At 43.1% G+C, this 126,631-nt stretch overlaps 1 protein-coding gene across 3 annotated transcripts; it reads left to right on the top strand.

The window, feature by feature from the left end:
- The first annotated feature begins 11,511 nt into the window (after window positions 1–11,511).
- On the top strand, window positions 11,512–121,474 carry LOC117367521 (dentin sialophosphoprotein-like). Of its 3 annotated transcripts, XM_033960131.1 has the most exons (7): window positions 11,571–11,672; window positions 65,105–65,198; window positions 106,338–106,411; window positions 107,315–107,362; window positions 113,172–113,213; window positions 119,236–119,406; window positions 119,686–121,474. In XM_033960131.1, exons 3-7 carry the CDS (start codon window positions 106,358–106,360, stop codon window positions 120,994–120,996), a joined length of 1,626 nt encoding a protein of 541 aa, XP_033816022.1. In that variant the 5' UTR covers window positions 11,571–11,672; window positions 65,105–65,198; window positions 106,338–106,357; the 3' UTR covers window positions 120,997–121,474. The 3 variants fall into 3 exon arrangements, with proteins under 3 accessions (XP_033816015.1, XP_033816022.1, XP_033816032.1); XM_033960124.1 differs by lacking the exon at window positions 65,105–65,198 and having other exon boundaries at window positions 11,512–11,672; XM_033960141.1 differs by lacking the exons at window positions 11,571–11,672; window positions 65,105–65,198 and adding an exon at window positions 73,589–73,620.
- The last annotated feature ends 5,157 nt before the right edge of the window (window positions 121,475–126,631 follow it).

Raw genomic sequence — 126,631 nt, 5'->3', positions numbered from 1 at the left:
TCCTCTGCCGTCACTTCCTAGGTGTGGGTCCAGGAAGTGATGTCGGAGGAAGAGCCGATGCTGGCACGAGCAGCAGGTTGGGGTTGATGCTGGCACCCAGAATTTTAAAGAGGTACAGGGGGAAGGGAAGTGGCACGCACGTGGGGTAATGTGGAGGCGGGGGGAGGGTGGAGAGGAGGATGGATGACGGCGCCCCCACCAAGGCGGCATTTGGGCACCATCCTGGTGGGGGCGCAAGTGCCCCTCCACTACCCCTAACTCTTCCCACTCCTCCCCTCCATCACACGCCCCCTTCCCTTCCCCTGTATCTCTAGTTGCTCATCAGCACGAGCAACAACGTCAAGGTGCCCCTCGCAACCATGTCGGCTCCCGCTGAAGTCACTTCCAGGTGCTGCGCATTGGAAGTGACATCAGAGGGAGAGTTGAGGCGGTTGTGAGGAGCATGTTGACGTTGTTGCTCGCAGTGGTGAACAGCTAGAAGTATGGGGGAAGGGAAGGTGGTGCCCAGGTGGCGGGGGGTTGGGGAAGGAGTTGGGGGTAGAGATGAGGGCAGAGAAGAGGCACCACAGCCCTGGTCACCTCTCACCCTCACTACACCACTAGTCTGTAGTACAGGAAACAGCATGCATGCCAAAGATGGCTGCAACTTGTATTTAAATGAAGTCAAACAGATGCAAATGATGTCATTTAGTATTCCCTCCCCATTCTCAAAGAACAGCTAGGGTTACCAGACGCCCGTGGAAACCCAGACATGTCCTTTTTGTTTTTTAAGAGGACTGTCCAGAGTTCCAGACGGACAAACTGCCGGATTTTGGAAAGCCCCGACAAGCTCCAACCGCACCTGGAGGGCATCTGAGCATCCACGGATAATGTCACACACATCTGGGCATGCTCCAGGCCCTCCAGATGCAGCCGGAGCTTGTCAGGGAAGAAGAGAGGAGGTTTGTGGGGCAGGGTTTCAGGTGGAACTGGGAGGGGCTGGAGCAGAACAGGGCGGGACCATGCGTCCGGGTTTTTGTGGCCCCAAAAATGGTAACCCTAAGAATAGCGCACAAGCAAACCTTGCTTTTACCGCTGGGAAAAATTAATGCCAGCTGGAAGCTGGGGTTGGGGAGTTTGATGAAAGGATTTCTTGTGATTTACTCCTTAAAATCTGCTGGTTTTCATTTGTTTTGGAAAGAAAGGAGGCCTCTGCAAGCCTCTATGTACTGGTACTGAAAAACAAATCTGTACGAGTACAAAAAAAAACCTGAAAATGAAAGTACACATTAGCGCCTGTTTTCAGCGCTTAAAATATAAGCCTTTCAAGTGAAAAAAAAAATGGTATTTATATTTAAAGGCACAGAAGAGCAGCGTCAATGTGTGCTTCACTTTTGGAGTTTGCGTGGTGCATGCACACAAGAGCTGATCTTACTGCAAAACCTGTCTGCACATCCCTCCCCAATGCTTTCACTTTTTACGCTGCACATATAATTTGAATTCCATTTGTTTTGAGCATTAGAGGGCTATGTTCCTCTGCCATTCCGACACGACTTGCTTTAGCACCGGAGCTTTGAGCCCTAGGAACAGTGAGAGGAGAAAGATATAAACAGAGAGAGTGTAGTAGGCTGAGAGAGAAAAAGAAAATGTGCTGGAGATGGGAGTATTGATGCGGTTTGGAGTTGGAACAGCAGGAGTAGTATACATGTTTGGGACTTCTTAGGTGATGGGGTCAGGGCGGGCCGAGATGATTTATCTCTGTCATCTCCAGGGTCCATTTTAAATGTGCCTGCCTAACCTTCAAGATGCTCCACGGCATCCTTCCACCTCTTATTCCTCTATCCTGGAATTCCTCAAATCCATTCTCCACCAGATCCACGCAAAAATTAAAACTATCCTTCCCCTCCTCAAAGGGTATCTCCCTCATCGGTAAACTCGGGTCCTCCCTCCACTTCAGAATCGCTCAGCTCTGGAACAGTCTCCCTTCCCCTCTCCGTAACTTGAGCCCCCTTCTACCATTCCGTAAGCTTCTGAAGACTTGGCTCTTCTCCAAAACGTAACCCGTCCCCTCCCTATTAATATCACACCTAACCTCTCTCTTACTTACTTTTATAAACCCACTGGAGTTCTGTTGCTTCCTATCCATGTAAACCGTGTCGAGCTCCACCTGTGGAGATGATGCGGTATATAAACCCAAGATTTAGATTAGATTTAGATTAGATTTAGCAGAAGGAGTGTGAGCAGCTCCACCAGTGACTTTTGCCAGGTGTCCACTAATACTTACAGCAATCTTGGTCGAATGTAGATACATGTCCCTAATTACATATCTTCCTCCCATTTGGAAATTAATATGCAATCTTACAGTTAACTTTTTTCCTTAAAGAGCATCCTTAATCCTGGCTTTGAAAGCTGATGCAAAACTTTTGCAACTGAGATTATCCTGCATTTCAACAGCTTATTTTTTTTATTCTTTAATATACACTTTATGAGTATTAAAAAGTATTATAACAGCATGTTTGTTTTAGATATCCCCAAAATATCACACCTTTTTTATCTCCCTTATCCAGAAAATAATCCCAAATGATTTACAGACATTTTCAAGAACTCCACGCTGCTGTATCGCAAGAAATGTGTATTTATATTATGGGGTTTAAATTGGAAATCACCAAAGTCGTCATGCAATAAAGCACTTTTGTCACAAAAGGAGTTTCACATGTAAATGTAAAAACATCAGTAATTAAATCAGAAGGCATCATTACTCAAGATGGCTGCCATGGGGTAGGATCAAGTGGAGATCACTGTCCCCAAAGTCCCCATAACCAGTTTTGTGAGTTGGAGGCCTCAAGAGAAGAGGCAGAGTTGGTGAGGGGAGCCCCAGAAAATTTTAAGAGGGAGCAGGATCTGAAAGGGGTAAGGCTTGGAGCAAGTGTTCTCCTGAGTAGGGACAGGGCAGGGGTTAGGGGGAACCACTAGTGCACCAGAGACACGAGATCCCTGAGGGGGGGGGGGGGGAGGAGTGAACATTTGATATTCAAAGCAACTTAACCAACAAGAAGTGGTTCCTCAATGGGCAAATTGCTTTTGTGGGGATAACCAGTCATATTCAGTGGCAAGTAACCAGCTAATGCCAGTGAAAACATAAAACTGGCTATTTAGGGGGCATTCTGAGGATAGAATGTCCTCCAAATAGCTGATAAAGTACCAATATTCAGCACAACTGGCTAAGAAAACTGTGTATAAATAAAACCACATAAAACGCAGTCCTATCTTCATGCAGTTTGCCATATCCAGTTAAGTGCTGAATATTGCATTTAATCTGCTATGGTTTGGTTTGGTTTATTTATTTATATCCTACCCTTACCCAGGGCGGGTTACAAAATTACATGCAAAATCAACAATAAATAAACAAACAACGCAAGACACTATTAACAGCACAAAGCAGCTCCATAAACCCGGACATTAAATGTCAGAGCCTGGACATGAGCAGGTGGTTTGGAGGGCTCACCATGACCTATAAGGGAGCTGTAGTGAGGAGAAGACATGGCACCCTTTTTGTGAAGTCAGCAGTCAGTAAAATGTTGAGCGCCATTGGATGAATATCGATCCCTTGTACATATATTGTAATATGTATATATATATATATTTTATTTGATTTCTAAAATATATCAGAACTGAGTTAAAGCCAGGAAATGAGCCTGTACAGATTTTTCAGATATTTTCAAATATAACCAAGCAAACAGAATTAGAGCTGAGCAGTGTCCAGTATGTTTTTTTAAGACAGATTTTCAACTGTTTCTGAAGAAACTGATGATTCTGAGCTAACCTCATGGACTTCGGTAAATTATTCAATTCTTTTGCTGCTAAATATGAGAAAGTCAGAGAGAAAGCACATTTGCAAAGATCATATACATTGTGGGGCTGGAAAAAGCAGTGCTAAGCCATCATGGATGTGATGTGATTTATCTATTGACAAAACATTCAGTAGAGGAATCATATGAGGTGGAGACTGTCCATATAATATCTTATGAGTCAGTGTGAATAATTAAAAAATCAGTGCTGGAAGTGAGACTGGAGGCAGTGTTGGGCAGTAATATATTATTGGTAATTCATTACCTTTAAAGGTTATGAGTAACTAATGATTACTTTTGTGCAAATGAAATGAATAGCTTTAATATGTTACCTTTTTCAGGAATGAGTAACATAATGTCTAGTCACTTTATATACCCTCTTTTACTCAATGAACGTTGGGAGCAGTGCAACGCAATCAGTGTGTCAGCCTGCACTAAAAATGCTATCGTGGTTTTGTAAAAGGGGGGAGGGAATAGTTACTTTTTAGTGGCATCCATCCGGTTTTCTTTGTGTCACTAGGGCCTATTATTGGGTTGCCTCCGGTTTCCAGAAAACTTCCTTTTGGGTGAAATTGTTCAAGTGTACAGCATGAGGTGATAAAGATAGTTTGGTCTTTGGCTTTTAAGTGCTCTGTTTATTTCAATTTTTTTTTAAAAAGATAAAAATATTTATATTAGGTGCAAGTTGTCTCTGGTGAGCCACAAACTTGAGAGTAAGAAAGTGGCATCAATGCCAGCAAAAAAATAAAATCTTGTTCAATTAACTGTTGATTTTAACTAGTCGGCAAGAAATAATTTTGGGAGGGTGACTACTGCCAAGTCATGAGTCCATTAGCAGTTGCTTTGGACATCCTACAAAGTGATGTTAATGTTCCTTGGAATTTTTGCTACCCACTTTGGTCATGTTAAAAACAAAGCTGACTGAAGTTTGCACAGAGCTTAAATAAGCTTCACCTCTGGTTCATGCACTTCATTGTGGGCTTGATAAACGTTAGGTCATTATCTTGACAGTAAAGATTTTATTCTGGATGCAGTTATGCTATTACAATTTCATTTTTATTGAGTTGAAGGTGACAAAATGAAGAACTACAATGATCTTCCTTTTGAAGCCATGAAGACAGTGAAACTCTCATCTGAACAAACTGCATCAGTTTTATTCACTAGTAATTGTGGTAATGAAGATGACGTCTGTTTTCAAAATGTTGATGGCAGTGACAGAAGTGATGTTGCTGCTGGATTGGACTTCTAAATGACAATTCTGCTGAAGTAATCAGTGTCATAATTGAAAAAAATTACAGGTGGGCTGTCACTGTGAACACCATAAACACCTTCAAATAATATTGAATTTTAAATTTTTTGTGTGATCACTCAGTGTGATGTTTTGAGCCCTGAAGAACAAGAATCCCCACAGGGAAGCATTCTATTGCTCAGAAAACTGAAAAATGCTCTTAATAAACTTTCATAAGGTATTAACCACACACCATCATAGGGTTCACTCATGTGTGTAATAGGGCACGAGTGAGTAACAGTGAAGTAAATCAAAATATATAATTAAATAATCTTCATACCATCTTTACAAAATGTTCTTAAAGTTCATAAAGTTCACAGTGGGAACCCCCCCCCCCCCCCCATAGCCAGCAGTGAATGCAATTAATCCTCCAAGCACACTTAGCTGATAGATAATGAGTCTCTGTTGAATCAAAGCAGAATCCAGATATAGCATCCCACTGCAATAAATGAAGCTCCTTTGTTCTTATTTCAAAACATCAGAATCTCGGTTTGACACAGCTTGGTTTCAGGGCACTGAGGCCCCTTCCTCAGGAACCGTAATAAAAATAAATGGGAGTAGCAAAGACACCAACAAAAATCACAGTTGTTAGTCACTGGCTGCAGGAGGGAAGTGTTCATAGTGCCAGCCCGCCCGTAGTTTTTTTTGAATTTTGACTTACTGTGCAGATATCTATTTTGTGGTGGGTTTTATTGTGAAGTAATCAGTGTAGCACAGATTCCTCATACCAAGACACTGTTTTTGAAGTATAACAGTTTGCTTTCAAGAACTTTTGTGAAAGGCTTTTCAACATGAGTGCACAAATTAAGACTCCAAAAAGATGCAGAATGGCAGAAACATTTTGAAATGCAACTGCTCCTTCATTGAAATAGGCATTGTTTAGTTGAAGCATTAGCAGGTTACACATATATCTAATATGCCAGACAGTAAAATTCCAGTCTTCAAGGATCTTCAGACCACCACTGAGTTTCTTAACTTCAAGTGGCTTAATTGCTCATCGATCCTGCTGGAGTATATACTATTTTTTAATAATTTTTAAATTTTATATTCTACATTTTTTCTTAGTCATTAGATATACTTAGATATACAGGTACGTGGAGGGGCATAATCGAAAGGAACGTCTAAGTCCGTTTTCGTCTAAGCCACAAGTCGTCCAAAGTAAAAAACAGCCTAGGACACATTTTCGAAAAATACGTCCGAAATTGTTTTTGTTTCGAAAATCGTCTAACTCTACGTCCTGCTGATCTGATCGTCCAAGCCGCTAAATCGTCCATCTAAATACCACATTTTCGGTCAACTTTTCATCCAAGTAAAAAATGCCTAGAACAAGCCCTGTTGGATGTGGGAGGGGTCTGCAAAGTGATGGACTGAACATCCAGACATGGCACCTAAATAGTGGGGTACCTTACAGGGCACTGCTGTGAACTTCACAAAAAGGGTGCCATGTCTTCTCCTCACTACAGCTCCCTTATAGGTCATGGTGAGCCCCCCAAACCACCTCCAGAATCCCCTAGACCCACTTATCTAACACCCTAATAGCCCTTATGGTTGCAGGAGCCACTTATATGCCAGTAAAAAAGGGTTTTGTGGTGTATAGAGGAGTGCACATGTTTAAATATCAATGCAGTGATTACAGGGGCTTATGGGCAGGGGTCCTCCTCTCCATGAGTCCCTAACCCACCCCCAAGATGGCTTAAGCCGCCTCTGTGCTGGACGACTAGGCTTTCCTATGCCAGGCTGCCAGGTGATGATGGTCTGGAGGCTGAATTTTAAAGGTGTGATTATGATTTTTATGGGGTTGGGGGAGGTCAGTGATCACTGGGGTAGTAATGTGGGGGGTCTGTGTTTTGTGTTTGTAGTGCTTATCTGGTGACTTTAGGTGGGTTTTTGTGACTTAGACCATGTTTTAAATGGTCTAAGTCACAACATCCAAGTTCCATCTAGGCTCTGTTGTAAAACTTTCAGTTATACATGCTGTACGACTAAGTCTAAGCCTGCCCACATCCCGCCCAAATCCCACCCTCGACACTCCTCCTGAAATGCCCAGTTTAGCTTTGGTCATTCAGCAGCACTATGAAGGCCTAGGTTGTTTAGAAATACGTCCAAAACCCGGTTTGATTATCGCCACTTGGACGTCTTTTGTTTATGATCATCCAAGTGCCGACTTAGGCCACTTTGTGGACGTTTTTCTCTTTCGATTATAAGCCCCTTAGCTTTTAGTATCTGTTCATCCCCATTGCCGACACGTTTCGCTACTCTTTTTCTAGGCGGGGAGATACTGCAATTAAAAAGTTAAAATTAGATTCTATCAGCCAAGACCTACAACCCAAATAATGCTCTATACAGGCCCCAGTGTATTGATGATCCAGTAAAAACATTTTAGTATATGCCAGACTAGTTTCAAAAGCATCATACTGTACTTCAAAGTTGGCACAAATCACAAACCTAGATTCAAAAGTGATTCCTGAGTTTTTGACAGGGTAACTCCTGATATTTTCACTATGGTTGATTGTTCCTCATTTGAGATTGTGTTTGCAGACCCTGCGTATACCCTGCCTGGGTTTGGGCCTGGAACCCAACTCTTCTGGGGGTGTATATCTAACTCCCTCTTCTACGAAACCATGCTAGCATTTTTTAGGGCAGAGAGCTTCGTTGAATGGACCGCGCTGCTCCCGACCCTCATTGAGTTCCTATGAGTGTCGGGAGCAGCACGGGCCATTCAGGGCGGCTCCCCGAGTTAGAAATTGCTAGTGCAGTTTCGTAGAAGAGAGGATAAATATATCTAATGCTATGAATGACTAAGAAAAAATTTAAAATATAAAATTTAAAAATTTTTTAAAAATAACATAGAAACATAGAAAATGACAGCCGAAAAGGGCCATAGCCCATCAAGTCTGCCCACTCCAACAACCCTCCCCCAATCTACACTCTATCAATCGTCACCAAGCTGCCCTCCTCTATGCTACCCTCGTAGGGATCCGACGTGGGTATCCCATTTATTCTTAAAATCTTGTATGCTGCTGGCTACGATCACCTGCTCCGGGAGCTCGTTCCAATGGTCCACCACTCTTTCAGTGAAGAAGTACTTCCTGGTATCCCCATGAAATTTCCCCCCCCTCCCTGATTTTCAGCGGATGTCCCCTTGTGGATGAGGGTTCTTTTAGAAGGAAAATGTCGTCTTCCACCTCTATGTGACCAGTGATGTACTTAAATGTCTCTATCATATCTCCCCTCTCCCTACGTTCTTCGAGAAAGTATAGCCGCAACTTGTGCAGCCTGTCTTCATACGAAAAATCCTTGAGCCCCAGGATCATCCTGGTGGCCATTCGCTGAATCGACTCAACTCTCAGCACATCCTTACGGTAGTGCGGCCTCCAGAATTGCACACAGTACTCCAGATGAGGTCTCACCATGCTTCTGTACAATGGCACAATGACCTCTGGCTTCCGGCTAACAAAGCTTCTACGGATACATCCCAGCATTTGTCTAGCCTTAGATGAAGCCTTCTCCACTTGATTGGCTGATTTCATGTCTCCATTAATGATCACCCCCAAATCCTGCTCTGCTGTAGTCCTGGACAAGGTTTCACCATTCAGTGTGTATGTCCTACTCGGATTATTGTTACCAAGGTGCATGACCTTGCATTTTTTCGCATTGAAGCCCAGCTGCCAGGTCGTATATACTCTAGCAGGATCGATGAGAAATTAAGCCACTTGAAGTTAAGATACTCGGTGGAGGTCTGAAGAAACTGGAGTTTTATTCTCTGGCATATTAGGGAATGTGTACTATATATTGGGATTTTCCTATTTGAAGAATATTTCAAGATTGTGCGTTACGCATATACCTGTCATTAGGCCTATTTCTAAATGACACTTCAAACCTGGTGTCCTATAATCAACCATTCTGACTGAGCAAGGATTTTGTTTCTTTGTTGGCATTGGAGCCAAAAGAAGGTTCTGCCTGGTGCTGCCATACTAAGGACTGCTGCATATACAGTAGATCAGGGCTGCCCAAGTCTAGTCCTCAAGATTTACTAGCAGGCCAGGTTTTCAGGATATCCACAATGAATATGGATTAGAGAGGCCTGCACTGCCTTCTTGGTATGCAAATCTCTCTCTCATGCATATTCATTGTGGATATCCTGAAAACCTGGCCTGTCAGTAAATCTCGAGGACAGGACTTGGGCAGCCCTGCAGTAGATAATGTTTGATTTCTGCACTGATCATATTCTAGATATTTTCATGTTTTTTCCTTATTTGATTTAAATATATCTCTAATTAAATTGGATTCCTATATCTGAGGACTTGAACATTTTCTATTTAGGTGTTATGGATGGATTTCCAATTTCTACAATAAGAACTTAAAAACATAAGATTAGCCTTACTGGGTCAGACTAATGGTCCATCAAGCCCAGTAGCCCATTCTTATGATAGCCAATCCAGGTTACCTGGCAAAAACCCAAAGAGAAGTAACATTTCATGCTACCGATCCAGGGCAAGCAGTGGCTTCCCCCATGTCTTTCTCAATAACAGACAATGGACTTTTCCTCCAGTAAATTGTCCAAACCCTTCTTAAAACCAGCTACGCTATCCGCTCTTACCACAACCTCTGGCAAAGTGTTCCAGAGATTAACTATTCTCTGTGTGAAAAAATATTTCCTCTTATTGGTTTTAAAAGTATTTCCCTGTTCCGCTAAAAATGCAGGCTTTTCCTAATTATGACAGGGGTAGCCATGCAAATGGTAACTCGCAATTGGAAAAATTGCAGTCGCCTTAATTTTTCTTTTTGGTGGGCGAGTTAATGTTTATGCTACAAATATGAGAAGATGAATGCTGATATGTTGGGGCATAGTAATTTATTCAAACTGGTTTGAGGCCCGATGACATCCTTTGTAACTTCATTATCGGTGTCTTTTGTTTTTAATGTATATTTATTTCCATACACATCCAAGATAAGGTGGGGGAGGGGATATCTCGTTGGTTTATTCTTTGATTAAATGTATTGGATGGGAGGGGAGGGATATTCTTCTTCTGTATTGTTATTGATTGAATATAAGTGCTTGTTTCAATTATTAATGTCTGTATAATGCCTGGCACTTTGTATTAGTTAAAAAAATTCATATACATTAAAAAAAAAAGAAAAAGTATTTCCCTGTAACTTATATATGATGTAAAAATGTTTATAAGAATTAAAAAGTAACTAAAAGTAGCATATTACTTTCACAATAACTTAACATATTACTTTCATTAAACAAGCAACTAGTAACTGTAATATACCATGTTTTCCCTGCAGTAACTAGTAACCTTAATATATTATTTTTACAAGGTAATGTGCCTTGCATTTTATATTAATAAGTAAAAAATAAGTATATTCACATGAATAAAATATGAACAAAACATGAATAAAGGTTTAATCAACTGGCTTGGTTTGCCTGATTGCTACCCGAAGGTCCATACAAAAAATATCTTGACAAAAAGAAAAGTCTTTGTGAACACAAAGCTTTAATTATGAAGATATAGTAAGAAGTAAATGAGATTTTATGCGCCAGTTCTTGATATGTTGGCGTATATGTCTAAACAACTGATTTATGTTTCCTAAGGTTGGACATCCTGATAATCAAGATGCCCAAATAAGTCATTTAAAAAAAAAAAATATATATATATATATATATATTTATTTTTATTTTTTTTATCTAGCGGTTTCGAAAATGGATGTTTCCCTGTCCCAACATTTGGACATCTTACAGGAAATGTCCAAAGTCAGACGTAGACGTTCTATTGAAAATGCCTCCACATAGGCCAGAAAATTTTTGTGTTCTGTCATTTTCAAAATGAATCTTTCTTGCGGATTTCTTTCATTTTCTCATTGCTAAGTGTTCATGCTCTTTATGAAGAGTGTGCTCTATCTGTGAACAGTGCACACTCTTTCATGATGGTGTGCATATGTTCACACTATTCCCACATGCATGATAGATCACAGATGCACACACTGTCAGAAAAGATTGTGCACTCTTTCTTGAGGCAGCTCACTTTAAGGATTTGCGGGGTTATATCTTCAGCCATATCAGAGCATGAGGCTTCTGGTAGAAACACAAATGGGGCTTCCATGCCCCTCCCTTAGAGAGTTTCTTCCACTGAAGCCCAGATGTGAGAGCTGTGCTGCTGCTCAGTGGTGTTGATGGTCTGCCCATAGGCAGTGGACCCAGGAACTCCGCCCTAGCGCAGAACCTCTCAGCAGCTCCCGAGCCCCCCCCCCCCCACTCACCTCCTCCCGGCACTTTAGTTTTAAATTTTCAGCAGCTGCCTCACAGCGAGCAGGCCTGCCCCCGGAAGTAGAATGAAGGGTTCCGGGGCAGACCTGCTGTTTGACACTGTGCGGTAGCTGCCCGAAGATTTAAAGTATAACACCGGGAGAAGGGTGGGCTAAAAAGCAACCGAAAAATTTGAGGGAGGCCATGGCCCCTGTGGCCTCTCCCTTTCTGACACCTATGATCTGCACTCCTTGCTTTCGGAGGGAACACCAGCAGCAGCTCCCTACCCTGACCTTATGGAGATCAGGTTTTGTATCAAAGTCTGAGTGAGAGGAGTGGTGGCCTCCAGTATTTCTCTTTGAGAGCTACAGAAACTGACTATGAAGTCATTCTGAGATTGCCATACTTCTTTATTGAGATTATCATCAAAGTTTGTTGGAGATTTAACTTGGATTTCTAAAGGTGGATGTTTAAGCTCAAGTTGGGCTTTCTTAGGATTACCAGATTTTCCAGAACTAAAATCAAGACCCATGGCCCCATCCTAGGCCCTTCCAAGTTATGCCCCATTCTGCCCCATATGCAGATGCCGTCCCAACGTTACTCTTAGCTGGTGCTTTTTAAAACCTGGACAAAGTGCCGAGTTTCGAAAAGCCGTCCGGATGCCCGGACCTGTCCTCTAAAAGGATGACATGTTCAGGGAAATCCAGACATCTGGTAACCCTTGGCTTTCTGGATATGAAGATTATGGAAGTGTCTTATGCAGGTCACAGCTAAATATTGGCTGGGACTCACAAAAGCTACAGAGGCCAGGACATATAGAATTAGCCCCCGATATTCAGACATGATCTGGCATTGAATATCCAGGGCTAATTCTTCCACTAGCTAAATATTGACCAGAAAGCAACTATGTTGGTTAAAATAGGAGCTTTTCTCCCATTTTGACATAGGTGCTCTGTTTCAAAATTAGCCCCCACAGGGATAATTTCCATTATCTGAAAATCCAACAATTTTAGTTAAAAAGAACTCTTCTGTAATTCTAAAATGTTGCTACTAAACTCTGTTTCCATTAAAATAGAACCATCGCATATTGCTAAAGATATACACTTTGGAATTGCTGTATGAAAAGTAACAGAAAATAAATGCAAATGAACTTTAATCTGTGCAGAAGAAACTGTAATCCCAAATTTTGACACTAGATGGCACTCCATAACAAATTGTTATTTTGTCCTTTTTCGATCATGTTATTTTTCTCAGGAATGGTTCATTTCCAACACCTTGTACTGTACTTGGAACTAAGTGCACTTTTTCCCTGAAATGGAGTTTGTGAAGAACTATGGGATTAGGGTTACCAGACATCTGGATTTCCCCAGACATGTCCTCCTTTTCGAGGACATGTCCGGGGGTTCGGACGGCTTTTCATAACCTGGCACTTTGTTCGGGTTTTGAAAAGCTTCCTCAAAGTCGTGTCAGGCAGGAGGGCATTTGTGCATGCGCAGATGTTCTCCTGCCCGATGAGAGCAGACAGTGGGGGGCAGGGCTGGGGCGGGGCTAGGGAGGGACTTGGGAAGGACTGGGGTGTAATAGGGTGGGAATGGGTGGAACTGGGTAGGCACGGAGGTGGAGGGGGGCAGGTCTAGTGATCCAGATTTTACTAAAGTAAAATCTGATAACCCTAAAGGGGATTGATATTCATAGTAATTTAATCTGGCAGAAGATACTCCTTGTCCATTTAAATTACTTGTGCAGGGAACTAGCTGCTAAAGCCATAGGCAGCAATTTTGTGAGCAGGCTGGGACAAATTCGGCACATATGCACTTAAGTGTTGATATTGAGCACTTAACCGCAGAGGTTAACTGGATAAATTTGACCGCATTGAACTCGGTCTTGTCTTTATCTGGTTTCACTTAGGCAGCAAAGCCTGAAAAACATACTTAACCAGATCATGGATTGCTGGCTGTGGCACAACCCCCTCCCCCCTAAAAAAAAACAAAAACACCCACTCACTTTCAGTGGCTGAATATTTACCCCATATGGTCATTCTAATGATTAATAATGAATTATTCACAATCAGAAGAAGCTTACTGATTCTCACACCTTCTTGTTATTTTATGCATCACTGAGCTGATGCATCACTCCCTTCCCCCCCCCCCCCCTCCACCGAATTACAAACTCTTCCAGCATTATGGAAGTTTGCTAGAATTCTGCCGATGAAAGCATCTGGGAATATCTTTTCAAAATTTATAACCAGATGCAGTGGCGTACCTAGGGGGGGGGCGGGGGGGGGCGGGCCGCCCCGGGTACCAGCCCTAAGGGGGTGTTCCCGGCCTTGCCGTTCAGTCCCCCGCCACCCCCGAAGGACCGCTCGCCCCCCTGGCCTCCCCGCACCACCTATGAACAGCCGCAGCAGGATCGCGAAGTCAGCGTCAGCATCCCTGCGCTGCTTCCTACGACGCGATCCCGCCCCTCCTCTGACGTCAGAGGAGGGGCGGGACCGTGGCGCAGGAAGCAGCAGGGATCGCTGACGCTGACTTCGCGATCCTGCTGCGGCTGTTCATAGGTGGTGCGGGGAGGCCAGGGGGGCGAGCGGTCCTTCGGGGTGGGTCGGGGCATCAGGCCTTCAGGGTGGGGCGGGCGGGCAGGCAAGCAGGCTTTCAAGGGGGAGGGGGTGACAGGCAGGCAGGCAGGCCTTCAAGGGGGGACAGGCCTTCGGGGGGGGGTGCAGACATTCAAGGGGTGCAGGCCTTCAAGGGGGGCAGGCAGGCCTTCAGGGGGGTGCAGACCTTCGGGGGGGGGTGTAGGCCTTTGGGGGGGTGCAGACCTTCAAGGGGGTGCAGGCCTTCAAGGGGGGAAAGGCAGGCAGGCCTTCAAGGGGGGGACAGGCCTACAAGGGGGGGGGACAGGCCTACAATGGGGGGGAAAGGCCTACAAGGGGGGGGACAGGCCTACAAGGGGGGGGACAGGCCTACAAGGGGGGGGGACAGGCCTTCAAGGGGGGGTGCAGGCCTTCAAGGGGGGGTGCAGGCCTTCAAGGGGGGGGCAGGCCTTCAAGGGGGAGACAGGCCTTCAAGGGGGGGAAAGGCAGGCAGGCAGGCCTTAAAGGGGGGACAGGCCTACAAGGGGGTGGGACAGGCCTTCAAGGGGGGGACAGGCCTTCGGGGGGTGCAGACCTTCAAGGGGGGAAAGGCAGGCAGGCCTTCAAGGGGGGTGCAGGCCTTCAAGGGGGAGACAGGCCTTCAAGGGGGGGAAAGGCAGGCAGGCAGGCCTTAAAGGGGGGACAGGCCTACAAGGGGGTGGGACAGGCCTTCAAGGGGGGGACAGGCCTTCGGGGGGGGTGCAGACCTTCAAGGGAGTGCAGGCCTTCGGGGGGGGGGGGGGCAGTCCTTCAGGGGGGGGGTTTAGGCCTTCAGAGGGGGACAGACCTTCGGGTGGGAGGTAAAGTCCTTCGGGGGGTGCAGGTCTTCAGGGGTGGGGTGTAGCCCTTCGGAGGGGGGACAGACCTTCGGGGGAGGGGGGTCCTGGTGTAAAAGTACACAGAGGGAGAGAGGGAAGGGGGGGTTCAAAGATACATGCATATGCCAGACTTTGGGGGTTAGAAATAATGGGTCTAAAAACAGAGGAGTGGGAGAGAGATGGTGCATAATGGGATTTAGGGAGGGAAGGAACAGAAAGGGAGAGAACTTGGAAACAGGGGATGGTGTGGAGGGGGGATAGAGATACTGGATAGGAGGATAGTTGGGAACAGAAAGGGAGAGATGGTGGATCCTGGGGTGGTGGGGAGTTGAGAAAAGGTGAATCTGTGGATGGAGACAAAAAAAAGGAAAGATGCCAGATCTCCGGGAGAGGGAAGGGAAACGGAAGGGGAGAACAGAGATGGCAGACGGATGGTTAGCACGGAGAAAGGAGACCCTGGCAAGCAAGACAACAAGAGCCTGGGACCAACAAGATTTGAATATTGATCAGAGAACAAAAGGTAGAAAAAATAATTTTATTTTCTGTTTTGTGATTACAATATGTTAGATTTGAAAAGTGTACATGAGACAGCTTGAAATGGGAACTTTTCTATTTTTGTGAATGGCAAGGCTGAGTTCAGTTAAAATATATGCTTTATAAGAAAATATAATAATGTGTTTTATAAAGTTTATAAGCATTGCTGGCATACTCGGTGAGGTGTTCCTAGTGTTGGTGGTGGTGGTAGCATGTCAGTGTGTTGAGAGGAAGAGGTAGTCTGGGAAATTCTGCTGAGCAAACTCTGGGCCCATTTCCACCCCCAGTTAGTCCACTCCACTCAACTGGTTCACACACTGAGTGGGTCTTTGGGTGTTATTTCTGGGTAGTTGTTTTAGAATCTCTTCCAGTGGTTTGTCAGTATCTCCTTCTGGTCCAAGGAAGGAAACTTTGTCAACCTTAGCATTGACCTTCAGAATATGTTTGTAACAGCGCTGCTTGTGTGGCATTAGGCTATGTAGTGATCGAAAGAAAAAAACAGACCTTTGCACATTTTTGCACTATATGGTGGGTGTATGAGGAGATTCATTTCCTGCACAGTTAAGTCCATTTTTTCTACTGAATAATAGTATAGGTACAATGAAAGTAAATAGCAAAAATGTTTGAGTAGATAATTAAGGAAATCTTTTTCATATTGCTTGCTTATGGACTGGGAAAAAAGACTGTTCAAGCAAATGTCTCCAGAACTGCTTTAATGGAAAAATGTGATTTTTTTTTTTTTTAAGTACTTTGTGAAATTTATTGTTGTTGTGAAATTTATTGTTATACTTTGTTTAAACTTAAAAAGCGGTGTCATTAACAGTGAATCTAATCGAAAAATCGATTCAACAGGGTGAATCGGATCGAATGAAATATTTTTCTCTGAATCGGGCAGCACTATTGGCTACCATGAGAATGGGCTACTGGGCATGATGGACCATTGGTGTGACCCAGTTAGGCTATTCTTATGTTATGTTCTCATCTGTAGGGGCCTTTGTTTTCACTTCTTATTTTAATGTATTTTTTTCCTGGGAACTTATCAGTGTTTTTTTATAATGGGAACAAAAATGGAAGAGAATTAATGTGTGTGGAATGGGGGGGGGTAACTAATTTCTTCAGCTAAATAATTCAATCCACTTCAAACAGACATAGGAGAACTCACGCACCATTCACACACCCTCCAACCAAAAACGTCAAAAGAAAAAAACTGTTCGACAACCTCCTAGCCATTCGAGCTGCAACACTTGACCCCCAACTCTACAACCTATTGACCTCGACCACAAACTACAAAACCTTAAAAAAAGAAATAAAAACCCTTCTATTAAAAAAACACATAAAACCAAACTAACATAATCAGAACTGTCCCAAGCATCACCTGCAACTACTCCATATGTACTTCTGATGTCATGACAATTCAGACATAATTTATGTTATGTTATGTTTGGAATAATGGTTACATAAATGAGGTTCAATAAAAGAAAATTTTCTGTGGGAGCATTTGTTGGAACTTCTGTTATCCTGATTTCTTCTATCTGTGGGCTTTCTTTAGCTAACCTACTTATCTGGGGCTTTCCACTTCTGCAGCTGCCCTTTTCACGGTCCACTTTGCGCTTGCACTCTCTGGGGAGGGGGGGTTGGGTCTGGGCTTGGTGGGGTAGGTGTGTCTGGTAGTTTTGTCTGGGTGGTGGCTGGGTGTTTCTTGGGTGCTTGTTGTGCGGATTGGTGTGTCTGGTGAGCGGTCTGGGTGTTGTTGCTTGTGGGGGTTTTTTTCATTATAAAATATGGCTGAGGGTCTAGTCCGGCTTATTATTCTTGTGGGTTCTGGGGTGGGATTTGTTTGCTTGCCCCAAGTTTTGGCCTTTTGTTGTGTATTGCTATGCCTCTCATTGGCAATTTTCTCTTGGGAGAGGCTTGTTCATGCTTGTTGTTGCTGTTACTCTCATTCTGTGTTCTTTTTGATAATGTATAAGTTTCTGTACAGACCATGGTTGCTTGTCTGGACCTTTTGCCATTCTCAATAAAAATACTTTGGAAAAAAAAAAAAAAAAGAAAAATTTCACTGCCTGTTTCTATTCTGACCATTTATTCCATTTCATGGTTATTGCAAAAAAAAAAAAAAAAAAAATTTTTACATGAGGGGGGGGGGGGGGGTGTCAAAAAATGATGGGCCCCGGGTGCCACATACCCTAGGTACGCCACTGACCAGATGTTATATTTAAATAAAGTGTAAGAAAACAATTTTATGTTAAATATTAATTTAATTGCATAACAAGCCAATTAGCGCCAATAATTGGGCAGAGTCAATCAGTTATTGGCATTACTTAGCAACAAATTTGAATTTATGTGCACATCTTGCTGAGCTCTATTCCATAAAGATGCGGGTGTCAATGTTTTAGCATGTAACTGGAAAGGGGGGGTGTGGCCATGGGAGGAGCATGGGCGGGTCAGGGGCTTTCACTAAAGATACATGCAGTATTATGCAGCTCAGGGATCCGTGCCTAATTTACGTGCAATGATTTACACTAGGTTTTGTTCTAATCATCATGCCAAATGCTAGGGCGCAGATCTCGGCGTTATGCACTATTCTAAAAATGGTGCCCACTTCAGAATGCCATTTGGGCACCGTTTACAATAGTTCTTAGTGTGTATGGATTTGGAAATTGCCACAGGATGCTTGAGAGAGCCATTTTCAACTGCAGTAAGCATGCATTAGCACTTAACACACTTGGTAAAAGGGCCTCTTAATTTGTAGGTTAGTGTGCTCTCATTTTTATTAAGGTGTATTTTATTTATTTTTTTAATATTTATATACTATACCTATAGCCTAAATGATTTACATTCAGGTACTCAAGCATTTTCCCTGTCTGTCCTGGTGGTCTCACACTCTATCTAATGCACCTGGGACAATGGGGGATTAAGGATCACAAGGAGCAGTGTGGGATTTGAATCCATAACCTCAGAGAGCTGAGGTTGTAGCCCTAAGCTTTCTTTTTCTTATCGCTGGAATTATTTAACCACCCTGTGTTCCCTATCTCCATTTAACTCCTGTGTACCATTCATTTGTGAAAATCACATTTTTGTTGTGCTATGCATTTCCTCCCCTATATTTTGTTCTTTAATTTAATAGTCAATCATTTGTTTTTGTGGCACATCCATTGGACATATGAGCCCATATTCTGTAAAGGGTGCCCCAAATTAGGTGGCAGTAGGTTCCCTACCGCCACCCAACTTAATTGGTTTAATTGGCATACTATTTGGCTGCGCCAATTAAAAAACAATTAAATAATTAAAATACAATTTTAAAAAATGGAGGCACTTAAGAGTTCAAGTTTCATTAAAATTTTGATGTATCGCAATATCATTAATTCAAAGCGATTTACAATTAAAAACAGGGTCTTAATTATTAACTAAAACCAACACAAACGGACCTGACGTACCAATGCATAAGGGAAGTAGGGAGAACTACAATAAGTATAGTAAAGGATACATGCAAGGAAAATACAAACGGAGGGTAAAAAACTTTAAAAGTATTGATAAAAGTAAAATAGAAAATTAAGAACTTTTTTTTTTCTTTTCCAAATGCCGTTATCCCACCTACAGAGGTGCCTTGTGATGCATAACATTACTGTAGGCGTATTTAATGCTGGACATGGCATTAAGTGTCATAAGGTACTTCCGTAGGTGCGATTATTGTGAAAGGTAGGCACCAAAAATGTAGGCCTTTAAAACCCTGGCCTACATTTTCGGCACTTACCCTTCACTTAGCCGCGATTCTGCAAACGGTACGTTGCATGATTGGCGGCCGTATTTTAGGCGGCCACCGATCACAGCACCGTTTGCGGAATCTGGGCCATAATGCTTTTGCGAGAGGCAGTGCAGTATATCAAATGCCAGAAAATAAATGAAAACAAATGCATTTTCTCTAGTGAATGCATATCCCTATAATAATAATAATAATAACTTTATTTTTTCTATACCGCCATAATCTTGCGACTTCTAGGCGGTTTACAGTGAAAGAGAGCTGTACAATCGGCGAATTACAAGGTGAGAACAGGTAGGAAGTCACTGAGTCATCAGTGTTTACAGGTTACAAATAGGTTACAAATAGGTTACAAATAGGTTACAGTGTAATCTTAAGCATTTTACATCAAAGGGGCTGGATGGTCAGCGAATTACAGAATACAGGTGGGGAGGAAGACACTGAATAGTCAAGAGAAGAACAGAATACATTTGTGAAGAGTGTGGTGTCAATGTAAAGAGAAAAGGTTTTGGGATGGGGGGGGGGAGGGCGCGTTGTCTGGCTGGGAAATAAATCTATGACTGATTATTGTAAACCAGAAAACTCTGTTCCCATATCACAGTGGATCATAGGTCCTCAGATGAAGAAGAGAGAATTTTTAACCTATTAAGCCGATGAAAACCACTGAGGTCATATCATTGTGCCACTTAACCCTTCCTTTTCTGGTGCCTGATTTGAATTTCTGGGTAGTTGACAGGTTTTCTTTTCTTTTTCTTCTTTTTTACTAAAACGCACTTCCCCGTATTTTGGAACAGATTTTCAGGTCCTGGATCTGCTGAACCCACTGTGGACAGCGGAGACTGCTCGACAGTGCATGTAATTGTAGAGATAAAAGGAAAAGATTGTACCCAAACTGAGCAGATGACCAATGGAGGGATTAAGTAATGACACCCCCACAATCTGAATAAAACAGTACATACCTGTCTCTAGAACAGCAGCACCTGGTATGAGTAGAGCATCACATAGGTGTCTTAAGTAGCCAGGTGAGTGGGCTAATGAGCCATAGAGAGGAGGACCCAGGCTCATAAGCCACTCTAACCACTACATTTATGGCAGAAAGTGTGTGCCAACCAAAACTTACTGTACTCCATATTACATTACATTACTGATTTCTATTCTGCCATTACCTTGCGGTTCAAGGCGGATTACAAAAGACGATATCTGGCAATTTCCAGGGGAGATAAAGAGTAGATCAGGGAAATGGGAAGGTGTTTGCCAGCGGCATACCTAAGGTATGTGGCACCCGGGGCCCATCATTTTTTGACACACACCCCCCATGTAAAAAATTTTTTTTGTAATAACCATGAAAAATAAATGGTCATAATAGAAACAGGCACTGAAAATTTTCTTTTATTGAACCTCATATGTAACCATTAATCCAAACATAACATAAATTATGTCTGAATTGTCATGACATCAGAAGTACATATGGAATAGTTGCAGGTGATGCTTGGGACAGTTCTGATTGTGTTAGTTTGGTTTTATATGTTTTTTGAATAGAAGGGTTTTTATTTCTTTTTTGAAGGTTTTGTAGTTTGTGGTCGAGGTCAATAGGTTGTAGAGTTGGGGGTCGAGCATTAGGAGGTTGTCGAACAGTTTTTTTTCTTTTGACGATTTTGGTTGGAGGGTGTGTAAATGGTGTGCGAGTTCTCCTATGTTTGGTTGAAGTGGATTTAATTATTTAGCTGAAGAAATTAGTTAACCCCCCCCCCCCTCCCATTCCACACACATTAATTCTCTTCCATTATAAAAAACACTGATAAGTTCCCAGAAAAAAAATACATTAAAATAAAAAGTGAAAACAAAGGCCCCTACAGATGAGAACATAACATAAGAATAGCCTAACTGGGTCAGACCAATGGTCTATCATGCCCAGTAGCCCATTCTCATGGTAACCAATCCAGGTCACTAGTACCTGGTCAAAACCCAAAGAGTAGCAACAATCCATGCCACCGATCCAGGGCAAGCAGACACTTCCCCCATGTCTTAATAACAGACTATGGACTTTTCCTCCAGGAATTTGTCCAAACCTTTCTTAAAATCAGCAATGCTATCTGCTTTTACCATAATTTCTGGCCACTTCATTTTTAAGCTTAGATCTTTCCTTCCAAACAGAGACCTTGCTAGATGTCAAATACAGAAAGAACAAGGTAACTTCAAAAGGACTTAGCTGTGCAGGAAATGTGAATCTCCTCATACACCCACCATATAGTGCAAAAATGTGCAAAGGTCTGTTTTTTTCTTTCGATCACTACATAGCCTAATGCCACATAAGCAGCGCTGTTACAAACATATTCTGAAGGTCAATGCTAAGGTTAACAAAGTTTCCTTCCTTGGACCACAAAGAGATACTGACAAACCACTGGAAGAGATCCCAAAACAACTACCCAGGCACAACACCCAAAGACCCACTCAGTGTGTGAACCAGTTGAATGGAGAGGACTAACTGGGGGGTGGAAGTGGGCCCGGAGTTTGCTCAGCAGAATTTTCCAGACCACCTCTTCCTCTGAACACATTGACACGCTGCCGCCACCATCACCACCATTAGGAACACCTCACCGGGTAGGCCAGCAATGCTTTCAAACTTTATAAAACACATTATTATATTTTCTTAAAAAGCACATATTTTAACTGAACTCTCCGACATCCTCAGCCTTGCCATTCACAAAAATAGAAGGAAGAAAAGTTCCTGTTTCCTGCTGTCTCATGTCCCCGGCCTATACAATATTTTTCTTCTGCACACCCTTCAAAAGTCTGAACAAATCTTCGTTTCACTTGCATTATAAAGTACTGAGGATGCCATTTCTCTCCAATCCCAGGTCCTAAAGTCTAAGACAGTAGCGCAAACTAGTGCTGCCCGATTAAAAAAAATAAATAAATTTTCGATTCGATTCAGCCTATTGAATTGGTTTATCGATTCAACTTTCCTGCCCAATTGGGTGTTTGTTTGTTTCTTCAAACATCCTGGTGGGTTTATTTTATAGCTTTTTCACCCCCCTTTGGCTTCTCCTAACCACACTGGCGCTGTGGTGCAAATAAAATAAAGAAACAAAAAGGACTTTTTCTCTCTGTTAAATCCAAGCTCACGTTTGCAGTCTAACACCAGCTATGGCAGGATACACATTTCAAATCTGACGTATTGTAATCACAAAACAGAAAATAAAATTAGTTTTTCTACCTTTTGTTGTCTGGTTATTTTCAAATCTTGTTGGTCCAAGGCTCTGGTTGTCTTCTGATAACTTGCTTGCCAGGGTCTCCTTCTTCCTTCTTTCTGCATGCTAATCATCCATCTGCCATCTCTGTCCTCCCCGTTTCCCTTCCCTCCCCAGGAGGTCTAGCATCTATCCTTTTTTCGTCTCCTTCCACAGATCCATCTTTTCTTAACTACCCTTTCATCCAGCATCTCTCCCTCCTTCCCCACCACCCCAGGATCCACCTTTCTTTTCCCAACTACCCTCCTATCCAGTATCTCTATCCCCCCCTCCACACCATCCCTTGTGTCCAACTTCTCTCCCTTTCTGTTCCTTCCCTCTCTAAAAACCATGGTCCATCATCTCTCTCCCTCTTCTCTATTTTCAGACCCATTATTTCTTCCCACCCAAAGTCCGGCATATGCACATCTCTTTGAACCCCCCATTCCCTCCGTGTATTTTTACACCAGGGCCCCCCTCCCTGAAGGCCTGTCCCCCCCTTAAAGATCTGCATCCCACCCCTGAAGGCCTGCACTCCCCCCTGAAAGGCCTGCACCCCCCCGAAGGCCTGCACCCCCGAAGGCCTGCACCCCCTTGAAGGCCTGCATCCCCTCTTGAAGGCCTGCCTGCCTGCCTGTCCCCCCCCCCTTGAAGGCCGGCCTGCCTGCCTGCCTGATCCCCTTGAAGGCCTATCCCCCCTTGAAGGCCTGTCCCCCCCCCCCTTTGAAGGCCTGCACCCCTCAAAGGCCTGTCCCCCCCTTGAAGGCCTGCCTGTCCCCCCCCTTGAAGGCCTGTCCCTCCATTGAAAACCTGCCTGCTTGTCCCCCCCCTTGAAGGCCTGTCTGCCTGTCTCCCCTTTGAAGGCCTGCCTGTCCCCCCCCCCCCTTGAAGGCCTGCCTGCCTGTCACCCCCCTACCCCTTGAAGGCCTGCCTGCCTGCCCGCCCGCCCCACCCCGAAGGACCGCTAGCCCCCCTGGCCTCCATGCACCACCTATGAAGCACCCCGCAGCGGGATCGCGATGTCAGCGATCCCTGCACTGCTTCGGAGCTGCTTCCTCTGCCGCGGTCCCGCCCCTCCTCTGACGTCAGAGGAGGGGCGGGACACCGGCGCAGGAAGCAGCGCCGAAGCAGCTCAGGGATCGCTGATATCGCGATCCCGCTGCCGGCTGCTTCTTGGTGGTGCAGGGAGGCCAGGTGGGCAAGCGGTCCTTCGGGGGTGGGGGGGACTGAACGGCAAGACCAGGAGCACCCCCTCAGGGCTTGTCACCCGGGGCGGACCGCACCCCCCTGCCCCCCCCTTAGTACGCTACTGGTGTTTGCGGTATTTAGTTGATTTCAATAATTTCTTGAACTTTATTTCTTTTCTGAATGTTTTGTAGTCTGGGGTTGTTGTCAGTAGATTGGAGATTTGGTTGTCTAGTTTTGCTGCTTTTGTGGCTAGGAGGCCATCATACAGTTTTTTTCCATTTAACTTCTTTGATTGGAGGGTGCATGAATGGAGTGTGGGTTTTCCTATGTCTAGTTGAAGTAGTTTGGAAGAAGCGGTTGTTCAGGTAGGTTGGGCTGTTGCCGTTTATAGTTTTATTAGTAGACAGTAGAATTTGAACAGGTGCCACCTGTAGCCATAAGGGCTATTGGGACAGTAGATAGGTGGGTATAGTAGGTTTTGAGGGAGTTTTGGAGGGCTCAGTATAAATTGTTAGGGGTTTGTGGTGAGATGTACTTCTGGCACTCTTTATGTGAAGTTCACAGCAGTGCCCTCTAAGGTGCCCCACTGCTCTATTGATATGTCTATGTGGCAAGTCCATGTCAGTGCTGGCCCTTCCTATGTCCAAACAGTCTGCATTAGGACATTCTGAACCTAGATAGTTTTGTGGTTGAAAATATCGAATACAATTGGACATCCTAAGGTTTGGAAATCCTGGCTGCGAAGACATCTAGTTAGACGATTAAAAAACAACAACCAACTTGTGGCGATGCTGGTTTCAAAAATGACTATTTCACTGCCTCCGACTTTGGACAAAGTCAGACTCAGAAGTCCTATCAAAAGTGCCCCTCCACACAGCTACTTTAGCTATAATTAAGCTTTCACTGATCGTTATGGTGAATTATTAGGAAATGGTGTATTCTGGAGGTACTAAAGTTTAGAGAAAAACTATAGGGGTAAATTATATAATGTGGTACCTAGCGGTAGGTTCCACTTGATAGGCATTTATATAGAAACATGATGGCAGATAAAGGCCAAATGGACCATCCAGTCTGCCCATCCGCAGTAACCATTATCTCTTCCCCTCTCTCTAAGAGATCCCACGTGCCTATCCCAGGCTTTCTTGAATTCAGACACAGTCTCTGTCTCCACCACTTCTTCGGTTACTCCATAAGGAAGGGCCTACATGCCATTGCACCTTATTGCAGAGCGGGGCATCCAAATGGGCAGAGCATGAGCAGAACATGGCCATGTCTCTCAGGTGCATGCATAGTTTATAGAATACTATTATCTATGTGCATCACTTGATACACGGCGTGAGATGATGTGCCTACTCATGGATGCACCAATGCCGATCTTATGCTAGTGTTCTACAACAGAATCTTGGCGCCAAGATGTCATTTTAGAATTGACACTAAGGCCCTGATTCTATAAATGACGCCTAAAGTTAGATTGGAGGGCCTGACTGATCTAGGCACCTAACTTATTTAATTTAAAGGCTTAATTGCTGGTGGTAATTAACAATTAGCACTTTATAATTGATGTTAATTAAACATAATTGGATGGTAGTCACTTAACGTTGTAGGCGCCTACCATGTCAAGGTAGGCATGTCCAAGGTGCCTACCAGAAAGTTAGAGGGCTGATTGTGGGTGTGTTTTTCATGTGGGCACCTGTTTTGGACTTAGGTGCTGGTAGGCCCCTAAGTTAGGCACACTCATTTAGGCCAAGAAAGCTCTGGTATAAATAGAGTGCGCTTAAGGTTAGGACACCTATTGATGCCTAAGCCTATTTAAGCGTGATTCTATAAAATGTGTCTAACTTTTATAGAATTGCACTTAACTGCCACACTACCCTTGTTGCATATGATAGGGACCCCTAGACTGAGAAGCCACTTGATAGAATTCCTCCCAAAGTTCATACAGAAACACACAGCATCATTCTGGCAGCCCAGTAATTACCTTAGGCCCTTTTCCCATGTGGCTGCGGCTCTTCTATGAATGGCCCCCCAGACCTACTGAAGTACTTGGTAGTCCAACATGGCAGAAGCGCAGCCCTCTCACTCCTGCCTCCTCATGGCTGCCTCCTAAAAAGGCTGCTTTGACCTTTTGCAGCAGCTCACGGTATTACAGGAAATGCTATGAGCAGCCATGAAAGGTCACGGCAGCCATTTTAGGAAGCAGCTATGAGGAGGCAGGAGTGACAGGGCCATGCTCCTCCCCCAAAAAAACCTTCTGGACTACCAGGTATCTCAGTAGGCCCGGGGGAGGACCTACCTATACATGGTGTAGTGGAGGGGGGCATTGTAGGGTTGACCTGCCCCATATTCCTGCTCCATACCCCCAGCTGGACCCAGTTCCTAAGTAGGCCCTTGGGGACGGGGAATCATTGGGAGGGATATCAAGGGGTCAGGGCCTGGAGAGGGGAGAAAGCTTTGGCTCTTTGTAAATTTTGGGTCAGGCATTTAGGATAAAATAGCTCTTTGCTTTTAAAAGGTTGCCGACCCCTGCCTTAGGCCAATAGTATCTACTTCTATGACAGCAAGGCATGGTAAAATCATATGGAGTTTTATATGAGCTTATGCTATCCTTATAGAAACCGGCTGAACAAACTAAGTTCCTACCGATGGTCACTGAGTGTTTTACCACATCGCCTACTCAAGTGGAAAACAAACATTAAGAAAAATGTTATTTAAAGATTTCTTCATTTTGTTTCAGTTAGGAGGAAGTATTTTGACTTTCAGACTCAGGAATACCTATTTTTGTACGTCAGCCAGACAGGCTCTGACACTGTATTTTGCCCAGTGTTTTGACTATGTTATACTAACAAGTTTTAAGGAACTCTGATCTCATTCTGTCTCCTTGCCTCCCGACCCTTTTCTATTCCTTTCACAAAAACATTAATTCCTTTTATTCAATTTCATGTATAAACAACATTTTTATACGCCAAAGTTACATTTGCATATGCAAGTGTACATAAAAATGAATTTATGCACATAAAATAAACTAACAGCCTGTTTTACAAAGCTGCGCAGGAACAGCCCAGAAGCTCTTTAAATCTCTATGGGCTTCGGGGCCATTAGCGCACAGCAGCCGCCAGCGCGGCTTTGTAAAACAGGCCCTAAGTGTGTGCAATGAAATAAAATTAAATACATCCAACAAACTAGAATTTTCAAAAAGGCAAGAAAAAAACTTGCATTTCATTGGTATGCCATTATTCATGGATCTTGTAATAAGAACATAAATACATAAGCCCAGTATTCTATTTCCAAAAGTGGCTAATCTAGGTCACAAGCACCCGACAGAAACCCAAATAGTAGCAACACTCCAGGGCAAGCATTGGCTTCCCCATGTCTGTCTTTATAGCAGACTATGGACTTTTCCTCCAGGATCTTGTCCAAACCTTTTTTAAACCCAGATACGCTAACCACTGTAACTGTATCTTCCTGCAACAAGTTCTAAAGTTTGGGGTGTTTTTTTTTTACTATTCATTAAGTGAAAAAATATTTCTTGTTTGTTTTAAAAGTATTTCCTTGTAACTTCTTTGAGTGTGCCCTAGTCTTAATACTTTTTGAAAGAATAAACAATCAAAACACATTTATCCATTCTACACCACTCAGGATTTTGTAGACTCTGTCATATGTCCCTTCAACCATCTCTTTTTCAAGCTGAAGAGCCATTACCTCTTTAGCTTTTCCTCATATGGCTAAAATTGTGGAAACACCTAGCATTTTAGGCAGTACACTTAAAAAAAGCATGGCTATCTAATATAATAAAACGGTAAGCCGCGCATGCGCACTTCCTATGCGTGCGTCCGTTTTCCGTGAGCTGTAGCACACATAGGAAGTGCGCATGCGCGGCTTATGGTCTGGCCTCACGCGAGGCAAGACAAGTGGCATGCGCGCCCTTCCCTGCTCTCCACCGCTGCCGGCCGCTAGCACCCCCTGCCCTCTCCGTCGCCTCCCGGCTCCAGCGGCGTAGGCAGCACTATAAACACACTGCTTCACGCCCTTCTCTGCCAATTTCCTCTGCCGCGTCTCTGATGACATCATCGGAGACAGACGCGGCAGAGGAAATCGCCAGTAGAAGGCCGCGAAGCAGCGTGTTTAAAGTGCTGCCTACGCGGCTGGAGTCCCAAGGTTTGTCGGCGGTGGGAGGATCAGGAGCAGGCCGGATCGATCTGGTATGCGAAAAGAACTTAAACTGGTAGAATTCAGCTGAATTCCTTCTTTTAAAAATGTATTCCGTTAAAAATTAAACATTTATGGGTTCTAAGGTAATGTATTCATTCCTTTTAAATACAACTATCCACTAAACATTTTATTCTACTGTGCATGCCACATTCTCATTCATATAGCACCTACATTTTGGGGTTAACAATAAATAACTGTTTACACCTTAAAGTTCTCAAATGTGCTTTTATCCAGCTTTAGTTTTCATTTCCTCCTATCTGTCTCAGATGTATTAGATAGGTTTAGTATCCACAATCTTTTTCTTCAGAATTCAAAGGGAAAGGGGGAGCAGGGAAGAGGTACTATTGAACTGGGGGAGCAAGGAAGAGGGACAGGGGGAGCAAGGAAGAGGGATCGGGGAGCAGGGAAGAGGTGCTATTGGACCGGGGGAGCAAGGAAGAGGGGCAGGGGGAGCAAGGAAGAGGGATCGGGGAGCAGGGAAGAGGTGCTATTGGACCAGGGGAGCAAGGAAGAGGGACAGGAGGAGCAGGGAAGAGGTGCTATTGACCGGGGGAGCATGGAAGAGGGACAGGAGGAGCAGGGAAGAGGTGCTATTGGACTGGGGGATCAAGGAAGAGGGGCAGGGGAAGCAGGGAAGAGGTGCTATTGGACTGGGGGAGCAATTAAGAGGGACGGGGAGCAGGGAAGAGGTGCTATTGACCGGGGGAGCATGGAAGAGGGACAGGAGGAGCAGGGAAGAGATGCTATTGGACTGGGGGAGCAAGGAAGAGGGGCAGGGGAAGCAGGGAAGAGGTGCTATTGGACTGGGGGAGCAAGGAAGAGGGACGGGGAGCAGGGAAGAGGTGCTATTGACCGGGGGAGCATGGAAGAGGGACAGGAGGAGCAGGGAAGAGATGCTATTGGACTGGGGGAGCAAGGAAGAGGGGCAGGGGAAGCAGGGAAGAGGTGCTATTGGACTGGGGGAGCAAGGAAGAGGGACGGGGAGCAGGGAAGAGGTGCTATTGACCGGGGGAGCATGGAAGAGGGACAGGAGGAGCAGGGAAGAGATGCTATTGGACTGGGGGAGCAAGGAAGAGGGGCAGGGGAAGCAGGGAAGAGGTGCTATTGGACTGGGGGAGCAAGGAAGAGGGACGGGGAGCAGGGAAGAGGTGCTATTGACCGGGGGAGCATGGAAGAGGGACAGGAGGAGCAGGGAAGAGGTGCTATTGATCGGGGGAGCATGGAAGAGGGACAGGAGGAGCAGGGAAGAGGTGCTATTGATCGGGGGAGCATGGAAGATGGACAGGAGGAGCAGGAAAGAGGGATCGGGGAGCAGGGAAGAGGTGCTATTGGACCGGGGGAGCAAGGAAGAGGGACAGGGGGAGCAGGGAAGAGGTCCTACTGGGCCGGGAGAGCAAGGAAGAGGGACAGGGAGCAGGGAAGGAGGCTTTACTAGCACCCGTTAATGTAACGGGCTTAAACACTAGTAACATCATAATTGTATTTAATGAATAACTGTTTGACTAACAACAGAAACTCTGTAATCACTTAACAAGACCAGCATAATATTTGACACATTTCACAAAAATAATGTTGTTCATAAGCTACCCAAGCTAACAATGATAATTTATCCAGTTATCTGATGACTTTATCAGTCTCATTAATAACGTGTTCGATATCTCTTACCCACTCTTCTACGAAACTACACTAGCAGTTTGTAGCACAGTGAGCCACGCTGAATGGCCCACGCTGCTCCCGACGCTCACAGAGTTCCTATGAGTGTCGGGAGCAACGCGGGCCAGTCGGCGCGGATCTCTGCGCTAAACACTGCTAGCGCAGTTTGGTAGAAGAGGGGGTTAGCCTTGGTGACTGCCTCGCATCTTCTTAGCATGCTGTCCACAAGTCTTTGGAGATCAGTAGGTGTTATTATGTGGAACCAGGAGCTGATTATTGCTGCTATCGGCTCATGTTTGTTGGATGGTCGCTTTGCCACTACTGCTGTCTTTAATCTGGCACAGAGGTTCTCAATGGGGTTGAGATCTGGGCTCTTTCCTGCTTTTACTTTTAACTGTAGTAAAAATTGGTGAAATTATTACTTCAGTAAAAGTGAATGTTTCTTGTACAATTATTACTTAAGCATGGTAGCTAGTTACATTTATTTAGTTAACTATACAGCACTGGTTTCAAACTTGTACCGACTTGATGTTACTACAATATACTTTTGTCAGTGAATCTTAAAGAGCCCTAAAATGAGTGTATCAACTACACAGAAGTCCTTTCTTTATTTCATTTGTTCCCAGGAATCTACATACCACTTCCTTTCTATACAGTTATAAAACATCCCACACTAGTTACTATTTATCCTTGTTTCAGACAGTATAAATTTGAAAATGCTTTAAAGGCCTCAATTATCAGCCCTACCCGTAACCCGTCCTTCCTCAAGTCCCACAGTGGTTTCTGACACAGCCCTATTTCAGACGTTAGCATTAAGCAAAGCACAAGCCGCATCCTTATCTTCCTCCCTGTTCCTCTCAACTAGCGTTCTCAAGCCCCCTTTTGTGCCCCTGTACAGTATTTATAAGTTTAGGTTGAAGGTCAGCGAGCTGCTGGTGATGTCTGCGCTGTGCCTGCAGGTAATTATATGGTAAGCTTTGTGGTCACCTTGAAGAGAATTGTACAAATACCACATTCCCAAGTTTCCTCTGAAATTTGTTGTTCCAAGGAAGTAGCAACTGCAAAATAACAACAAAGAAAAGCTAGCATAGAAGGCAGCATAGAAGGCAGAAGGTATTCTTCATAATACAAATGAAAAGTGAAACTGTTATTTAGTATATTTATAAGCAATTATATGTGCTATGAGTAAATGGAATATTTCCGTTGACCAATTTTCTTCTTGAAATAGTAGATCTGAATGTCAAAAAGAAAACTGTGGGCGATACCCTTAACTTTACACTCTCATCACCTCTTGCCTAAACTACTGCAACCTGCTTATCACAGATCTTCCCCTGATCCATCTCTCTCCCCTTCAATCTGTTCAGAATTCTGCTGCACAGCTTATATGAGCTCCGCCGCTGTCGCTGTGCTCACATCGCCCCTCTCCTCAAGTCACTCCATTGGCTCCCTATCCGCTTCTGCATACAGTTCAAACGCCTCTTGTTGACTTTCCAGCACATTCGCTCTGCAGCTCCTCAGTATCTCTCTTTTCTCCCTATACTCCCCCCCCCCCCCCTCCCAGGAACTCCACTCATTGGGTAAGTCTCTCCTAACTGTACCCTTCTTGTCTACTGCCAACTCCATTTCTTCTATTTTGCTGCATCAAATGCCTGGAACAGACTGCCTGAGTCAGTACGACAAGATCCGTCTCTGGCAGTGCTCATATCCAGGCTAAAAGCCCACTTTTTAAGGCTCCTTTTTATCTCCTCACTCTAACCCACTTGTAAAGTACCCCCATGTAAGCTCTGTCAAGCAGGGGTTGTCTCTTCATAGTTGATGTAATGTACAGCACAGTGTGCGTCTGGCAACGCAATAGAAATGATAAATAGTAGTAGCAGTAACTTAAGGACCCTTTTACTAATGTGCAGTAAAAATGTGGGCTTAGCGCATTCTAATGCAGGACCTTCCTGCGTGCTAAACCTGGATATAAAACAAATAATGCTGGAATACTTCCTGGCTTCTATTTAGGTCAGGGGTGTCAAACTCAAATACACAGTGGGCCAAAATTAAAAAGCCGCGGGCCAACCAAAAGAAGTGCCATGGTCGTAACCATGTTTAAGGACAAGATTTGGCAAAAGAAACTGAAAGAGTGTAAACATAAAAGTGGCCAAAGAAGCATCACGGGCATATAATAAACTAAAACCCAACCAAAAAAAATATAAATAGTGGAAAATAATAAAACCTTGCATGCAGAAAGGTTTAAAAATGCATAAATAAAAAGTCTCTGCTGCAGAGCGTGAAAAACATCTCAGTGTGGCAATAGATTCTAGAAAACATAAAAACCATCAACTAATATTTTATGGGAACTTAAGATAACTTAAAATAACTATGTGCACGTTAAAAATAAAAAGGAAGAATGAAATAAAGCCATGATGGCTCTTACCTAGTAGAGACAATCTGTAGCGCTCTGAGCTGAGCAAACTGAAAGTAAAACCAGCTCGAAAAATGCCGGCAATTTATAAAGGGGGGGGGGGGTCATTTATTTATTTATTTCGATTTTTATCCCGTTTTCCCAGAAGCTCAGAATGGGCTACAATTTGACATTCACAATCAATTTAAGAACAGAAGAGTCATGACAAAAATTAGGTTACATTTAGACAATTGCAGAATTATTCGAGAGTCCAGCCTAGTCATAGCAAAGAGTAATTGTAGAGTAAATTGAGGAAGCTGTTCAGTTGAGGTCCTATTGTTGGAAGAGGAAGGTCTTTATTGCTCTACGGAAGGACATTAGTGAGTCTAGTGACCTTATTTGTGTGGGTAGCTGGTTCCATATGCCATAGTCACAACCGTAATCATAAGCAAAAAGTGGCATGAAAAAAAATGCGAAATAAATCAATGGTCACAAATTAAAACCCGATTAAAAATAAATAAAAGTGAATGGTCTAAAAACAACTGACACACATCATGATGATAGTATAGCTGTCCTACATTGACATATCTGGAAGGCCAACTCTAGTAGACATTAGAGGTCTGCACAGGAACGGGGATCACGGGAATCCCCCCTAGCCCACAGGACTCCCAGGGGGACCCCCCTCTGGCCCACGGGACTCCCACGGGGATGGAAGGCTTTGGAAGCAGGGTTCATCCATATAATATAATGGACACGTCAGCCTTAGTAAAAGAGGGGGTTTATAAGTTAATTACCTGAACAGAAAACAAAAAAAGGGTTCCACCAAAGAGATTCCACAAGGAAAACAGCAGCGCAAACACAAAAGAAACTGTGGAATTGATGATCCTGTCAGAAGTAATTGCTGCTTTTTATGGGCTCAGGCGGGGATGGAGGTAATTCCTTGCGGGGACGGGTAGGGCGGAGAGGATCCTGGCGGGGACGGGCGGGGATGGAGGTAATTCCTTGCGGGGACGGGTGGGGATGGAGAGGATCCTGGCGGGGACAGGCGGGGATAGGTGGTATTTCTGTCCTCGCGCAACTCTCTAGTAGACATTTGGCATTTTCTCGCGGGCCAAATATAATTACACTGCGGGCCAAATTTGGCCCACAGGCCTGAGTTTGATACCCCTGATTTAGGTGGTGCTATGTGATCCTTTAGAACCCCAGAACTCAAACATAAAATTGCTGGTTTGTTGTTAGTGATCTGTAACCTGTGGTTCAAATCATCTGTGGTACCTGAAGCTTGGAGGATGGCAAATGTAAAACCGATTTTTAAAAAGGATTCCAGGGGTGATCTGGGAAATTACAGACCAGTAAGCCTGACTTCAGTGCCAGACAAAACAGTGGGATCTAGTATAAAGAATAAAATGATGGAATACAAAGACAAGAGGCCCCGGATTCTCTAATTGGTGACAATTTTGTAGGCGCCAGGAGGTGCCCAAGCTCAGTAAAAAAAAAAAAAAAAAAAAAAGCCATTAAAATGATGCCCACTCCCTCCTGCCAGAACCCCCCCCCCCCAAAACACCCCCATCTGGCAACCGGCCAACCCCCCACCCATTCGGTGACACCCCTCCACCTACCAATCTTCCACCCACCCGGTAATCCCAGAATGTACTGGGAAGGAGGCCTAAGCTTTTGGTTGGTGTGAGGAGCCTAAAGCCCCTCCTATGGGAGGGGTCTTAGGCATTTGAGCCAATTAGGGCCTTAGGCTCCTCCCCGATGTATCCCAGAATGCACCAGGAAAGGGAAGGCCTGCCATTTTCTAATGGCAGGCCTACCGGCTGGAGGGTATATGCCTTCCTCTGGCCGGACCTTCTGTTTACAAGGTATGGTGGGGATCGCCGGATGAATTAAGACTTGGCCCCTCCTTAATCCTCCAGTGGATGCTGTACCAGGTGCAATGACAGCATCAGGTATTATGGGCATGCCCAACAGAGCAGCAAATATCTCCCAGGGGTTAGCACAGTAGACTGTGAAAAGGGGATCCCAGTTCAAATCCCGCTCCTCCTAGTACATTTGTGCTGGAATTTGTGAGCTCTCCAAGATCACCAAATTAGCTACTGTACCTAAATATAAGAAACACCTGCAGAGTGGAAGGTGATTGTAATGATGTACAGTTAGGTACAGTTGGTTCTATTTTGTTCCTGAAAAGCTTACAATGCAAAATAAAGGAGCTATGGTGGGAATGGTACCTGGACACCATTGTTTAAAGTCCACTGCAATGGCCACTAGCTTCCTTTCTGATTTTCAAGGACATCTGTGTGGCCATTTCTCTCTAAATGATGCCGGACATTTTTTTGTGCCTGGCTTCTTGGCATTTATAAGTTGGAAAATTGGTCTTCTTTTTCTTCTGTGCAAATACGTCCATCTTAGAGCTGTTTTTCCTGTTCAAAAATGGCTTTAAGATACAGTACTCCCCCACGACATTGTGGTTCAAGGTTCGTAGCCCCAGTAATTTGTGGTTTTCACCCCCACAATTACAGTACAGAAAAATATCCTCCGTCCATATCTTCCACGACCCGGGAACCCGCCATGCGCATCCCCTGCCCCGCAGCATCACTGAGCCAATAAGACTTACATCCAGTCTCTGTATAAATTTTCAAATAGCAGTGGCATACCAAGGGTGGGGCTATGGATGCAGTCTGCACTGGGTGCAGGCAGTAAAGGGGTGCACACTAGTGCTGCCCGATTCAGGAAAAAAAAATTTGATTTGATTCGATTCGTTATTCAATTCGATTCGATTTTCCTGCCCAATTGGGTGTTTTTTTCAAACATCCTGGTGGGTTTATTTTATAGCCTCTTCACCCCCTTTGCCTTCTTCTAACCACACTGGTGCTGTGGTGTAAACAAAATAAACAAAAAAGACTTTTCCTTTCTCTCTTAAATTCTAGCTCATGTTTGCGGTCTAACACCAGCTCTGGCAGGATACACGTTTCAAATCTGACATATTGTAATCACAAAATGGAAAATAGAATTAGTTTTTCTACCTTTTGTTGTCTGTTCATTCAAATCTTGTTGGTCCCAGGCTCTGGTTGTCTTCTGATAACTTGCTTGCCAGGGTCTCCTTCTTTCTTCTTTCTCCGTTCTAACCATCCATCTGCCATCTCTGTCCTCCCTTCCCTCCCCCAGAGGTCTGGCATCTTTCTTTTTTTTTCGTCTCCATCCACAGATCCATCTTTTCTTAACTACCCTTTCATCCAGCATCTCTCTCTCCTTCCCCACCACCCCAGGGTCCACCATCTATCCCTTTCTTTTCCCAACTACCCTCCTATCCAGCATCTCTATCCCCCCCAACCTCTCTCCCTTTCTGTTCCTTCCCTCCCTAAATCCCATTGTCCATCATCTCTCTTCCTCTTCTCTATTTTCAGACCCATTATTTCTTCCCCCCCAAAGTCCGGCATATGCACGTCTCTTTGAACCCCCCCTTCCCTTCCCTCCCTCCCTCCGTGTACTTCTACACCAGGGCCTCCCTCCCCTGGTCTGTCCTCTCCTTGAAGGCCTGCTCCTCCCCCCTGAAGGCCTGTTCACCCCTCGAAGGCCTACATCCCCCCACAGACCTGCCTGCCAGCCTGTCCCCTCTGAAGGTCTCTCCCCCTCTTTGAAAGCCTGCATCGGTGCATGCCCCCGAAGGCCTGCCTGCCTGTCTCCCCCTTTGAAGCCTGCATTCACCCCCGAAGGCCTGCCTGCCTGTCACCCTGAAGGCCTGCCCCCCCCCCCAATGAAGGCCTGCATCAGAGGAGGGGCAGGACCGCAGCAGAGAGAAGACACTCCGAAGCAGTACAGCAGCTTGCAAAGATCGCTAGCGCCAGCGATCTTATTGCAGGCTGCTGAAGTTAGGAAGATTGATTCCAGGAGGCCAGTGGGGAAGACGGACAGGACAGCACAGCAGCGGGAGGTCAGCGGGTAAGCCACTTCCCGACTGACCCTCCCCACTCGTCCTCTAAAGCAGGAGTGGCAGGCCAGCAAAAGTCAGCAGTCAACGAATCGGGAGGCTGATTTTTTGGTGGGGTAAATCGATTCGAATCAATTCACCCGAAATGAATCAGTGAATCGATTCGAATCGTGAATCGGGCAGCACTAGTACACACACATGTATGGCCATTGGACCCACTGGCCCCTCCCCCTCTGATGTCAATTTCCTGTTCTAGTCAGATTATCTTGTTTGTGCCACAGTGGTCCAGAGGCAGTGGCATAGCAAGCATTGAAAGACCCAGGCATAAAAAATTGTTCTGGGGCAGAGGCCTGGCAGAGCTGACAGCCACTCACATGTAGACTGTGGCCCTGGGTGAAGTACTTCTTCACCCAGAGAGTGGTAGAAATCTGGAATGCTCTAACGGAGGCTGTTATAGGGGAAAACACCCTCCAGGGATTCAAGACAAAGTTAGACAAGTTCCTGCTGAACCAGAATGTACGCAGGTAAGGCTAGACTCAATTAGGGCACTGGTCTTTGACTTAAGGGCCGCTGCGGGAACAGACTGCTGGTCCCAATGGACCAGCGGTATGACCCAACAGCGGCAATTCTTATGTTCTATAACTGCTCCACATACCCCCCGCCCACTGCCTGTATGAGGAGTGGCCGGTTCAAGGTGACAACAAAACCCAGGGCAGGATTAACCAATAGGCCCAGTAGGCATGTGCCTAGGGCCCAAAATGGTCAGTGGGATCAGATGAAGGAAGGCATCAACATTGTTTTTTCCAAACAGCAATGGGCCACTCCAACATCGATTGGCAACGCGGGTTTCCCCCCCCCCCCGATTGGCAACGTGGCCCCCCCCCATCGACAGAAAGTGAGACAAGCAAGCTACACGAGTAAGAAAGGCAATGGGAACTGTAATTTTGCAAGTGGTGCTGCTTGCCCAAAGCTTCCCTCTGACGCAGCTTCCTGTTTCCATCTGGGCGCATAGTGGGGTGGCGCAGGGCAGGGGGGCCCAGTGTACTTGTGTGCCTAGGGGCCCTCGAAGAATTAATCCTGCCCTGACCAAACAAGGTACACCAATGTTAAATGGTTTACATTTAAAGACCCAAAGGATAATGTGAAAGAGAGGTTCTGTGAAGGCAGGTCTAGCATATCCAGCCGTGTTCATAGCCACTGTTCTCCCATACCGGTCCCACCACAACTATATCAGGATTTTGGATAAAGAGCTATCCTAGCAGCTATAAATGCAAGCATATTTTACTCTGGAAAAGGCAATACAGACAATGCGCCAGTCAGAAATGGTACAAATCCAGATGCTATAATAAAAGCTGCCAAATGCCTGGGAAAGGTGAAAAAAGAAAACACCTTCCAACCCACCACAAGCAACAGGATGACAGAACACACCAAAGAGTGGGAAGACTCCCAGGCAGAAGGGCTAAGCAGAAGGAACGTGAGCCAGACCCAGCAAAATGCGATTAGTGTTGAAGTGCAAGATGCTCAGGCAGAGAATGTGCACCGACATGCTTACTGCTAAGGCAGAAAAGCCAAACCCTGGAGTCAGCCAGTGAGGAGCATTCCTATTTTCTGAACTCAGGATCCCGCAAGCCAGACTCTAAGGTTGTCTGAATTGACTCCTAAGCGTCCACTGCAGAGAATGACGCGGGGACAAATGTGTCCCCATCCTCGCGGGATCTCAAAAATTTCCGTCCCGTCCCCGTGAGTTCTGTCCCTGTCCCATTCCTGCAAGCTCTGTCTTAACCGCACAAGCCTCGAACACTTATGGTTTTAAAATGTTTGAGGCTTGTGCAGATGAGGATAGAGCTTAAAGGGTTGGGGCAGGGGCAGAGCTTGTGGAGACGGAACGGGGATAGAGAGATCGCGCAGGGATTGGGAAAATTTGTCCCTGTGTCATTCTCTACATGGCAGTATAGTTATCTTTAAAATTTATGTATTTATTTGCCACCTTTCTGAAGAAATTTACCCAAGGTGGAGTACAAGCAAGGACAATTTGGACATAGTTAATAGACAATTACAGCAAAAAAAATATTCAAATAACATGGAGTGGAGGAGTTTATTGGAGTGGATTGAGATCCTGTGGAACTGGGCTCAATTCCCACTGTAGTTCTTTGTGACCCTGGGTAAATAATTTTACCCTCTGTTGCTCCAGTTACAAAAATCTTACACCCCCCCCCCCTCTTTACAAAACTGTAGTGCAGTTTTTAGCGCCGGCCACAGTGGTAACAACTCCAACGCTCATAGAATTCCTATGGCAGAGGTCCTCAGCTGGTGGTGCTTTGGGATCCCCGCCAGCCACAGCAAGGGTCAGCAAGTACTTCAACCCTGGAGAAATAAAAACAGAAATGCATTTTCTTTTCTGTTGAGCACAATACAAAGTCATCTGCTATATACATTTCCCAAAGCTAACATAGTTCAGTCAATACATTCTTTTTTTATACTTGTGGAGGGGCATAATCAAAAAAAAACGTTTAAGTCCCCTTTTGGCCTAAGGCCTTAAACGTTGAAAGTAGAAGCAGGGAAAATGCCCATAATCCAAAAAAACGTCCAAAAGGAGTTGTTTTTTGATAAGGGCCTGCCTCTACGTTCAGCTGTTTAAACGCCCAGACCACCACTACGTCTAAACTTATACCCCATAATGAACCTAAAAAACGCCTAAGCCCCAAACGTCCAACACAAGGGCTTTTAGGCGAAGGAGGAACCAGTCCTTTGCCTAAAAGCTGGATTCTGCAACCGGTGTCCGTCAAAAACAACACCGGTTACAGAATCCACCCCCTCCCCCCCCACGACATTGGGGCAGGAGGGAACCCAAGCCCTCCTGCCCCGCGATCCACAACCCCCCCTCCCCCCGATTATGTTTGGGGCAGGAGGGAACCCATGCCCTCATGCCCCGTGATCCCCAACACCCCCATCCCCCCCGATTACATTCGGGGCAGGAGGGAACCCAAGCCCTCCTGGCCTCTCGCCTCCCACCCCCTACAAGATCGGTCAGGAAGGAGCCCAACCCCTCCTGCCCAGGCAGACCCCCTACTCCCCACCCCCCACTACAATACGGGCAGGAAGGATCCCAGGCCCTCCTGCCCTTGACACAACACCCCCCCCCCCCCGAACCCTTAATCGGCCCCCCTGCCAACCCGCGACCCCCCCCACCCCAATCCCACCCCCCATACCTGTTAAATGTTGGCCGGACGGACAGGTGCCAAGCCCGCCCATCCTGTATCATCCCCCAAACAACATACAACATGCACCTTTCGCCCCTGCCCACCAGTCCCATGCCCAGCATTTCTCCTTCTATCACCCATCTCCAGCACCATGCCACATCTCTCATTCCCTCCACTACCATGTCCAACATTCCTCCCTCTTGCATCCTTTTCAATCTGTCCCACTGCTCCCTCATCACATCCAACATTTCTCCTTTCTCTTCCCCATTCATCTCTACCTCACTTCTCTCCCTCCTTTTGCCCAACAATTCTCCTCTTTCTATTCCCTCTCACCTCAGCATCTCTTTTCCTCCCTCCTCTATACTATATCCCATGTTTGTGCCCCCTTCTTTCCTCCTTTGTCCCAACTTCATGCCCCACTCTTTTCTTCCTTCCTTCCAGCCTTTATCCCAAGTTAGTGCCCCTCCCATTTACCAATGCACTCCCTCCCTCCTTTGTTCTGGGTTCATGCCCCTACTCTCCCTTCCTTGTCCCTATGAGAGTTGGAGCATATACCTCACCAGCCCATGCAAAAAACCTCTAGTGCCGTTTAGTAAAAGGAGTCCTAAATGATTAGTAATGTCAGTGGTTATCACATTAAAAAACTTATATAACTTGCTTATGTAAACAGATCAAAAATATTAAAGCGTTATTTTTGTAGGACATTAGAAGAAATATTTGAACAAGAATAGCAGTATACTATAGCACAGTGTCTTGTCAGTAGTCCCGTTTTTTTTAATTTTTTAGTAATGAAAGTGCATAACTGTGCTTTGAAACTGCAATATATCTTCAATAAATATCTTTAAATATCTTTGTCTTCAAATAAATATTACTTTAGTAATCAGCAAACTTAGCTTTGTAGTCGTGTTGGGGAGGGAATGAACAAGCCGATGTGATCATGTTTCGCCACCAGGGATTTTTCAAGGCTCTCTCCACCTAAGAACATAAAGAAATTTCAAACACAGCTAAGGCAGACAAATCTTCATATAAAGCAGATTGCATAAACTGAAAAAATATAAATAAATTGTTCAGTCCAGCAGTCTCTGTGAAAAGGAACTCACCCTTTTTCCTTTCTACTGCTTGTTAAGGCTCAGACAAACTTTTGAAAATGGCCGTGGCGTTCTTAAAGCAGGTGGGGTTCCCTGAATTGAAAAATCTTAATAATCAATATAGTTTGGAATTCTTATGCTTTCAGGTGGACTTCCTGGGACATCAGGCCACTCAGTGGTACAAATTAATATCTGGATTTATGAATAAAAAACCAAAGACTGGTCTTCGGGACATTTGGAGTATTGAGATTAAGCATCAAATTACTGCATCTCAATGGCCACTTATTTGGTCTTGGAGGATGAGATGTACAGTGTCTACATCTATGAGACAAACATGGTTTTTCCTGTTGCATAGAGCATTCTGGACCCCTGTTCGTTTACAAAAATTAGATTGCTCTAAGTCTGGTAGATGTTGGCATTGTCATCTTGAAGCAGGGACTTTAGATCACCTATTATTCTATTGTCCATTTATTTTGGCTTTTTGGAAATCAATATGGGGCCAAATAAATTGTTTGTTAGAAAATCATGCGGCATTATCATATGATACAGTATTATTTGGCATGTCTATGAGGGTTAAGAGCCAAATATCTTTCAAAAATAATAAACTTTTATTTATTTTAACAGGAGTTGCCATACAACAAATAACATGTAATTGAAAAAATTGGAATAGATTGAACTACAGTTTTTGATGGAATTCAGTATGTTATAACATGGAAAGAACATTAGCTATTCAGAAAGGGAATTTTAATAAATTTCAAGGTGTAGGGGGCCATTACCAAATTATTGCAATGAATAGGTATCATTTTCCCTGATTAGTACAAATGGAGAGGGGGGTGGTTTTTTGAATTTTCATTATTTGCTTTGAATGGAAGGAAAGTCTTTATTATAAGGTATGTGCGTTATGAGATATTGAAGGATTGGGAGGGAAATAAATAAATTCTATTTAATATGAAGAATTTTAGAATTTCAAGTGATGTATTTAAGTTAAAATGGTGTTACTTTTTTGATGCACTTGTTGTAAGTTATAAAAATGAGTAAAGAATTTAAAAAAAAATAATTGCCGCTGCTGGGTCAGACTAGTGGTCCATCGTGCCCAGCAGTCCGCTCACGCGGCAGCCCTTAGGTCAAAGACCAGCACCCTAACTGAGACTAGCCTTACCTGCATACGTTCTGGTTCAGCAGGAACTTGTCTAACTTTGTCTTGAATCCCTGAAGGGTGTTTTTCCCATATAACAGCCTCCGGAAGAGCATTCTAGATTTCTACCACTCTCTGGGTGAAGAAGAACTTCCTTACGTTTGTATGGATATCCCCTTTTAGCTTTAGAGATTGCCCTCTCATTCTCCCTACCTTGGAGAGGGTGAAGCACCTGTCTTTATCTACTAAGTCTATTCCCTTCATTATCTTGAATGTTTCGATCATGTCCCCTCTCAGTCTCCTCCATCCCCTTAACCATTTTAGTCGCTCTTCTCTGGACCCTTTCGAGTAGCACTGTGTCCTTCTTCATGTACGGCGACCAGTGCTGGACGCAGTATTCCAGATGAGGGTGTACCATGGCCCGGTACAGAGGCATGATAACCTTCTCCAATCTGTTCGTGGTCCCCTTCTTAATCATTCCTAGCATTCTGTTTGCCCTTTTCACTGCAGCCGCGTATTGCGCAGACGGCTTCATCGTCTTGTCAACCAGTACTCCCAAGTCTCTTTCCTGGGGGGTTTCTCCAAGTACCGCACCGGACATCCTGTATTCGTGTATTTCTGCTGAGCTTAGCCCAGCAAATGAAAATCACTCTCAACCTGGTGTTTTCCACCGGGTCACCGGAGCGCTGTGCATCCTGACCCTAGTGTGCAGAATTGCTTTTTAAACTTTTTCCCCCATTCTTAAATCTGCCTCTATTACTGTCCATTTTTTAGGCTCCTAAATTTAGTTTAGTATACTCTTTGAGCATAAATTTAGGAACTGAGACGTCAATTAGGAATCTAACTCTCAAAGCTAGGAACCTAGGGCTCCTTTTACTAAGCAGCGTTAGGGCTTTAACGCGTGGAATAGCGCGCACTACAATGCCACGTGCGCTAGACGCTAATGCCAGCATGCGCTAATCTGCTGCGTGCGATAAAAACGCTAGCGCACCTTAGTAAAAGGAGCCCTTAATCTCTTTGAAAATTGACCCTTTAATGTATATGCACAGCATAAATATGGTATAAATGATCGTTTTAAATAGAGCTGTACAGTATATTAGTTCTGCTTTGCAGAAGTAATGAATACTTTTCACATATTTTGCTTTTGATGCACCTCTAGCACTCATAGTATTTGAACTCTGCTGATTAGGCAGTATGGGCTACATATGTGGCTTCTGGTGAATTCTTTCATGCAATACAAAGATATGCTCACAGCTGTTGAGTTTGAATTAAACATGGGGCCTGATATTGAAGGCGAGTTGCACATTTGTCAGCAGGTGGTGAATATATAACATGGTTATGTGCATTTTGGCAGGTCTTCTTTGGATAAAACTGGACCTTTTAACCTGCTATATCACAAAATTTAATCTTTAGAATAAAGGGTCAGCATTTGAACTTGGACAATAGTAGACCTAACATAAATGTAGGGGCTTCTTCTGAATTTTCAGTGGCAGTTACTGGCAGAGTGCCATTGAAATTCTATTTTTATTTTTAATATCTTTATTCATTTTTAAATTAAAATTAGGGCATACAGATATTCATACAATGTACATGAAAAACAACACTATCATCTTTCAATAATATTCATGAAAAACATTTTTACCCCCTCCCCCCAATCTCAATGTAATAAGTAAACCATTATATATAATTCAAAAAAACCAATCCCAATATACCCCCCTCCCCCCCCCAGATGTGCAAATGATAACCAGAAATAAGGGAATAATGAACTATTCAAGCAGAATCAATGAAATTAGTCAATGGGTCCCATGTCAGATTAAATAAATTTTAGTCAGATCAACTTGGTAGTGCAATAGTGGTCTGGGGCAGTGGCGTAGCTAGGATTAAATGAGCCTCAGGCAAAATAATTGAAATGGGCACCCTATAACACCATCGCTCCCAAGGTAGTGGGGGAGGGTCGCACAAAGATGAATCTTTCCTATAGCTACACTTTCATTGAATTATGCTTCACTTCTCACTTCCTCTTCTATCTTTTCTCTTCATCAGATTTTTTTTCATATACATTTTCATTATAAATTCATAAAGATTCAACCAAGGTAAGACCTCAGTGGCGACACTCGAACATAATATTTCATTTTAGTTCAGGTTTACTGTAGCAAGCCTCCTCATTGGTCTACCCATAAACCTTAATCATGCTTTATTTTAGTGCAAATTACTTATCTTAGGGGGTCTTTTACTAAGGTGCGTAGCCGATTTAGCACACATTAAATGCTAATGCGTCCATAGAATATAATGGGTGTGTTAGCATTTGGCGTGCTCTAATATTTAGCGTGTGCTAAGTCGGCTAGCGCACCTTAGTAAAAAAAAAAACCCTAAGTGATTTGCTCCCCTTTTCTATAGTTCATTACTTCAGACACCTGATTGCACCTTTACTAGGATTTCCCATGCCATGTACTACTGTTTCCGAGTCAGGTATGTACTATTCCATGCAGATCTTTGGAGAGTGGGTGGAGGTGTCACTGACCACCGGGGGTTTAGGGGATCATATTTTCATCCCTCCAATGGTCATCTGGCCAGTTTGGTTACCTTTTTGGCCCTTATTTGTTTTAAAAACAGGTCTAGCCCAAAATGTCCAAATGGTGCCCTGGACATTTTCTAAAACGTTTGTCGCTATAAAACGTCCAAGTGCTAAGCCCACACTAATCCTAACCAAAACATGCCTCTAACACACCGTCTTAAAATTTAGATGCACTAGAATTAAACCAGCCAGAGAGACATCTAGAAAGTCAGTTTTGAAAATGTACACTTGGACATTTTGACTAATAAGATGTTTAAGTACAGGTTTATTCCATCTTTTGGACATCTATCTTTTTTGAAAAAGAGCCCAACATGTGTCTCAAGATTTTCAGCTTAAAATACAGACTGAACCCCCCTCTCCCCAATAGAATTGAACAGGAAGTACCGTATTTTTCGCTCCTTAAGATGCACTTTTTTCCTTAAAAAAGTGGGTGGAAATAAGGGTGTGTTTTATGCAGCGAATAACACGCACCCCCCCCCCCAAGCAGTCCAGCGCTGCATCAGCAGGCTCCCCTGCTGGACGGCTGCCCGAGTCCCCATCTGCCGCAACAGTGAGAGGCAGGCGCGAGCCCTGAGCGCGCCTGCCTGGTCCTGTGCTGCCGCCCGAATGGTGTCATCAGCTCAGTCCAGTGCTACATCAGCAGTCTTCCTCATCTGCTGTGGAAGTGAAAGGCAGGCGCGAGCCCCAAGCGTGCCTGCCTGGTCCTGCACCACCGCCCATATGGTGCCGTTGGTTCTCGTGAGATTGACAGGAGCTGATTGCACCATTCAGAGACAGCAGGAGCCAGAAGGCCTTGAGCATGCGCAGATACTCAAGGCCCAGCCCAACAGAGATCAGCGGCAAAAGGTAGGCTCTTCCAGCACCGGCACATCCTTTGGGTTGGTGCTTCGTGCTGGTGCCAGATCACAGTATGGGTTTGGGTTTGGGCAGGCAGGCAATGCCGGTTCTCTGGAGGGGGGGGGGGCTCGCAGACCAGGGGGGGGGGCGATTCCAGTTCTCGGGGGTGGAGTGGAAGTGCATCAGTGGCCTTGGGAGTGGGGGGTCTTTTGGGGATGTGGTGGGGTGGGGTAGAAGTGAGCAGCGCCAGTGGCCTTATGGGGGGGGGGGAGGGACGTGGAACCAATCAAGCGAGTTTCCCTTACTTCCTATGGGGAAACTCGCTTTGATATACGAGCACTTTGGTTTTCGAGCATGCTTCTGGAACGAATTCTGCTCGCAAACCAAGGTTCCACTGTAATTGAAAAAGAAAAATTAATTGGGAGATGGGTGCTTATCCTCTTAGGTGCAATTCTACAAAAGATAGGTACCTATTGCGGTGCCTAACATCAAAGTAGGTGTGCTTAGGGGTGGCATGATTATCTAAAGAACTTAGGCGCTCATAATGTAGGCCTTTATAACTCTGTCTTATATTATGGGCGCCTGTTTTAGTTAGGTTCAGCTAAGTACTACTACTATTACTTATAGAGTTTACAATCTAGCTTGGACAGACAGACATGACATATAGGGTTAGGGATGCAGAACCCAAGGTGAGAGGAGCTAGGAGTTGAAAGCACTCTCAAATAGGTGGGCTTTTAAATGGGCCTTGAACACTGCCAGAGACAGAGGTCGCTGTAGGGATTCGGGCAGCTTGTTTCAAGCATATGGTGCAGCAAGGCAGAAGGAATGGAGTCTGGAGTTGGCAGTTGAAGAGAAGGGCTCAGATAGGAGGAACTTACCAGCAGAGCAGAGCTTATGGGGTGGGTGGGGGGGAAGGATATTAGGGGAAGATCAGTGAAGAGAGATAGTGAGATGCAGCTGAGTGGCAGGATGTCACGGATACAGTTATGGTGAGAGGAGTTAGGAGTTGAAAGCAGTCTCGAAGAGGTGGGCTTTTAACTTGGTCTTGAAGACTGCCAGAGATGGAGCCTGCCGTAGGGATTCAGGTAGTTTGTTCCAAGCACACAGCACAGCAAGACAGAAGTGGCGGAATATGGAGTTCGCAGAGGAGGAGAAGGACACAGATTGGAGGGACTTACCAGCTGAGCGGAGCTCGGGGGGGACGACGACGACGACATATAAGGGAGATAAGTGAGGAGAGATAGTGGGGGGCAGCCGAATGAATGCATTTATTTTTTTATTTAAAAAAAATTTCTATACCGTTTACAGCTAAACAGTTAACAAAATGCAAGTCAGTAAGAGGAGTTTGAATTGTATTCAGAAACGGATGGGAGCCAGTGAAGTGTCTTTAGGAGAGGGGTAATGTGAGTAAAATGGCTCTCACGGAATATAAGTTGTGCAGCTGAATTCTGGACGGATTGGAGGAGAAAAAGATGGCTGAGAGGAAGACCTGAGAGTTGCAGTAATCTAAGTGTGATGTGATAAGGGCATCAGAGAAGATTTTGGTGATATTATAGAGGAAGAAGCGACAGGTTTTAGCAATACATTGTATCTAGGTGGAGAAAGAGCAAGGAGTCAAAGATGACACTAAGATTGCAAGAAGACAAGACAGGGAAGATGAGAGTGTTGTCCACAGAGACAAAGAAAGGGGGAAGTGGGGAGGTGGGTTTAGGCGGGAAGATGAGCAGCTCCATTTTAGCCATATTGTGATCTTGGGCAAGTAACTTAGGGGCACTTTTACCAATGCTTACTGCGTGTTAACGGACACTAGAGCATGCTAAATGCTAAGATGCCCACAGGTATAAAATTTAGCATGCGCTAATTCTGTTAGTGTGCACTAAGCTTTAGTAAAAGAATTCCTTGACCACCCATTGCCCCTGGTACAGAAACCACAGATTTTGATCCCCCAAGGGAATCAACCTCATGCCATGTATTTTGGGGCACTAGCAAATAGCAACTTTTGTATGTGGAGAGAGTAGGGCTATATTTATGGCAACGGAAAATAAATTTGGCACCAAAGCTATCAGGAGTCTGCAGGAGACACAACCATCATAGTCGCTCTGTTAATTCTGTCTGCTTACTATGCATAATGGGGTTTATACCCGCACATATGTCCTTTTAAGGTAATTTTATATTATGGTACTTACAATCTAATCAAACAGACAAACCTCTTCTCATTCCCAACCAACAGACATAAAAGGAAAACACACCTGAAATTTATCTCCCCTCCGGCTAGAGGGTGTAAATATAAGAGATACCATCAACAACTGCTATCGTACCAGGCAGCCACATGGGGTAAAGACTTAGAAAAACTAATTGCTCACACAAACAACTATGGCGAATTCAGGAAACACCTAAAAACCTACCTGTTCTTGAAATACCTAGGTAACGAACCAGAACATCAGCCCCCCTCATAATACCACCACATACCCGACCCTGTACATTGTAAACCCCAACCCTAATCACTAACCATGAACACACCATTCAATTCACACAAACTGTTGTTAATATTATTAATGTTGGAATTACCAGATGTACAATGCTATACCCTTTAATTCGCTGTATGTACAGTTTCTCTTTATTGTATTTACAGTTTCTCTTTATTGTAAACCACTTCTCTATATTGTAAACTGCCTAGAAGTCGCAAGATTGTTGGCGGTATATAAGAATAAAGTTATTATTATTATTATTATTATTATTAATAAACAAGACAAGTAGGGAGTTAGGATGTTTCTCAGGCATGAGTGCTTTACAAGCGAGTGGGGGTTAGGAGTTAAAAGCAACCTCAAAAAAAGCGGGCTTTTAGCCTGGATTTGAATACTGCCAGGGACAAAGCTTGATGTACTGACTCAGGCAGTCTTTTCCAGGCCTATGATGCAAAAATCCAAAAGGATGCCTATTTTGTAAAGAGTAACCACAACCCAGCAAAACCTCAAACATACTAGATAAACAATGCAAATTACAACTCCAATCCAATTTAAAAAAATATTGCCACAGACCCTACACACTTTTAGCTAATAAGACAACTCCCCCATATATCACCACCTTGGACAAATCTCTTTACATAGGGAGTTAATAAATCCCAATGAATGCAGGAATGAATTGTAGTGGATCTCAGAGCAGAGAACTTCTTAAAGCACTAAATTCCACTTTTATCCTGGTTCCCAACACATAATCACCACTCCAGTCTTAAATGATGCAATGTCTTCCAAGATATTTTTGAAGGCTTTTTTTTTCTATATGGAAATAAAACCAATACTTATCCATGCACTAGCAGTCTCAGTCTCCGTCAGTGGAACCCAATGATTACTTTGCCAACTGGAGTTCACTTTATCAGAGACATAAGAAGAGACTGCAGCTTTTGATAAGTGTCTCTCAAACTTTTTTTTTTTTTTTAGCTCTGGCACACTAAACAGAGCAAATGTTTTTCACAACACATTATAATTGAAATTATAAAATTGCAAAACCAACAAAAAATTAAATCTGAGAGTTATTTATTTAAAGTTCTTTAAGCTATATATGGGTAATTGTAACAACGGTGAAACAAAAGAGATGAAATAGAATCGCTAATCATGGCAATGGATGTGCTTGTTGAGTGCAAATTAACTCAAAATGGGACTTTGATAATCGACAAGCAAACACACATTTCATCATCCACCATCTGCAGTCATTCTCTTTTTTTCAATTTAATTTCTGTCAGAGCTGAAAATCCAAGTTACCGGATTCTAGGGTCTACCTTGGGGGTTAGCGCCCAAGAAAAGGATCTGGGTATCATTGTAGACAATATGATGAAACCTTCCGCCCAATGTGTGGCGACGGCCAAAAAATCAAACAGGATGCTGGGAATTATTAAAAAAGGGATGGTTAACAAGACTAAGAATGTGATAATGCCCCTGTATCGCTCCACGCTTGAAATGCCCCTGTATAGCTATATGCAAGTAATGAAGACAGGAAACTGACAGGGATGACAGTCAGTCTAGAATAGGTATGCAGACAGATTGATAGGCTTAAAAACGATAAATCCCCGGAACTGAATGGCATCCACCTGAGGGTAATCAAGGAACTGAAAGGGGTTATAGCTGAACTGCTCCAACTAATAGCCAATCTGTCGATCAAAAATCAGGAAAGATTCCAAAAGACCGGAAAGTGTTACACCAGAAGACTGGCTAGAATTAGTGTTACACCGATCTTCAAGAAAGGTTCGAAGGGAGATCCGGGAAATTACAGACCAGTGAGACTGACTTCAGGACCAGGAAAGATGGTAAATAATAAATAATAATAATAATAAATAACTTTATTTTTCTATACCGCCATAGTCAGGCGCTGATAAATGACCACATCAATCACCTTGACGGACACACTTACTGCACTTCTTCGAAGGAGTAAATGGGCAGATAGACAAGGGTGACCCGGTCGACATTGTATATTTAGATTTTCAGAAGGCATTCGACAAGGTTCCGCATGAACGTCTACTTCGAAAATTGCGAGCCATGGAATCGAGGGTGATATACTCACATGTATTAAAAACTGGTTGGCGGAGAGGAAACAGAGAGTGGGAGTGAATGGACAATACTCAGACTGGAAAAGCGTCACGAGTAGAGTGCTGCAAGGTTCGGTGCTCGGGCCTGTGCTCTTCAACATATTTATAAACGATCTAGAAATTGGCACGACGTGTGAGGTGATTAAATTTGATGCGGTCTTTTATCAGCACTTTTACCATCTTTCCTGGTACCGAAGTCAGACTCACTGGTCTGTAGATTCCTGGATCTCCCCTCAAACCTTTCTTGAAGATCGGCCTAACATTCACCACTTCCCAGTCTTCCGGAATCTTTCCTGATTTGATCGACAGATTGGCTATTAGTTGAAGCAGTTCAGCTATAACCCCTTTCAGTTCCTTGATTACCCTTGGGTAGATGCCATCCAGGCCCAGGGATTTATCATTTTTAAGCCTATCAATCTGCCTGCATACCTCTTCTAGGCTGACCATCGACCCTGTCAATTTCCCGTCTTCATTTCCTGTGTATGGCATGTCGGCTTTTGGTATATTGGATATATCTTCTTCGGTAAATACAGATGCAAAAAAATGTGTTCAGTTTGTTGGCAATGGCTTTGTCCTCCTTTAGTACTCCCTTTATTCCATGGTCATCTAACGGCCCCACTGCTTCCTTCGCGGGTCATTTCCCCTTAATATATCAAAAGAATGACTTAAAATTTTTTGCCTCCTTGGCTATTTTTTCCTCATAGTCTCTTTTGGCCCCTCTCACTGCCTTATGGCACTTGCTTTGATGTTGTTTGTGCTTTTTCCAGTTTTCATCCATTTTTGACCTTTTCCATTCCTTAAACAAAGTCTTCTTGTATCTGATCGCTTCCTTCACTGCTACAGTGAGCCACGCCAGTTCCTTGTTCTTTTTTCTCTTGGAACCCTTGTTGATAAAGCTTTAATTGCTGCTATGACTTCTTCTTTTAAAATATCTGGTTCTTTTTTAACTTCAGTTTCCAGTTCTATTTCCCCAATGTTATCCTCATTGCCTTGTTTGTATAAATTTTCCGTGTATTCTTTCCATCCCTTTTTAATGCTTTCTGGATCATTCAATATCATTCCATTGGCATCTTTAAGCATCCACAGTCTAGGTTGGAATTTCTTCCACAATCTCTTAATCTCCTGATAAGCTAATCTGGTTTTTCCATTTACATGTTCTGATTCAATTTTCTGACAAAAATCCTTGAGATATCATTCTTGTCTTGCCAAACATGACGTTGAAACACTCGGCTCATTTGTAATACTTTTTCTCTTATCACCAAATACTTTTGCTTGTCTTCTTTCTTCTGCTACTTTCCTGGTTTCTTCTGAGATCCAAGTTGTATACCTCAAAATATGCACTAAGGGCCAAATTCTATAAATGGTGCCTACGTTAGGCACCACTAGGAAGGAAGGAAGTGGCATAGTGGTTAGAGCTACAGCCTCAGCACCCTAAGGTTGTGGGTTCAAATCCCACATTGATCTTTGTGACCCTGGACAAGTCATTCAATCCTCCATTGCTCTAGGTACATTAGATAGATTGTGAGCCTACCTGATTGTAAACCACTTAGATAACCTTGATAGGCAGTATATAAATTCCTAAAATAAATACATCAAGAACACCTAACTAAAATCCACACAACCCATATTGTTTTAATTAGCTTAAATGGCAAGGTAATGGACCACTGAAGTTAACTGAAAATATTTTTAAACAATTAAGAATTCCACATGGAACTCAGAACGGTGCCTAATAACGCCTAAGTCTAGGTGCCCTCTGATGCCTATAGATGCCTACCTGAAAAGTAGGCATGATTAGGGGCAGAGAATAGTCAAGGTAGACTTAGGTGCCGATAGGCATCCAAGTTAGGGGCCGGTACATTAGGCCAGGTAAAACCTGGTCTAATATACTAGTGCTTACCTGTAGGATGCCTAGCAACGTCTAAATCCACTTTGACACCTCTAGGTGCGATTCTGTAAGCGGCACCTAGTAGTTAATTAACATAGAGCACATGCACACATTTACACACTCTTCAGAAGGGGAATAAATGTGTAAGAAAATGTGTGTGTTAGTGTCATTTTACGAATATATATTTTTACATTAAAAGATGTTTAAGACAGTGGTCCCCAACCCTGTCCTGGAGGACCACCAGCCAGTCGGGTTTTTGAGATTACCCTAATGAATATGCACGAAAGAGATTTGCATATAATGGAGGTGACAGGCATGCAAATCTGCCCTATGCATATTCATTAGGGCTATCTCAAAAACTTGACTGGCTAGTGGTCCTCCATGACAGGGTTGGGAACCACTGGTTTAAGACATGAACATGGAAGCTCTGAATCAATCAACTGGGCTGACCAATTTAGGGTCTGCATGTTTATACAACTTACAAATTCAATTTGGGAAAATAAATTCCCTAACCAGATACACCTGTTAACATTGTGATATATATACAATGACTCAAAAGAATTTTGGCAACGGATGTCATGAAAGTTGGCCTCTGCAGACAAAATAAACAAGTGAACCTAGGAGAAGGTGTGTTAAGCCAACACACCTTTTCCCTTTTTCATTAGTACCAACATGAAGTAGATTGACGCTGCAGATGTATAACATCCATGGCATTCGACAACATTATAAAACAGTATGCATCAACACGATTGTTTCTTGCAGAGCTGGCTAAATTGACTCTAACACCTGGAAGATTCTTGCTCCAACATGCCTCCACTTATGCGATTGAGCATTGTGTACTGTATACAGTTGCTGACTTGCAATTTGCACAGCTCATCAAGTTCTCTTCATTGAGTACAGAACACTTTATCAGAAAACTGTGTTCACTGTTCTCTTTCAGAAGTCCTTAAATATAATAAAGAAGCGTTCTAATAGCCATTTTAATTCTGGAGGAAACTGGGATATTTGTAGGACATGAGATCTTTTATATAAAACCAGACCAAAAGCTGCTGTGGCACCTGAGCAAATATGACCATTCTAAATGGTCTCAAAAGCTCATGTACGACGAGGGGCTGTTATTCCACACTTTTTGTTTCAATGATATGGAATGAAACAAAAAGTGCGGAATAACTTGTAAGTTTCATGGCTCCACGTCATTCTCTTTTCAGTGGCCCCTTGTAGTACAGCATGTTGTGATGGTTTTATTTATTCATTATATTTTCTATGCCATTCTCCTAAGGGAGCTCAGAATGGTTTACATGAATTTATTCAGGTACTCAAGCATTTTTCCCTGTCTGTCCTGGTGGGCTCACAATCTTATCTAATGGACCTGGGGCAATGGGAGGATTAGGTGACTTGCCCAGGGTCAAACGGAGAAGTGTGGGATTGAACACACAACCTCAGGCTGTTGAGGCTGTAGCTTTAACCACTGCGCCACTCTAGACATCGAAATGTAGTCAAAGGGAGCCAAGAAAAGGACAATCACGCTATTGTGACATCACTGATGAGATTGGCTGTTAGGCATTGGTGGAATGAGGCATTATGATGTCACAATACCAGCTGAGTATCAGAGGCTGAAGCTTTTCACACTATTTATTCAATTTTCTATACTGTTCTTCCAAGGGAGCTCAGAATGGTTCACATGAATTTATTCAGGTACTCAAGCATTTTTCCCTGTCTGTCCTGGTGGGCTCACAATCTTATCTAATGGACCTGGGGCAATGGGAGGATTAGGTGACTTGCCCAGGGTCAAACGGAGAAGTGTGGGATTGAACACACAACCTCGGGCTGTTGAGGCTGTAGCTTTAACGCTACGCAAAAGGTTCTTGAAGATAGGAAGTGAGGTAAATTGAACAACTCAAAATAGTACAAAATCCTCACTCAGCAGGATAAGCCATTCAAAAAAAGAAGAACAGACCAACTTGTATCATTCTTCGTATTTCTTTATTCAAAAACACTGGCTTCAAGCAAGAGGAAGCTAAATTAAGTGCTCCCTGCTGGAACCCTTGAAAAAGCCAGTGTTGGCGAAACGGGTCCCGTCGGGCATTAGAGCATTGGAGCAAGAAATTTTTGAATAAGGAAATACGAAGAATGATACAAGTTGGTCTGTTCTTCTTTTTTTGAATGGTTTATCCCGCTGAGTGAGGATTTTGTACTATTTTGAGCTGTAGCTTTAACCACTGTGCTATACTCTCCCCCACAAAAATCATCTATAAATTGTTTTTGGATTCCACAAAAACAATCTATAAATATTCCTGTAATTCCTCTAATCTGCTACTGGCTTATCAAGCCCCCAAATCTTTTCTTATAATACTCCTGCCAAACTGGGAGTGGGCAAGGGGTCACTTTGGGGAGATGCAAAGCTATGGTTCTCCCTAGGGTTGCTCTGGCAAGGGAAAAGGTTATCTTCAGATCTTTTAGGGTTATAAACCTCTCTTGTAACTTTAAAATAAAAACAAACTTCACGCCAGATTTTGTGAAACATGAGCAGTAATAAACTGATAGAATACCTTTCCTTTTGGTAGTATCCATAATGTAAATTCAAAAGGCAGTTAAACCACATACATGCAAACACCTATTATTAATTGATTAGTTGGTTGGGATTTTATTACTAGCTTTATGATGAGATTCATCCAAGGGCTCAAGGAGAGATCCGGGAAATTACACTAAACAGACTGGTAAGCCTCACTTCAGTGCTGGGCAAAATGGTAGAAACAATTATAAAAAATAAAATAGTGGAACACATAGACAAACATGATTTAATGAGGTAGAGTCAGCATGGGTTCAGCCGAGGGAGATCTTGCCTTACAAATTTGCATGAACATGTGAATAAACATGTGGATAAAGGTGAGCCAGTTAATATAGTATATCTAGATTTTCAGAAAGCCCAACCCGGCCCATGTGCCTAAGGCCCCGCCCACAGGAGGGGTCTAAGACTCCCGGGCCTGTTTTGGTTAGAAACATAGAAACATAGAAAACATAGAAAGATGACGGCAGAAAAGGGCTACAGCCCATCAAGTCTGCCCACTCTACTGACCCACCCCATTAAGTCTGAGTGCTGATGACTTAGTTCCTTAGCTCGACCTTCGTAGGGATCCCACGTGGATGTCCCATCTATTCTTAAAGTCGAGCACGCTAGTGGCCTTGATCACCTGCACCGGAAGCTTGTTCCAATGATCTACCACCCTTTCTGTGAAGAAGTACTTCCTGGTGTCGCCACTAAATTTCCCTCCTCTGAGTTTAAGCGGGTGTCCCCTTGTGACTGAGGGTCCCGTGGGAACGAATATGTCGTTTTCCACCTCGACACGACCTGTGACATATTTAAATGTCTCAATCATGTCACCCCTTTCCCTGCGCTCCTCTAGAGTATAGAGCTGCAATTTGCCCAGTCTTTCCTCGTATGAGAGACCCTTGAGTCCGGAGACCATTCTAGTGGCCATCCGCTGGACCGACTCGGCTCGAAGCACATTTTTACGGTAATGTGGCCTCCAGAATTGCACACAGTATTCCAGATGAAGTCTCACCATGGCTCTGTAAAGTGGCATTATGACTTCAGGTTTGCAGCTGACGAAGCTTCTCTTGATACATCCCATCATTTGCCTTGCCTTGGATGAGGCCTTCTCTACTTGTTTGGCAGCCTTCATGTCTGCACTGATGATTACTCCCAAGTCCCGTTCTTCTGAAGTCCTAGCTAGTGCTTCTCCATTCAAGGTGTATGTTCTGCATGGATTTCTGCTGCCGAGATGCATGACCTTACACTTCTTAGCGTTGAAGCCCAGCTGCCAAGTCGAGGACCAGTTTTCCAACGTGATCAGATCCTGCGGCATACTATCCTTGAGATTGCTTTCACTTACTATATTACACAGTTTGGCGTCATCGGCGAACAGTGCTACTTTACCCTGAAGCCCCCGGGTCAAGTCCCTTATGAATATGAATATGGTTGGCCCAGGCGCCTTAGGCCCCATCTGTGGGTGGGGTTTCAGATGCCTGGGCCAATCCGGCCCCATTCTGCAGTCGGCTGGCCTGCCGGACGGGCAGGTTTGGCACCCGGCCGGCCGGCCAACATTTTACAGGTATGGGGGGTGGGATTGGGGATGGGGGGGTCGTGGGGTTGGCGGGGGGTCACGGGTCATTGGGGAGGCCGATCGGAGGTTCAGGGGGAACGGTCGTTAGGGGGGTTGTGTCGAGGGCAGGAGGGCCTGGGATCCCTCCTGCCTGTACTGTAGTGGGGGGTGGGGGTAGGGGGTCCACCTGGGCAGGAGAGGTTGGGCTCCCTTCTGCCCGATCGTGTAGGGGGGTGGGGGACGAGAGGCCAGGAGGGCTAGGGCTCCCTCCTGGCCTGATCATAATCGGGGGTGCCACGGGTGCCCGGAGCAGGAGGCCTTGGGCTCCCTCTTGCCCCGATGTTTTCGGGGAACATTGGGGTGCCGCGGGGCAAGAGGGCTTGGGATCCCTCTTGCCCCAATGTTGTGGGGGGGGGGGGGATGTATCACGGCAGGAGAGATGCTTCATCTCCCCTACCATGATGCCATCACTCCTCTACCCGAACTACCGCAACCCGTAGCAAGAGAGATAGGGCATCTCTCCTGCCGTGGGTCACGGCAGTTCGGGTAAAGGAGTGATGGCATCGCGGTAGGGGAGATGAGGCATCTCTCCTGCTGCGATCATTGCTGTAGGGGGTAGGCAGGTTGCTGGGGCCGCTGAGCTGACCGCAGCAACCACGATCAACTCAGCAGCCCTTTTTTCGGCACTTAGACCTGTTTTGACTTTGTCTAAGTCAAAACCTATAAGTGCCGACTAGGCAACCTGTCTAAGATTTTGGTTATACCTGCTGCACGCCTAGGTGTAGGTCGGCCCACCTCCCACCCACTGCCCGCCCTTTCCCCTCCTCTAAACACGCCTCTTTTCTCTCTGTTCGTTTAGTGGCAGGGGAAAGGCCTAAGCTGGTTTTAGATACGTCTAAAACCAGCTTTGATTATGGGTACTTGGACGATCAGGCTTTTTGATCGTCCAAGTAGCCATTTAGGACACTTTTTAGACGTGTTTTTTTTTTTTTATTATGAACCCCTTAGCGTCCAAATGGCAGATGAAATTTAATGTGGACAAAAGCAAAGTGATGCACATTGGAAAGAATAACCTGAATCACAGTTATCGAATGCTAGGATCCACCTTGGGGATTAGCACCCAAGAAAAGGATCTGGGTGTCATCATAGACAATATGATGAAATCTTCTGCCCAATATGTGGCGGTGGCCAAAAAAGCAAATTGGATGCTAGGAATTATTTTTAAAAGGGATGGTTAACAAGACTAAGAATGTTATAATGTCCCTATATCACTCCATGGTGCAACCTCATCTGGAGTACTGCATTCAGTTCTGGTCTCCTTATCTCAAGAAAGATATAGTAGCGCTAGAAAAGGTTCAAAGAAGAGCGACCAAGATGGTAAAGGGGATGGAACTCCTCTCGTATGAAAAGACTAAAACGATTAGGGCTCTTCAGCTTGGAAAAGAGACAGCTGAGGAGAAATATGACTGAAGTCTACAAAATCCTGAGTGGAGTAGAACGGGTACAAGTGGATCGATTTTTCACTACATCAAAAATTATAAAGATTAGATGACGCTCAATGAAGTTACAGGGAAATACTTTTAAAACCTATTGAAGGAAAAAAAATTCACTCAGAGAATAGTTAAGTTCTGGAACATGTTGCCAGAGGATGTGGTGAAAGCAGATAGCGTAGCTGGTTTTAAGAAAAGTTTGGACAAGTTCCTGGAGGAAAAGTCCATAGTCTGTTATTGAGAAAGACATGGGGGAAGCTCCTGCTTGTCCTGTATTGGTAGCATGGAATATTGCTATACCTTGGGTTTTGGCCAGGTACTAGTGACCTGGATTGGCCACCGTGAGAACAGGCTACTGGGTTTGATGAACCATTTGTCTGACCCAGTAAGACTTTTCTTATGTTCTTATTCTTTGCTTCGGTCTTCACCAAGAAAGATGTGGGGAAGTTGCTAGTGCCAGAAAGTGTATTCAATTCTAATGACTCAGAGAAACTCAAACAAATCTCTGTAACACTGGAAGATGTAATGGGTCAATTTGACAAATTGAACAGTAGCAAATCACCTGGACTGGATGGTATACATCCTAGAGTGCTGATAGAATTGAAAAATGAACTGGCAGAGCTATTGTTAGTAATTTGTAGTTTTTCTTTAAGATCTACCATAGTACTGGAAGACTGGAGGGTGGCCAACATGACTTTGGTTTTTAAAAATGGTTCCAGAGGTGATCTGGGAAATTATATACTGGGGGTCTGACATCAGTGCTGGGCAAAACGGAAGAGACTATTATAAAAAACAAAATGACAGAACATATACATAAGCAAGGATTAATGAGAGAAAGCCAACATGGATTTAGTCAAGGGGAATCTTGCCTCCCCAACCTACTACATTTCTTTGAAAGGGTGAATGAACATGTGGATAAAGGTGAATCAGTTGATATTGTGCATTTGGATTTTCAAAAGGTGTTTTGACTTCTGAGGAAATTGGAAAGTCATGGGATAGGAGGTAATGTCCTTTTATGGAAGGAAAAACTAGTTGAAAGATAGAAAACTGGTAGTAGGCTTAAATGGTCAATATTCTCAGTGGAGGAGGGTAAATAGTGGGGACCGCTGCTTTTTAATATATTTATCAATGATCTAGAGATGGGAGTAACTAGTGAGATAATTAAATTTACTGATGACACAAAGTTGTTCTAGAGGATTGTGAAAAATTGCAAGAGGACCTTGTGAGACTGGGCATCAAAATAGCAGATGACGTTTAATGTGAGCAAGTGTAAAGTGATGCATGTGGGAAAGACGAATCCAAACTATAGCTATGTGATGCAGAGTTCCATGTTAGGAGTCACTGTCCAAGAAAAAGATCTAGGTGTCATTGTTGAGGATATGTTGAAACTCTCATCTCAATGTGCAGTGGCGACTAAGAAAGCAAATAGAATGTTATCAGGAAAGGAATAGAAAATAAAGATGACAAAGTTTTAATGCCCTTGTATTGCTCTCTGGTATGGCCTCATCTCGAATACTGTGTGCAATTCTTGTTGCTGTATGTCAAAAAACATATAGCAAAATTAGAAAAGATACAGAGAAGGGTGATAAAAATGATAAAAAGGATGGGATGACTTCCCTATGAGGAAAGGCTAAAATGGCTAGGGTTCTTCAGCTTGGAGAAGAGATGGCTCAGGAGACATATGATAGAGGTCTATAAATACTACCGTATTTTCGCGGATATAACGTGCGCGTTATACGTGTTTTTACGTACCGCGCATACCCCTCGCGCGTTATATAACTTTTTTTTTTCAATCCGATCGGCATCCCTCCTACGAACCGGTATCCTCCCCCCCCGCTCACCCCTCCCCCGCGATCCTACATCCCCCCCAGCACCGCAAAACATGCCTTACCCGATTGGGCACCGGCACCAGCACCAATGCACAGGATGTGCCAGTGCCAGTGCCCGAAGATCCTCCCTCGTTGGTTTGGGTTGGTTTGGGCTGGGCTGAGCTGGGCGGTGCGGTGCAGGAGAGATCCTCCTTCTTCCTGCGCCGGGCTGGACTAGGCTTTGAGCATTTGCGCATGCTCAAAGCCTTCTGGTCTCGAGAGCGAGAGGAAGAAGGAAGAAGGAGGATCTCTCCTGCACCGCACCGCCCAGCTCAGCCCAGCCCAAACCAACCCAAACCAACGAGGGAGGATCTTCGGGCACTGGCACTGGCACTGGCACATCCTGTGCATTGGTGCTGGTGCCGGTGCCCAATCGGGTAAGACATGTTTTGCGGTGCTGGGGGGGGGATGTAGGATCGCGGGGGAGGGGTGTGTGACGTGAGCGGGGGGGGGGGGGGGAGGATGCCGGTTCGTAGGGGGATGCCGGATCGGATTGAAAAAAAAAAGTTGTAAAACGCGGGTAAGCTAGCGGGGGGGAGGATGTCGGTTCGGAGTAGGCGGGAGAGGTTTTAGCATGCGCGGTATACGCGTGTGCGCGCTATATTAAATTTTTTTTACATAGATTTGTGTTCCCCGCGCGCTATACCCGTGTGCGCGTTTTACACGGGTGCGCGTTATATCCGCGAAAATACGGTAAATGGAGTGGAAAGAGTAGATGTGAAATGCTTGTTTACTTTGTCCAAAAATACTAGGACTATGGGACATGCAATGAAGCTACTAAGTAGTAAATTTAAAACAAACCAGATAAATTTCTTCACACAATGTGTAATTAAACTCTAGAATTTGTTGCCAGAGAATGTGGTGAAATCAGTTAGCTTAGCAGGGTTTAAAATAGGTTTGGATAACACTGGTCAGCAACAACAAAAAGTTTTTCTTTGCTACTGAGAACTTAAGTGTTCTTAGTTAATTTAATGATGCTGATTTCAGATCTCTAATTGAAATTCAGCTAGCACATCAGGTTTCTGAGATATACATTACTAATTTTTTTTTTTAGACAGTTTGCCATATTAGCATAATATTGCGAGTATGAACTGTGTCCCACCAAACTTGTGTTAAGGAGTTTACTCTGAAAACAAACACGAAGACAATAAGGAGACATGTTACACAACATAAATTTATGCCTCTCTTAACTCACACAAAAGTGGTGTCAGCATGTTCAGAAATGTTTGAGACACTTGCTTTTACGCTTGTATTGTACATTTGTCTCTCTTTGCAAGAACCAACAATAGTCTCCCATCATACTAGGATTGAAATTTCCCTGATATCTGCTTTCCATCACCTTGATATCTTGATGAAATCTTTCCCCATGCTCATTGCTTACATCACCAAGATTGGGTGGGAAGAAGTTGAGGTGAGAATGTAAGAATTGCATTTTAAGTGACATTCTGGCACCCATTAGCTGATATGCTGTTGGCATGTTCTCCACAAGCTCAGCACAAATTCTCTGATTTGTGATTACCAAGAAAATTCTGAACAACCAGCACGAATGCTTCCCATGCTGCTGATTCAGCTGGGTTCAGCTTCTGTTTGAACGCATCATCAAGGATCAGGTCACGGATTTCAGGTCCAACAAAAATGCCTTCTTTGATTTTGGCTTCACTTTTCTCAAAACCAAACCTACTTCTTAGGTGCTGAAACGCATCACCATTTCTGTCCATTGCCTTCACAAAATTATTTCAGCAGACCTAAATTTTATGTAAAGTGCTGGAAGATAGATTTTCTCACGATGTACTAACAGCAGGTGCTTCGTACGGATTCATCTCGGTTTGGCCATTGTTTCTGCCTGTAGTGGTTGACAAGATCACGACTGTTTCAAGTGAGCTTTTGGAATTTAATTTTGTGGTTAACCATTATGTATTGTTAATATGATTATATTGTGTGTGTATATATATATGAATAATGAATGGAAAAAATGGTATTACAATTAATACTATCATTATTATGGGGTGGGGTGGGGGTCAGGGGCAGAGCTTGGGTGTGGTCTGAGCAGAGCTTTTGGCCCACCCCAAACAAAAAAGAGTTCTGCTGCCTATGAATGAATTGGAAGGATTTGGCAAGAAAAACATCTATCTGCTCCTTTATGCCACTTTTTTGATGTTTTTCTCTTGAAAATGAGTACCATAGTCAGCAACTTAATGGTAAGTGGAAAAGAATGGGTAGCCAGTGTTTAGTAAGAAAATAGGGTGTCACAATATCACATTTCTTGGCAATAGAGCTGGCATATATGTGTGTGTGTGTGTGTGTGTATGTGTGTGTATATCATCTTATAAGTTACGTATGCACCTTGCCTATGCTATGCACCTACTCTACCCATGTGTGCATCTTCCTACGAAACATGCGCTATATATGATACATCTGTATTTATAGACTAGCACATGGGCTCTTAGTTGGCATTGACATGTGCATGTGAACATATTAGGGCTGCATCTTTATTATAACTGTAATAACCCTAAAATAAATGAAAGAATAAAAAGTAATGAAAAAGATAAATACAAAACACAAATTGAAAAATTACAAAGAATCTAAACAGCGTCCAGAATAGCTCTAAACAGCTTTATAGTTTTCATAGCCTACTTCAGAAAAGCAAGCTTAACACACATAGGTAGGTATGACATTCTAGTGATTTACGCATGTTATCAACGTATAACTGTTAGCACATACGTTATAAAATTGTCCTTATATTGCATAAAAGCACTTATTGCTAAGCTCAAATAAACTGGGGCTATTTTACCAGTGCCTGCTTGAGGGTGTAAAGCACTGTTTTGTATGTTCAACAGAGTCATAGCTGGACATATTTTGGTTAGGCCACAATTCCCTCCACTATGTTTTCTACCTTCACCCCTGTTCCCGCACCATTGACCCCAAACAAATAGATATCTGAGCTGGTGGGGATTCCCAAGTCCCACCAGCTGGAAGAGGTCCCTTGGAGGCCAGAAAGATTCCCCTACTTGCTGCAGCTGGTGGCACTGTTCACAAACTGTTGTGGTACCAGCCTCTTCCTTTTTTATATGATCACTTTTCACACATGTGCAAAAACCAAGCATGTACATAAGAGTGGCATGGCGGCAATTCGTGGACATAGTGCCACCAGCTGTAGCAAGTAGGAGAATGAGCTTTTCTGGCCACTAGAGGACCTGTTCCCGATGGCGTGGCTTGGAGATCTCAACCAGCCATAACAAAGGTGCCAGAATTTTTGGTGATCCTGAGCCCAAACTGGGTGCATCCGGACTCACCTATGGCAGGAGAAAGGAGTGAGGTATAAATGACAAAGCCAATCACTTAAAACGAGTTCACACTTTATTGAAGGGTCTCGATAAGGCCATGTTTTGATTATGATACCTTCATCAGGAGTCCAACAACCTGGATCCTCTTACCCAGTTCATTTTCTTGGGCTCCAAGCTAGCGGCCACATCGAGTACCTTCAATAAAACGTGAACTTGATTTAAGCGACTGGATTTGTCACATATACCTCACTCCTTTCTCCTACTGCTTCACCCCCATGAGGATCTTCTTGCTGTTCCTGGATTCTACCTGTGGCTGTCACAGATTCAATTCATTTTTTTTTTAAATGCCTCTTTTGAGATGTGAAAACATATCCTCTGACCGATGATAAACATAGTGAGAATTTGCTGTTCTGTAGGCTCACAGGAAAATGTGTGCATGCTAAGCCTAAGTAACTCCCCATCTCGTTCTACACTTTTCCTTGCTTCTCTGTAAATATCTTTCTCACTCAATTTAAAATGCCATTTACCACAGCCACATTCTGATATCAATGCCATACCCTTTTAATGATCAAACTACTGCAAATACTGTATCAAGATAGTTGCACTCCCTTTAGATCTCAAAATTCCTGGACATCTCAGTAACTGGCCTCACGGGCTCGATATTCAGCCAGCAGAGGTCATCATTTTCATGTCCACCATAGCTGTATTCTCAGATATTCAATGCCGGACCGTGTCTAGACACTGGCATTGAAAATCTGGTTATAGGTTGACTGTTGAAGCTTATGTGGTTAAGTGCAATATTCATCTTTTAACCACATAAGTAGAACCATTTAAAGATAGGACTGCTATTCATGCGGCCCAATTTAAGCAGTTATCATATATTGTCAAGGACTGAATATTGCCACTTAATTACATATGTGCTAACTTCTACCCAGAAGGCCAGATTCTATAAAACCTGATGAAAGTTAGTCGGCAGTAGCCACCCTACTGCTGCCTAATTTCATTGGTTGAATTGGGTTTAAGTGGCACAATAATTGGTCGCATTATTAAAACCCAATTAAACCCTTATTGCAAAAAAAATAAAGAACCACTACTATGTGGCCTCCGGGACTGATGCCTAGGTCCTGGCAGCTAGTGGCACATAGTGACACTGAAGCCCGGAAGTGGGTATGTTTAGGGACAACGGCGGACTTCGGTATTACTATGCACCGCTGGCCATGATTCAGGAAGGACCCTGGGCACAAAAAATAGAGGCCTGTAAAACTCTAGCCTACATTTCTGGTGCCTAGGGTCCTTGGGAGCTGAGATTCTGTAAGCGGTCTGTCGGATATTGACACGTGATAGCTGCCCATTTTGTAGGCGCCTGTCAAAGCAGGCGCCTACAGAATAAGGGCCAGAATGCCCACAATTTAGCTGGTTTTGGCTCAGGCACTAACTATGAATTTTCAGCAGTGCTAACTGGTTAAGTAACACTGAATATAGATGGTTAGGCAGCCCCAGGGGAGTAGTAAAGAGGGGGGAATCAGACTGCCTTGGGCACTGTCTTGGTGGGGAAGCTAACTAGAGTTACCATATTTTTCTCCTGGAAACCCCAGACACATTGTAGATTTGATTTTTATTGATATATTATGTGCACATCCATGGGGAGGGAGGGTGGATTTATTTTTAAATGATTCTCTGAATTCTTGTAAAATTAATGTATTGGATTATTTATTAGTGCTTATTATCTCTTATGGATATGAAATGTATATCATAATGAGCTTTTTGAAGATTTGATTATTAAATTAAAAATTTATAATAGTTATGGGATAGGGTGGGGGGAGGGATATAGATTGATTTGTTTCTTGAAAGAGTATTAAGTGATGTCTTAAATATAAAATGCATTTAATTTGTATTGCACTTATTGAAAATATTGAAAATGAATAAAAAATTAAAAAACAAAAAAAAGGGAAACCCCAGACACATGACCGTGCCCCATTCTGCCTCCAGTCTCACCCCTACAAAGCCTCCTCTCTTCCTCCGGACGAGCGCCAACCGCATCTGGAGGGCCTGGAGCATTTGCGGATGTGTGTGACGTTATCCACGCATGCTTAGAGGCCCTCCAGATGTAGCTGGAACTCGTCAGAGCTTTCCAAATCCTGGACAAATGCCAGGTTTTGGAATGTCCGTCCTGGAGTCTGGACAGTCCTCTAAAAAGAGGACATATCCGGGTTTTCCCAGATGTTTGGTAACCCTAGCGCCGGCACCTCTCCTCCCCCGCTCCTTCCCACCTCTCTCCGCTAAGCAGGTGCACCTTCCCTTCCCCCAGGACCTCTAGTTCTTCACCGGCACGAGCAGCAGCTCCAACCTGCTGCTTGTGTGGCCTTGGTTTTCCTTCTGATTTCACTTATGGGTCATGGGACCAGGAATTGCCATCATAGGGAGAACCAAGGCTGGCGCAGGCAGCAAGTTGGAGATGCTGCTCATGCCAGGAAAGTTAAAGAGGTACGGGAGAAGGGAAGGGGCACGCATGGCAGGGAGGTGGTGAAGGGGGGGTGCAACCCATCGCTACACCACTTGGCAGTCCCAGTCAATTTATGTGAGCAAGAGCCTCTCGTGCTCACTTAAATCACTTTGACTAATGGCTGGATTCCGTTTACTTGTATTAACATTACAGGTTTCCAAAAACTTTCGCAATAAAATTTGCAAACTCCTCAATGCCATCTCCCTATTGTATGTTCTGAAACCCATGCATACAAAAAACAGAGTGGAATTGTCCTAATCAGAATGATGTGCACAAATAAAGTGTCCTTCAACTCATCTGATGGTTCAAATATCTTTATTCATCCAATAACACAATAATTCATCCAATGACTCAGTGACTCGACATGTACATGTTTCGGCCAAACAGGCCTGCCTCAAGAGTCTTCAGCACTTATATTGAATAGCATTATGTGTGAATATGCAGTCACTCATATGATTGCTACCGAATAAGAGACGTACCGGGCGTTCAGCAACTGAGGCAGGCCTGTTTGGCCGAAACATGTACATGTCGAGTCATTGAGTCATTGGATGAATTATTGTGTTATTGGATGAATAAAGACATTTGAACCATCAGAAGGACACTTTATTTGTGCACATCATTCTGATTAGGACAATTCCACTCTGTTTTTTGTATATTTGAGTTTGTGGATTTGTTTCCTCTGTTTTATTCCCTGAAACCCATGCATACATTTTTACAGCCATTATAATGCAGACCACTGTAGTGGCTGTAAAAATACTCCTCCATTTTGCTTCTCAAGCCCTCTCCTCCATATTGTCAAAGCCAATATTAATGAACTATATTACATCTATGGAATGTTTTCTTGACAGAATATGGAGCTCACAGGCCCACTGATACCTTGAGTGCTTGCAATCATATTTTCAAAGAGCAACCCATGAGGAGAGATGGGAGAGCAAATTTGAAGTAGGTAAACAATATATTTACCCACAGATAGTCCAAATGTGACTTTCAAAATGTAAGCCCCATGAGATCATTCACTTCTGCAACCTCTCTTCATGAAAAAATCTTCCTGTTTTGAAAGCTGTATAAAAGTATGTGTGCTATGAATAACGTGACCATCTATTTTTTTCATCAAAAGGGGACATCTATTAATTGTCAGTCCTGCCTCACTGCTATCAGATACCTAGACCCACTGTATCATTTCATCTACCATAATTTCCCCAACCCCAAAATGTCCTGTCTAAATTAGATTGTAAGCTCTTCCGAGCAGGGACCATCTATTGTATGTTAAAATGACAGTGCTGTGTATCCTTTCAACGCTTTAGAAATAATAGTAGTAGTAGATGAGAGCTTTCCTCCTTTTCTGAGGCTTTTCCTATCCCCAGAAAGTAAAAGAAAAAAAAAGAAACATTTATAAAAATTAATGAAAGTAATTGTTTTAGGGTATATTTCATAGTGGGTTTTCAGTACTTCACACACATTGCCACTCATTGTTCACAGTAACTGCTTGTTTTATTTCTATTGTTTTGCTTCATTCTCTTTTTTAAACCCCTCATAGCCAAGAACTGTCTGTACAAAGTGCTGATTTCTGTTTGCAAAGAGGGTACAAACATATTTACAAAGCTAGAAAATATGGCCACGTCACCCCGCTACTTTGAGAAGCTCATTGATTGCCAGTCTCCCATTGAGCAACATATAAAATACTCATTCTCGTCTTCAAAATTAAACTTACCCATTCCCCAGCTTTTCTAGACAAACACCTTATTCCTTATACATCTTCCAGGCCCCTCAGATCTGCTGATCAGAATTTACTGACAGTACCCTCGATTAAAGAACTTTACTATACCAGAAACACCATCTTCTCCGTCATAGCCCCTACCCTTTGGAACACAATGCCATTGCATCTCCGCCACGAAAACTCTCTTGACAATTTTAAAGCCAAACTTAAAACTTTTCTATTTCAAGACACTCATCAAAAAACCAGGTAAGATCCTTTCTCCAAATAATGCTCTCTGCAAATAATGAGAACCGCTTTTATGAAGCGTCACCCCTTTCCCCTCTGTATAATCCCTTCCCTCCCCCAGTACCTCTCGTATCTATCTTGGATATGTCACTGGCCCTGTCTTGTATATACTTTGCCATATCTTATTTTTATTTTATATTTTATAACTAAAATTTTAGTATTGTAAACCGACCAGATACTTGTCGATGGCCGGTATATCGAATTATAAATAAGCATGGAAACTTGGAACCGATGCATACTAAGCAACCTGATAGGGAAATATAATCTACGAAGTGTATCACCCCCAGGTCTCAGATAATGCTTTTAAATATATTATGTAATGTTAATGAGGTTTTCTATTCTGCCTTTACACTTCTTTAGATCAGGGTAAAGCAGCGCTGTTAATATCTTTGGATTTTACTGCAGCCTTTGATTTAGTGAGCCACTCTCTGTTATTATCTCAATTAGAATCTTTAGGTCTCTTAGGAACTGTTTTGAAATGGTTTGAATCCTTTTTAACTGACAGAACATTCAGAGTTGCATTCTCATTTTCTATTTCTCGTTCTAGCAAACTTACTTGTGGCATACCTCAGGGTTCAGTACTTTCTCCATTATTATTTAACATCTTCTTGAGTCCTTTGGCATCAATGATCCAAGAATTTCAAATTAAGGGCTATTTATATGTAGATGACATATTATTATTACTGTAGTTCCACAAAAATTGAACAATCTTGATTTAGCACCCTTACAATCATATTTACACGTGATTGACGAGTGGACTATAATTAAGAAACTTGTTTTGAACCCTCAAAAAACCACTGGGATTTGGATCACTGGTACTTTTAGTTCTACTAGTGCTCCCTTTATGCGTAATCAGCCAATCACACTATTGAATAATATGAGATATTTGGGAATCCAATTAGATATTTCCTTATCGTTTAACTCACAACTAACTTCTGTCATTAGATCTTGCTTTACATTATTACGTCAAATTCAATTGATACATCCTTATATAGATAAAACTTGCTGTGAATCTTTGATTTATGCATTGGTTATCTCAAAGCTGGATTACTCCAATATTGTTTAAATGGGTCTTCCAAAAATAGGTCTTAAAAAATTGCAGACTGTACAGAGATTACTGCCATTAGGATAACTAAGGTTCATAGATATGATCACGTCACTCTGTTTTTGAAGGAATCTCATTGGCTTCCGATAGAGTTCTGATTAATGCATAAAGGGTTGACCTTAACTTTTAAAGCATTACAGACAGGACAACCTGAATATTTAGCTAAACTTTTGATCCCGTATAGGCCTGTAAGAACTTTATGCTCTTTTAATAGTCATCAACTGTCGTTGCTTTCAGTCCACCTGGTGAGATTAACCTCTACATGTAATTCTGGTTTGTTTTTTTTGTTTTTGTATCCCATTTATGGAATTCTTTGCCAATAGATTTACTTAGTGAATCTTCTTATATTAAGGGCTCCTTTTATCAAGCCGCGCTAGCGGTTTAACGCGCGTAATAGAGTGCGTTAAACCGCCGGCTGTGTTATCCACTACTGCCTCCTCTTGAGCAGGCGGTAGTTTTTAGGCCAGCGCGGAAGTTAGCGCATGATGAAAAGTCACGCGCATTAACCCCGCTAGCGCAGCTTGAGAAAAGGAGCCCATAGAAGTTTATTTAAAAACTTATCTTTTTGGATTAGCATGTTCTTAGACTCTATCTTTTTTTTCAAAGGAGAATTAATTATTATGTTGATGTGAACACTGAGGAAGAGAATTGCAGTTACAGCCATTATATTTTTATGTTTTTTAAAAAAATTTATTTTAGTTTGTATTTTATCTTTTTTTTTTTTAACTTATTTTCTAATTTTAACTTTTACTGTTCTACATTTCAGTTCCTTTCTTTCTGTTTTATATTTTGTAAACTGCTAAGATATTTTAACGACGAGTAGTCTATAAATACAAATAAACATAACTATATTCAGTTCAAGGTCAACTAGTGCAAAATGCAGCGGTCAGACTTATCTTCGGGTTAAAGAAATTTGATCACGTGACACCTTACTACCGGCAGTTGCACTGGCTACCGACAGAAGCACGCGTAAAGTTTAAGTTCGCCTGCCTCTGCTTCAAAGTACTCTATGGTCTAGCCCCTAAATACATAACGGACCTTTTCACCTTCTCCACCAACAAACACAAGAGAAGCTCACATCTGAACTTCGTTTCCCCCCCAGTCAGAGGATGCAAACTAAAAATGCACCACGAACACCTTCTCCCACATCAAACAGCATTATGGGGCAAAGTCCTAAAACAATTGCTCTTGCTCACCACTTACGAGGAATTCAGGAAGCGCCTAAAAACATACCTATTCCGGAAGTACCAAGACAACTGACACGTACACCTCTCTCAATAACGGTTTCTTGACTTATTCTCACTCTCTTCTCTCTTAAGTTCACTCATTTTGTACCTCTTGTAATCTTTTTGTAAACCGCATAGAACTTCACAGTATTGCGGTATATAAACTGTTATTATTATTATTATCCGCCTAGAACCGCAAGGCACAGGCGGAATAGAAATCCCTAATGTAATGTAATGTACATTACAAGAGGTTGGGTCAGTTACCCAGGAAGTTACAATGGACAGATTGACATGGATATTCAATAGCGTTGCTAATACAGGTATATCAGTACAGTTATTAATATAGTTAGGTCATAGTTACAAATTCATAGTTACATGTTTAAGCAGGTCATCTTTAGCTCATCATTATGGGCTCCTTTTACAAAGCCGCGTTAGCGGCTTTATCGCACACACCTTTTTAGTGCGCACTAACCCCCGTGCTAGCTGAAAAACTACTGCCTGCTCAAGAGGAGGCGGTAGCGGCTAGCACGGCCGGCAAATTAGCACGCACTATTATGCGCATTAAACCGCTAACGCGGCTTCGTAAAAGGAGTCCTATGTCTCTGGAGCTGGATTGGAAAGTTTAAAAATGGGCTTTTACAATTACCATTACAGTTATTTCTGGGTGGGCTCCCTGTCTTGGTACAGAAATGCTTTTAATATGTACTGCCATCCGTTAAACAATTAATAATTCTCAATTTCCAACAATCAACCAATCATATGACAATCATTCCCACAATTTCTTCGTTTTAACAGTATATCAAAAGAATTTTTAAATGTCTCTAGGGATCCTCAGACCTCCGTGCAAGTAATATAGCTCGCAATTTTCTCAATCCTCATTAGTCCCAATGATATTAATATTTAATATTTAATAAATACTAACATTTCATTTTATTTTTCTTCTTTTTCTTCTCTATACTTTTACTAATTTATTAATTTCGTACTAAACATACGCCACCTAGCTTTTTCTTAGTTTTCTTAATTTGATTACTCCCCTTGCCGACGCGTTTCGAGATTCTTTATCGAGGACGGGAGTGCTGAAAAGGAGAAAAACTCAAATTAAAGAGCACCTCCACAGGTATCATACATTCTAAAACATTTTAATCTGTACATCATATTCAAAATTACTGGGGGTTTTAAACCCACTGGAAATTGCTCCTTCCAAGCCACAGTCAAGGAGTTTGCTCAACATTGGGGGTGCTCAAACACCCACAAAGCTGGCTACTATGTTGTACAATGCTGCATCTGTCTATCAGTGCTACAGGAACAATATGAATTAAAGGACGCAGCTAGAGAACTCACAGAGAAATACGAGTCCCACATAATGTACCTCACTTCTACTGGTGACTTCCTCATTGTGTGCTGGCGACAAGGACACTATTCATGAATTGGTGGACTTCAGTGAATCTGTGCTAGGGACCGAGAAAAACACTTGTTAATTTAGAACTAAATTCTCTATATGGTGCCTAAAAAATCAGCAACATAAAGGTCTGCTCAGCACTATTCTATAAATGACACTTAAAGTTAGACATGGGTTATAGAAGAATGCTTTGCCCAGGACCTATGACTAACTTTAGGGGGAATGGGATGATTCAGCACAGCTGTTTCAGCGCATCCAGTTCAGTATGGCCCTTTCAGAGTGGTCCTTTCAGCGCACAGGACAGTTAATTGCAGCCGTTTCATCACAGCCCTTTAGGCGTGGGCTATTTCATCTCTTAATATTAAGGCGCCCTTTCAAAGTCAACCTTTTGCCTCAGAAGTCTTCCCTCTGTACAGCATAGCTGGTTGTAAGAAAGGTTTGGACAAGTTCCTGGAGGAAAAGTCCATAGTCTGTTATTGAGAAAAACATGGGGGAAGCCACTGCTTGCCCTGTATTGGTAGCATGGAATATTGCTACACCTTGGGTTTTGGTCAGCTATTAGTGACCTGGATTGGCCACCGTGAGAACGGGCTACTGGGCTTGATGGACCATTGGTCTCACCCAGTAAGGCTATTCTTATGTTCTTAATATAAAAGGAAACCTTATGATGTGCCTGATTGATCTGTGTTGATGCCCTCTCCCAGGGATGGGGACAAAGCCCGTGGGAATGGAGACAGAATCTGCGGGGGGATGGAGCGGAGGCAGGGACCAACTTTTTCTCCAAACCATTCTCTATAATCACCTAGTTACTTGTATACTTTAGAGGAAAGGCGAGAGAGGGGAGATACGATAGAGATGTTTAAATACCTATGTGGCGTAAATGCGCATGAGTCGCGTCTTATTTGAAAGGAAGCTCTGGAATGAGAGGGTATAGGATGAAGTTTAGAGGTGATAGGCTCAGGAGTAATCTAAATAAATACTTTTTTTAATAGAAAGGATAGTAGATGTGTCGAACAGTCTCCCGGAAGAGGTGGTGGAATCAGAGACTGTGTCTAAATTCAAGAAAGTGTGGGATAGGCACATGGGATCTCTCAAGAGAGAGAAAGAAACAATGGTTACTGTGGATGGGCAGCTTATGAACTTGATAGAGAAAACTAATGTTTTACATCCCAAACACGCAGGCTTTAGAACCGGACCTAGCACAGAAGCTATTGTAAGTAGATTTATAAGTAATGTTCATGAAATATTGGATAATGGTTTCCTTGCATTTGCGTTGTCATTGGATTTCACAGCAGCCTTTGATCTTGTAGATCATCAATTGTTACTTAATAGATGGTCTACATTAGGATTAGGAGCTACAGTACCTAAATGGTTTGAGTCTTTCTTAAGGGATAGATCGTATTCAGTTGTTACTTCTATAGAGTGTTCGGATAAGTTAGGTTTACAATGTGGTGTCCCACAGGGCTCTACTCTATCGTCTGTTTTACTTAACATCCTATCTGGTACCATTGTTATTATTGATAGAAGAGTGTGGAAGTAGAGTCTGTTGCTATGCAGATAATATATCATTATTAGCAAAAATAGACCCAATTTCCTTGTCTTTAAATACAGTTCTTAGAGGTCTTGAGCAAACTCAAAAGTGGTTAACAAAGAATACATTAAAGAGAAACCGTGATAAAAGTTTCCGTTGTTGGTTGACAGGACGTTTACCTGTTCCAAATACTTTCTTGCATTTTCAGAGGAGGGATATACCCCTTGTGGAGAAATTTAAATATCTTGGGATTATCATCAATTCTCAGCTTACATTTTCGGCGCAGGTATCGGAAGTAGATCCTTAAGATCTGTGAGGTATTTATTTGATAATGACAGTTTTCACACTTTGATCCATGCCTTTTTGATAGCTAGACTTGATTACTGTAATATGGTTTATGCAGGTCTTACTAAATTTAATATCAGGTGATTACAAACCTTGCAGAACACTGCTATAAAGTTACTAGGGCACAAAAGTAAATATGATCATGTAAACCCTCTTTATAAGCACTATCATTGGTTACTGTTTATAGAATTCAGTTCCTGGATTATTTGAATTCATTGACAATTCCTTATTCTCCAATGGTCGATACAGGATAATAGTTTGGTACTTCTGGCTGTAAGTAGAACAAGGTGGAAATCTACCCGTAATAAAGCATTCTTTTATTTAGCGCCCAACCTTTGGAATTATCTTCCAAGGCATATCAGGTCTGAAATAAATATCAAGGCTTTTAAGACATTGTTAAAAACATTTTTTTCAGTTGGCATTTGGAGCAGATTCTCTGCCAGTGGATCATATTTATTGAGAATTCCTCAGACACCCCTTAAATGCACAGAGGTACATAATCAAAATGAAAATATGTCTAACAGCCCACCTAAATTGGCACTTGAATGATCAAAAAGACAGGTCGTCCAAGTGCCAAAAATCGAAACGGGTTTTAGACATTTCTAAAAACAGCTTAGACCTTTTCAGTGCCGTTGTACGCCCAGGGTGAAAAGGGGATTTTTCAAGAAGTGATTAGGGCGGGAAGTAGGTAAGATGTGGGTCGACCTAGACTTAGTCGTCCTGCAGTGATAATCGAAAGTTTAATGAGACCGTCTAGACGGAACTTATATGCTGTGACTTAGGCAATCTAAAAACAGGTATAAGTGCTCAGAAGGTATCCAAAGTGGCCAAATAACCACTGCAGGGTCAAAGTACAGACCCCCACACACTCCCCCAGTAATCATTGGCCCCTCCCCCCCACCGTCATAAAAAATGGACGTAGACATTTTGGGTTTTTTTATTATGCCACTCACAGTGTAATTACTATTTTGTATATGATGTTGTATGATGTGTTCTCTGTATGCTATCCTATTTTATATGGCATTCCTTTTATATTTTTTGAAATTTTACTAATGTAAACCGCTGAGTATATCAAATGTTAATAAACATAAACATAATGTTTCTATGTTTCTATATATTAGTTTGGTTTTGAACTAACTTGAGGTCAAGTATTTGCTTATTCTTAATTAGATCATGCTGACAATTTATATTCAGTAAGCAAAGGAAATGTACCATGTTTACTGAAGCTTACTGTTTGATTTCCCTTACCATGACTTCATATTCACTAAAGAGATTGGAGTCTGTTCACATATGCAGCTTAACATAAAGAGAGTACATTAACAGGAAAGAGCACACATCCTGCCCCTGACACAGTCCTCCTGTGGGGGTGATAATTGTGTATTCTCTTGAAACAGCTTATATGTGACCAGAATAAATTTAGCCGTAAAAATAAATCCAAAGTAAGATCTTTAATTAAATGAAAGCTGGTCTAGTCATTTGGGAAACCACAGAAGCTTTTTATGGAAAATCCACCTCGTAGGCTGTAGGAAGTGTGGGTGTGCTAGACTCTCCGTGACACCTTGTGACATCATTCCCTCTCCCCGGCACGCCGATTGGCTGCCTGTTGTCTGAAGCAGAGTTTAAATTCCTGGAATGTTAAATAGATTTTCAAATACCCAAGGCAAGATTAGGTATCACCTTATATGCATCCGTCTGACTTTAATGATAGATTTGCAGGGTCTGGAAGACAATCTACTAAGCAAGGCATACTAAAGAGGTAAGACTTTTAATGGGTTATGTATATTAGGATGGAATATGTTTTATGTGCAATGGAAACTCCTTCTGTATACTGTATTTGATAGCAGTGTTGTGTTTATAATTAAAGGCACAGTGACTAATGCAGCTACACTCGGAATGTGCATTAGCTAATAGCTAGGCACACTATGGCATTTGTTATATACACTATAAGTAATAATATTTTTATTGGATTTAATCATACCACCCACCGAGGAGAATAAACTGAGGAGAATATATTTTTCTTCCATTTTCTGACAGAAATATAGGTGCATGTATAAAGGCGATCCTTCTTTTGTTAGAGCTCCAAATATTTCCTTTAAATACCTTTTCCTAAGTGAATGAATACTGGATATCAATATTAATACCACGGCACTAAAGGTAGCTTTGAAACCGAAGCCCAAGTCATTGAACATAGATCCCGGTAAGCATCATGATTTAACTGAGCTTCATTTCTATGAGCTTCATGAAGAAGGAAAAAAGATCAAAGAAAAAAATTTCAGGTTAGGAAAATATAATGGGAGAACAGCAATAGTTTCAGATTCTGGATTATTTTTAAGCCCTAAAACCTGAAGACACTCAAACTTCTAAAAAAAGGAGTTAGATGTAGCTGTAATGTGTGAGGTTCTGGTTGCCTCACCTAAAAAAGAATATAGTATTAAGGAGATAGATAGAATGCCTGTCTCCCTTATCAAGAAAGGCTAAATAGATTAAGGCTCTTCAGTGAGAGTAGTTTATAAAGTAATGAATAGGGTGGAACAGTTAATAGGGAATGGTTGTTGAACTTTCCAAACACCACCACAACAAGGAGACAATAATAAGCAGCAGATTGAAAACAAATTGAAGAATTCTTTTCACACCATGGATATTTTTTCACATGATGTATAGATAAGCTCTGGAACTTGTTGCTAGAGATGGGATAGATCAGGTAATAAAGCTGGATTTAAAAAAATAAAAGAAGTGGACAAATTCCTGGGACAAAAGTCTATAAACCATTATTAAGGTAGACCTGGGGAAGGAACTTACCCTAGGGGTAAGTCGCTTGGAGTTTTCGCTACTTTGGGGGTCCTGCCAGGTACTTGTAACTTGAATTAGCTACTATTTGATAAAGGGATACTGGGCTAGATGGATTTTAGGTTTGACCCATTAAGGCAGTTCTTAGGTTCATATCAAATTGGGACAGCGGTTGCCGGAGTATGTGGTAAAGAAAAAAAAAACATCATGAGATTTAAAAGATGTTTGGACCCATTCCTGAAGGAAAAGCCCATTAAAAATTATTATTAACCAGGTAGACTTGGAGAAGCTATTGCTTATCTCTGGAAATGACCTATGAGAACTTTCTGTGATCTGCCAGGTACTTGTGATTTGATCTGGTCTCAACGGGTTTTGATCTGACACCCTCTAAGGACTTGCAAGAATCAACAACGAAGGTACTCAATCTCTTTAATTGTGATAGACACGACACGATCGTGTTTTGGCCCAAAGGGGCCTGCCTCAGGAGTCTTGTAGTTGAATCATAATAGATTATATGTACATTTCTCCCTCCAAATCCGCGGTTTCAGTATCCGTGGATTCGGTTATTCGCAATTTTTTTTGAAAAAAAAATAAAAGCTGCATTCCGGCCTTCCCCGCCTCCCTCCCGCCTTCCCCCCGCCATCCTGGACTTTACATGGTGGTCTAGTGGACTTTCGGGGCAGGAGCGATCTTCCTACCTTCCTGCCCTGTGCAGATCATTCATAGGAAATGGCTGCCGTGAGCTCCCATCGTAGTCTCGAAAGACTACGGGAACTCATGGTAGCCATTTTGTATGAGTGATCTGCATGGGGCAGGAGCGTAGGAAGATCACTCCTGGCCTGAAAGCCTGCTAGACCACCAGGTAAGGTCTGGGATGGCGGGAGGGAGGCGGGGGTGGGTCAGAGCCAGCTGAAAAGTTATTAGTGGTTTTTCACACTTCACGGTCCAGTTTTGCACCTAACCCCCATGGATACAGAGGGAGAAGTGTGCAGATTCACCTACTCTTTTCATTCTTTGAGTGGACATTGAACCATGAGAAACACCACCACATTGAAAAGACAGTGTGTACTGCTAACCGCAACAAAGTGTATATATACCGTAATCTATTATGATTCAACTACCAGACTCCTGAGGCAGGCCCCTTTGGGCCGAAACACGATCGTGTCGAGTCTATCACAATAAAAGAGACTGTTGTTTCTTGCTGTTCACTGGTGTGAAGGCGGTTTCTCCTGTTTGTTTTCCAAACACTCTAAGGATTTGCCAGGTGTGTGCACATTTTTGTGTGTGTGTTAGCGACAAATTATTTTTTAAAAAAATTTTGTTTGAACAAGTTCTAAAAACCAATAATGTTTCAGATTTGTAAGTATTTTTGTGAGCAACTATCTGTGAACGATGCTCCTATAATGTATGAGCAATTGCTCACGCATTTTGCTTACAGGGAACAAAGTATAGCATGGCTTTTCATATGTTATGTTCTTACATTTAATTGTTTTTGTATGGCTCAGCTTTGGTATCCTAGGGCCCAATATTTTGCATGTTTATAAACAGTCCAGAAGAAGCTCTTGGGCATTTAAATTGCTTGTTCGGGGTAAAACTGGGCTTATTCAGCAGCACTTGACTGGATAATGCCACTGAAAATATCCTGTTGGGGTTAAATCAAAATCAACTATTTTGGGGTCATTCTGAGGCGGAGTCTGCAAAATGCTTCAGGTTAATAAATGAAGAAGGAAGGGTAATTTCCAAAAGAAATCTAACTGCTTAAGTGCCTAGGTCCCTGAGTTCGAATATTATAACCGCTATGTAAATGGCACTCAAAAATCAGCAGTGTAAAAAATTGATGCTACAAAAAACTTCTAAAAAGGGAGCTCTGGCATGAGCACTATTTATGGAATAGCGTTTAGAGATGATTCCCACACCTAAAGTTGACAGTCAGTACTTATGCCAGCTGGTGGAAATTGACCCTGACATGCCCATGTCCCTCCTCAGCCACGCCCCCTTTCCTTTGAGTTGCACAGTGTTATAGAACAGTATACAGGCAAATGTCCCATTGTATGCAATGAGGGCTTCGATGGCTGGGATGGTTAAGATGGGCTGGAGTAAGCTTTGACAGTAGATAGAACCTAAGCACACTACAGGGCAGAACTCTGGGTTTCTGGCCCAGAAATAACTAAGAAAAAGGACCATTTAAATTAAATGATTAATTTATGGAGCATGCATGGTTGGGCAGACTGGATGGACCATTCGGATCTTTATCTGTCATTTACTATGTTACTATGGGGGCCTTTTACTAAGGCATGCTAATCGATTTAGCGCACACTAGATGCTAACGCGCCCATAGAATATAATGGGCACCTTAGTATTTAGCGTGCGCTAATCTTTAGCGAGTGCAAAATCGGTTAGCACGCCCTAGTAAAAGGACCCCTATGTTAATTGATTACTAATAACTGAGGTTAACAGTAAAATAACATGTTTTAACAGTAGTCTACATTCATAACTCCCCCCCTTAAAGAAAAAAGAAATGTCTCTAGAAATCAAAATCAGTGTCATATGCAATAAAAGTTTATGTTTATTTTGCATTTGATATACCACCCTTACTGAGAATATAGGCCAGAGTGGTGAACATACATATCAATAAGAACAAAAGTCAGGAAAAGAACTTCACTTTAAAACAGGAAAATTAACAACCAGTCAAGGCACTCATATTAAAAATTAAAAGGCAATAAAAGTCTCTCACAGAATGTGCTCCCCCCAGGGAAATAATTTTAACCTGAATTTCCAGCTCCTGGGTGGAGAAAATGAGTTTTCAATTGGAACTTAAAATTTTTCAAAGCCTCTTCTTTGCGGAAGTAGATTGGAAGGGCATTCCAGAGTAAAAGGGAGAGATAGATAGTGCAATGTAGTCATTGTGACATCACTGATGAGGCTGGTTCTTAGACACTGGTGGAATGAGGCATTATGACATCACAACACAATTTCTGGTTACCAGAGACTGAAACTCTTCATACTAAAAAAGGAAGTTATTAATGTGGGCTACCGTTAAGACATACTTTTTTTTTTCCACTAACTCGTGCTGTTTTAGCATTTGTCCCATTTTATGAAGTGAGTCCTACAGTAGTTATTAATAGATGGGGTTAACAGTAAAATAACATGTTTTAACAGTAGCCTACATTGATAACTTCCTTCCAGTGCAGGTATTGAGTCTATTCCATAACACATGTGTAGAAGTGATTTTATAAAATACTAGCATAAGCCAACATTAATGTGTCTACATTAAGGAGTGCCTTCTTACAGTAAGTCTATGTCTGGCAGAAATGGGCCAACCGAAATGTGGCACTTAAGCATATAACTTACAGTATTCTGTAAGTTATGTATGTAACTGTCGGCCCCGCCCAAGCTCCTCCCCGGTGACTCCCCCTTGCTTATGATGACGGGTCTTAAGCGCGCGAGACAGACACGCGCCGACAAATGAGTGCTGACAATTCAGCGCAGGACTTCATCGCGCCGAAGAAAAACCTTCTTTTAAAGGGCTCCGACGGGGGGTGTGCTGGTGTTAGGGGGTGCTGGCGTTGGGGTGCTGGCATTGGGGGGATCGTGCTGGCATTGGGGGAGTGTGGGGGAGTGTAACCCCCCACATTATACTGAAAACTTAACTTTTTCCCTAAAAATAGAGAAAAATTGAGTATAATGTGGGGTTACAATCCCCCCAACCCCCCTCACGCCAGCGCGATCACTATTAAGTAAAGTTAGAGGTTCCCCATACACCCCCTATCGGAGCCCTTTAAAAGAAGGTTTTTATTTGGCGCGATGAAGTCCTGCGCTGAATTGTTGGCGCTCGTTTGTCAGCGTACATCTGTCTCTTGCGCTTAAGACTATGAACCTTGCATATACATGCTAAGGCAGTTGTGCATGTATTTTATAGAATACCACTGAGCACTCTCCCAGTTCATATGTAAGTATACTTTCACCTGCATTAAGTGCTAGTATTCTATAAACGTACATTTAAATTTAGGCGTCATCTAGTTTTACTAGGAGGATATATGAACAATGGCTGTTTTTTAAATATAACACTGCTCTTGTGAATATATCTGACTAACCCCCTCTTCTATTAAACTGCGCTAGCAGTTTTTTGCGCAGAGAGCCGCGCTGAATGACCCGTGCTGCTCCCGATGCTCATAGGAACTCTATGAGCATCGGGAGCAGTGCGGGCCATTCAGCGCGGATTTCTGCACTACAAACCGCTAGCGCAGTTTAATAGAAGAAGGGGTAAGATGCTCCAATATAGAATCAATGTTTATTGCTAATATTTTACCTCCCTTCTTCATATTTATTTAAATCCATTGTGTCAACCTCTTTGTTTTTCTTTCCTATTACGACTGTAGTTCTACCCCGCTTTCCTATGTGTCTTGGTCTGGTTTGTACACCGCTTTGACAATTTTTTAAGTGCTATATCAAATTTTAATAAACTTGGAATGTTCAAAATCTTTTACTAGGGGGGGAAAGACTTCAAGAGCTTGAGGGTGCCAAACATTAGATTGAACTTGCTCAGTCACCCTATAGCGAGCTATCATTAGTCTTAAACCACCATCCCCCCCTAGTAAAATATTTTGAATATTTAAATAAATATCAGGAAGGCAGGTAAAATATCAGCAACAACCATTGAATCTATATGGGAATATTTTTTTAAATACCCATTACTGGAATCATTATATAGGGCAATTCTATAAATGAATGCTTATAAGTACTCACCACTTGGCATAATTCATCTGTCCTGATAATCGATATTGATGTGCATATATGTACTAGGTGCTATTCCAGAAGGTAGTGCCTAAGTGCTATAGTGCGTAACTATAAGGGAGCATAGCAGAGACTAAGCAGGCCATGGGTGTGTCACCAAGCAACATGTACAACTCATAGAATATTAGCTGTGCGCATTGATTGGTGCACCTAGGTATACCCACTTACAACAGCCATTGACCTTGTAAATGTGATTACACCTAATTTTTGGTGTGCCAAAGCAGGTTTGCGCTAGCATTCTATAATGAAAGGTGTGCCTAAGTGAATTGGTAATACGTATGCCCCATTTTGGTGCTTACTTCTTGGTGTCAAATTATAGACTTGCCCTTATAATTGGACTTTCAAATATATATATGTATGTATATGTGTATATATATTAGGGTTGCACATCAATTAATTGTGATTAAAATTTTTAATCACATAAACTGCGTCCATCCACCCTCACATTTCCTACAGTGGCAAATAAAGACAGCAGAAATAAATTCTCAGAACCGACATATTTTAGTTACTAAAATGAAAATAAATCATTTTTCTCACCTTTGCTGCCTGGCGATTTTAAAGACAGAACAAAATGATTAGAAAAATAAAATCACTAAGCAACAAAGTTGAGAAAAATGATTCATTTTTTATTTTAGTAATTAAAACATGACAGTTCTAAGAATTTACTTCTGCTGTCTATATTTGCCACTGTACAAGTATAGAAGGAAATATGAGGAAGGATGCTTTATTGCTTAATGCGATTAAAAATTTTAATTGCGATTAATCATGATTAATTGATTTGCAGTTTATGTATATGTATATAAATAAATATATATATATACTTTGTCTCCCATCCACAGACACAGCATGAGCAGAGTATGCAGTTACTGTTACACTCATACGCCTGTAACAAATATTATAAACAGAGCTACTCATGCAGTTTCTCTTTGCTGTCTCAACACCCTGAGGTTGTGAGTTCAATCCCAGCCTGCTCCCTGTGATTGGTCAAGTCACTTAACCCTCCAAGCCTGATTACTATTCAGTGTATTGTAAACTGCACAACAGAACAGTTAATAAATAAATAAATTGGTATGCAGTACTCTTTACAACTTTGGAGATAATAGTTAAGTTCTGAAACTCATTGCCAGAGGATGTGGTAACTGCGGTTAGCATGGCTGGGTTTAAAAAATGTTTAGACAAGTTCTTGGAGGAAAAGTCCATAGTCTACTATTGAAATAGACATGGGGGAAGCCACTTCTTGCCCTGGAATTGGTAGCATGGAATGTTGCTGCTACTTGGGTTTCTGCCAGATACTTGTGACCTGAATTGGCCACTGTGAAAACAGGATACTGGGCTAGATGGACTACTAGTCTGACCCAGTATGGCTATTCTTATGTTCTTACATATTGGATTAAACCTGAAGAACAGCATTTTATGCAGTTAAATAGGCTGTTATTATCCAGGGGCAGACATGAGCAAAAATTAGATGCAGTGAAACAAAATGACACTTTTCTACAGTATACAGTGCACTATACATGTAGGCATTCTGGGAGATGGAGAATGAGTGAAGCAGGATCAAGATTGGTACTTAGACAAGTATTTTATAAATACTTGTGCTTACTGTCATACAGCCACATAATTACACCTGCCTTGAAGCCCACTTTCCCTGTGATACTTTTACGAGGGTGTGCTGAAAAGTTCTCAGTCCAACCAAGAAGAGAATGACGTGGATATGGTTCAATCAATGATCTGAAACAATGCAAAAAAAAAACAAAAAAACCATGGAATTTTGTTTCTGCAAATTGCCACTTAACACCCTTTTCAGCTACAGTGGCAAAATAACACTCAGAATTTAGGAAGTTGGTTGGTTGGGCTGAGAACTTTTCAGCACCCACTCGTATGAAGGCACATAGGTATATATGTCACCTTTATAATGTATATAGCCCCATTTTAGAAAGGATGTAGAAGCTGGAATTGAGACGCAGAGGTCAGAAAGTTTCAAGCTTCACTAGTATTTTAGAAAAGAACCTACTGACGCAGAGGCTGATCTAAAATACAGGAGAAATGGGTGTTAATCTGCAAAGACATTTAAAATTTCAACAGGCTGTAAAACCAGCACATAAAGGAGAGAATTCTATAAACAACACTCAAAATCAGGTGCCAAAAAAGAATAGCACTTAACACTATAGAAATGATAAATAGTAGTGGTAGCAGCACCAAATCCTGTGCCCAACCCTCGATGTTAGACTTAACATTTGTACTGAAATCTGATGTAAATACCGGCACACAAGTTGGACATGGAGACCTATTATTTTATAACACTGCACGTAACTTTTTGGAAATACTCTTTCCTTGGCCTTGCCCCCATTCGAGTTCCACACTATGGGATTTAGGCTTCCAGCAATGTAGCATGGCATGTGGCCAGATGCACGCACAAATCCTAATTGGTGCCAATTAATTTCAATAATTGAAGGTTAACAGCTCATTAGAAACATAAAGACAGATAAAGGCCAAATGGCCCATCTAGTTTGCCCGTCCACAGTAACCATTATCTCTTTCTCTCTCTGAGAGATCCCATGTGCCTATCCCAGGCCATCTTGAATTCAGACACAGTCTGTCTCCACCACTTCTTCCGGGAGACTGTTCCACTGTAAGAAAGTATTTCCTTAGATTACTCCAGAGCCTATTACCTCTTTTTTTTTAATCTTTATTCATTTTTAGAACTTTCAATAAGTGTAACATAATATACAATCATTTTATACTTTAACATCACTTAATATACCATCAAAGTATAACTCACATCAAATATCCCGCCTCCCTTATACCCAATAATTGTTTTTAAGCATAAGAAATCATAAAGTATTTCCACCCCTCTCGTTTCCATTTGAGAAGCTGCAGTGACTTGACAGGAACATTAAACATGACTTGTAAACCATTTGAGGAAGATGCAGTGGGATAATAGGACTTAGGATAACAGAGGTAGCCATGCTACCCATAGTACATATTATAGAGCTAGAAGCCCTCTGCAGCTGGTATGTTAGATTTTATGGTCGTCCTGGTTATCTGAAATTGAAATTTTGCTGCCCAGCTCATCAGCCCCTGTTCTTATGTCCTAAGAAACAAGTTTCCCTGTCAGGTTAGAAGAACATACAGCTCTTCACAGAATAAGCAGAGGAAAAAAAAATTAGTCACTGTAGTAGTATCCATGTGGTCTAAGAGAAGTTGAGTTGTACTGAACATTTTTAAAAGTAAGAAACTAGTTTTGCACTTATACCTGAAAAGAAAATTATATTTTATACTTTCTTTTGTCTAGAGGAGCCTATCACCTTTTAACTTCATCCTATGCCCTCTCATTCCAGAGTTTCTTTTCAAATGCAAGAGACTCGACTTATGCGCATTTACATAATATAGGTATTGAAACGTCTCTATAAAATCTCCCCTCGCCCACCTTTCCTCCAAAGTATACCGATTGAGATCTTTAAGTTGTTCCCATACTCCTTATGATGAAGACCATGCACCATTTTAGTAGCCTTCCTCTGGACAGACTCCATCCTTTTTATATCTTTTTGACGATGTGGCCTCCAGAATTGCACACAATATTCTAAATGAGGTCTCACTAAACTCTTATACAGAGGCATCAATCAGGTGCAATAAATCAATAGGCAATAAGTTGCACGTGCATCTTGAAAGCAGGTCCAACTTTAGACACTCAAATCTAGAATCAGGGGGAAAACATGTTTCAACTGGCACATACATGGTTATGGTGTAGAATAGCAACCTAAATGCAATGTTATGTTTTCTATTCTGCCTTTATCTATTTAGTTCAAGGTCGGATTATATTATAAGAGGTTGCTAATACAGGTAGATCAATACAGTTATTAATACAGTTAGGTCATAGTTACAAACACACATAGTTACAAATTCAAGTAGGTCATTGTTGGTTCATCGTTATGTCCCAGCAGTTGCATTAGACAGTTTAGAATGGGCTTTTACAATTGCCATTTCAGTTAATTCAGGGCTGGCTCCCTGTCATGGTACAGACATGCTTTTAAAAGTTTTCTGAACCTGAAATAGTAGGCACAAGATCATAGTGTAAGTGGTAGTTGGTTCCAGCATTCTGCTAATTGATATTGGATGGATAAGGTAATTTGCCTGGTAGACTTTGTATTGTTGCATGCTGGGAATTTTAAATGGAAAAGATTTCTGGTGGAATATCTGTTGGAGGTACCCTGGAGCAGGGTGGCCGGCTCTATTAGGCTGTCGGGGCATTCCCTCTCAGGATCTTATAGGCAGTGATGTCTAATTTAATCTTGGTCTTTGTGGTTATGGGAAGTCAATGTAGTCTCATACAACAGGGCTGCAGGCGTTCCAATTTCCATAGTTCATATATGAGTCTTACTGCTGCATTTTGAACTAGTTTTAGATGCGATAGCTTTTTCGAGCAAAGAACTAGTGTCACACTATAGTAGACTAGCCAAGATAGGATTAGGGATTGCACTAAAATTCTGAAAGCCTCAGTTTCATAGTATTTTCGGATGGATCGTAGCTTTCTCATCACAAGGAAAGATTGTTTTATTATTGATTGTATGTGGCTCTTCATGGATAGGTGATTCTCAATATGTACTCCTAAAATTCAGGATTGTAGTTCTAATGGAAAGTCTGTGTTGTCTACTGTAATCTTTGGAGTGTAGCGTGGGTCAGTCAAGGGTCCTAGCCAAAGGGATTTGGTTTTGTTCTTATTTAGTTTGAGGCGGTGGGTTGAGGTCCAGTTTTCTATGAGGTGGACACATTTTATGGCACTGGTGAGGGTATTGGCTAATGCAGCCATTATAGGTACCATGATCGTTATGTCGTCTGCATAGATGAAATATTTTATTCATGCGAGATCTAAGTTGGTTCCCAAGGATTGCATTAGAGGGTTGAACGCTGATGATGAAAATGTGCATATACTGGTATATACACTTTTATCTTTGTCATTTTTTTTTTTTTTTTTAGAAAATCAAATGTGTAATTTCCAAGCTCTGTCACAGAGACACTGGTATCCCTTGCCAGTTTGGCTTTTGGAGAGACAAAAAGCCCCTAGGAATTTAGGGAACAACCTCCCCTAATCGCTCCAGTGCAGTGCTGCTCAGTAGCAGATGTTTACCTAATCTTTTTTTTTTTGTATATTTTTGTATTGGCAAGCAAAAACACTGCAAGAAATGCACAGCTGAGAATAGAAAACAGTGCAAAGGCTGAAAAGCAGCAATGTAGTACATCACAGCACAAAGAGAAATAGAAATCCTCAAAAACCCAACAAATGGCATATTTGCGATACAAAATATGCATAAAAGACCCAAAGACAGCAGAGACTGCATACCAATGATTTTACATTTTCACCCAATCCGATCCCAAACTCCCCCAAACCCAAAGAAAAGAAAAGGAGACTCCCCCAACCCACCACGTGCCATCCCCCACTCCCCTCTAGGACCCTGACGCTCCAGCTAATGTCGAGGAGTACTTCTTCCAGAGGTAACAGTAAGCCCTGCGATCATCTCTCTGACTGTGTGAGAAGCGAGATTGTTCCCACTGAACCATCTGTACCATTAGATTCTGCCAGTGATGAAGAGAAGGGACGCATTCCCCCAACCAGTATTGCAAAATGAATTTCTTAGCCAGCAAGAGTGCCAAAAGAACAAATTGAATTTGATACTAGCCTAAGCCTTGGTTGCATAAATCACCCCTATACCCAGTAGCAGCACCTTAAAAGACCACTCAAGGGAAGTCCCCAGCATAGTCTCTAAAGCAGAGAAAATACCCAGCCAGAAAGCTTTCAGCTGGGGACACTCCATAAAATGATGCACTATAGTGCCACTAGCAAGTTTACATTTATCGCACGTGGCATCAGCCCAAAGTCCCATCTGTTTACCCTTGCTTCTAGTGATATAGGCCTAGTGGAAGATCTTAAATTGTATCTCGTGAAGACCTACATTAGGGGTGACATGAAAAGCCAAAACAAAGCCATTAGCCAGTTCCTCTGCCGTGACCGTCTCCCCCACCAAAGGAGCCCAGACTGCCGCTAGTGGAACAAAAGCAGAATGCTGCTAGAACTCCCTACCCAGGGCATACCACACAGCCAACTTATTATGAGGGACAGAAGTAAGCATGAAGAGCTTATCCAAGGTAGTGAAAGCGACATGGCCCCCCGGCTCACCCCTAAGGGCTAAATAATAGGGGCAGAGTTGGAGATATTGAAAAAAATAATAATAATGGGCCAGGAGTCCCCATTTCTGCTGGGCTTGTTGAAAGGAGCAAACCACCCCCCACCCCAGGTTGTGTAGTTGACTCAAATATCTACAGCCCCCTGCCCTCCAGTCAGAGAACGCCATCGCCTCTTGACCTGTAGGAAAGTTCAGATGTTTTAGAAGCAGGTGTAACTCCTGATGTTCTTTTTGGACCAAGTGACTGTGGTTTTTTGTTGTCTCTAAGAAGATCCATTGCTCCAGCTTTTCCCCATATCTGAATTTGCCAAGGTGCCTTCATTGATCGGTTTCACAATGCAATTGCGTTACAGGCTGGCTTTGTATAACAGCCACCCAGTACTTATGTAGTACTGTTTAGATCCAACCTGTAATAATCCTGATCCTCAGAAGTTCTTTAAGTAGCATTTGAAAGAAATTTAGGATAATAATGTATGATTTATGCCTTAACATGAGGGAGACCAGCAAAACATCTCATCTCCTGTTGCCAAGAACGTGAGCCAGGTTTAAGACCAGACATTAAAGGAGGATTTTAAAAAGTGTAAATTGCCAGTCAGCATGTATTTGCAGCATTTGGAAACAGCTTATCTTTTGCCCGGGGGCTTACATTTCCTTAAGATTCTGGAAGTGACAGAGTTCCACAGAAAAAAAAAAAAAAAAAAATTTAAAAAATGTGAGAAAAATTGTATGCAACCATACTTTAGAATCTTTGCCCCAAGGTACAATGGAAAGCCAGGCAGAAATTCTCCAGTGTTTTGTGGTGTTTTGTTTCTGCTCGAGGTTTTGAGCACAGTTTCTTCTGACGATCTTTTTCCCTTCCAGAAACTTAAAAAAAAAAACAACAAACCCAGCTGGAAAACAGTGTTAACAAAGGGGCCTTAGCATTACGCTATGTTAAGCACTAATTCAAACTTAACATAGCCTAATGCAGGCCACCACAATGTGTTTTGTTGCTTTTGCTATTTCAGGGGTGAAGAATGGGCATGGAAATGCTATTCAGCTAGTGCATTGACATTAGCGCACACTAAGGCCTTGTTATACAAAGCCGCGGTAGCAACTGCTGTTGAAGCAATTGCTCCGACACCCATAGGGATTAAACGGGTGTCAGAGCTTTTGCTGCACATCATCCACTACTGCAGTTATGTAAAATGGGGGGGGGGGAGGGTGATTGAATAACACTGACTTAACATGGGAGCCTTTAATGCCTCCTATATAGGCAGTAAGGCCTCGATTCTATAAATGGCATCAAACGTTAGGTGCTTAGATCAACGCTCCTAGCCAGTCTAGGTGCCCAACTTCATTTTTTTTCATTAGCTTAATCAGCACTGATAATTGAAAGTGCCATTTAAAACCAATTTTTAAAACATTTTACAAAATGTAGCCCCCTACTACCACCATTTTACAAAACTGTAATGTAGGTTTTAGCGCCGACTATGGCGGTAACAGCTCCGATGCTCATAGAATTCCTATGAGCGTCCAGCGCTAAAAACCACACTACAGTTTTGTAAAAGGAAGGGGGGGGTTAATTTGCTGGTAGACACCTAACTCGGCAGGCATCTACACCGAGGTGCATAACGGCCAGTAGGCGTGGTTAGGGATAGATTTGGGGTGGATCTGAGGCAGAGTTTGGTCATGGATTGACTTAGGTGCTGGTAGGCGCCTACCTTAGGTGCACTTATTTTGACCAAGAAAACCTTGGCCTACCTGATAGTGCGCCTAAGGATCCGGCGCCACTAGGCATGATTCTATAAATGGAGCTTAGCGGATGATTGACAACCATGCCAAACAGTGCCTAGGAGTTAGATGCAGCTTATGGAATCAGGACCCAAGTGCTTCTGTGCTATTTTTTTTCAGTGGCCACATTCCAGTATATTGCAAACTGTGTGTCGTGGCAAGATTCCAGGTGTGCTGCGAAAGAGACGAGTCAGTCACTGCCAGCACTGGCACCTCTCCTCCTCTCTGCCCCCCTCCCCTCCACCAGCGATGGGATGGATTTCCAAGACCTGGCAGTTTGTCCGGGATTTGGAAGGCCCCGAGCTCAGAGCCACATCTACAGGACCTCTGAGTATTCGAGGATGATGAAGTGATAACATCACGCACATGCATGTGGCATCACCGGTCCACATCCGCACATGCTCAGAGGCCCTGTAGACACAGCTCCGAGTCTAGTGTGCCGTGGCAGAGTTTGTGAGACACTGCCATATACTAATGCTAAATTAATGCACAGCCAGAAAAAGATATAATTGTATTTATGGCCTTGCTAGAAATGGGCTTACCGTGCAGGAAAGTCCCGCATTAGGATGTGCTAAGCCCATATACTAGCGCAGCTTAGTAAAAAGGCCCCAAATTGACTTGTAGACTTAACACGTTTTTGTTCTGCCTTTACCTGAAACTTAGGGCTCCTTTTACAAAGCTGCGCTAGCGGTTTTAACGCATGCACCAGATAAGTGAGCGCTAGTGGGAAGCAGAAACCCGAGATACAACTATACGATGGGAGGGATGTTATTGAATGAGAGTATCCAAGAAAGGGACTTGGGGGTAATGGTGGACATGACAATGAAGCCGACTGCACAGTACACAGCGGCCGCTAAGAAGGCAAATAGAATGCTAGGCATAATCAAGAAGGGTATTACAACCAGAACGAAAGAAGTTATCCTGCCGTTGTATTGGGCGATGGTGCGTCCGCATCAGGAGTACTGCGTCCAATATTGGTCGCCGTACCTTAAGAAGATATGGCGTTACTCGAAAGGATTCAGAGAAGAGCGACGCGTCTGATAAAAGGGATGGAAAACCTTTCATACGCTGAGAGATTGGAGAAACTGGGTCTCTTTTCCCTGGAGAAGAGGAGACTTAGAGGGGATATGATAGAAACTTACAAGATCATGAAGGGCATAGAGAGAGTAGAGAAGGACCGATACTTCAAACTTTCAAAGAATAAAAGAAGAAGAGGGCATTCGGAAAAGTTGAAAGGGGACAGATTCAAAACAAATGCCAGGAAGTTCTTTACCCAACGTGTGGTGGACACCTGGAATGCACTTCCAGAGGACGTAATAGGGCAGAGCACAGTACTGGGGTTTAAGAAAGGATTGGACAACTTCCTGCTGGAAAAGGAAATAGAGGGGTATAGATTGAGGATTACTGCACAGGTCCTGGACCTGTTGGGCCGCTGCGTGCGCAGACTGCTGGGCACGATGGACCTCGGGTCTGACCCAGCGGAGGCATTGCTTATGTTCTTATGTTCTACCCAGAAATCTACCACCTGCTCAAAAGGAGGCGGTAGCGGTTAGTGCGCCTGGCAATTTACCGCACGCTATTCCGCACATTAAGGCCCTAGCGAGGCTTTGTAAAAGGAGCCCTTAAATTTGCTTCTTAAAAATGTCTGAACTGCAGGAAAGTAATATATAAAGACAATGTTTTGGCAGATTAGAATGGTATATCAAAGGAACACGTTTAATTATGACCTGTGATGGGTTTTCTGTCAAAATTTATATCGGGTATCTGCAATGTTTAGTATATGGGCCTTGATCCCTTGTGAATCCCACAAAATAAGTGTATGCCACTGAAGAAGAAGGGAATTTTGAATCTTGAATATTCTACACTAGGAGGTCTATTTAATAAACCGCCTTATTACCATTGCAGGTTTTAATGCACATTAATCCCCCCCACCCCTTTACAAAACCGTAGCGCAGTTTATAGTGCTGGCCTCAGCAGTAATGGCTCCATCGCTCATAGAATTCCTATGAGCGTCAGAGCTGTTACCACCGTGGCCAGCGCTAAAGAACATGCTACGGTTTTGTAAATGGAGGAGGAGTGGGGGTAAATTCAAGCCTAACTAAAATGCAAATGAGATCATAATCATGCTAATGAGTCAACTAGCGAGTGAAAACAACTTTTTTGCCAAGGAGCACAAGTTCATCGCTCAAGAACTGTAGTTGCCGCACACTAGTGCGTGATAGTGCTCAGCCTCACCCACCGCAAGCAGGGCATAGGGAAGCCATGTCAGCTCTTCCCACTTTAGATGATGGCAATAGCAACACAAGAGCTACTAGAAACTGCTCATGCCCCACTAAAGATTTGGAATGTCCTGACAGTGAGGAGTCTGGAGAATGAAGAAACTTGAGGGGCAGCCAGAAAGGGAGAAAGTTGTCTTTTGGGGCAGTCGGGTATAGGTTTCGGTGAGGAGGGAATGAGCATATACATTTATGGGGGTAGTTACTAAAGCGTGTTACGGTAACAACATACGATATGTGTTCTTCACATGGGTTCAACAGCAATGTCAAGCAGTATATTTCCAATAACATATGTGAGTTTAAGTTGCCGAGGGTTACATAATAATGATATGCCAAGCATGCAAATACAGAACAGCTCACTATTATATGCATCAAACAATACAACTTGTGGTAAACTCTCCAACAGAACAACATAATGCCAACTCAAAACTGACATTGTTTTCCTCCCTGGTGCATTCATAAAGTGAGCAGTGCCAAAGCGATCGACTCACATACGATCCTCCGCCTGCACCACTGGAGGCAAGAGAACCCCCCTGCACTGCATCCCCACCTCCATGTCCTCCAGAGAGAAGAAGGAACACTCTACCATCACATACCCACCCCCCTAGCCCTGCCAAAATTGAACTTTAAAATACACATTCGTAATTTCTCTCCTTATTAAAACAGCCAGAAATGCAGGGGAAGGGGCATGCTTCTACTTTAGAACGTAAGAACATAAACATTGCCCTGATAGGACAGCCTGAAGGCCCTTCTCGCCCAGCATCCTGTTTCCAGCAGTGGTCAATGCAGATGTTAGGTACCTGGCAAGATCCAAAACCATTAAAAACAGATTTTATGCATGTTTATTCCAGGTATATGGAGTGGATTTTGTTCTCCATCTTAATCATGGTTTATAGACTCTCTTAGGAACGTGTCAAAACCTTTTTTTTAAACATTACTATGCTAACCACATTTACCACATTCTCTAGCAAAGAATTCCAGAGTTTAATTACATGTTGACTAAAGACATATTTTATCTGATTTGTTTTGCTGTAAATTTACTACTTAGTAGCTTCATTGTGTGTCCCCTAGTCCTTGTATTTTTGGAAAGAGTAAACAAGCGATTCACATCTACCCATTTCACTCCACTCATTATTTTATAGACCTCTAGCACCATCTCCCCTCATTCATTTCTTCACCAAGCTGAAGAGACCTAACCTCTTTAGCCTTTCCTCATAAGGAATTTGTCCCATTCCCCCATTATCATTTTCATTGCACTTCTCTGTACCTTTGCTAATTCCGTTATGTCCTTTATGAGATGCTGTGACCAGAATTATGCACAGTAATTGAGGGATGGTCGCACTATGGAGTTATGCAAAGGTATTATAATATTTGGTTTCCATTCCTTTCCTAATGACTCCTATCTATTTGCTTTCTTAGCCACTACTGCGCACTGAGCAGAGTTATTCACAGTTTCACCATATTCACGATGGTTTTTAATAGAAAACAGCGAATAACATATGAAAAGTTATTCGCGGTTTTTCTGTATTCGCAGGTCTGTTAATTCCCTAACACAGCGAATACGGAGGGAGAAGTGTAGTTTGGGTTCCTTCTTCCCACATACATCACTTGCTCACATTAAATGTCATCTGCTATTTTGATGTCCTGTCTACACATCTTGTAAGGTCATAACATAACATTGTGCTTATTGACCGTGTAACCAGAAGTTCAACGCGGTTTACTAAAAGTTATAAAAGTAAACATGTTACATGAAATAAGATGATTCATTAAAGTCAAATATTTAGAAAAAAGATAGGTTTTCAATTGTTTTCTAAAATGGCCATAGGAATGGGTAGTAAGCAACAATATTCGGAATTCGTTGTCATGAAGATGCCAAAGTATGATCTAGAAATTTCTTACTCCTGCAACCCTGGACAGATGGAAAATTAAAGAAAGGATGAGTTCTTCTACTATGTCTGTATGATGATAAAGAAAATCTATTGACTAAGTAAGAAGGAGCTGTACCATAAACAGCCTTGTAACAGAAACAGCCTAGTTTAAACAATACCCGGGCCTCCATTGGCAGCCAATGCAATTCGCGATAAAAGGGTATAAGATGATCAAATTTCTTCAGGCCATAAATCATTCTGACCGTTGTATTCTGTATTATTGTACGTCTTGCTAATTCTTTCTTGCTGACTGTCAGATAGATAATATTACAATAATCGAGAAGACTCAATAGTAACGATTGAACCAGTAATCTAAAAGCAGTAAATTCAAAATAAGATCTAATTGTTCGCAATTTCCATAACGTGAAGTGGCATTTACGCACTACAGCATCTATCTGAGCATGCATTGTAAGATGCTGGTCTAAAATAACTCCCAAAATTTTAATCGTTGGATAAATTATATACTGAGTTGAATTTATACTAATAGAAGGTTCAGAAGAAATATTACTAGCAGTCGCCACGAAAAACTTTGTTTTGCCAGAGTTTAGCTTGAGTTTAAATTTTTGCATCCAGGAATCCATCTGTTTCATTACGATTTCAACTTTAGTGGTAATCTGGGATAGAGCTGAAGTAAAAGGTATGAAAATAGTAATGTCGTCAGCGTAACTAAACAGTTCTACATCCAGGTTGCTCAAACATGAGCCCAATGATGAAAGATAAACATTGAATAGTGTAGGTGAAAGTGGAGAACACTGAGGAACACCACATGAAGTATTCCAGAAGTAAGAAGGTCCTCATGCAATTTTTCATAATCCTGTTGTGATTTAACAATTTTAAGTAACTTTATGTCATTTACAAATTTAATTACCTCACTAGTTATTCCCATCGCTAAATCATTGATAAATATGTTAAAAAGCACCCAACGTAGCATGAACCATTGATAAAGTTAGAGAAGATTCCCAAGCCCCCAACAGCTGATGACATCCTCAACTTGTTAAACCCCTGGGCAGTAGCATAGTAAGGGGGGCACAAGGGGGGCAGTCCACCCTGGGTACCATGTTGGTGGGGGTGCCGACATCCCTCCTCCTCTCCGCCCTCACACGCCTCTTCCAATTCCTCCCCTCTGCGCGCCCCCTTCCCTTCCCCCATACCTCTAATTGAACAAGTTGTTTGTGGCGGTCAACAACGTACTCTTCGCGATCCCGTCAGTTCTCCCGCTGATGTCACGTCTGAGTGCCACAGATAGGAAGTGATGTCAGAGGGAGAGCTGATGGGGGCGTGAGGAGCACATTGTTGACTGCCTCGAGCAACAACTTCAACTAGAGGTACAGGGGAAGGGAAGGAGCGGGGCAGGGGGGGATTGGGGAAGGAGTGGGGAGGCAGAGATGAGGGTGGGGGAGGGGCACCACTGCCCCGAGCGCCTCTCACCTTTGCTACGCCACTGCCCTGGGCTATCAGAATATCACGGCAATCATTCTGCTGCCCCTCAATATCTCTCCTCTCTTCTCTCTCCTTATACACTTCCATTCCTCAGAGAAGCCGCTCTTAGCTTTATTCTTCTCCTCCACTGCCAATTCCTTTCATCTAGCTGCCCCCTATGCCTGGAATAAATTACCTGAGTTTGTCCGCCACACCCCTTCCCTTGTTTAAAAGCCAACTGAAAACCCACCTTTTTTAATATAGCCTTCAATCCATAACCCTACTCCCTACTGCCAACCAACCCAGCCAGCAGATTAACCGTTCCCCTTAACTGTATCCGTGACATTTTGTTTGTCTGTTTAGATTGTAAGCTCTTTCAAGCAGGGACTGTCTTCTCAGTGACTCTGTACAGTGCTGCATATGGCTGGTAGCACTATAGAAATAATTAATAGTAGTAGTAGTATGCACAGGATGTGAGCATTGCCACTGACAAGCTAAGAATATCTTCAGTTGTCAGGACTTGGGGATTCCTACCAGGTAAGGTATTTAATTTTTATGTCTGATGGAGTGGAGGAGGTAGTGGAGAGTACAGAGGAAATTCATTGGGCTTACTCATTCCACCCATTGGTCCACCCAAAAATTGCCTTCTGTCTATGCCACTGCTGAGATACCATACCATAGGTTAATGACTCCCACAGTGAACTATGCTGCAATAAAACAGCAGCTTTTACCACAGCTTGATAACTTGCCCCCCCCCCCCTTTCCCCTGTACACTTTTGGGAAATTGGTAGGACCTGCCGGCACTGTTCACTCTAAACTGAGTGGGAGTCCTCCAGCTACAGTCTTGCCAGTGGGGGGTGCTGTTTCCCTATCACGTTTTTCAATAATGAGGGACAGGCAAGTTCTGCAGGATTCCAGGGAATTGCCTAACCCTAGAGACTGGTGAAAACATAATATTGAAGCACCACCCTCTACTGGTAGCTTCACAAGACAGAGAATTTCAATTGTTATTGCTTGGAGCTTATTCTTATAAATATTTCAGAACTCAACTGAAAACTTATCTCTTTTCGAAATACTTGGTCAAAATAATTTATTTTTTTTGTCATCCTTAAATTGTTTTTAGTTTATAATCTTTTGTAAACCGTGTAGAATTCATGGTTACATGGTTAAGAAGTATGATGTTATGTTATGTTATGCTATGCTATGTTAACAATGGCTGGTGGGTGGGTATCTTTTTGTGCAAGGACTTTGGCGTGAAGTGGGGTGCTCAATGCTGTCAATACTGCAAGGAGGACAGCTGTTTTAAGTCAGTACTGTAGTCCCTTTAAGCATGTTCTGATGAGCAGTACTGTGTTTTCCAGGTCACAAGAAGAAGCCATACCAGAGTATTCAATAAACTGCTGTTCTTATGTACAGAATGTTACACACTGCTTTGTGGTCAATAATGAAAGGCTGTTAAACCGGCAATTAAACCGAACCAAAGTAACTACTGCTGGAACTAATCCATGTTAACACCAGATGTTAGTAATATCAAGTTTTAACAGGGTTTAGGAGCGAGGTCCTTAGGTTTCCTGGGCCTATATTTTTCAACGTTGCACATTATAAATATTGGGGCAAATATTTGGATGGTAGTGGTGAGCATTTTGCTGGTTTATGTGGAGCCTGCTAAGTCAATATTCCGAATTTTAAGTTTTATACAATCCCATTTATGCAGTTAGCCTGGCTGCTGAAGTGTAATTATCTATTAACATCAACCACCAATAGACCTACCTATGCATCAACTTTCTCATATCTAATATACAGAGTAACACTGCTCATTTCTCATTTCTCATAGTTCTTATCACATCAGTCAATTGATTGTATTTCTAGAGCCATCAGAGGCTGCACTCTAAAATATAAAACTTTTTGCCGCTAAGCTTCCTCATCGGCTCTCTCATTTATCTTATACAAAATCCTTAGGTTTTTTTTCTCTTTTTTATCTAACCTATGCATATATATTTGATTATTTGAACAGTACGGCGTAGTGTAGATCTTAATAGCCATCTGCAGTCTTTTAAATTGCACTGCTGCCGACATACATGTTTTGTATGCAAATCACTGCTTCAGGACGCGGTATTCTATTTAGATGAAAGCTTGTTAAATGTGGCAGGCACAAACACTCAGTTCCACGTGTGATTATCAGCAGTTGGCCAGCAATGTGTCACCTCCACCCCCCAAATAGCCGGTTTTCCCTTAGGCAGTAACAAGGGCCAGATTCTGTAAATGGCACATACATAAGGCAGCGACTAAAAAACATGGCATCGTTCGCAAGTCAATCACATGTAGGCGCTGTTAACAGAATTACGGCTACAGAAAAACTTAGTTGCTGGTAATGTACGCCAGGGTTTTAAAGGCCTACATTAACCAGTGTCTAAGTTTGACTGAGAATCACGGCTAATGGCACCTACGGTGTTCTCCGCCCCTGACCACGTCTACTTTGACCTTAGATACTGTTAGGTGTCTTGCTTAGACACGATCCCAGCACCTACATTTTTTGATGAGCTTTTAATCGTTTTTTAACAGCGCAGTCAATTATCATGCCAATTAAAAACCAATTAAACATAGTAATACAGTAAATAACAGCAGATAAAGACTTGAATGGTCCCATCTTATTTAATATTTTCATCAATGACCTAGAAGAAGGAACATCCAGTTTGCAGACGACACAAAGCTATGCCGGGCAATCAGATCGTAGAAGGATAGCGAGGAACTCCAGAGTGACTGGTGTCAGTTAGAGAAATGGGCGGAGAAATAGCAGATGAAGTTTAATATGGAAAAGTGCAAAGTAATGCATTTAGGCAGAAAGAACAAGGAACACGAGTATAGAATGTCAGGTGCACCTCTGGGTAAGAGCGAACAGGAAAAGGACCTGGGTGTACTGATAGATAGTACCCTGATGCCGTCGGCACAATGCGCGGCAGCGGCAAAGAAAGCAAATAGAATGTTAGGCCTGATAAAGAAAGGAATCACGAGTAGATCGGAGAAAGTTATAATGCCGCTTTATAGAGCAATGGTCAGACCACATTTGGAATACTGTGTCCAACATTGGTCTCCCAACCTAAAGAAGGATATAAAACTGCTGGAGAGGGTGCAGAGACAAGCAACGAAGCTCATAAAAGGTATGGAGAACTTGGAATACGAGGAACAACTTAAGAGACTGGGATTGTTCTCCCTTGAGAAAAGGAGACTGTGAGGGGATATGATCGAGACTTTCAAAATACTGAAAGGAATTGACAAAATAGAGCAGGAAAAAAATTATGTACAATGTCCAATGTGACACGGACAAGAGGACATGGACTGAAGCTAAGGGGGGACAAGTCCAGGACAAATATCAGGAAGTTCTGCTTCACGCAACGAGTGGTGGACACCTGGAATGCTCTCCCAGAGGAGGTTATTGCGGAATCCACCGTTCTAGGATTTAAAAGCAAACAAGATGCACATCTCCTTACGAGAGGCATAGAGGGATATGGGTGACTAAAATTACACCAGGTGTACACCTGGCTGGGCCTCCGTGTGTGCGGATCACCGGACTTGATGGACTGAAGGTCTGATCCGGAGATGGCAGTTCTTATGTTCTTATCCAGTCTGCCCTGTAATTACCCCTCCCTGCCCCCCCCCCCCCCCTTTTACAAAACCGTAGTGTGGTTTTTAGCACTGGCTGCTTTCAATGGAAGTAAAACCCAGATATCTCGGTCCGTTCTCTTTTTTCTGGAGCCCTATGTTAACCCTAGACCCTTGGTTCCAACTACTGGAGTTCCAACTACTGGAATTGTTGTTGAAGCTCTCTCCAGCCAATCCAAACCATCTCCTTTGCAGGATTCAGACTGTGAAAGTTTGTTGTAAGTTAGACAGCAGCAGGGTGTCTACCACCGCTTAACTTATGGTGCCTAAAGGCCTGATTCTATAAATCACATCTAAATCAGTAGGCGCCTATGGAAACAGCACTTGCCACATGTCATTCAAAGTTAGATGCTGTTTATAGATTGGCACCAGTAGGCATCAGAAACTTAGACACTAGTATATTAGATTAGGCCATGGTTTTCTAAGCCTAAAATGCCAGCACCTAATGTAGGTGCCTACCTGCACCTAACTCATTCCATGTCCAAACTCTGGCTCTAGTCACACCTACTTTTCGGGTAGGTGCCTCGGTGTAGATTCTTACCAAATTAGGCACCTACACCAAGAATAATTTTTTAAATTGCTTTTTAATGGTGCTGTTCAATTAACAGCACTGATTGAACCAATTAAAAAATTACTCCCGCCCCCATTTTACAAAACCGTAGCCTGGTTTTTAGCGCTGGCCATGGTGGTAACAGCTCCAGTGCTCATAGGAATTCTATGAGCATCGGAACTGATACCACCATAGCCAGTGCTAAAAACAAGGTTTGTAAAAGGGGGCATAATTTTTGTAAAAGAGGCATATTTATAGTGCTATTAATAACTCTGTATTGTAACACCGCTACAGAAGCCCCTGTAACTCTGTATAGAGCCCATGTATTGTAACACCTCACAGAAGCTCTATGGGCTAGATTCACTAAGCCCACCGATCAAGTTCTGACCACTTAGCGACCCCTTTGTGCCCTGATTTCCCTCCGACCTGATTCACTAACCTCTGTCCCAATCATCCTCTGATCCGCGCATGCAAATGAGGGGGAACGGCATTCAAAAGTAGGCAGGCAGCGATTCGCTAAAAAAAATAACCTGCAATACCGATTGGGCTGGCCGATCAACAAACAAGCGACTGCTGAGGACCAGTCATTCACGTGGTTTCTGACTGCATCTCCTGCTCTCTGCCACAATTCTCCAGCTCTCTTGCCACCCTGCTCTCTTCTGCCCCAACTCTGCCGTGATTCTCCTGACGCCCTGTTCTGCCCCGAATCTCCTGCGCTTTCTGCCCCCAACTCTCTTGCTCTGTGTCCCAAGCACTGCCATGTTTCTCTCCCAGGCTTCCCCCGCAGTGTGAGCCCGTGGTTTTAACCTGCGGGTTTAAAGCAGGTTTAAACCAAGGGCTCACTAGGCTAAAGTTAAAAAAAAAGGTCGCTGCTCTTTAATTATGCGTAGACCATCTACAAATGGTCTGTGCAATCGTCAGGATCGCTACAAAGCAATCCGGGCGGTCGGTTGCAGATGTGATTCCGATCGCACTCATTTGCATAAAGGTGATTCATGAATCAGCCCCCTGGACACAGATCGGATTGGATCCGATCCATGCCCTTAGTGAATCTGGGCCTTTGTAACTCTGTATTATAACACCTCCACAGAAACTCAAGTATTGTAACACCTTTTACAGAAGCTCATGCAAACCTCTCTGAATTGACATCGCAGTCAATGGTATAGAAGCAAACAATAAACAGTAAAAGAACAATGTTAGGTGCCTAACTTTCATTCATTTATTTAATTAAAAATTTCTTATATGCAGTTTACACAGGGCTGCTACAGAATTAATTAGTGGTCCTTGACATAAAGCATACGGGGAAAGACTTATAGACGTCAATATTTATACTCTGGAAAAAAGACGAGAGAGAGGGGATATTATAGTCATTTAAATATCTCCTTGGCATTAATGTGCAGGAGGTAAGGAAAACTCCACAATGAGAGGGCATAGGATGAAGTTAAGAGGTGATAGGCTCAGGAGTACTCTAAGGAAATACTTTTTTAAGGGTGGTAGATGAGTAGAGGTGGTTGAGACAAAGACTGTGTCTGAATTCAAGAAAGCATGGGACAGGCACATGGGATCTCTTGGACAGAGGAGATAGTAGATGCTGTGGATGGGCAGATGGGATGGGCCGTTTGGCCTTTATGTGCCATTATGCTTCTTTGTTTGATTTGTCTGAAACTCATAACATCGAGTAAAGCCTGGTTACCAGAGCATAATGAACACCAGGGAAGCAGTTAAACATAAAGGGATTGGGACCTATATACTGCCTTTTTGTAATTTTTACAACCACACTCAAAGTAGTACTTCAAGCATTTTCCCTATCTGTCCTGGTGGGCTCACAATCTATCTAATGTATCTGAGGCAGTGGAGGATAAAGTGACTTGTCCAAGGTCACAAGGAGCAGTGTAGGATTTAAACGCACAACCTCTGGCGACTGAGACTGTTGCTCTAACCACTATGGCACAGCAATGTTACTTACCGTAACAGTTGTTATCCAGGGACAGCAGGCAGCTATTCTCACTAGTGGGTGATGTCATCTGACAGAGCCCCGATACGGACATCTGCAAGCATGTCTTGCTTGAAGAAACTCAGAAGTTTCGAGATGCCCGCACCGCGCATGCGCCAGTGCCTTCCCGCCCGATGCTCCGGGCGTGTCTCCTCAGTTCAGGTAGCTAGCAGAGAAGCCAACCCAGGGGAGGTGGGTGGGACGTGAGAATAGCTGCCTGCTGTCCCTGGATAACAACTGTTATGGTAAGTAACATTGCTTTATCCCAGGACAAGCAGGCAGGTATTCTCACTAGTGGGTGACCTCCAAGCTAACCTCAATGGGATGGAGGGAGAGTTGGCAACTTAGGAGAACAAATTTTGTAACACAGTTTGGCCAAACTGCCCATCCCTTCTGGAGAAAGTATCCAGACAATAATGAGAGGTGAATGTATGAACCGAGGACCAAGTGGCAGCCTTACAAATCTCCTCAATCGGTGTCGATCTGAGGAAGGCTACAGAGGCTGCCATTGCTCTGACCCTATGGGCTGTGACTCTACAGGGAAGGGGTAATCCAGCCTGGGCATAGCAGAAAGAGATACAAGCCGCCATCCAGTTGGAGATGGTGCGCTTCGATACAGGTCGTCCCAACTTGTTTGGATCAAAGGAGACGAAAAGTTGAGGAGCAGTTCTGTGTGGTTTGGTGCGATCCAAGTAGAAAGCCAAAGCACGTTTACAGCCCAGAGTGTGAAGAGCCAATTCTCCAGGATGAGAATGAGGCTTTGGAAAGAACACTGGAAGCACAATGGATTGGTTGAGGTGAAATTCAGAGACCACTTTAGGCAGGAATTTTGGGTGAGTGCGGAGGACCACCTTGTCATGATGAAATACTGTGAAAGGTGGGTCCGCCACCAAGGCCTGAAGCTCACTGACCCTGCGAGCAGATGTGAGGGCCACCAGAAAAACCACTTTCCAAGTGAGAAACTTAAGTGGAGCCTTGCTCAGAGGCTCAAAAGGGGGTTTCATAAGCTGAGAAAGGACAACATTTAGATCCCAAACCACTGGAGGCGGTTTGAGAGGAGGATTGACATGAAAAAGTCCTTTCATAAATCTGGAAACCACAGGATGAGAAGAGAGAGGTTTCCCTTGTAGAGGCTGATGGAAAGCCGCAATAGCACTCAGGTGGACTCGTATAGATGTCGACTTGAGACCAGACTGAGACAGGTGTAGAAGATAGTCCAACACAGAAGAGAGGGAAGCATGCTGAGGCTCTTTGGAATTGGAAATACACCAGGAAGAGAATCTAGTCCACTTTTGGGAGTAGCATTGTCGAGTAGCAGGCTTCCTGGAAGCCTCTAAAACATCCCTCACCGCTTGAGAAAACTGGTGAGGGGTTACATTGAGAGGAACCAAGCTGTCAGGTGGAGAGACTGCAGGTTGGGATTAAGCAGTGATCCTTGATGTTGAGTAAGCAGAGAAGGAAACACTGGGAGAAGGACCGGGTCCCTGCTGCTGAGTTGAAGTAGAAGGGAGAACCAAGGTTGCCTGGGCCACCGAGGAGCTATTAAAATCATGGTGGCATGGTCTGATTTCAACTTGACCAGAGTCTTTTGAATGAGAGGGAATGGAGGAAACGCATACAGAAATCGATTCCCCCAATTCAGCAGAAAGGCATCTGCCTCGAGGCGATGAGGAGTGTAGATCCTGGAGCAAAACTGAGGCAGTTTGAAGTTGTGGCTAGCCGCAAAGAGGTCTATTTGAGGTGTCCCCCATTGTGCAAAGACCTGATGAAGGGGGTCGGAATGGAGAGTCCATTCGTGAGGCTGGAGGAGACGACTCAAGTTGTCTGCCAAGACATTGTCCTTCCCCTGAATGTAGACAGCTTTGAGGAAGGTATTGTGGTGAACCGCCCAATCCCAGACTCTGAGAGCTTCCTGGCAGAGGGAGGCCGATCCCGTGCCCCCCTGTTTGTTCACATAATACATGGCGACCTAGTTGTCTGTATGGATGAGGACCACCATGTCGTGAAGCAGATGTTGAAAAGCTTGAAGAGCATAGAAGATGGCTCTGAGCTCCAGAAGATTGATCTGATGGAGGCGGTCCGCACTGGTCCAGAATCCCTGAGTGCGAAGCCCATCCAGATGAGCCCCCCAGGCATAGGTCGAGGAATCGGTTGTGAGAACCTTCTGATGAGGAGGAGTGTGAAACAGCAAACCTCTGGATAGATTCGAAGAGGTCATCCACCAAAGTAGAGACCGCCGAAGAGCAGGAGTGACTATGATGTGTCGAGTCAACGGGTCTGACACTTGAGTCCATTGAGAAGCTAGGGTCCACTGAGGAATTCTGAGATGGAGCCTGGCAAAGGGTGTCACATGAACTGTAGAGGCCATGTGGCCCAGGAGGACCATCATGTGTCTCGCTGAGATGGACTGGCGAGAAGACACAGACTGGCAGAGATGAAGAAGAGCATCCATGCGCTGAGGAGGAAGGAATGCTCGAAGCTGAATGGTGTCCAGTACCGCCCCGATGAAGGGAAGGGACTGGGTAGGCTGCAGATGAGATTTGGGAAAATTGATCTCGAAGCCTAGGCTCTGCAGGAAGCAGATCGTGGTCAAGGTCGCTGAAATGACCGTTGGAGCAGACGGGGCCTTGATGAGCCAGTCGTCGAGGTATGGAAATACCTGAAGACCCCTGTTCCGGAGTGCAGCGGCCACCACCACCAGACACTTCGTGAAGACTCTGGGAGACGAGGACAGGCCGAATGGAAGCACCCGATACTGCAGATGTAGATGTCCCACCCGAAATCTGAGGAACTTGCGAGAGGCCGGATGAATGGGAATGTGAGTGTAGGCCTCCTTGAGATCCAGAGAGCATAACCAGTCATTCTGTTCGAGGAGAGGGTAGAGAGAAGCAAGAGTCAGCATGCGAAACCTCTCCTTGACTAGGAATTTGTTGAGGGCCCTGAGGTCCAAAATGGGTCGCAGGTCGCCCGTCTTCTTCGGAACAAGGAAGTACCGGGAGTAAAACCCCTGGTTTAGTTGGTCCGTCGAGACCGGCTCCACGGCACGAAGCTGGAGCAAAGCCTGAGCTTCCTGGAGAAGAAGGGCGGTCTGAGTCAAGTTGGAAGGATACTCTCTTGGAGGGTGGTCCGGAGGGACCTGATGGAAATGAAGAGAGTATCCTTCCTTGATGATAGTAAGGACCCAGAGGTCGGTTGCTATGGCCTCCCAACGATGATAAAAATGACGGAGGCGCCCTCCGATTGGAAAAACAGGGGGAGGCAGAACGAGGTTGGTTATGCCCTCGACGAGACAGTCAAAAAGGCTGAGTGGTCTTAGGGACAGCAGGCGACTGAGACTTAGGCTGACCCTTCTGGGGAGGCTGGCGCTTCGCCGGTTGCCTCGCAGGTGGAGTTTGCCTCGGCTGATAATGCCGCTGATAAATCAACGGCGGACGAGAAGGTCGAGACTGCTGAGGCTTAGGCTTCGGCCTAAGGATAGATTGGAAGGATTTTTCGTGGTCAGACAACTTCTTCTTAACAGTCTCGATGGATTCATCAAAAAGATCCGCCCCAGCACACGGGACGTTCGCCAGGCGGTCCTGAAGATTCGGGTCCATATCAATGGTCCACAACCAGGCCAACCGGCGCATCACCACCGAGCAGGCCGCCGCTCGGGCTGAGAGCTCGAACGCATCATAGGCAGATTGCATTAACTGAAGCCGAAGTTGGGATAGCGAAGCAACCACTTCCTCAAATTCAAACCTAGCCTGGGACTCGATGTACGGTGTGAACTTCCGAAGCACAGGTAGAAAAAATTCCAAGTAGGCTGCAAAGTGGAAATTGTAATTCAGGACTCGAGACGCCATCATCGAATTCATAGTAGTAGTAGTAGTAGTCATAGTAGTAGTAGATGACGGCAGATAAAGACCCAAATGGTCCATCCAGTCTGATAGATGCGTCGACCAAACTTATCCATGGTTCTGCCCTCGCAGCCCGGAGGCACTGAAGCATAGACCTGGCCAGGATGAGACCGCTTGAGCGAGGATTCGACCAGGAGGGACTGGTGAGAAAGCTGAGGACCCTCGAAGCCCTTATGATGCACCGTGCGGTACCGCGCATCCAATTTGCCAGGGACCGCAGGGATAGAGTAAGGAGACTCGAAGCATCGCATGAAGGTCTGGTCGAGGAGCTTGTGCAGGGGAAGCCGCAAGGACTCCGCCGGAGGACGAGGCAAGTGCATGGTATCGAGGTATTCCTTGGAGTATCGAGACCCAGCATTGAGAGTAATGTCCATGTCATCTGCCATCTGCCTGAGGAACGATGAAAAGGACAGTTGGTCCGCCGTCGCCGGTCTGCGATACGGACTAGAAGAAGAAGAGGCTTCAGGCTCCAGAGAGGCCTGCGAGCAACAGGACGAGTAGAAAACCTCAGGGTCCTCGAACTCCGGGCCCGGAGGAGGAGACCCAGTCGAAGCAGCATACCCCAACCGAGGCAATTTCTTCTGAGGCGAGACAGTCGAGTGACGAGAGGAATGCTTCGAAGAATGTCTGGACCGATGCCCCTCCCGATGCCTGGAAGGGGATCGAGCCCGTCTGTGAGAAATTGGCTCAGATGCCGCCAAGGAGCAGATCGGACTCGATGCCGTCGATCGCAGAGGCGGAAGAGTCGGCGCCTCTCCCGACGCCGCCCAGGTTTGGTAGGGGGTTCGGAAGAACTCGTCCTGCTTCCTGCTATGCCCAGGACTGGGTGGCTCCGAAGGTGGACGCCACACTGAGTCATGGGGCGGAGTAATCGGTTCCAAGGGAGGCAGGTCACTAAACGAGGCTTTCCTCGAGGGAATGGGCTCCAAGGGAGGCATATCACCAAGGGAGGCCCTCCTCAAGGAAATCGGTTCCAAAGGAGGTATAGCGCTAACGGAGGACCTCCTCGAGGACCCGGACACCGCTCGCCGCTCCTCCTCGCCGAGCAACGAGGTCGTGCGGCGAGGAGGAGGAGAAGGAGGCGGTCCGCCCCTCGAAGCCGAAGCTGGAAGGTCACCCTGGATGGTGGCAATCAGCCGAGGCCCCATGGTCTGCATGAGCTCCACGAACTGAGCCTCCAGAAGGGACCGCAACGAAGCCGATATGGAGGGATCCGCACTAAAAGGGGGCCCTTCCGCACGGTCTCCGCGCTCCTTCGGTGCTGCGTGCTTCTGCTTGCCAGTCTTCGGCACCTTGAGCACCACCGGTGGAACTGTCGGGGTCGATACCTGCTCCGAGGAGACGGAGGAAGGCACCGGCGCCGAAGCCGGGGCCGAAACTGGTGTGAACGATGGCGGTTTCAGGAGGTCCGAAGCAGCCGGGGAGGCAGAGGGCTTCGCGGAAGGAGTCGAAGCACCCGTCGATGTCGATGTCGAAGCTGCAGGATCCGATGAAGCTTCCATCTTGAACATGGACTCCCACAGCAGACAGCGGCGCTTAAACACTCTCGCCGTCAGAGTGGAGCAAGGCCGGCACGAATTCGGGAAGTGATCCGGTCCCAGACACTGTAAGCAGCGTCGATGAGAGTCCGTAAGCGAAATCGCGCGCTGGCACTTGCTACACTTTTTAAAACCGGTAATCGGCCGGGACATAGGCCGGAAAAGCTCCGCCGCAAGGTCGAAGGCGCGGGGCCCCAGCCACGCGGCCGACCCGGTATCGGAAGGAAAAATTTTTTTTTTTTTTTTTTTAAAGAAATCAAAGAAAGAAATAAATGCACAGGAGAGCCAAAAGAACTCAACCCGCGGCAAAAAAGAAGGCAAAAAAAGAGATTCAATGGGCGCAAATTGAAGATAGACTTCTCAGCTCCGCGGAAGAAAAAGAACTGAGGAGACACGCCCGGAGCATCGGGCGGGAAGGCACTGGCGCATGCGCGGTGCGGGCATCTCGAAACTTCTGAGTTTCTTCAAGCAAGACATGCTTGCAAGATGTCCGTATCGGGGCTCTGTCGGATGACATCACCCACTAGTGAGAATACCTGCCTGCTTGTCCTGGGATAAACTCTCTTATAAGGGTTGCTAGTCAGATAAAATTTTAAAACATAAGAACATAAGCATAGCTTTACTGGGTCCATCTAGCCCAGTAGCCTGTCCTCACAGAGGCCGATCCAGGTCACTAGTACCTGGCAAAAACCCAAATAGTAGCAAAATGCCATGCTACCGATCCAGTTAAAATTTTTAAACTGAATATGGCAAACAATTGGCAGCCTGTGAAGTTGCTCTTAAGCTCACTACACCATCGCATGATGTAACATGCGGTGGTGTAGTGATGGTAAGGGAGGTGCCTCCTCACTGGGCACCTCCTACCCATGCCCTCCTCTCTGCTCCCTTCACTCCTTCCAGACCCTCCCCCCCCCCGGGCGCCTTCCCCGCCCCATCACACTCACGCCCTCCTTTCCCCCCTTCCCTCCTTAAATCTTCACCAGCATGAGCAGCTTCTCCCGCCTGCTGCTCATGCCGGAATTGGCTTTCCCTCTGATGTACTTCCTGGCCCTGCGACCCAGAAGTGATTTCAGAGGGGAGCCACGCTGGAGTGAGCAGCAGACCGGAGAAGTTGCTCGTGCTGGCGAATATTAAAAGAGGGGAGGACGTGAGTGTGGCATGGAGGCAGAGAGGTGCTGGCCCCCCTACCAAGATGGTGCCCAGGGCGGTCCGCCTCCACATTCCCCCCCCCCCCCCCCGTCCCTCCTTACTATACCACTAGTAACATCATTAAATGAGGAACTTCCAGTAAACATTCAAGCTGCTAAGTTTTGAGCAATTTGTAATGCACATAAGTCCTTATTAGGAAGATTCACTAACAGAGAATTACAATAATCAAAAAGGCATCTTTTATAGAATCAGGGCCCAAGTGCTAATTTTCAGTGGCATAAACTGGTTACATGCTACTAAGAATTAGCAGATAGCCTGAGCGAGCAATTTAACCAGTCCACAGTAATTTCTGGCCAGATAAATCATTTTGAATATTGATCTCATTGAAGGTTTTTTTATATTGCTTTTAGATTCAAAATGCATTAGTGTTGTTAACAGCCCATGAAAGGAACAGACAATTGTACTGCATGTATATTTATCCCTACCCATTGGTTCCTACAGTAATGCCTCTCCCTATTATGCTTGTAGATATCACTGTCGGCTGCAGTATGCAGGTTGCACTCACATTCATCTGTCTCTGCAGACTGAGTTTTGCTCTACCTGTGAGTATGGTACTTTTATACTGCTTAGAAACTGAACTTTTCACATTGAAACATCACCCCATGAAACAAAGATGTAAGCTGCCAAAACACATTGTTCAACTTAATTGTTCCCTGTAAGCTGAGCGGGAGACTTCCGCTTATAGTCCTGCCAGTAAGGGGCGCTGTTTCACTATTATGTTTTCAATAGTGAGGCATAAACAAGCTTTGTAGGACTCTAGGGAACCTGCCTGACCCTAGTCACTGAAAATACAATATTGTAGCAGCACCCCTTCCCCCTCCCCCCCCCCCCCCCCCCACACACACACTGGCAGCAATATAGTTGAAAGACTCCCGCTCAGCTTAGAGCAGTGGTCTCAAACTCAAACCCTTTGCAGGGCCACATTTTGGATTTGTAGGTACTTGGAGGGCCTCAGAAAAAATAGTTAATGTCTTATTAAAGAAATGACAATTTTGCATGAGGTTAAACTCTTTATAGTTTATAAATCTTTCCTTTTGGCTAAGTCTTAGGGCTCCTTTTACTAAGCTGCGTTAGTGTTTTTAGCGCACGCAGCATTGTAGCGCATGCTAAACCCGCACTACGCAGCTAGAACTAATGTTGGCGTTAAGGTCTAGCATGCGTGGCAATTTACGTGCGCTATTCTGCGCATTAAAGCCCTAAAGCAGCTTAGTAAAAGGAGCCCTTAATAATTATTTTGTCATTTATAGCTAAAGAGACATATGATCAAGAAACTGTTTTATTTTACTTTTGTGATTATGATAAAAATACCGATGGCCTCAAAATAGTACCTGGCGGGCTGCATGTGGTCCCCGGGCCGTGAGTTTAAGACCACTGGCTTAGAGGGAGCAGTGTTCGACTCTGAGTGTATTTTTAATGTATAATATATGTTTGTTGTGTTTGATCAGGTATACAAGCATCAAAATTTGCAATTTGAAGATTCAAAGGAACTTATGGTAAGCAATTAATTGTAAGCCCAGCTGAATGATGTAGTTGACCAGATAAGGGGCAGTTCTATACTTTACACTAGGCACTAACATTTACACAAATACATTTCGTAAATACTTGCATATGAGATGTGCATATACATGCATATAAGCAAGTCTGTGTTAGCATACCACCTATGTACTATTCTGTAAATACAAGCAAAGACTCTTCAGACAGGATTTCCTGTTCCAAAATAAAAACATCTTCTGATAATAGGCTTCAGCACAATTTGGATCATTTTGCATTTTCTAAACTAAAACTAAACTAAAACTTAGTTTTATAGACCGAGTCATCAATCAAGAGGACCTCGACTTGGTTAACAATAACGTAATACATAATACATATACTTGACAAGGAAAAGTAGACTGAAATAATTAATTTCCAAAATGTTTAGCAAACAAAAAAGTTTTCAGAACTTTCCGGAATAAAGCAAAAGGACCTAAACTTCTTTAACGTAAGCGGTAAAGCATTCCAGAATTTGGTTTATTTAAAAGCAAAAGAATGACTAAGGCCCTCTTTTACTAAGGTGCGCTAACCAATTAGCGTACGCTAAATGCGAATACGTCCATGTTAGGCTGTGGACGTGTTTAGCACGCGCTAATCGGTTAGCGCACCTTAATAAAAGAGGGGATAAATCTCTTAAAGGTTCTGTTTTTACCATTGAAAGAGAGAAATGTAAGTTTTAATTTTTGAGAACGTCTGGCTACTGTACAAATTTGCTCAAAAGTATCTGTTTAAGTGTTGCAGATTATAAAACTAAGGCCCCCTTTTATCAAACTGCGGTAGAGCTTTTTACCACAGGCCGTCGAGGTAAACGCTCCGATGCTCATAGGAACTGGATGAGCGTTGGAGCATTTACCATGCCGGCCTGTGGTAAAAAGCTCCACGGCGGTTTGATAAAAGGGGCCCAAATGTACCTATGTTATTGCAGCACTGCCACCAACTGCAAAAGTGCTCTTAAATATTAACCAGCAGATTTTATACAGCCAGTTACTCTGTAGGAAGCCCCACTAATAAACATGACATCAAAACATTTCGTTATCACAGAGGTATTTTAAAGCTTTTGACATGACTACGCTGAGCCAGTTGGAAGGCTCAGCGAGTCTCCCAGCACCTTGCTTTTTTTAAATTAAATTAAATTTCTTTTCGTTGGCCCTGCCACCATTGGAACCGGGAGCAGACAGGGAGGCTTGCCGGTGTGGGAGCGCACTCTACCCCTCCCCCCACCAGACATGACTATGCTGAGCCAGTTAAAAGGCTCAATGCCTAACGGTGCACAGCCGTTCAGCGTGCTGTCGAAGGCGCATATCAACGGCACCTTAGCGAGCGCCTTTGTGAAGTAACCCACCTCTGCAACACTACCAGAAGTAAAACCAATAGTAAAACAACAGCCAAATTCCCCAAAGAACCCTCTACCAACTATTACCTACCTCCAACCACCAAAGAAAAAAAAATGAAGCTAACCTCATGATCCCAGTACTTCCTACTGAAAATCCTTCTTTTAACCAGCTGGAAGACAGCAGCAAACAACCTCCTCCCAACACCCACTACAGATACAAACAAAACTCTCTTCCCAAATAAGAGAACTTCAATTGACATAAATTCAAATCTACAATCTAACACTCAACATCCCATTACCACAGCATGGGGAAGAAGACCAACACACTCTAAGACTAAACTACACCAGCACCCTAAATCACTTATATACCCAAATACAACTCATAACTACCACACAGAGATAATCACACTCAAATGCGCCTACTTAAACATCAAAGCCCTAGGCCCAAAAGCAGAATTTATAAAAACCTGGATAACATATGAAAACCTGGACTGTCTTTTCCTCACAGAAACCTGGCTAACTTTCGACACAGATCCCAGAATAACTGAAGTATGCCCACAAGGATACAAAATAATGGTGGTCTGCAGAGAGAAAAAAAAGAGGCGGAGAACTAGCAATCTTAATCAAACAACACCTAACCCTCAATATAACTAAAAAAACATCTAACCCATACATGGACCTATTAACGCCGGGAAACTGGTCTATATCAAGAACTGAAGTTGAAGACTTCATATACCAAAACTCACTAATAGCAACCTAAAACCTACTTCTAGGAGATCTAAACCTACACCTGGAAGACCAATCATCCAAACAAGTAGACAACTTTCTCTCATTTCTTAAAGCCTTATCCTTCCAAATGCTAAATCCACAAACAACTCATGAAAAAGGCCACCAACTTGACATCGCAGCCTTCATGACCCACCAACCATCCCTAACAGAAATTCATACATCTAACAGAACATGGTCCAGAACCATCTGTTCAGACCACTACACTTACACCATCAACATCAACTGGACCAAAAACAAAAAAACCATAACAAAACCCAATAAAGTAACATAAACCTCACGCAAACACATCAACCTCACCAAATTCTAGACTAAAATAGATGAAACAATCCAAGAAAACAACCCCGAGGACTTCATCTCACAATGGGAAAGATTATGCACCAACACCCTGGATGAACTAGCCCCATTGCAAACTAAACCCAGAACCTGAAGATCAGATCAATGGTTCGACACCGAACTGCTACAACTCAAAAGACAATGTAGACGACTAGAAAGAAAATGGAGAAAATCGGATCATACAAGATCCGCCTGGAAAAAAATCAACAAACAATACAAATCACAATTAAAGGACAAGAGAAAAGCACACTACACCAACCAAATAAGCACTGAAGCCCAAGATACCAAAAATCTATTCCAAAATCTAAAAAATCTAACTGACACCAAACCCTACCTGACCACTAACAATATCCCTCCCCCCTCAGCCACTACAGCAGCTACTGATTGGATAAGGCCTGACTTATCCAAAGCAGCTACTGATTGGATAAGGCCTGACTTAGTGCAGGAAGAGGCGGTCGGAGCATACCATGAGTGATTTCCTGCACCCGTGGTGCTCCGGCTGTTCTCTCCTGCCTCTCCCGCTGCCCTCTCCTTGTCGGCGGTTCGTGGTCCAAAAATACTGCGAATGACCAGGACACGGTATAGCAATTTTTTATTTCTTTTTTTCTTTTTTTTATTTATAACCTTTTAAATTTAATCAAGCATACATAACTTGAAAAAGATCGGAAACAATCAAACAAACAAAAAGAAATCACCTAATTATACAATCAGATGTAATGAAAACATTAACTAATATTTAGTCCACAATTATAGAGATCAAGAAAGGAAATTTTCACAATTAGAAATATAACTCTTTCTAGAGTAACGGCCTAGGTAACCCTAGCTACAGCCGGATAGTAGGTCATTTATCATTGGACTAAGATTCCAACCTTTCTTTTGGTCCAATAAAATCTAAAAGCTGTTTGGGCTCAAAGAAAAGAAAATTCTTACTCTGATAGGTAATATAACATTTTGCTGGAAATTTAACCAAAAAAGTAGCCCCAAGAGGGGCTTCTGGGTTTTCTGAGCCAAATCTGGAAAAATTCTCACATTAGAGCCCAAAAACTTATCATTAATATGTCGGAAATACAAACGAAGAATATATTCCCTATCACTTTCCAAAGCCAATGTCAGCAACAAAGTAGTTCTGTCGGTTACCACCTCAAGGGAGCTTTCTAGAAATGAAGACAAGTTCATGTCCAAATTTTCTTTCAGATCTTCAACAGCTGTAGATTCCCCTTGAGGTTTCTTTAAGGTCAGATAATAATTAGCCCTCACAATTGGAGGTAAATTTTCCAATGGAATGGAAAGAACCTCTTGAAAATATTTTCTCGCCATTGCAACAGGTGAAATGACGGGACATTTAGGAAAATTCAAAAGTCTTAAATTTATTTCTCGTAAGTTCTCCAACTTACGAGAAATAAATGATCTTTCTTTAACCATTTCCATTTGTACAGTTTTAATTTCCTTTAAATTTTCTTCTTGTTTCTCCAATTTTTTAGTTAAATCAGACAGACACACTCCTTGCTGTTCTACTTTGGAGTAAATAGTCCCATAGTCAGATTTAATAACTGAAAGACTCAACTTAAGGTTGGCGTCCATGATAGATATGGCCTGCCAGAGCACCTCCATATCTATTTTCTGCGGTCTTTTTAATTCCCCAAAACAGATGGCATTCCCTCCCGGAGCACCTCTCACCTCTCCTTCCATGATGCTTGGAGATAGCTGACATATTTCACCTGCACCTTCCTCCTGAGTCTCCCGTGCTGGTGTCCCTCCTTCACTGGAGCACAGCCCTTCCTCTTCGGGCAGCTGAACTCCTGTGTCTCCCTGCATCTGAGTACTTCCGGGTTGGGGAGGGACCGACCTCTGCTCCGGGCACAGTATCGCCCGTGCAGCTCCTGCGCCGAGTTCCCCCGATGAATCCGGGCTCACCCCCGAGGTAGGAAGGGTTCCTTCAGATGGACGGGAAAAGGCAGTCGTTATCGTAGTTTGAACCAGACGCTGTGGGGTCCCAAGCGCCGGAGGGTTAGGGCGACAGATCCCTTTTCTTTTCCCCATTTCATTTTTTTTCTTAATTTAAAAATGACTTTTCCATTTCATGCCTATGGAAAAACTCTGAATAAAACCTCAATGAGTTATTTTTTGCCTGGTCAAACTGTGGGCCCCTTTTATAAAGCTGTGGTAGCGGCAAATGTGACACAGCCCATTCAATTCCTACAGGCTGCATCGTACTTGCTGCACCTAGACTAGCTACTGCAAAGTGGCTACTGAAACGCACCCCCCTGCCCTCATCTCCACCCACCACTACACTCTTTCCCTGATCTCCCTGCCGCACACGTTCCTCCCTTCCCTTCCCCTGTACCTCTAGTTCACTGCTGCGAGCAACATTAACTTCAATGTGCTCCTTGAAACCCCATCATCTCTCCCTCTGATGTCACTTCCTATGTGCGGCACTCACTCAAACAATCAACCAGAGTTTATTGATAGACTCTTAATTCCCTATAATCCTACTAAATCTCTTCGATTTATGTCACAGAATCTCCTTGTCATTCCATCATTAAAATTAATTAGCACGTTGAGATCCAACAATTTTGCTGTCAATACATCTTTTCTCTGGAATTCACTGCCTAATCATTTACGGATCGAATCCGCGCTAAAGCAATTTAAAGCAAAACTAAAAACATTCTTATTCCAAGATGCTTTTGGATAACAACTGTCCTTTTAAGGACTAAAACAAATTATAGCTTTTACCCCCACCTATTATTTTCCCCCTAAGTGTGCTTTTTTTTTCTCAAAGATTGTAGTTCTACCCTTCTTTCCTAACTGTGTGTAGTTAGTATATATGTTTTTGTATGTGTGTACTAACCCAACCTTGTTCTGTTTAGTATTCTAATTCTAACTTGTTTTGTTTCTTTTTTTAAGACATATTTTAATTCTGTACACTGCCTAGAAATTTGATTAAGTGGTATAAAATTTTTTTTAATAAACTTGAAACTTGAGCTCCTCCCACATAGTTCTTTTATCAACACTCACACATACTCAGTGACTCTCCGACAAATCCTGCGCATCCTACTCTATAGGAGAGACATTCTTCGGGAAGGTCACATAAACAATTTTCACCTCTTTATCTAACAGATGTGCATGTATTTCTCTTGAAAAATAAGAGTGTGGTGTAAGAGGAATTTTATTGATTGTTGCTGTTAAACGGGTCTTGCTGCATCGGGGTAGGTAGACCTGGACAACAGCAACAATCACGACTCCAGCCATGGTAGCCTAAAAGAACAAGGATTTTTATTGTATGGTTTTTAAACCACAACTCTTTGTTTTGGTTGCAGGTAGAAAATGTTTATTCAACTGAGATATCAACATCATTAATGGTAAGAAACTTACTCACAGAGAAGAGTACAACTAAGAGCTGGTCCACGGGTATCCAATGCCCTAGGCCAGGGGTGGGCAACTCCGGTCCTTGAGGGCCGGAATCCAGTTGGGTTTTCAGGATTTCCCCAATGACTATGCATTGAAAGCAGTGCATGCAAATAGATCTCATGCATAGTCATTGGGGAAATCCTGAAAACCCAACTGGATTCCGGCCCTCGAGGATCGGATTTGCCCACCACTGCCTTAGGCAAACTTTCAGTCATGGCTCCTTTCCCCCAGATACAGCTAAATCCCTCCCTCCTACCCTTAAATCCAGCATTGTCCCTTCCCTTCTCTACTTCCTCCCATATGTATTTCAGCATCATCCTTCTCCCTTCCCTACTCCCCCAAGTGTCTAGCCACTATCTAGATTTATCTCTTTAAGCCCAGGTACTTTCTTGGGATGGTCACTGCAATGAGAGACTAGAAACAGTGGGGAAAGCCTTGGGTACATATGAATGAATGCTCATGGCTACAGAATGCCAGCATTGATTGAAGATAAGCAGGAAAAGAGGAATTACTGGATCAACTTAAACTGTAAGAACAAATACAATATATTCATTTTCAGCTTGCTATATTTCTGTCAGTGAGCTGTGAATCACCAGAAGATAGTCCTGAGGAAGGAGTACTTATGAAGTCTTATTCTTGTTGTTTTGTTAATTGGTTTTCGACAGGATCTGTGTAGTTCTACAGTAACTGCTTTGAAGGCATAGAGACTGATATTCCAGAGGTTTAGACTCTTATCTAAACTGGCCTCTTTGAAAAGTTGCTAGGGTTGCGGGTCCACAATTACGCTCCTAGTTCCACTTGATTCCTAGATTCAGAAGCCTAAAAAGAGTGGAGAATGGGAAAAAATAGTTGAGGAATCAGAGACAGAACAGGGCAAGTTCTAACTTGAATAAATCAGATGCTGCCTTAAGTGAACTTTAATCTTTATCTCTCTCTGTTTACCCATATCAGATGTGATCTTTTTTTTTTTTAGGATTCTCACTTTTAGCAAAGCACGCAAACAATGTATTACTTTTTGCATATTGTCTTTGCATACCTCGAATCATTCAAATCTATGAAAAACTGCATTGTTCTGGACCAGAGTAAATTGTGATTTACCATATATAAAAACATCTATAGGTTTAAAAACCAGGTCAAATCTGACTCCAATTATATGAGTACATTTGATACAAACATTTGCAGATCTGAGCCTGGATTCAAATCAGGCTGGGGGAGGTCTATCCATCCATAGTTAAGCTGGCAACTGAGTAATCCAAAATAGTTTCCTAATACTGCCTGCTTTTGTAACTTAGCAACATTGAAATACAGACTATAAGTGCTGATAAAGACCACAAGGCCAATTTTGTCTGTCCATTTTCCCATCCTGGTACAATGCCACAAACCACAGTTGATCCCTGGCACTACATTTATTTCCTCTCAACTAAGGATCCTCTGTGCTTATCCCCTGCTTCCTTGAATTCTGAGACTATTTTTGTCTTTACCACTTCCAGTGGGAGGCTGTTTCATGGATGCACCACCCATTCTATGAAGGAATTTGTCCTTATTTTATTCAGACTCTTTTTAAGCTTCACACCCTTGCTTATTTTGAGCCTCTTAATACTGGAGAGCAAACTAGTTAAACAATATTAGATATAAATTAATAATATATCAATAAAATTTCATAAATATGTCTGATATGTATATTTTAATAATTAATGCAGTGAGGATAAATGCTGGTCATGGACATGAGACTATGGCAACCAAAGTACTAAGAGTGTCTTTCTTACCCCTGTTACAAACTATAATAGAGCCATCTGTGCCAGTAGGGCTCATCTGTGCCAGTATTAGAGTAACAACTAGGCAATTGTATTGAGCTACCATGCTACAGAGGGTCTCAAGCCTGATCAAAGATAAAGGAAATACAGCCTGCCAGTGAGCTTAGGGATCTTTCTCAATTTTCTGCTTGAAGTCTACAAAATCCTGAGTGTAGTAAAATGGGTACAAGTGGATCGATTTTTTGCTCCGTCAAAAATTACAAAGTCTAGGGGGACACTCGATGAAGTTACACGGAAATACTTTTAAAACCAATAGGAGGAAATTTTTTTTCACTCAGAGAATAGTTACGCTCTGGAACGCGTTGCCAGAGGTTGTGGTAAGAACAGATAGCGTAGCTGGTTTTAAGAAAGCTTTGGGCAAGTTCCTGGAGGAAAAGTCCATAGTCTGTTATTGAGAAAGACATGGGGAAGCCACTGCTTGCCCTTTATTGGTAGCATGGAATAGTGCTACTCCTTGGGTTTAGCCAGGTACTAGTGACCTGGATTGGCCACCGTGAGGATTGGCTACTGGGCTTGATGGACCATTGGTCTGACCCAGTAAGGCTATTCTTATGTTCTTATTCTATAAATTTGGTGGCTGAATAAATAAAATAAATCTGCCTTTGCTCCTCCCCTGGCCATGCCTCCTTTTCAGATTCACGCACTAGAACTGACAGGCACAACTTTAGAGAGTGCACCTTCCAAGCACTACACTTAATTTCTAATTAGTGCCAATTATGAGGTGTTAATTGTCAAATGATGTGCCTGCATGCATATGCAATGTGTGCAACTAATAGTATTCTATTCCCCTGTACTGCACATTAAATTTTGCAACTAATATTCCACACCTATAAATTTTTACCACACTGTTGGGTAAAAATGGGTCTTAAAAAATTGGGACTTGTATACCGCCTTTTTGTAGTTTTACAACCACATTTAAAGCAATTTACATGCAGGTACTTCAAGCATTTCTTCTATCTTTCCCGATGGGCTCACAATCTATCTAATGTATCTGAGGCAGTGGAGAATTAAGTGCCTTGCCCAGGGTCACATGGAGCAGCATGGGATTTGAACTCACAGCCTCAGGGTGTAGAGCTTGTAGCTCTAACCACTATGCCATAGTAGGAAGGCGGGTGCCTTCATTTTTGCCAAATCGCTTTAGGCTATGCGGGTCTCAATCCCACCCCTCAAAATCAGGAAGTAACTTCAGAGGGGGGTGGGAATGAGACCGGCAGAGCCTATAGCGATTTAGCAAAAGGGAAGGCCTCACGGCATCTGGCTTCATTATTGCCAGACAGTTTAGCGGGACCGGGACATATTGCAAGAAGACTACACATACCCTGTTTCCCCGATGGTAAGACACTGTCTTATTTTTTTTGGAAGGCCAAAATATGCTCTAGGGCTTATTTTCGGGGGGATGCCTTATTTACCCATGAAAAAGACTACAGTACACAGTTATTGTTGAAAAAAAACAGAATTTTATTACCTGTATTGGATGTTCTGGCCGTGAACAAACTCCTGCAGTCTCCGTTAGGGAGGGATGAGGGAAGCTGCCTGTGTTTCCTTGCGCGGAGTCACGTGCGCGCGCTGCAGTCCTGTCACTTCCTCCTCTTCACTTCATGACGAGGCGCGGCACGCAGCCATGGAGGCAAATACGATAGACGGAGGGACCACACGGAGTCACCCACCGTACCACCCGATTCGGGTAAGCGCAGGTATCGGTGGGTGGCTTATTTGCGGGGGGGTGCCTTATTTTACATTTTTTTCTAAAAAGGGGGGGCTGTCTTATTTGATGGCCCTGCCTTATCATCGGGGAAACACGGTAGGTGTTCCTGGGAGGGTGCAGTTTAGACAGATCAGGGGCAGGTGTAATGTACATGTATACTTTATAAAATATTCCATAAAGGTCAAAGCCATCCAAACCAAAGGTGAAGGAAGTATCAAAAGACACAACCTAAAGAACTCTCATACAGAATATATGTATTTATGATGAACCATCATATCAAGGAGATCATAAATCACATAACATAGGATGCCTTATTTTTGACTTATCTCTTCATTTTAATTACAGGTCCATTACTGTGTAATCCATGTTTTTTCAATATAGCTCAGTGCAGCAACATATCAAATATATATGTAATATAATTTCTTTTAATTATCAAGAATTGCTCCAATGTTTGTCCTGTAAGTCTGCAGTTGCGTGCCTAACTTTAGGTGTGAGAACTTATGTTAGCCAAATTGCTGGTGTAACTGCTCATATCTATCGGCAGTTAAGAGTGCAACTGCTAGTATTCTAGAATCTGCCCATGCCCCTCCCACATTCACTTCCCCCCCTTGAAATGCATTTTGTGAGTACACTTTTGTAGAATCTAAGGACAGCTGCACATGTAAGTGCTAATTAGTGCCAATTAGCACCAATTAACACCAAGTAAAGCCAATAATTGGCTGTTAATGACAGCAGCTAATTATTAAATTAAGTTGTGCATGCAACTGACACTACTCTATAACTTGCATTTGCTAGATTTACTAACATGCCCCATCGTGACCGATCCATGTCTGATCCGGGCTGGTCCAATGGATTCACAAACCAGCAATATTGAAATGGGGGCGATCGGAGGAACGCCCCCATCCGCCGACATGGATCGCAAGTGTGCGATCTAGACGCATGCGCAGACCATCTGCTTTCCCTGCAAATGGTCTGCACATGCATTCTTGTTCGTTTCTGCTCCGTTTTTTTTGTTTTGTTTTTTGGGGCCCCGACTCTCTTGAAGGGCGATCCCCGGCGGCAGCAGCCTTAAACTCACTGGCCCTGACTCTCCTGCTCTCTGCCACCTTTTCTGCAGTGCGAGCCCCCAGGTTTAAAGCGGGGCGGTACTGCATAGTGCAGCCCTACTTTAAACACGCAGGCTCGCACTGCGGAGAAGGAGGCAGAGAGCAGGACAGTTAGGGCGGCAGAGAGCAGGGGGAGTTTGTATTTGAGGCAGAAAGCAGGGTGACGAGTCAGGGTAGAAAGCAGGGCGGCAAGAGGAGAGTCGGGGCGGTGGGGCTAAAAGGCAGGAAAAGGGCAGAGAGCAGGGCGGCAATGGAGCTGGAAAGTCAGAAAAGGACATTTGCGACTGTTCCCCAGCAGTCGGTTCGCAAAATTTGTTTTGTGAATCACATCCCTGCCTACTTTGCATGCCGTTCCCCTCATTTGCATGCGTGGATCGGAATCGGATCAGCAGAGAGGTAAGTGAATCAGGCTGGAGTAAAATTGGATCACAAAGGGGTCACAAACCGATCGGTACACGATCGGTTTGCTTTGTGAATCTAGCCCTAAGCACAAAATTATGTGCACAAGTTTATAGACTTTGATAAAAGGGGGATAGTGTAAGAAGATTCAGAAACACTAGCCAGATGGTGCTTCTGAATATCCCAATCAGTAGCACTTATAGCAGGTATCTGTATCAAGGTAAATTCTTTTCAATGTTGACCCAGGTATTTTTAACAATTTGTTGAGCATTATTAAATTATGGTTTTATTAAATTTTAAATATTAGCTAAATCCTTCTCTTAAGAGTTGAAGAGAGTCTTTTGCTAATGATGAAAACATTTCCTAATCCTTCCCTCCCCCCCCCCCTCCTATGGTAGGGGTTTATACTGTAGCCTGGAGCACTAAATACTCCCACATTGCTCCAATGCTCATATGAATTCTAAGAGTGATGGAGCAGCATCTGAGCATTTAGTAAAATGGAGGGTGGGATGTGAACTGTTAAAATTGATATATAACACCATGTTGAACAATATCTGGTTTCTCTCTGTGGGAGGCTGATAAATAGAGCTTTTTAGGACCAGTGATAGTTTGAATGTTAAGAGAGTAAATTTATATTCTGAGGTCCTATTCTTCAATTTTTTTAGTGATTGCTTTGGAGAATATTCTATCGAGGTTTCTAGCCTTTAAGAGAAGGTTTTAACTGATGTTTGATGTTTTTCCTCTCATATTCTAGTATTTTTTAATCTTTATTATATTTTATTCATTTTATTTTTTTTATCATGGCATGCAATGTCTGTGTTAATAAATGATTGCATATTATTTGTTATAAACAGTATCAAATGAGGTGCCTATGTAAAGCTGGTATAGAAATACTATATTAAATTTAATTGAAAACCTCAGTTTTCCTTATATTTATAATTATTCATAGGATCATTCCGATGTGCTTCCTGGAAGGTCTGCTAATAGCGACAGTGGAGACATCAGTGATAAACACAGTGCTGAGACAACCAGTGACAGCACGGAATCAGAAGAACAGCATGATATCAATGTTGATCAAAATGTTAATATACAAACCAAAGCACTTTCCAGTGATGGCTGGGACGATGGCAATCATCAAATAGAGGGAGACGATTACAGTGGAGATGACATCAAAGGAAACACTGAAAAAGATGAGCATGAGAATCACGATAATGTTAACGGTGATACTGAATCTGATGCTAGAACTTCAAGTGAAAGTGCAGTTGTTGACAATGATGGCAATGGAAACCAGAAAGATAGCAAGGTCAGTGGGGGAAGCAGCAGCAGCAGCAGCAGCAGCAGCAGCAGCAGCAGCAGCAGCAGCAGCAGTGAGAATGCAGAACACAATGGACACACTGAGAATAACAATCAGTCTGAGGATGAAAGCAGCAGCCAAGACAGCAGCTATGAGTTTGACAATAATCGAATTCAAGGCGATGACCCAAGTTCATTTGCAAGCGAAAGCAAGATTTCCAGCACGAACAGTGGTAGTTCTACCACTCAATCAAAAGAAAGCAGTCAAGAAATGAGTCGGAAGACAGGCATTAGGAAGCTTCAAGATGGTAGCAGACAGATGGTACAGAATGAGACCCAGCTTGCCAAAATTGTGGATGACATCTTGAAAGACGATGATAGCTCTGTTTCTGCTGAACACAGGAGCATATCCAAGGAAGCCGTGCTGTCTAAGGAAGATCATAGCAATGATGATAACACGAATTCCCCATATGATGATGTCAGCAAATCAAATGAGGATGATGACAATAAGTCTACACCAGTCACAAAAAGCGCATCTAAGGAGAGTGAGAAAGTCAAATCTAATGAAGATGATATTAGCAAATCCAAAGAAAGCAATGTCAGCAACTCCAAAGAAAATACCAGCAGATCTAAAGAAGACAATATCAGCAATTCCAAAGAACAAGATGTCAGCAACTCCAAACAAGATGATGTCAGCAACTCCAAGGAAGATATCAGCAGTTCCAAGGAACATGTCAGCAACTCTCATGAAGATGTCAGCAATTCCAAGGAACATGTCAGCAATTCCAAACAAGATGATGTCAGCAACTCTAGAGAAGATAGCAAAGAATCCAAAGTAGATAGCCATGAATCCAATCAAAGCAATAGCTCTAAATCCATAGAGGATAATAGCAAATCAACAGAGAGCAGTGAAAATACATCCAAAGAAGATAACATAGACAGTGAATCAGCTGAGGATGGCATCAAATCAATACAACAAAACAGTAAATCAACAGAAGAAGAGGATGACAGCAAATCAGAAGAGGACAGCAATTCCTCTGAAGATCACCAAATGAGAACAGAAAATAAGAGCAGTTCTGAATATGACGACAGCAATTCACAGAGCAATTCAACCGAGAGTGGTAGTACATCTGAAGAACAGTCTTCCAGTAAATCAGATGAACAAAACAGCAAATCTGTAGAGACAATGGACACAAGTAGCGAATCTTTAGAGGACAGTGACAGTAAATCTACAGAAGAATCAAACAGCAATTCTAAACAAAAGAAAGAAAGTAAATCAAGTGAGTCAAAAAGTGACGAAGATACTAGTAGTGTGTCAAAAAGTAATGAAATTGAAAGCAGAAAACTAATGTTCGAAATTTACCATAATAGACCAATTGGAGATGCTGATGACAATGATTGCCAAGATGGATATTAAAATATCTATTAAAAACTGTAGGTGTGATATTTGCAATAGAAAATGTATGTCTTAATTTATTCATCCTTTTGAAGCTATGACAGCCACAAGCTGAAGATAATCTGCTTTGGACATTGCAGTTCTAGCCTAGTGACATTTTTTTTTCCAGGAATGTTTAAGATGAAGAGCAAATCGAGACCACAAATATATAAATCATAAACGTAAAACAAGCCTAGGCCTTAGCTTTAGAAAGATTTCTTTCATCCCTGTATGAATGGGGAAAGAAAACTTTGAAAATAGACCTGTCTATTACAAACACTGACATTTATTTAACACTCTGAGGGAAGAGGTCTATATAAATTCAAAACAGTTTTGTAAGGTAAAGCATATGAAAGAAGCTCGGAGCAAGTTCTGTTAAAGCAGGGTTTTCTCTCTTAATGTACGCCAGCTTCGATGCACTTTGAACAGCACATAATAAACAAGCCCTCGTTGTACTTTTTAATGTGGACTTCATTTTGGTCGCTACACAATCGTTGCAGTATTACCTCATTACAGAATGTATTTAATGTGGTTTTTGTACATAAACTATGTATACGCTGAGGTTTCCTTTTGTACTGTTGGTATGTATGTATAAAAATAAAGAAGAAGAATTTAGATTTTTACCATCATAAGTTATGAAGATTTATTGCTGCTGTAAAGACTTTCATCACCATCATTTCCATTGGGTACTAGTCACAAGAAAAACCCTACATGTCAATGTCATCACATCTTTCCCGTGTTCTAACTGGCCATAATGTACAGTATATTCAGATTCGACGAGTGACAAAATATTTCTTTTACGAGATGGTTTGATGTATGAATCACTCTTTCATGGTAGCCAAATGCAAAGTGTAAAATCAAATGTATTTCTAAATTACTCAGGACCCCTTTTATCAAGCTGCACTACAGATTTTTAGCATAAGTCGGCACACTAAATGCTCTGATGCTCATATAATTCCTATGAGTGTCGGGCCACTTACCTTGCCGGCCTGCGCTAAAAATCCCTAGCCTGAAAGCTATCTTCTAGAACAATTGTTTGATTTAGAATAATTATGAAAGGCTAATGGTTTAGAAGTTCATAAATTTCTAGGGAAGTGCATTCATGTGAAACTAGGGGGGGATTTTTTTTAATGTAAGCTACTTTTAAGATGTGTTATTTTACTGTTAACCCCAGTTATTAGGAACTGGGGCTTATTGCATAAAATAGCTAAAATAGCACAAGTTAGTGGTAAAATAACATGCTAATAACAATGCCCCTAATTCACTAACTCCCCCCCTCCTTTTTTATGAAGATGGGTTAGGCTTTTTTACCACTGGCTGCAGTGGTATTACCTGTAACGCTCATAGGAATTCTATGTGCGTCGGAGCTAATACTGCCGGGGCCAGCAATAAAAAAGCCTAACGCAGCTTTGTAAAAAGAGCCCCAAATTTAAAAAAATAGAGAGTAGATATATAACCAAATAAATTTTTTTAAAAAAACTCCCTTAATACTTGAGTGAAACTCAAGAGTAATATATCCAACATATAGGGCTCCTTTTACAAAGGTGCACTAGGGCCTTAACGCGCGCAATACCACGCGTTAAATTCCCGAGCGCGCTAGCCACTACCGCCTCCTTTTTAGGAGACAGTAGATTTTTGGCTACCGCACGCTATAGCGCGCGGTAATTTTGTCCGTGTGATAAAAACCCTAGCGCACCTTCGTAAAAGGAGCCCATATTGTTAACAATGATGGATGTGGTAATATAGAATAATGTGTGAGGATCACTCGGAGCACACTAGTAAATGTGTACTGTAAATACACGTTACACACAGCCAATCATTAATTGCTCTTATAGACCATTACCAGTCTTCACACAATAGTGAGTATTAGGGTTGCTCGATCCTAAGAATTTCTTTGAAAATTCCTGTGATAATTTATTTAAACAGTCCAAAATCTTCTCTGTGATGATTAAGGTCCATTCTCAATTTGTAGGCCGCAGGCACTGCTCAGGCTTGTAACGTGAGCAACATGAACGCTTATCTTCACCTGCAGGATGACATCCTTTGCTTTGCAAGGCACCTTATTTCAGTTGTCTTCCTCAGGTATTATTGAAGAACCCATGCTGCTCATGTGCAAGAGAGGGAAAACTAAGGGGACTTTTGTTAGAACAATATTAGGCTGTAACCCTTTAGAGGCAAAGGGGGATTGGGACTTGTATACCACCTTTTTGTACTTTTTAAAACCACACTCAAAGTGGTTTACATACAGGTACTCAAGGATTTTCCCTTTCTGTCCCAGCAGGCTCACAATCTATTTATTTAAAACATTTATAATCCGCTTTAAGCTAAAGCGGCTTACAATTAACATACACAGCCTTCAACACATGCACAATGTAGAAATCCACGTAACAAAAACCAATTGTCATAATGTGAGCATCTTAACATGCTAATCTTAGAAGAAGATAATATCGTCTTAACTGAAATTAAGTGCGACTAGCAAAGAAATGCTTGGGCATAAAGATAAGTCATCAGCAGTTTTCTAAAGTATAATAAATTTCCACAGAGTCTCAGAGTGCCTGTCAAAGCATTCCATAAGGCAGGTCCAGCAATGGAGAAACAGATCTAAAGCATCTGGGGCAATGGAGGATTACAGGGCAAATTCTATAAGAAGCGCCCAAAAGTTAGATGCCTAATTAGGCACTGTTCAGCACAATTCAAGTAAAATTGGATGCTGTTTAATGAATCACACTGAGCGGAACCTCAGTGGCCCAAGAAATAGGCCAGCTCTAGGAATAACTAAAAGGTAGGCGCTTAAGCACGCTTAAGAGCAGTGATTCTGCACCAAGGCGCCTAACATGTAGCCACGCCCACGCCTAACATGCATAGCGCCTATTTTTTTGAAGGCCGCCTAAATTTTTAGAGGCGCCTTGATACAGAATCGCGCTTTCTTGATAGGCACCTATGTTTCAATCAGGGCTGATTAAAAAGCTTAATTGAGCTTGTTATTCGATTTAGATAGGCGCCTATCTAGTTGGGCGCCTCCGAAATAGGTGCCTAACTTTAGACGCTGGTTATATAATTTGGGCCTAAGTGACTTGCCCATGGTCACAAACAGCAGTTCAGGGCTTGAACCCACAACCTCAGGGTGCTGAGGCTTTAACCACTACACCACACTCTCCCCAAAGGATTATTCCTAAGCATAAAGCAGGAGGTGTTTTTAAGTATATCAAATCAGTAACGGGTTGTTTTAATACTCTACTAGGAGTAACCATGCTATGTCAAAAAAACAGGATTGAAGAGTTAACCAAGAGTTTTGGTTACTCATGCCTGGAGATAAGGGGGAATCATGGTACTGATGTGGGGACTATTAGAGCATTTGGAATCTTGAAAGTCTCTATCTACATCTTTAACTGAATTGGGGAGAGCTGGGGAAGAAGGTTCCAGTCTAATGCCTCTGTATCGCTCAATGGTGTGATCTCACCTTGAGTATTGCGTTCAGTTCTTCTCTTCTTATCTCAGGAAAGATATAGCGGCACTAGAAAAGGTTCAAAGAAGAGCGACCAAGATAATAAAGGAGATGGAACTCCTCTCGTATGAGGAAAGACTAAAGAGGTTAAGGCTTTTGAGCTTGGAAAACAGATGGCTGAGGGGCGATATGATCAAAATCTACAAAATCCTGAGTGGTGTAGAACGGGTACAAGTGGATCGATTTTTTACTGCATCAAGATTTACAAAGACTAGGGGACACTCGATGAAGTTACAGAGTAATACTTTAAAACCAACAGGAGGAAATATTTTTTCACTCAGAGAATAGTTAAGCTCTGGAATGCGTTGCCAGAGGATGTGGTAAGAGCGGTTAATGTAACTGGTTTAAAAAAAAGTTTGGACAAGTTTTGGGAGAAAAAGTCCATAAACTGCTGTTGAGACAGACATGGGAGAAGCCACTGCTTGTCCTGGATTGATGGCATAGAATGCTGCTACTATTTGGGTTTTTGCCAGGTCCTTGTGACTTGGACTGGCACCAAGATTCAAGTACCCCACCAACATCTGTTATACAATATGATCATAAGCTGGTATTTATGTTCCTAAAGTTAGGTGCCAATAGTTACTTCAAGTCAATTGACAGTTGTAACAGTTGTCACTTCAGTGTATCTTGAAGTGCATGCATTGTAGCAAGTTATGCCAGAGACAACCAAAGCAGCAAACAAAACACAAAGCAGATCAGCGGGTGTAGAAATGTACAATTTTATTATAACCAAATACCCAAAGTGGGCACAGTTCACCTTAAAAGGCTGCATCAGGGGTAGAACTAAAGGAGAGTAGTTCACCCTCTCCAGTGGCAAAATTCTATCATCCAACTTTCTCAGCACTCTTGAGTAAATTCTATATATGTCACTGTGAGAGATTAAGGGGTTTTCCCTAACTGAAGCTGCAGTTATCCCCCTGGACAGCAGGGGGTGTTAGGCAAATCAAGGAAAACTACATGTCCCAGAATGCCCTGAGCTTTGCATTCAGTGCTGAGATCCCTTAGGAAAGGAATACAGCCTTACTGGGTCAGAGGAATGGGACTCAGGGAGGGAGGAATACTTCTGCCCCAGAATGGAATCATTCAAGAGGTCCCAGAGAGAGAGAGGAATTCCATTTTCCCTAGATGTGAGCTGAGCTGAGGCAGAAGTTCTGGCTTATGGAAGCTGACTGAAGTTGAGCTGAGAGAGAGAGAGAGAGAGAGAGACTGACTGTCAGGTGAGACAGTTACTGATGGCGTGGATGAGGTTTGTTTATTGAAGTGGGGATTCTTGTTCCAGCTCTGGATAGGGCCTGTGTTAAATGGGCTTGATTAACCATGCATGTGAGGCAACTGTCCTGGCTGGACATGTGTTCAGACCTCTCTTGGCAATTCAAGCCAGGCTGTTACAGTTGCCTAAAAAATTCAGAGTTGAAATATCAGCACTTAGCACTGTTCTATAAACCGCCTCCAAGAATTAGGCCCATCTACACAATTAGCATTTAGGCACAGGTATTTATGCCAATGACAACCAGGCCTAAATGACTGTACCTAAGTTGTGCACGAATCATAACATTGTCCACAGTGGTGTAGCAAGGGGGGATGATCGCCCTGGGGGCCATCTTTGTGGGGGGTGCCAGTGCCGGCCCTTCTCCTTCTCTCTACCTCCAAATGTACCTCTTTAAATGTTTGACGCTGCAAGAAGCATCTTCCACTTTCTGTCTGAACTGGCCTCAGCTCTCTTCTGATCTCACTTCCTGGTCGGGGGACCAGCATATGACATCAGAAGGGAGCTGAGGCTGGTGCGAGCAGCAGGTCGAAGATGCCGTTTGCGACAGAGAACATTTCAAGAGGTATGGGGAGGCCAAGGGGTGCTCAAGTAGCAGGGAAGAATGGGGGGAGGCACACGGTGTGGTGATGCTGGGCGCCAACCTCCCTCACTATGCCACTGATTGTGCCTAACATTTAGGAATGCCTATGACCCTCCCATGCCCCTCCCACGGCCATGTCCCCTTTTTGGTTCTGCACACTAGAATTTGTGCGCATCTCTTTATAGCATATGCCTTATAAGATGTGTATGCAAATTCTAATTAGTGACAATTATGCCAATAATTACTAGTTAGTGGACAATTA

Source organism: Geotrypetes seraphini, chromosome 1, assembly GCF_902459505.1.
Source record: "Geotrypetes seraphini chromosome 1, aGeoSer1.1, whole genome shotgun sequence".
Taxonomy (NCBI): Eukaryota; Metazoa; Chordata; class Amphibia; order Gymnophiona; family Dermophiidae; genus Geotrypetes; species Geotrypetes seraphini.
The sequence above is the reverse complement of the archived record's forward strand: the minus strand, read 5'-3'. Positions and strand labels throughout refer to the sequence as shown.

Excerpts from the sequence above, each read along its gene's own strand:
- LOC117367521 (XM_033960124.1), top strand. The coding sequence starts at position 11,570 with ATGGCCCCTGTGGCCTCTCCCTTTCTGACACCTATGATCTGCACTCCT. Across the intron at positions 106,412-107,314 it reads GACTGAGTTTTGCTCTACCT|GTATACAAGCATCAAAATTT; the intron begins GTGAGTATGGTA and ends GTGTTTGATCAG. Across the intron at positions 113,214-119,235 it reads AGATATCAACATCATTAATG|GATCATTCCGATGTGCTTCC; the intron begins GTAAGAAACTTA and ends AATTATTCATAG.